The sequence below is a fragment of the Macaca fascicularis genome, chromosome 9 (genome assembly GCF_037993035.2).
Source record: "Macaca fascicularis isolate 582-1 chromosome 9, T2T-MFA8v1.1".
Taxonomy (NCBI): Eukaryota; Metazoa; Chordata; class Mammalia; order Primates; family Cercopithecidae; genus Macaca; species Macaca fascicularis.
Window position 1 is genome coordinate 66847348 of NC_088383.1, and position 143149 is coordinate 66990496.

The 143149-nt window shown below is 45.6% G+C and overlaps 4 protein-coding genes and 2 pseudogenes across 32 annotated transcripts in view; 3 read left to right on the forward strand and 3 right to left on the reverse strand.

Moving 5' to 3' along the window:
- The window catches only part of LOC102119426 (mannose-binding protein A-like), a 4669-nt gene extending 1873 nt beyond the window's left edge, over positions 1-2796 (reverse strand). Inside the window, exons 1-3 of one of the 3 annotated variants that reach the window (XM_005565309.5) lie at positions 2702-2796; positions 1043-1235; positions 175-291 (exon numbers count right to left, since the gene is read on the reverse strand). In XM_005565309.5, the coding sequence (XP_005565366.3) occupies positions 175-291; positions 1043-1226 (301 nt within the window). In that variant the 5' untranslated portion in view covers positions 1227-1235; positions 2702-2796. Of the gene's footprint in view, positions 1-174; positions 292-1042; positions 1236-1942 lie in introns of all 3 variants that reach the window. The other 2 variants (XM_065520827.2, XM_065520828.2) reach the window with 2 other exon arrangements.
- A 14957-nt stretch (positions 2797-17753) lies between these two features.
- LOC102119798 (pulmonary surfactant-associated protein A) lies at positions 17754-22320 on the reverse strand. 10 transcript variants are annotated; one of them, XM_065520829.2, is made up of 7 exons: positions 22155-22198; positions 21791-21820; positions 21499-21554; positions 21136-21330; positions 20741-20860; positions 19910-19987; positions 17754-19442 (listed from the first exon to the last, which is right to left on the reverse strand). In XM_065520829.2, the coding sequence occupies exons 4-7, from the start codon at positions 21305-21307 to the stop codon at positions 19066-19068; spliced, it is 747 nt and encodes a 248-aa protein (XP_065376901.1). In that variant the 5' UTR covers positions 21308-21330; positions 21499-21554; positions 21791-21820; positions 22155-22198; the 3' UTR covers positions 17754-19065. The 10 variants fall into 10 exon arrangements, with proteins under 10 accessions (XP_065376901.1, XP_045255934.2, XP_045255933.2 ...); XM_045399999.3 differs by lacking the exon at positions 21791-21820 and having other exon boundaries at positions 21499-21551; XM_045399998.3 differs by lacking the exon at positions 21791-21820.
- A 27067-nt stretch (positions 22321-49387) lies between these two features.
- On the forward strand, positions 49388-57544 carry LOC123575476 (mannose-binding protein A-like; annotated as a pseudogene).
- A 17974-nt stretch (positions 57545-75518) lies between these two features.
- SFTPA2 (surfactant protein A2) lies at positions 75519-79980 on the forward strand. 18 transcript variants are annotated; one of them, XM_074001682.1, is made up of 7 exons: positions 75519-75562; positions 75763-75951; positions 76176-76231; positions 76400-76594; positions 76870-76989; positions 77743-77820; positions 78290-79980. In XM_074001682.1, exons 4-7 carry the CDS (start codon positions 76423-76425, stop codon positions 78664-78666), a joined length of 747 nt encoding a protein of 248 aa, XP_073857783.1. In that variant the 5' UTR covers positions 75519-75562; positions 75763-75951; positions 76176-76231; positions 76400-76422; the 3' UTR covers positions 78667-79980. The 18 variants fall into 18 exon arrangements, with proteins under 18 accessions (XP_073857783.1, XP_073857784.1, XP_045255937.2 ...); XM_074001683.1 differs by having other exon boundaries at positions 76179-76231; XM_045400002.3 differs by having other exon boundaries at positions 75763-75921; positions 76179-76231.
- A 9368-nt stretch (positions 79981-89348) lies between these two features.
- LOC107130926 (small ribosomal subunit protein eS12-like) lies at positions 89349-89980 on the reverse strand (annotated as a pseudogene).
- A 6362-nt stretch (positions 89981-96342) lies between these two features.
- On the forward strand, positions 96343-114150 carry LOC102120068 (nuclear pore complex-interacting protein family member A2-like). The gene is made up of 5 exons (XM_065520025.1): positions 96343-96412; positions 100573-100760; positions 102487-102561; positions 103868-103974; positions 113538-114150. The coding sequence occupies exons 1-5, from the start codon at positions 96343-96345 to the stop codon at positions 113725-113727; spliced, it is 630 nt and encodes a 209-aa protein (XP_065376097.1). The 3' UTR covers positions 113728-114150.
- Positions 114151-143149: the final 28999 nt, after the last annotated feature.

The window sequence follows — 143149 nt, forward strand, 5'->3', positions numbered from 1 at the left end:
CCTATGGGAGTCCCCTCAGGCCCCAAGTAAAGCTGAGAGGACTGGGGGCGCTGGGCCAGGATGCAAAGTTGTGCATCTTCCCATGAGGCAGCAGGAGAAGGGGACCTCCCAGCTGGCCCTCCAGCTCCTCAGGCCCGGGACCCCCAGGCCACCATGCTAAGGTATGCCCCTTACCTGAATTGTCCCCACGATCTCCTTTTTGTCCCCTTGGTCCTGGAATTCCAGGAGCCCCTGTGTTTCCTGGGGGCCCCGACTTCCCAGGAGGGCCCTGCAAACCTCTGAGCCCTTGACCTGTTGCAAGACAAAGGGAAGATGACCCAGTGACTGTCATTCTTTTTTTTTTTTTTTCCAAAAAGCTCAATACTCCATTCACGTTTACCCCCGGAACAGCCAGTGAGCTAGTGATGTAACCCAAAAAAGGAAGACCCTCCTGCATCCCAGTAGAAGGCCTGCACCAAGGCCAGCTCCCTAAGCAGGTGGGACACCCCTCTGTAGGGACAACCACACACCCCCAGTTCCTGTGTGGAAATATGGGATCCTGGAGAGTCAGCGAGCAGCTTTGTTTTGGAGATAATTGTATTTTACAGGGATTGTTCTGAGTGTAGCTTGGGTCCTGATGAAAGGGGAACCTTAAGCCGGGTGCGGTGGCTCACGCCTGTAATCCCAGCACTTTGGGAGGCCGAGGTGGGTGGATCACGAGGTCAGGAGATCAAGATCATCCTGGTTAACACGGTGAAACACCGTCTCTACTAAACATATAAAAAAAATTAGCCAAGCGTGGTGGCGGGTGCCTGTAGTCCCAGCTACTCGGGAGGCTGAGGCAGGAGAATGGCGTGAACCCGGGAGGTGGAGGTTGCAGTGAGCGGAGATTGCGCCACTGCACTCCATCCTGGGCGACAGAGCGAGACTCCATCTCAAAAAAAAAAAAGGGGAGCCTCCCCAAGTCTGTGCTTTAACCCTTGTGTGGCAGGCTCAAGCACAGATTTGCTTGAACACCTGCTGGAGGTGGAGATTTAGGAAGCCACAGAAACCTGTCCCAGACCTGGCTCTCCCTTTTCCCCCTTGGGTCCATCTCGCCCATCTCTGCCTGGGGTGCCATTGGTGACGGGGATGCCACAGGTAATCACAGAGCAGGTCTTCTGGGCATCCTCACAGGCTTTTGTTTCGGAGCAGGAAGCTGTCACCACAGACAGGAGAAGGACAGGGAATGACGGAAACAGGAACATGGTCCTTACCTTGAAATGAAGAAAGTGAAGGAAGGGAATTTCATCCCATCTGATTTAAATAGCATTTGCTACCCACTGTGGTGTGCTGGACCCTGTGCTGGGGACAGTGGACACAGAGGGAACCATCACAACCCCTGGCTGTGAATGACTTTCAGGCTACTAGGGAGACGGGTGGGTAAAAAATGTGAGAGTTAGATCAGTGCTAAAACAAAGGCAGGTGCAAGATGAACACGAGCCTATTCTCCCTGGGATCCCAGAGCTCCTGCCAGCACAAATCTTAACAGGTAGGCACCTCCTATTCGACAGCCCACAGGGCTCGAGGATTATCCATGAGCCCTGTGTCCAGTGGTCCAGACAAAGGTGAAGAGACCTCATTGCCTGTGTGAGCTTTGGCCCCTGGATTGCTCGGATTTCTTTCTAAAGTGCTAAAGGAGCCATGGTTTCCTTCTTCCTTTCCTATGGAAGGAAAGAACTGTACTCAGACTGGGGCAGGAGACTTGAGGTCCCACAAGGTCAATCTCTTGGCTGGACTTGGTTGATGATATCCACTCTCTCATTTCCTATAAAACTTCTGATTGACATGGTGGGGCTCCAGCTGTCCTCAGAGCAGCCCCTGTTTCCCCAGCTGCTTCTTGACAGTCTTGCATAATGTCTATTTTGTGACAGGCACTTCCTGTGGGATTGGGACCTAGAGTGCCCTGAGGCAGGATTCTAACCTTCAAAATGGGAACTTTTTTGGTGATTGATCCTGTCCAGATGAGACTTCTCTTGGTTTGAGATCTTCCACTGAGAGGCCATTTCACCACCAGGCTCTGAAATTTCTGCTCAGCCTGAGTCTGGAGGGATTCAGCTCCTGCTCCCCATCCTGAAGGTTGCCCAGATGCCCCCCCAGCTCTGTGCCCCTACCCAGCCATCAGAGTCTCTTTGAGCCTTTGTCCAGGTTGGCCTGTCCTCCAGGACACTTGGCAGCCGGGACCCCATGGGACTCTCCCTCTGCTCTGCTCCAGCCTCAAATCCCAATGTCCTGACTCTTGCTGCCCAACACTGCATCTGCCTTTGCTATCCCAGCCACAGTCCCTTAACCCTTCCCTTCCTCCAGGACACAGTGAGAGATGCCCAGTTGGAAGGGAACTTTTGTGGTCATGTCCTTCTCCAACTTTCCTCTTTATATCATCTTTGTCTTTTTTTAAAAATCTCTCCTGTTGGTGCCGAATTGGCACTGGATGCCACAGTCAAGGCTTGTACCTGTCACTGGCATGCACATACCACTTCTATTCTTCACTTTGGCAAAGACCACCCTTTAGTTTGCTGATGGCCAAGTGGATACAGGAAGCTCCCACTTGCTTGGGCCAGAGGGAAAGAGAGGCCCCAGGTGGACCTGATGACCACCCCCAAACCCCTACCTCACCAGGATTCAGTCAAGAAGCCAGTCTCTTGGCCCAGGCCCCTACTTCTTTCCTCCAGAAATGACTTACTAGGGCTTCCTTGGAGCCTGGAGTTAGTGGCAGGGAAGCTGGTCCTCCAGCCCAGGCCTCTGACAGGTGCCTCAGCGATGTCCAATCTAATAAGTGTGGTGACCAGGTACAGGGCTGGATTGGCCTTCAACCCCAGATTAATAATCAACCATCCCTAGAGCTACTGTGTCCTGGGCAGCTCTCCAGGGCTGCTGGCAGGGTCTCTAGCACAACACTGGGCAGCTCTCTACATTAGTGCCCTATCCACCCCCCTACTACTTCCTTTCAGGCATCCATCTCTATGACTCAGCGCCTCTGAGCTTTCAGAGTCACAGGTTCCCAGGGTAGTTTTCTTCAGATATTTATTTTCAGAAGAAGAATGCATAGATTTTCCACCAGACAAATGCATGCACACACACATACACACACATGCACACAAACACCCACATGTGTACACATCTTTGTATCAGTTGATTGAACTACTTCCATTTGTGTTTTGTTTATTATAGGGCTAGGGTGGAGAGACTAAACACCCCTAGCACTGAGTCACTTCCTTCCTCTCTTCTCATTTAGAATGTTTGTCAAATGTCTTCTTTGGGCATCTAGGCACACAGGGCCAGGCACAAGGGGAAGGGGTATTTGCAGCTGACTTCAATCCAAAGCCGAATGTGGGTGTTGGCGCTCGCTGCTCCCTCTGTCCAGATATCTCCTTGTATCTTTGTTTACTAGTGGCATATTGATTGACCACCAACCACTCCCCATCCTTGTAGAATGAGAAGCTCATGAGAACAGGGGTCTTGTTCCCTAGCTGTTGTTTCTCCACCGAGAAGAGTGCCTGGAAACAGAATCAATGCTCAGTAAACATTTGTGGAACAAATGAATCCTCCAGCAGCATGTCCTCAAATCAGCCCTCTTCTCTCTGACTGGAGCTACCATCTGTGCCCCCTTTACCCGTGACCTCACTTTTCTAGGGCAGGAGCTGTACTCAGTTCACATCTCTGTCCCCAGGGTGCAATCCAGGGCTGAGCACAGAGGAGGATTTGGTACAAGGATGAAGAGAGAGGCAGAGACTTAGACCATCTGTGCTCATCCAGGCCTGAATTTCCAGAAGTGTCCAGTTCTTGTCACCAGAGGCTGGTCAAGCCATTCAGGTCCCGGATGTGAGCTTTAATGCTTGCCTTCCTCCAAACTCACACCCAGTCTTTGAAATGCTTCATGTCACCAAATAACTTCAGAGGTTTGTTTTTCCCAGGTGGGGAGTGAGGTGGGTCACTTCCCTATGACTCTGCCTGGTGATGGGGATTTTGGTTTCTCAAGGGTCCTCACCCTGTGTACTCATGTCATCAGGCCCCATCCAGTGGCCCTCTGGTTCCCATTCAGGGGGCCTTCCAGGCATCAAGAGGTGCTTCAATGGTAAATAAGATCCCTCTCAAGGCTGTGTCTCCTGATGCCATTGACACAATGCTGAGGGGCCCATAGGCCCAGAAGACAAAGGACTTTCAATTCACACAGCAAATAGGCAGATCTCCCAGGAAGGTGGGAAAGTGGAACTGACAGATTTGCATTGAGCCGGGATCCTAACTGTGTGCAGACTTAGAGAAAGGGTGGTTCTGAGTGGGCAGAGGGTAGGCAGGAGGTAAATACACCTAGGAGCAAAGAAACCTGAGAAAACCTGGATTCTGGAGGAGACGAGTTTCTCCCCCAAGGATGTGTACCCATAGGTCTGTCCTGTCATAGACTCAGAGGTGAATTTATGCTGCTCTTATGACTATGACTGAATTTTGTTATTTATGTCAAGATGAAAAATTATGTTTCCAGTGTCTCAGCGCAGCATGATCTCCTGCATTGTGGAGACATAAACTCAGTGGAGAACCACACCCACAGCCCAGGCACCTCAGTGGTGTCTCAGATGGAGGCCAGGCAGATTTGAGTTCATGATGGGACAATTATCAAATACAGTAGGGGATAAACAGAGTGAGAGCTGATAGAAATGACAAGCCTCAGAAATAGCCCTCCAAGGAGTGTGGACCCTACATGACAGATAAATTAATATGCACTTCAAAAGAGGGTATAATGAAGGAATAAATGAGAATTATGTAATTCAATTAATAGACTAGAATTAAAAATACTATAGAGCTAATAAAATTGAATACTGGTTCTTTGTCAGAGACATAAACTTAGCAAATATGGTTGTGGTCATTTGGGTTGTTTCCGCCTTGTTGTAAAATTGCATCTCAGGCCCTTTGCCATAGGACTTCGTAAAGACTCCCACTAGAGTGTGAGAAGTAAATACTCCAGTCCCTTTGCTGTTTGGTGTGGCCATGTGACCATGAGCTACAACGAAGCTTTATGTGTGCTTACAGGTTTGATATGGCTTTTGTGTTTCTTTCCCAATCATGGGTAGTGTATATCCTGGAAAGTTACATGGAACAGACATGAACTCATCTGAAAGTCTGGAGTCCAGCTGACTGCTGCTGAGTCCAGGCTTGCTCAGCTGAAACCAGCCAAAACTCAACAAACTGGAAGATACAGAGCAGGAAATAAAAACGTTTATTGTTGCAAGCCCTGAGAGGGAGATTTACTATTGTGTTAGCTGACTGATACAATATCAATGATTAATAGAAAAGGTATAAGAAATTAACAAATCAGGAAGGAAAAGGGATTATTATACTAATATAGATAGTACTAACATTATAAAATTATACCATCTACAGTAGATTTTATAGCAATATATTAGAAAACTAGTTAAAATACATAATATTATAAGAAAGTTTATAATTGCTTACTTTGGCCCTAGAAGTGTTAGAATAATGAATATATTATTGTATCACATAAAATATTAAAATGGAAGTCAAAAATTATCAACCATTTCTCCATCAACAAAATGGTTTTAAGGTGAGTTGTAGCAAATCTTCAGAGAAAAGATAATTTCTCTGTTATAGAAATGGTTTGTGTCTACAGCTACTTAGCTAACATGATTAGCCGAATGTGTAACACAGAATGCATAAGGACAGAAAAATAGAAAGGAACTCTCAGCCAACCTAATCTGTTAAGTACAGATGCAAAAATACAATGTAAAAAATAGCTATTAAGACCAGCAATGTATTTATGGTTAATAGAAGTCTCTGGAATATGATTTCCTACATTCATTAGCCCATGAATTAACTGCATAATATTTGGTAAATCACTTTGACCTCTATATGCCTCAATATTCTTATTTGTAAATTTGAAAGAATGATAGCAGCTATAAAATAGGGTTAATGAGGATTACATGAGTTAATACTAGTGCCCGGTCCATAGTCTGTGTAATGAGTGTATCAAGCATCAGACCAAATAGGGTATATCAGAGGAATGCAAGGATAGTTCAACATCAAAAAATAATGTAAATCACTAATTTAATAAAGAGCAGGTTTCATTAAGAGCCTAAATTTATATCTCTCAGATCTTGGAACTTGGAGTTCTTTTGTTCTCAAAACTAATATGTAGTCTCAAAACTCTTGTCATTGACAGGCATTTAGGTTGATTCCATCTCCTTGCTATTGTGAATAGTGCTGCAATGAACATTCACATGCATGTGTGTTTATGGTAGAATGATTTGTATTCCTCTGGGTATATACCCAGTAATGAGATTGCTGAGTCAAATAGTATTTTTCATTCTTTTTTTTTTTTACATTTCATAAGTATAATTCATAAATAAATACTTCATAATTTCTGGTTTGATCCCCCAGAAAGATACAATAATTCTAAATATGTATGTACTTACAAATATGGCCTCAAAACATATAAAGAAACAATTGACAGAATTATAAGAAAAAGCAGACAAATCCACAATCATGTGGAAGATTTTCATACAACTTTCTTATTAACTGATAGACCAAGCTGACACAAAAATCAGTAGATGATAAAATATTGGGAAGATACACTTAAAAACCTGAATTACTTGACATACATAGAACACTGCACCCCAAAATTCAAGGGTAGATACTATTTTTATGAAACATTAATAAAAATTGAGCATATGCTGGGATATTAAAGCAAGTTTCAACAAATTTCAAAAAACGTTCCCTTACCACAGAACAATTATTCTGTATATCAATGATAAAAGGATACTTTGAAAATCTCTATATATTTAAGAGGAAAATTAAGAAGTATGCTTCTAAATAACCTGTAGGCCAAAAAAAGCCATTCTAATAGAAATTAGAAAATACTGTAACTGAATAATCATGAATAATTAAGTATCAAAACATATAAGATCAACTAGAGCTGCACTTGGAGGAAAATTTACAACCTTTCTACATTTTAGAAAAGAAGAATACTGAAAATCATTAATCTAATACCCATTTCAAAATGTTAGAAAAATAAGGCAAGTTAAGCCCAAAGAAAACAGAAGAAAATAATGAAGAGCATGCAGCCATAAAAAATAACCAAATCACATCCTTAGCAGCAACATGGATGTAGCTGGAGGCCATTATCCTAAGCAAATTAAGACAGAGATAGAAAACCAAATACTGCATGTTCTCACCCAGAAATGGGAACTAAACACTGGATTCACATGGACAAGAAGATAGGAGCAATAAACACTGTGGATTCCAAAAGAGGGGAAGGAGGGAGGAATGCAAGGGTTGAAGAACCACCTATTGAGTATTATGTTTATTTCCTGGGTGATGGGATCACTAGGAGCCCCAACCTCAGCATCATACAATATACCTGTGTAACAAACCTGCACATGTACTTCCTGAATCTGAACTAATAATAATGAGCAGAAATTAATGAAATAAAATAAAATGCAACAGAAGGGATAAACCGACAAGTTTGTTCTTAGAAAAGACCAAAAGAATGGATACATTTTGATGAGCTTGATAAAGAGGAAAAAAGAGAAGTCACAAATAACCAATATCAGGAACGATGAGGAGTCTAACACTACATATCCTATAGACATAAAGATCATAAAATGATAATACAAATAACTTTATGCCAGTCAATTTGAAAATGTATAGGAACTGGATAAACTAGAAAAATATCAATTCCAAAACGTACACAAGAAGACGTACAAAAATCTAAGTAGTTTTCTGCATAGATTTATAAATTCAATCTATAATTATGTCTTCATCAGTGAATTTTACAAATAATTTAAGAAATTGTTCTAATCTCACAAAAAATCCTCCAGAAAATAGAAAAAAATTTTAAAATTTTTATTTTTTGAGACCAAAATGATCTCAATACAAAAATGTGACAAGGAAAATACAAAAAAGGAATATCACAGGTCAGTCTCACTCATAATGCAAAAATCCTATGATGTACATAGATAAAAATTTCCTGAGCAAATTATTTGTTTTTTTGCATATATTTCTAAATTATACTTTAAGTTCTGGGATACATGTGCAGATCGTCAGATTTGTTACATAGGTATACACGGGCCATTGTGGTTTGCTGCACCCATCAACTCATCATCTACACTAGGTATTTTTCCTGATGCTATCCCTCCCATAGCCCCCAACCCCTGACAGGTACCAGTGTGTGATGTTCCCCTCCCTTTGTCCATGTGTTCTCATTGTTCAGCTCTAACTTATGAGTGAGAACATGCATTGTTTGGTTTTCTGTTCTTGTGTTAGTTTGCTGAGAATGATGGTTTCCAGCTTCATCCATGTCCCTGTGAGGGACAGGAACTTATCCTTTTTTATGGCTGCATAGTATTACATGGTGCATATGTGCCACATTTCTAAATCCAGTCTATTATTCATGGTCATTTGGGTTGGTTCCAAGTCTTTGCTATTGTGAACAGTGCTGCAATAAACATACGTGTGCCCGTGTCTTTATAGCAGAATGATTTATGTACATTTGAGTATGTACCCAGTAACGGGATTGCTGGGTCAAATGGTATTTCTGGTTCTAGATCCTTGAGGAATCACCACACTGTCTTCCACAATGGTTGAACTGATTTACACTCCCACCAACAGTGTAAAAGTTTTCCTATTTCTCCACATCCTCTCCAGCATCTCTTGTTTTCTGACTTAATGATCACCATTCTAACTGGTGTAAGATGGTATATCATCGTGGTTTTGATATGCATTTCTCTAATGACCAGTGATGATGAGCTTTTTTTCATATGTTTTTTGGCTGCAAGAACTGCCACACTGTTTTTCACAATAGTTGAACTAATTTACACTCTAACCAACAGTGTATAAACATTTTCTTTTCTCTGCAACCTCATCAGCAATTGTTATTTTTTGACCTTTTAATAATAGCTATTCTGACTGGTGTGAGATGTCATCTCATTGTGGTTTTGATTTGTATTTTTAATAATTAGTGATATCGAGATTTTTTTCATATGCTTATTGGCTGCGTGTATGTCTTATTTTGAAAAGTGTCTGTTCATGTTCTTTGTTCAGTTTTTAATGCTTTTTTCTTGTAAATTTGCTTAAGTTTTTATAGATGCTGAAAATGGGAGAAATATTTTCTCCCATTCTGTATGTTGTTTGTTTACTCTGTTGATAGTTTCTTTTGCTGTGCAGAAGCTGTTAAGTTTAATTTGATCCCATTTGTCAATTTTTGCTTTCATTGCATTGCTTTTGTTGTGTTTGCCATGAAATCTTTGCCTGTTCCTATGTCCAGAATGGTATTGCCTAGGTTGTCTTCCAGGGTTTTCATAGTTTTGGGTTTTACATTTGAGTCTTTAATCCATCTTGAGCTGATTTTTGTATGTGGTATAAAAAAGGGGTCCAGTTTCAATCTTCTGCATATGCCAGCACCATTTATTGAATAGGAAGTCTTTTCTTCATTGCTGGTTTGTTTTTGTTTTAGTTTTGTTGAGAATCAGATGGTTGTAGTAGTGCAGCCTTATTTCTGGGCTCTCTATTCCATTCCCTTGGTCTATGGGTCTGTTTTTGTACTAGTACCATGCTGTTTTGGTTACTGCAGCCCTGTGGTATAGATTGAGGTTTGGGTAATGTGATGCCTCCAGCTTTGTTCTCTTTTTTGGTTCCATATGAATTTTAAAATAGTGTTTTACAGTTGTGTGAAGAATGTCATTGGTAGTTTGATATGAATAGCATTGAATTTGTAAAACGCTTTGGGCAGTATGGCTATTTTAATGGTATTGATTCTTTCTACTCAGAGCAGGGATGTTTTTTCATTTGTTGGTGTCATTTGTGATTTATTTGAGCAGTGTTTTGTAATTCTTATTGTAGAGATCTTTCACTTCCTTGGTTAGCTGTATTGCTAGGTATTTTATTCTTTTTGTGGCAATTGTGAACAGGATCACATTCCTGATTTGACTTTTGGCTTGTCTTTTGTTGGTGTATATAGGAATGCTAGGGATTTTTTATGTTGATTTTGTATCTTGAAATTTTGCTGAAGTTGTTTTCAGCTGAAGAAGGTTTTGGGCCAGGATTATAGGGTTTTCTAGACATAAAATTATATTACAAAGACTCAATGAAAAATTTCAATGAGTCTCTTCAAAAATTTATAGGTTCTCCTGGCCCCTATAAAAAGGGAATATAAACATATAAATGGCATAAAGAGATATACAAAATTTCTACTGTTTGTAAATAGAAACATATACTTATAAAATGTAACAGAATCAGTTATATTAGAAGTACTGGGGGGAAATGAGGTTCCAAAAAGATGGTAGGGTATAAGATCAACAAATAATATATCAAGAGTTTTTCTTACAAACCAGCAATAATTAATTTAGAATATAATAAAATGGTATAGTAACAATAGAAAATTAAACCATAAAGTAAGTAAAAATAAATCTAAAAAGAAACAAAAAGATCGCTGATTAGAAGGAGCTATGGTTCTCAGCACTCACAGAGAGGAATGAAAAGGGCGAGTGAATACAGCACCTGAAATTGAAATATCCAGATAGTCACATTGGGACTGTTCAGGGAAATAACTTGACCCACAGACAAGGAAGGAAAGCAGTGTGGGACAATGGCCCACCCAGGAGTGACACAGAGCCAAGGGAACCCCCACCCCCAGCCAAGGGAAGTGGTATGTGATTGTATGACCCCAGGAAAGCACTGTTCTCCCACAGATCTTTGTAACCCACTGATCAGGAGATCCCTTCATGAGCCCATGCCAGGTCTGACACACAGAGCTGTGTGCAGTCTTGGTAGAGCAGCTACTCTTGCACACACAGAGACCCAGGAGTTTCATATGCCATAGCCCCAGGATCTCCAAAAAATGTGTCTGCAACTCAGAGGTACAAAGGTGGGAGGTCCGCATATACCCCTAGAAAGGGGGCAAAATCCAGGGAGCCTGAGCAGCCTCATTCCATGGGCTCCACTTCCATGGTACCTGCAAGACAATGCCCACTGGCTTGGAATTCCAGACAACCACCAGTAACAGGGTGGAGCCTGCCTGAGACAGAATGGAGCCCCGGGGAAGAGGGTTGACTCAGACCTTTCAGTCTATGGGCTTTGGAGAGTCCAAACAGTCCAGACAAGAAAGAATCCCCCCAGTAGCACAATGTAGTAGCTTTGACAGATGGTGGCCAGAGTGCTTATTTTAGTGGGGGACCCGATCCATTTCTCCTCACTTGGCAGGACCTCCCAGCCAGGCCCTCCAGCCACTCCCGCTGGCACATATTATGGACAGAGATCTGATCTCTCCCTGGGACCACCTTCACTGGTGATACCTCCAGGTATGGGAAGAACTGAGGCAACTAGGGTCTGCAGCAGCCTCCTAGCAAACCACAGCAACCCTGTGGAAGTTAGGCAGACTGTTAAAAGAAATACAAACAGACAGAAAACAACAACAACAACAACAACGAAAAACAACAAAAACCCCATCCAAAGGTCAGCAACCTCAAAGATCAAACGTAGATAAGCCAACAAAGTTTAGAAAGAATCAATGCGGAAATGCTGAAAACTCAAAAAGCCAGAGTGCCCCTTTTTCTCCAAATGACTGCAACACCTCCCAGCAAGGGCTCAGAACTGGGCTCAGGCTGAGATGTCTGAAATGATAGAAGTAGGCCTCAAAAGGTGAGTAATAGCAAACTTTGCAGAGCTAAAGGAGCATGTTGCAATCCAATGCAAAGAAGCTAAGAATCTTGATAAAACCATAGGGAACTGACAGCCAAAACAGTCAATTTTGAGAGGAACATAACCAACCTGTTAGAGTTGAAAAATACACTGCAAGAACTTCACAGTGCAATTACAAGTATTAATAGCAGAATAGACCAAACAGAGGAAAGAATCTCAGAACTGGAAAACTTGCTTTCTGAATTAAGACAGGCAGACAAAAATAGAGACAAAAGAATGAAAAGAAATGAACAAAGCCTACAAGAAATATGGAATTATGTAAAGAGACTGAATCTATCACTGATTGGGGTACCTGAAAGTGATGGGGAAAATGGAACCAAGTTGGAAAATGTGCTTCAGGATATCATCCAGGAGAAATTCCCCAACCTAGCAAGACAGGCTAATATTCAAATTAAGGAAATACAGAGAACCCCAGTAAGATACTCCATGAGAAGATCATTTCCAAGATATAATAATCAGATTCTCCAAGGTCATAATGAAAGAAAAAATGTTAAGAGCAGCCTGAGAGAAAGGACAGGTCACCTGCAAAGGGAAGTCCATCAGACTAACTGTGACTCTCTTAGTGGAAACACTACAGGTCAGAAAAGATTGGGGGCCAACAGTCAACTTTCTTAAAAAAAAGAATTTCCAACCCAGAATTTCATATCTGGCCAAACTAAGCTTCATAAACGAAGGAGAAATAAAATTCTTTTCAGACAAGAAAATGCTGAGGGAATTCATCATGACCAGACCTGCTTTGCAAGAGCTCCTGAAGGAAGCACCAAATATGGAAAAGAAAACTGTTATCAGCCACTGCAAAAACACACTGAAGTACATAGAGCAGAGACACTATGAAGCAACCACATAAACAAGTCTGCAAAATAAGCAGCTAGCATCATCATGACAGAATCAGATCCACACATATCAATACTATTCTTAAATGTAAATGGAGTAAATGACCCCAATTAAAAGACACAGAATGGCAAGCTGGATAAAGAATTAAGAGCAGTCACTATGTTGTCTTCAAGAGACCCATCTCACATGCAAAGACACACATAGGCTCAAGATAAAGGGATGGAGGAAAATTAACCAAGCAAATGAAAAACAGAAAAAAGCAGGGGCTGCAATCGTAGTTTCTGACAAAACAGACTTTAAACCTGCAAAGATAAAAAAAGACAAAGAAGAGCCTTACATAGTGGTAAAGAGTTCAATTCAACAAGAAGAGATAACTATTCTAAATATATATGTGCCCAATACAGGTGCACTCAGATTCATAAAGCAAGCTCTTGGAGACATTCAAAGAAACTTAGACTCCCACACATAATAGTGGGAGACTTTAACACCCCATTAACAATATTAGATAGATCATTGAGACAAAAAATTAACAAAGATATTCAGGATCTGAACTCAGCTCTGGATGAAGTGGACCTGTAAGATGTCTACAGAACTCTCCACCCCCAACCAACAGAATATACATTCTTCTCATTGACACATCATACTCACTCTAAAATTGATCACATAATTGGAAGTAAAACACTCCTCAACAAATGAAAAAGAACTGACATAATAACAAACAATCTCTCAGACAATAATACAATCAAATTAGAACTCGAGATGAAGAAATTCACTCAAAACCACACAACTACATAGAAATTGAAAAACTTGCTCTTGTATGACTCTTGGATAAATAATGAAATTAAGGCAGACATCAAGAACTTCTTTGAAACTAATGAAAACAAAGATACAATGTACCAGAATCCCTGGGACACAGCTAAAGCAGTGATAAGAGGGAAATTTATAGCATTAAATGCCCACATTAAAAAACTAGAAAGTTAACAACCTAACATCACAACTAAAAGAACTAGAGAACTAAGAGCAAATAAACCCCAAAGCTAGCAGAAGACAAGAAATGACCAAGATCAGAGCAGAACCGAAGGACATAGAGACACGAAAAACCTTAAAAATATAAACAAATCCAGGAGGTGGATTTTTGAAAAAATTTATAAAATAGATAGATCACTAGCTAGACTGATAAAGAAGAAAAGAGAAGATTCAAATAGACAAAATCAGAAATGATAAGGGGGATATCACCACTGACCCCACAGAAATACAACCAACCATCAGAGATCTATGCACCTCTATGCATATAAACTAGAAAATCTAGAAGAAATGGATAAATACGTCCTGAACATATATGCCCTCCCAAGAGTGAACTAGGAAGAAAGGGAATCCCTGAATAGACCAATAATGAGTTCTGAAGTTGAGGCAGTAATAAATAGCCTGCCAACCAAAAAAATCCCAGGACCAGATGGAGTCACAGCTTAATTCTACCAGAAGTACAAAGAAGAGCTGGTACCATTCCTACTGAAACTCTTCCAAAAAATTGAAAGAAGGAACTCTTCTCTAACTCATTCTGTGAGGCCAGCATCATTTTGATACCAAAACCTGGCAGAGATACAACAAAAAAGAAAACTTCAGACCAATATTCTTGATGAACACTGATGCAAAAGTCCTTTACAAAATGCTGGCAAACTGAATCAAGCAACACATCAAAAAGCTTATCCACCACAATCAAGTAAACTTCATCCCTAGGATGCAAGGTTGGTTCCACATACGCAAATCAATAAAAGTGATTCATCACATAAACAAAACTGAAGACAAAAACCACATGATTATCTCAATAGATGCAAAAAAAGCCTTTGATAAAATTAAACATCCCTTTATGTTAAAAACTCTCAGGAAACTAGGTATTGAAGGAACATACCTCAATATAATAAGAGCCATATATGACAAGCCCACAGCCAATATTATACTGGATGGGCAAAAGCTGGAAGCACTCCCCTTGAAAACCAGCAAAGACGAAGATGCCCTTTCTCACCACCCCTATTTGTGTATTGGAAGTTCTGGCAGGGCAATCAGGAAAGATAAATAAATAAAGAATATTCAAATAGGAAGAAAGGAAGTCAAACTATCTTTGTTTGCAGATGACATGATCCTGTATCTAGAAAACCCCATGGTCTCAGCCCAAAAACTTCTTGAGCTGATAAGCAACTTCAGCAAAGACTCAGGATACAAAATCAATGTGCAAAAATCAGTAGCATTCCTATACACCAATGACAGGCAAGCTAAGAGCCAAATCATGAATGAACTGCCATTCACAATTGCCACAAAAAGAATAAAATACTTAGAATACAGCTGACAAGGGAAGTGAAGAATCTCTTCAAGGAGAACAACAAACCACTGCTCAAAGAAATAAGAGATGACACAAACAAATGGAAAAACATTCCATGCTGATGGATAGAAAGAATCAATATCATGAAAATGGTCATACTGCCCAAAGCAATTTATAGGTTCAATGCTATTCCCATTAAACTACCATTGACAAGCTTCACAAAATTAGAGAAAACTATTTTAAAACTCATATGGAACCAAGAAAGAGCATGAATAGCTAAGACAATCCTAAACAAAAAGAACAAAGCTGGAGGCATCATGCTACCTGACTTCAAACTATACTACAAGGCTATAGTAACCAAAACAGCGTGGTATCAGTACAAGACCAGACACATAGACCAATGGAACAAAATAGAGAACCCAGGAGTAAGACCACACACCTACAACTATCTGATCTTTGACAAACCTGATAAAAACAAGCAATGGGGAAAGGATTTCCTATTAATAAATGGTGCTGGGATAACTGGCCAGCCATATGCAGAAAATTGAAACTGGACCCCTTCCTTATGCCACATACAAAAATCAACTCAAGATGGGTTAAAGACTTAAATGTAAAACCCAAAACTATAAAAACTCTAGAAGAAAACCTAGGTAAAACCATTCAAGACATAGGCATGGGGAAATATTTCATGATGAACACGCCAAAAGCAATTGTGGTAAAAGCAAAAACTGACAAATAGGATCTAATTCAGCTAAAGAGCACAGCAAAAGAAACTATCGACAGAGTAAACAGGCAACTACAGAATGAGAGAAAATTTTTGCAAGCTATACATCTGGCAAAGGTCTAGTATCCAGCATCTACAAGGAACTAAAACAAATTTACAAGGAAAGAAACACATTAGAAAGTGGGCAAATGACATGAACAGACACTCCTCAAAAGAAGACATACATGTGTCCAACAATCATATAAAAAAAGCTCAACATCACTGATCATTGAAGAAATGCAAATCAAAACCACAATGAGCTACCATCTCACACTAGTCAGAATAGCTATTATTAAAAAGTAAAAAAATAACAGGTGTTGGTGAGATTGAAGAGAAAAGGGAATGCTTATACACTGTTGGGTAAAGTGTAAATTAGTTGACCCATTGTGAAAAATAGTGTGGCAATTCCTTAAAGAGCTAAAAATAGAACTACCATCTGACCCTGCAATCTCATAACTGGGTATATACCCAAAGGAATATAAATCATTCTACCATAAAGACACATGCATGCAAATGTTCATTGCAGCACTGCTCACAATAGCAAAGCCATGGAATCAACCTAAATGCCCATCAATGATAGATGTGGTACATATGCATTCTGGAATACCATGCAGCCATAAAAAGGAACAAGATGATGTCCTTTTGCAGGGACATAGATGGAGTTGGAAGCCATTATCCTCAGCAAACTAACACAGGAACAGAAAACTAAATACTTCGTGTTCTCACTTAAAAGTGGGAGCTGAATGATGAGAACACATGGACACATGGGGGAGAACAACACACACTGGGGCCTGTTGGAGGTGGGGAGTGGGAGGTGGGAAAGTCTCAGGAAGAACAGCTAGCGGATGCTGGGCTAGGTGATGAGATGATCTGTGCAGGTAATCACGATGGCACACGTTTAACTGTGTAACAAATCTGCACATCCTGCATATGTACCCCTGAACTTAAAATAAAAGTTGGAAATTAAAAAAAAAGAAATGAGAAGATACCAATTTTCAGAGGCCTAAAGTATTTATCTATAAAATTGGGAATACAGACTGTCCTGAATTTGCAATTGCTCGACTTAAAATTTTTCCACTTTACAATGACTTCAAAGCAATGCAAATCCAGTAGAAGCCATACATAAAGTACACATATAACTGAATTATTCATTCAGTTTCAGTCCAGCATTCCATAAATTTCATGAGACAGTCAACACCTCATTATAAAATAGGCATTGTGTTAGATGATTTTGCCCCATAGCATGCTAACATAAGTTTTCTGGGCATGTTTTAGTTACTCCAGGCTCAGCTATGATGTTTGGTAGGTAAGGTGCATTAAATGCATTTTCCACTTAATATATTTTCATCCTGCAAAGTGTTTATTGGGATGTCACCCCATCGTAAGTCGAGATACATCTGTACATGCTTCTACTTGTTTTTTTTCTTAATTTTGAAGAAGCCTCAACAATTTGTGTGCTGGGTCTTAGGCACATGTGGAATGGTGACCAGAATAAAAATTATCACTCATGAAAGACTGACAAATTGTTCCCCTCATTTTCATTGGTTTTCTGAGAGTTAATCCAGAGCTTCCTTCCACCAAAGAACAGTAATACATGCACTGAGGAAGAGTGTTCACAGGTGTTACCGGGGGAGAAGAGAGAGGTGGGACATATATGTAGCTGCCTCCTCAAGCAATTGGAGACATTGTCGCATTCCTGTGTAGCCCTGGGTCATGGGACAGTGGTCCCATTCCATGCAGACCTGAGACTAGGGTGGCTCAGTGAGGCCTGGGACTGAGCCCTGAGTGCCACCATCACTGCTGGGCTGCAGAAATCATTCAGGTGACTGAGTAGGGGACAGAAGACATGGAGTCCCCACCCACAAATGGACCATGTGGATTCATGATGCCCATGTGTTCTTCTGAATGGTGTCTGTAGCTCCCCATCCCCCTGCAGCATCACAGGGAGGAGAGAAGGTCGCCCCTCCCACCAAACAAAGCACATCCTGAGATTGAATTTTCCAATCTTGAGGAAAGTGGGAGCTCAGAGCCAGAGTTCATTTGACTCACAAAAACACAGAAATGTGATGTTTCTTGGAACCAAAGCTATGGAAACTCATGTGAACACATTCATGATTTATTATGCTTAAATCATCTTTATTCAGCTCAGGAGTGGGGTGGCTGGGAGCATAAGCTTCAGGTACAGGAAGATGGGTTTGGATCCAGCCTCTGCCACTTGCTCTTTGGAATAATACTCAAAACATTTAACTCCTCCAAGCTTCAGTGTCCTTATAGAAAATGGGTAAACAATACTGGTCCCGTGACATTGTGTGAAGATTGAATAGGACATAATAAGCTGTATTAGAAGTGCTTGTCAAGGTGATTGGAAAATGATAGCTGCTCGGTCAATAGCCTCTGTGTGTAGTAACAGTTCTGGTAGTAACTTTGGTAGCCGGGGGGATGGTAATAACTGTGATGGCAACAAGATTCTTATTCCCATTTCACAGAGAAGACACAGGCTCAGGGAAAAAAAAATCTTCAACTGTCACTGGGTAACTAGCCCACTCCACGACACATCCTAAGACCTGGCACACGATAATTTTAATGAAATATCTGGGTGAATGGATTAATGAAAGGAGAAAGCAGAGCCTGGGGTGTGGGGGTGGTGTGAATGCCCACTGAAGTCTGAAGTTGGGTGCAGATTTGTTCATCAGTTGAAAGCTAATCTGGTCACATCTGGAGGTGGCTCTAGGTCACCCTATAGGTCTAGACAGGCTGTCTTCAGGTCAGGGGGCTGAGTTGCCATCCAAAGACTCAAAGGAGTGAATCGTACACATCAGTCATGGGGTTGGCCTGGCCACCACCCTTCTGGAACACCACCTGGCCTTCTGACCTCATGGAGAGCCTGACCAGGCCTGCCCTGGAGACCTCAGAGTGCCAGAGAATCTCCACTGCGGCCTTGGCTCTGCACAGTCAGGGCTTCCCTGAAGTCTGCTCTCTCTGTCATTATGCTTGGCCAGGACTGCTCATCCTGATGGCACTGGGCAGGAAGTGGGCTGCAGAGGGAGAGCAGAGGGGACCAGGAGGCAGGCACTCTGTGTGACATCGGAGGGTCCTTCTAGCCCAAGACCTCACTGCTGCCATCTGTAAGTGAAGGAACCGGACCAGAAGGGGAATAAGGAGGGCTCCATCTCATGCCGAAGGCCAGGGCTAGGAGTGGCTGCCTGGGGTGCAGTGCTGGGAGGGTTTGCAAGGGAAGCGTCAAGGCTGGCCAGGGAAGAGTCAGGGCCCATCAGGGGAATGAAATGGTTAAGGATGCCTTCAGCTCTAATAGCCACAAGTGAATTCTATTGAAAGCGAGTTCCAGCATCTCACAGACCAAGTGGAGCCTCGGGATGGAGGCTGAAGGCCAGACAGGATCCTCCCTGTCCCGTGGCATAAATGCCTCTCAGAACTCACAGATGGTCAGTCGGTTGTACAGGCAGTTCCTGTCATTCCACCGCCCGTCTGTGTACATCTCCACACACTGCTCGGTTCCCCGACCCGCGGGCTCCCCTGGGTACCAGTTGGTGTAGTTTACAGGGGTCCCATCTGAGTAGCGGAAGTCTCCAGGGCTTGGTCCTTCAGTCAGGCCCACATAGGCATACGTGTTGTACTTCTTCACGAAGCTCGCAATGGCTTCGTTTTCCTCTGGACTCCTTGGGACAGCAATGTGGCCGCCTGCTCTGGCGCATGCCTCCTGAATGGCATCAAAAGTGGCAGACTGCCCATTGGTGGAGAAGACCTTCCCTCCTATTGCCAGTATGGACTCCTGTAGACTGAGGGCTGGGAGCAGAGGAGACTGGGTCAGGCCATTGACTGCTTTGTCTCTAAGCCACCTCCCTTACCTGGGCTTTCTGCTACTGGACTCTCCCCAGTCTCTCCATCTCTGCCTCTCTCTGTGTCTTCTCTTCCTCTTCCAATTGCAGTTTTCTAAATTCTCTTCTAGGCTTTCATCCATTTATTCACTCATCTAACAATTACTCATTGCCAGAAATGGTGCCATTTCCTGGGATTCAGTGGAAAGCAAGACGGGTGGAGAACTTGCTTTCCTATGAAATGGGGAGTGAAGTGTGTCGGGTTCTGTCTCCTCTGGGCCATTCAAAGACATCAGAAAAGCAAGCATCATTCCTTTCCCCAAGACCTGACATGTGCGAGCCTGTTTGTCATCTCTATGTTCTAGAAGCTGCTGCTGAGAATGAGGAGAATTTGTGGGAAACTCCTACCCTGTGAGGCCCAGGGGGTCCCCTTACCTCCCCTTGTCTGCAAGATTTGATGTCTGAAGTCGTGGAGTGTGGCTTGGAGCTCCTCATCTAGATGAGCTGGAAGCCCTGCGGAGAGCGCCCCACACAGAAGGAGGGGCAGGCCGGTGAAGACCCCCACTTGCTGCCACGCAGGCATTTTGCCATCTGCAATCCTGGAACTCTGCCCTTTCATTGCTGCTAGGCATCGCCCGGGCCCCAGGCTCAGAGGGTCCACAAGACTCCAGTGTGTCTCCACACCCCCGGTCCCCTATTCTTTAGCGAAGCATTGCCCCTGCTGAGACCCCCACCCCTTGTCCTCTTTCCTGCTCTGTCCCTCGAGTGGCTCTGTCTGCCCGCCTCTGTGGGGCAAGTCCCTCTCCCGCACCCTCCACCAAGGGCAAGCATGATGCTCTCTGCGCTGCCCTGATGGCCTTGCTTACCACTCTGAGCTTCAAATTCCCATCTGCCTGTGGGCTCCTGATCACACCATCTGCCTGGATGTCTGGTCCACATTCACCCTTCAGACCGCCCCCAGCGCTGCATCCCAGGACGCGCCTCCCCCGCCTCCCAGCGCTGTCCCTTGTCCCACACCTGACTCCGTGTCTCCCCATCGGCGGTCACGAGGCATGGAGGACTTCCCACACCTGCCCTTCCCTGAATTGTGACCACACTCCCCAGACACTTTGGCTTTTTCCCTCAAGTTCACATTCTCTTACTTAGGTTGAGCCAAATGCCCTTGGGGAACCTGCAGGGTTTGTCTGATCCCCATCAGCCCTGTGTAATGGACTTCAGGGTTGCTGTGCCCGTGTTCCCACTGCCCACCTGCCCCACCCTGCTCACCTGGAGGGCCCCTCTCGCCAGGCTCTCCCTTCTCTCCACACTCTCCAGGGATACCAGGGGCTCCAGGCAGCCCATCATTCCCAGGAAAACATGGCATATCTCCAGGCGGACCCATGGGGCCTGCAGAGAAACAGGACATGGATGTGTGGGATCCGTCACCCACAACTGATTGGAGCTAGTGAGACTCGACCCTCATTATCAATGGGGCTGTCCCAGTTATCACTCCATGGGCACTATGAGGACAGACTCTCCAGGATGTGCCATCCTAAGGGCCCCAGGAGCCCATCAGGTCCCACCCAGCTCACTATGGCCCACAGCCTAGGGATCTAGACAGACGGGCCTTCTGTAAAGGGGTCTGTGTCCCTCAGCAGAGGGTGGGGTCTCCAGCACAGTACCTGGAGGGCCAGGGTCTCCTTTGACACCATCTCTCCCATCCCTGCCTGGCAGGCCATGGGATCCAGGAGTGCCGGGGATACCAGGGCTTCCAACACAAATGTCCTTCACTTCGCACGCAGCGCCAGAGGCTGCCATCAAGGTGAGAGTGAGGGCCAGAGGGCACAGCCACATGGCTCCGGCTCCAGCTGCTGCTCCTGCAGGAGGGATGGCCGTGAGCCCATCTGCCGCCTCTGCCAACATCTCCCCCACTGTGCTCTGTCAGGACTCAGGAAGCTGGGCAGAGCCCGAGAGGCAGGGCAGGCGAGACCAGAGTGCTGGGAAGACCCGAAGCACCCAGGAAAATTCCCAGCATCATCTGGCACCTGGCGCGGTCTCCCGCTTCAGGCCTCTGGCTGGAGGTTGTGGGGTCTCCAGGCTGCTGAGGAGGAGGAAGAGTAAGGAGCTCTGGGGAGCCCGGGGACCTGGGCTCCACTGTAGTCTCCTTTCTGTCAGTGCCTCACTGTTACCCTGGGAAACTGGCTTCACCTCTCTGACTTCAGCCGAATCTTCCATGCTCTGCAGAAAAGCTGCCCTGTGCCTCCCAGTCTATTAGGAGCAAGGATGAGGTCACTCACTCACTGACTCACTCCATCTGTCCCTCATATGCTCAGTTACCTTCTTTTCAGGCTCTAAGAAATCAGCAACCTGAGAATGAAAAGAGATGAATGGGGCCTGCAGCCTGGCCCCCTTCAAGGTGGTCATGATGGAGTCCCCTTTCTTTTTGGGGTCTGTTCTCTCACTGCCCCTCCTGTAGACCCTGCTGAACCCTGTAGGGATGGATCTGGCCAAAGAAGATAACAAACATGAGGATCTTTGCAGGTCACTTATGCTGACTGTGCTGTGAAACACCTCCCAGTAGGGGATGGGGAGTCACTCTTCTTCCCAGCCTGGGCCTTGGTCAGGCCTGTGGCTGCTGGCTGGTCCTCTCTGCCTGTGATCCTCAAGCTGGAGAACACCCAGGGGATGGGGCTAAACTCACCCACACACAGAGCCTCCAGCTCCTTGGGTCTCTGCCTCCAAGTCAGAAGGCAAGGTAGACAGCAGCGTTTATAGGTGTGGGGGCTGCCAGGCTTCCTCCCATCCCTGAGAGCCCTACCACAAAACCTGTGCTCCAGGCAGGAAATGGGCATGGTGTTTACACAGCACATTTCCCCAAGAGCACTCAGGCTAGAGGATCTCCAAGGACCCTTGAGGGGAGCACAGAACCTGCCAAGAGGAACTCCAGGTCTGTAAGAAGAGAAATCCTCCCGTGGCTGAGGTCACCCACCCTGTCCCTAGCAAGCTCCTTAGCAGTGAAAGCTGAGAGCCCTTACACAGGCACTAAGGAAGCCCCATTGGGTTCCTGGTTTAGATTCAGACAATGAAGAAGTCACTGTTCCAGCTGAGCATGGTCAGGTTGATTCAGGCCAACCTGTCTGCCCTGTGACTTGGCTCAGCCCTGAGCCCCAAGCTCCCCTAGCCCATGTCCCTGGAGCTTGTAGCTGAATTGGTGGGCACATGGGCAGAATGACAGGCAAACATGCTTCAAGTTCTGCTTCCCTCTGCTCTGGCGGGTTCAGCTAGAGGAATCAGGGCAGCACCTGGAAAGTCATGGGAGATCTGCAGTTTCTGTCTTTCCGTCTTTGGCAGAACTATCTTTGGGTGATGTCTGGCAACCTGCAATGGTGATTATGCTAAGTGTCCCAGTGATATATGAAGTCCTAGTCCTGGTTCAAGCATCTGGATTAGGAGGGAATCTCCTACTGTGGAAGTGGTGACAATGGGAACCAAGACAGGAAAACCTCTCCTGGTTTATTTGGAATTGGTTTGATGAATCTCAAACCCTTGAGGAGTCTGGAGCTCTTCCGGGCAGCAGGAGATCAGCCAATGGACCCTACTCCTGGGAGCGGGAAGCTGGCCAGTGCAATTTGCAGCATGGACTCTTTCTGCTGCCCCAGTGCTGCCTGCTACAAAGTGAGATGAGTGCTGGGCCAGGTGTGGGATGGGGGAGCCAGGACAGAGCAGGGCAGGGGCAGATGGGGATCAGCTCTAGCAACTCGGCTGTGGGCGGGGGCAGGGCTGTTTTGCAGGTGATGAGCAGGAACAGAGGCCAACTCGGATGTGCAGGGCCTTGTGGTTGGCAGGGCAGGGCGTGGCTTTAGGGAAAAGGCACACCTGAGTTTTGACCCAGCGCTGTCACTTTTTACCCATGTGGACTCGGTCAGGTTATGTAACATTTTGAGGCTCAGTTTCCTTTTTGTTTTTATTATCTTGAAACATCAAATTTACAGAATTGCAGGCATGGTACAAATATTTTTTCCTGAACCTATGAGAGGAGATTGTCAACATGAAACCCCAACACCCCAATACTTTAATGTGTTTCTCGCGCAAAGACATTTTCGCATTATAACCATAATCAAGAAATTAACACTGATACAATAACTCCACATAGTCTTCAGGCCCTATGCAAAATGTACCCAACACCCCAATAGTGTCCTTTATAGCAAAGGATCCATTTGTGAGCCATGTGCCGTATTCCTTTGTCACGCTTCTCCAGTGTCCTGAAACCCACAAAGTCCCTCTGTCTTCCCTTCACCTTCATGACCTGAACACAGTGTGAAGATCACAGGGGACTGACTGTGTAGAATGCCCCTCACTTTGTTTATTTTTTGGTTTGTTGCTGTTGTTCTTTTTTTTTTGATGTATTGGCTCACAATTAGATTCAGGTTCTGTAACTTTGGCAGAAATACCATAGACACCCGCTGTGCTCCTCCCATTCTACCAGGCAGCATGGGACTTTAGTTTGCCCCAAGACTGATGATGTTCGTGTTGATCATTGAATTAAGGTGGTGGGTGTCACGCTTCGCCACCATAAATACGTTCTTTTTCTGGTTTCAATCAGTGACTATGTTGTGAGGACACACTTTGGGACTATTGTAAAGATCCCATTCCTCATCACACTGTCTCTGTTGCCCATCGATTGCTTTGTAGCAATGTGCATGAGGCCTACCACCCGCCGTCGGGGAGTGCCAAGCACTCACCTGCAGGCTGCAGGGGGCACTATGCGTGTTTGATGTTGAAACAGCTACAGTTTACCAGCACGTGGCACCAGTGAATCTAAAGAATGTCGTTAAGAAGATGGTTCTCCTCCCAACACAAATTTGTCACTCTTAGCTCTAAGAATTGCTGTAGTTCCTGCTGAGTTCCGAGTGCCCATGCCAGGCCACTCAGCTGTGTCCATAGCCTCCTCCCCCTGCTTAGGCTTCACTGCCCCTGCCAGTCCACTCTCCTTCAGTATCTTTCTCACTCTCCTCGGGGCCTCACCCTCCACGTTGGGCTTCCTCCCTCTACAGGGACATCCTCTTCACACAGCCAGTCCTTGGGCGCCCATGCCAAGCCACCTCAGAGTCCACAGTCTCATTGCACTTGGAATCCCACTCCCTGTGGCTGGACTCCTGCCTCATCCAGTATGACTGAAACCGGGAAGATGATGCTTTCCCACGTGGGCAAGGTAAGACTGAAGGTGATATGGACAGGAGACAGGGAAACACTGGGTAGAAGTGTGGTTCCCAGCAAAGGCCCCACCCTCAAGACCCATGGTCCTAAATGGGAACAGACATTTCTGTTTTTGTGAGCAAAAAGTTGCCTTTTGGCCCCCCACACTCCCTGTCCTGCACTCATATAAACCCTGAACCCCAGGCACCAGAAGCAGACCAGCAGACCAGCAGACAAGCAGACGTACAGCGAAATGATGTGGCAGAGAGAGAGAGAAAAAAGGAGGGACAGCTGAACACTGAGGAGAGTTTGACTGGGGCGATTGGAGAAGAGTCCAGCTACTGGGAGGCCCAACTCCAGGGGAAGATCACCTTCCACTCCATTCCTCCTTCCAGTTCCCTATCCATCTCCCTGACAGCCGCCTTCACCACTCAATAAAACCTCGCACTCATCTTCTGAGCCCGTGTGTGATCTGATTCTTCTGGGATGCTGGGGGTGAGAGTTCAGGTTACAGAAAGCTGTCACACTGGCCCCCTGCCTTTGAGCTGATTAACACTCAAGATGTCTGTGGACGGGAAAGTTGAAAGAGCTTGTAACAGGGGGGTTGCAGGCACCCACCCCTAGACACTACCACAGGGCCAAAACCCAAAGCACTCACCCTGGCCTCTGTAACCTGCCCATCTGCATGCTCCCCTGGGGGTTTGAGCAGTGGGGTGACTGAACAGGCAAGCCACACCCCTATTGCGTGTCCTGCAAGAGGGATAAGGGAGCTCTTCCATTTTAGCTGGAGCCCTGTCTGGGATATTCATCGGGAGGGGGAGTACAGATGTGAAACTGTCAGATCTGTATCTTCTCCAGGGCCCTGCCACCTCTCTCTTTCCTGCTCTGTTTCCCTTCACAGGGGTCTGGCTGCCACATTGGACTGGAGTAAAACCCTCCGACAACCAAAGGCATTTTTGCTGCAAGGCCCCAAGACTGAACTCCGTTGGCCAAGACCCACAGACTTCACTTGGTGTCTTTATTTCTTTCACAGTTTGAAATGGTTCTTATTTCTTCCTTTATAAAGTTAAGAGTTTTGCTACAGGCTGTGGCTATACTATTAAACAGAATGAGTGTTTGGCTTAGCCATCAAAGGTGCAAATCAGAACAATGTGGTTTTTGTTTTTTCTCGAACGCGCCGATGCCCACATCCACTCTGACAGCCGCAGTCGCTCATGGTACACTGCCCCCCCTTCTCATACTTGCTCCCCTCCTGGCTCGGGCACATAGGAATGTCCACAGCATGCAAAAGCCATGCCCAGTGGCCACAAGGGGTGGGAGAAACAGTGGCTCCTGCCAGGGGCCCTGCTGGAAAGGCCAGCCAGCACTTCTTGGCTGCCACGCCAATGGAACTTTCCCTCCTCTGGCCAAGGAGTTCAGCCCTGTTCGATCCTGGGGAAAGATACAATGATTAAAGCAAAAAATTTGCACTGAGCAAGGGGTTCTTCCCTGTTAAATACAGTAGGAAATTCTTCTTCAAAGGTTTAGCTTGCTTAAATTTCCTTGTCCTTTGCTCCCTGCTTTCAAGACCAGACTTCCTTACTCTCTGTGTTCCCCCGGCCCTGGTAAACAATCTTCCCATCAGTCCTTATCTATAGAGTGCACATTTAACATCTGCTACCCACTCTGTGAATTACTCCTCCCATCACAAAGGCTTCTCCTGCTGAAACTGATCTTCCTGCCTACCCACCAGGGTAACTGCATTCCTGCACTTTTCAAGTTAGCCAACCGGGTTCAGCTTAGATTGTACAGTCCAACTCCAGCCAATGGAGGCAGGGTACAGTTACAGGGACAAGCTGCATTAAGAGACAATAAAAACCCCTTCTTTCCTTTGTTCTGGGTGCTCTCACCATTGCTCCACATGCGAGACACACCCTCCTGCAGAAGCAAATTTGCCTTGCTGAGAAAATTTGTGTTCGAGTGCTATTTCTTTAGCGGCATTGAAAATTTGTTTCTAACATTCCCCCAGTACCTTCCCCTTTCTCCCCTTACACTGTTTTGGGTTTTTGGTTTTCTTCTTTTCCTTTTCTAAGCAAGAGAGTTTCCCCTCCCAGCACTCTGCTGCTGAAAGGGAAAATAACAGAGGAGCAGGCCCCGCTGGATGATACCAGCACACTTGGCAGAGCTCATTTGAAACAATCTAAACAGATACGTGCAGCCTCTTGAAATACTTTTTAGTCCCACACTTGATTCCAAACTTCAGACTGAGGCCCTAGAAAGGAAAACCAGATCTGAGGGATCCAAAGCCAGGCATCAGGCACAATGTAAATGGGCAGGACCAATTCCTGCACACTAAATCCCCACCCATGGAAGGAGGCCATGCTTCATGGCATAAATGAGGCCCAGGGAACTCAAAGGTTGTTGACAGCAGGGGAAGATGGAGGCATAGGTGAAGGCAAATAATTCCTATTATCTAGGCCTTTTCTGCTTTATGGGTGCATGCCACATTGGTAATCATGAGTGGCACCTGCCGAGGTCACCAGGGCTCAGGAACAAAAAGATGGAAGAGAAAGGAAGGACACTCACTTTCTCTATCCATCACACCCTGAGTTTTCACTGAAAGAAAGAAGGGAATGAGGGATGCCTCTATTCTCTGTCTTTCAGAATAGGTATCCATCTCTCTTCACCATCCCCAGCTTATACCCCTCTGGAGTGTATTCAGAACCAATGAGACTGCTTTGACCCTCTTAATCTGGAAGAAAAATGCCTCATAGCCCTCTACACAAAGGTTTGGCCAAATTATGAAGGACTGCGTGGGCCTCAGGAAGGAACCATACATTTCAATACTATCCAGCAGTCGGACTTTTTCTGTACACATGAGGATAGATGGTCTGAGGTCCCACATGTGTAGGCTTTCTATACCTTGCAAGGCAATCCAGACCTTTGCTGACAGTGTAAGATTGATCCAGTCCTCCTGTTTGCCATCTCAGGGAAGACTGCAAGGGGCAAGCCTAGGAAACTAAAGATATGAATCCCAGAGGCACCCCAAGCAGAGAAGCCAGCCCCCACAGCTCTTCCCCTCTGGGTTCACCCCAACCTTCCTATTCAGCTTCAGCCTCTCACTTGCCCCCTCCTAAAATTCCTTACCCTACACAAGCCCCAACCTCACTCTTGCCCATTAAACCAATGCCTGGTGAATTTGGGCCCAGTAAGGTCCAGGTCCCCTCCTCTCTACAGGACTTAAAGTGAATTAAGGGGGATTTTGGGAAGTTTTAAGATGACCCCAACAGATATATAGAGGCTTTCCAGAATTTCACCCAAATATTTGATCTCTCCTGGAGAGACATTATGGTGCTTTTGAACCAGACCTTGACAGACATTGAGAGGCAGCCTGCTCTGCAAGCAGCAGAGAGATTTGGGGATGAGCTTAGTATCCCATATAGTGTCAGGGAAGGGGGCAAACATTATCCAACTGGAAGAGAAGCAGTGTCAATAGATTACCCTAAATGGGATCCCAATGACAAAATGGAAGACTGGAAGAGGAGACACTTTCAGAGGTGCATAATGGTGGGCTTACATAAGACCAGGACCAAGTCTCTCAATTATATTAAATTATCCATGATTGACAAGGGATTCGATGAAAATCCCACTGCCTTCCTGGAAAGGCCAAGGGAGGCCTTATAGTAAAGCAGACCTCTCTATCCCCTGATTCAGTTGAGGGACAACTAATCCTAAAGGATAAATTTATTACTCAGGCAGCCCCTGATATCAGGAGGAAGCTACAAAGACAGGCCCTGGGACCAGTCAGTACTTTAGAGAACCTTCTGAAAGTACCCACCTTGGTCTTTTATAATAGAGATAGGTAGGCACAAGAGAGAGAGGAAATACAGGAAAGAAACAGAGACTTTAATGGCCAACAGACAAGCCCACAAACCCCAGAACTCTCAGGGTACACTTGTTGATTGCTACAGATGTGGCAAACCAAGGCATTTTAAGAAGAATTTCTCAGGCAGCATGAGGAAGCCACCTCAACCCTGTCCAATCTGCAATGGGGACCGTTGGAGGGTGGACTGTTCCTGGCATGCTGGTCACCAGGTCCAGAGCTAGTCTTCCAAATGGTCCAGCAGCAGGACTGACAGGTCCCAGGGCTCCTCTCCTGACTCCTGTGGTCCAGACCACCATTACCATCCAGGTGCCCTGGGTAATCATGGAAATTGAAGGGGGAAAGTGGACCTCCTTTTGGACACTGGGGCTGGTCTCTCAGTTCTCTTGAATCCAGGCCCCCTCTCCTCTCTTAGAATGACTGTAAGGGACATCTCAGGAAGGTCTTTAACCCAATATTTTTTCCAACCCCTTAGCTGTAGCGGGGTTGTTCACCAAAGCTTTTCTAATTATGCCTGAAAGCCCAACTCCTCTGTTGGGTAGGGATATTCTGGCCCATAGGGGGACAACCATTCTGATGGCCCCTAGGGAAACTCTTTATCTAATCCTAGTAGAGGCCAATATGAACCCAGAAGTTTGGGCAACTCAAGAGAAGATTGGCAGAGCCACAACTACCATACCAGTCTGGTTCCATCTTAACGATCCCACCTCCTTTGCTAACCAGAAACAATATCCCCTGGAACTAGAGATTAGGAAAGGACTAGAAGTCATCATTGATAACTTGAAGATGGAGGGCCCACTCAAACCCTGCAATAGCTCTTGTAATACCCCAATATTGGGGGTACTAAAACCCAACTAGAAATAGAGACTAGTTCAGGACCACCTCCTTGTTAATGAGGCTGTGGTTCCAATACACCCAATGGTTCCCAATCTGTATACCCTGCTAGCTCAAATACCTGAGGGAACTAAATGGTTCCTGGACCTAAAGAATGCCTTCTTCTGCATACAATTATACCCCAACTCCCAGTATTTGTTTGCATTGAGGATCCAATGCAAACAAATTTGTTTGAGGATCCCTCTAACCAAACCACCCTGTTAACCTGGACAGTGTTACCTCAGGGATTCCAAGACAGCCCCCACTTGTTTGGGCAGGCATTATGGAGAGATCTCTCCAAGTTCCTTTATCCTTAAGTCAAAGTTTTGCAATACATGGATGACCTTCTTTTCTGCACTCCAAGTGAGGAAATCTCTCAGCAGGGAAGTAAGGCTCCTCTTAATTTTCTGGCTAACAGAGGATATAATGTTTCAAAATGTGAAGTTCAGCTCTGTCAGACTTCAGTGAAGTACCTAAGCCTGGTCTTGTCAGAGGGGACCAGGGCATTGGGCAAAGAAAGGATTAAATCTATCTCCTCCTTTCTCCTCCCCAAACACTCAATCAACTGAGGGGATTCTTACACATTACAGGATTCTGCAGACTATGGATATCTGGGTACAGTGAAATAGCACATCCCTTCTATCACCTAATAAAGGAGACTCAAGCAGCTGATACTCACTGCCTAATTTGGGAACTGGAGGTTAAAAGGCTTTTGACCAACTAAAACAAGCCTTGCTTAAGGCACCAGCCCTTAGTCCCCGCCTTGGGAAAAACGTTTAATCTTTATATATCAGAAATAAAGGGAATGGCACTGGGAGTCCTAACACAGGCCCAGGGTCCAGCCCAGCAGCCTGTGGGCTAACTGAGTAAAGAGCTAGATTTGGTAGCCAAAGGATGACTGGCCTGTCTCTGGTCAATTGCAGCAGTAGCCTTGCTGGTACCAGAGGCTACTAAGTTAACCATGGGTAATAACTTAACCATTTATACCCCACATAATGTGGCAGAAATACTTTTAAGGGGAGTCTCTGGCTAACAGGCAACCACCTCCTCAGGTATCAAGCTCTGTTATTAGAAGGATCTTCAGTCCAATTAGGAACCTGTCCCTCCCTAAATCCAGCTACCTTCCTCCCAGAGGAAGCTGGGGAACTTAACATGACTGTGAATAAATAGTAGTACAAACTTATGCGGCCAGAGGAGACCTCAAGAAAACCCCCTTAAAAATCCAGACTGGATTATTTTTATGGACAGATGTTCTTTTGTTGAAAAAGGAAATCATAAAGCAGGGTATGCAATAGTTACTCTGAACTATATTGTTGAGAGCACACCTCTCTCCTCTAGCACAAGTGCTCAACTGGTCAAACTAATCACCCTCATGAGAGCACTTGAATTAAGCAAAGGAAAAACAGTTAACATTTATACTGATTCTAAGTATCCTTTCCTAGTTCTCCTTACCCATGCCACTATCTGGAAAGAGAGGAACTTCCTCACAGCTAATGGGTATCATTAAATGCCATGAGGAAATTAATAGACTATTTTGCTGTTTTCCTCCCACGGGAAGTGGCAGGAATACATTGTAAAGGCCACCAAAGAGGGATAGATGAAACAGCTGAGAGAAACAGGCTGGCAGACTGAGCAGCTAAATCGGCAGCAAGGGGGGCCCAGGTCTCTGACCCACTTGAAGCCCCACTGATCTGGGAGGGCCCCATCAGAGAAATAAAACCTCAATACTCTCCTGTGGAAATAGAATGGGCCACCTCTTGGGATAGTATGCTTTATCTACCAGCTGGCAACCAATGAAAAGTTCTTAAAAGCCTTCTCCAGATCTTCCACCTAGGTAAAGATAAAACCTATCAACTGGCTCAGATTGTTCTCAGATAAAAACCTGATATAAACAGTTAAACAGGTTGTTAATGCTTGCAAGGCCTGCCTTAAAAACAATCCCCTTAATTAACAGCATCTTCTCCAAGGCTACCTGCGGGAAGACTGGCAAATGGATTTCACCCATGTGCCAAAGGCAAGGGGCATCCAGTACCTCCTAGTATGGATAGATACCTTCACTAACTGAGTAGAAGCATTTCCACGTCAGACAGAGAAAGCCTCTGAGGCTAGTACTAATCAATGAGATAATTCCTCACTTTGGACTCCCTAAGTACCTCCAGAGCAATAATGGCCCCTCATTCAAGGCAGTTGTCACTCAGGGGGTCTCAAAGGCACTAGGCATACAGTACCATCTTCATTTTGTTTGGAGACCAAAATCCTCAGGAAAGGTGGAAAAGACGAATGATATTATCAAAAGGCACCTGAAGAAACTGTCTCAGGAGACTCATCTCCCCTGGACTACTCTTCTTTCCATAGCCCTGCTGTGTATCAGAAACACTTCTTCAAGGCTGGGTTTGAGTCCCTTTGAGACTATGTATGGATGGTCTTTTCTCACGAATGATTTCTTGCTAGACCAAGAAACCTCTGATTTAATTAAGCACAAACCTCTTTGGTCCATTTCCAACAGAAACTGAAACAACTGTTGAAGGCCCAGTCCCGTGAACCAGGCCCACCTCTATTCAACCCAGGGGACCTAGTACTGGTAAAGGTACTTCTTTACCTTTCTCCCTCAATATGCCCTGGTTGGGAGGGACCTTGCACTGTACTTCTTTCCACTCCTACAGCGGTGAAGGTCAAGGTCACCAGAATAGACTCTTGGATTCAGTATACGAGGAAAGGCCTGGGAAGCCAACAGAGTCACCTCTTTCAACCTAGAAGAGCACCCAAAATACCATTGTGAAGAGATCAGGAAATTCAAGCTAAAAATCACAAAAGATAAGTGTTAATTAACATTCCATGTATGTTCTCTTTATAGTCTTGCCTATGCTTGCTGTTCCTACCTTTGTTCTGTTCTATACCATGGGGTATAATAGTGTTTTCAGGGTAATTAGTACATTTTACTTCTTATTTCCGTGTCTTTGGCACTAGATTCTTTCCTTGTAAAACACACACTTTTAACCCATGCCTATTTCACCTTATAAAACTTTTTTTCCCCTCTCTCACTTAGAGGTCATCAAACTCAAGATGTTTAGGCAATCAGAGCCTCAGATGATGGCTCCCCTTTGCCAGGGACCCTTAGATAGACCTCTGGGAGGAATCTGACTGACATTTTCCCCAAAAGAGCTCCCCCTGTCAGCAGGAAGTAGCTAAGACTGGTCATCATCCATATTCTAATGGCAGTTAGATGTGCCTCTTCAGAGGCGGGAAATGATAGTGACGGGAGACAGTGAAACACTGGGTAGAAAAAGGGTGGTTCCCCAACAAAGGCCCCACCCTCAAGCCTGAAGACCTGTGGCCCTAAATGGGAAAAGACATTTCTGTTTTCATAACCAAAAAGTTGCCTTTTGGCCTGCCACAACCCCTATCCTGCAACCATATAAACCCTGAACCCCAGGCTCCAGAAGCAGACCAGCAGACCAGCAGACAAGCAAATGGACAGTGGAACGATGTGGCAGAGAGAGACAGAGAGGAGAGGAGGAACATCTGAACACTGAGGGGAGTTTGCACAGAGGTGATCAGAGAAGATACCAGCTACTGGGTGGCCCGCCTCCAAGGGAAGATCACCTTCCCACTCCATTCCGCTTTCCGGCCCCCAATCCATCTCACTGAGAACCACCTCCACCATTCAATAAAATCTTGCACTCATCCTTCAAGTCCACATGTGATCTGATTCTTCCAGGATGCTGGGTGAAAGCTTGGGATACAGAAAGCTGTCACACTGGCCCTCTGCCCTTATGATAAGGCAGAGGGTCCATTGAGCTGATTAACACTTAAGCCACCTGTGTATGCAAAGCTGAAAGAGCTTTGTAACACAAGGGTTACAGGCACCCATCCCTAGACACTACCGTGGGGCCGGACCACAAAGCACTCACCCCAGCTTCTGCACCTGCCCATCTGCATGCTCCCCCTAGGGGTTTGAGCAGTGGGGCAACCAAACAGGTGAGCCACACCCCTGCCATGCATCCTGTGAGGGGGATCAGGGGACTCTCCTGTTTCAAAGGGGTGCTGAGTGGAGGCCATGCACATGCCCTAAGCACAGTGCATGGGCTTCTCTGCATATTTGAGGCCTCTCTCTTAGTGCTCAGGGGACCCTTCCCCTGACCCCTTTTCCAGCTGCCCTGGGTGCTAGCAGTAGGAGGAGGCTGTTTGTGACTGCTGGTTCTTTCTGTCACTTTGGATCATCACAGCACTCTATGAGCTGTACAGAGAGTAAATCCCCATTCCATACTTCAGTCAACTGAGGCTGACAGGGATTAGATGGATTGCCAAAATTGTCTAGAAATCCTTTTTCCAGCTCAGTCCTCAACTAGAACCTTCCCAGAGTCAGAGGAACATGCTTGTTCTACCTGTATCTGAAGACAAGGGAAGGCACAAATTAATTTACTAATCATGGATATATTTCAAGATCACTTATAATGTCAGAATCTAAGGGACAGCTCAGTCACATGAAGGGGATGGAAGTTGAGGCTTTTCTTTCCTGAGGCTGCCAGTAAACTAAGCAAATATGTGTGTATGCATTATATACATACGTACACACACATATGTTGTGTGCTGTATATTTACACACATGTATATTACATTGATGCCTCTCTAATAATGCCATTTTATTCTTAAAAAGAATAACACAATAAATATCTTTCTGTTGCCTAGAAATAGCATCCAATTTGCCTTAAAAATCACATTACTTGTTTTTATTTCCATTTTTGCCAGTGCAGCCCTGTCACCCTTCTTTCTCCCCTGAACATTTTGAACTTTCCAAACCCCAGAGAAACACATGACGCTTTACTGAGGTTTTGAGGAGAGGGAGAGAGGTTTTTCCATTCTGCACCTTGGAGGAACTGAAACTGGCAGGTAGCAGCAACTGTCTTCAAAGAAATAGGCTAAGGAGCACACACGTGCAGACACACAAACACACATTCTCTTACTTTGCACCAATAAGATCATACGGCATATACTCTTCTACAATTAGTGTTTTCTTTTATATATCCCAGCCATCTTTTCAGATTGACACATAGGGATATAATTGTAACTATAGTCTTTTCTTGGAGTTTGTTTGTTTTTACTTCTGGTAATGTATTCTTTACTCTCTTTTTAATTTAAAACATGTTATTTTGACACAATTATTTTACATATGTATGGGCACAGTGGACTATTTTGATACATGTATGTAATGCGCAATGATGAAATCAAGGTAAGCAGCATATCCATCACCTCAAAAACTTATCATTGTTTTGTGTTGATAACATTCAAAATCCTCTCAAGTATACAATAATTTTTTGGTTGGCTATGGTCACCCTACAGTGCTAAAGGCGGCTACAACTCATTTCTCCTATCTAGCTGTAATGTTGTACCCATTGCCCCACCTTTCCCATTTCTCATTCCCCTTAATCTTCCCAGCCTCTAATATATTCTGTTCTACTGTTTGCTTACTGTTCTATGTTTACTTCTATGATATTAGCTAAGTTTTCTTAGCATCCACAAATGAGTGAGAACATGCTGTGTTTAATTTTCTTTTCCTGGCTGTATTTCACTTAATATAATGGTTCATCCATGTTGCCATGAATGGCAGAATTTTAATCTTTCCTATGGATGAACTGTATTCCATTGTGTTTAGTTACTACATTTTTAAAAAATCCATTCATTCACTGATAGACACTTAGGTTGATTCTATATCTTGGCTATTATGAATAGCTCTGCAATAAACACAGGAGGGCAGATACCTCTTTAACATACTGGATTCCTTTTCTTTGAATACCCAGTAGTGGGGTTGCTAGATCATATGATAGTCCTAGTTTTAGGTTTTCGAGAAAGCTTCATTTTGTTCTCCACAATGGCTGTAGTACTTTCCATTTCCACCAAAAGTGTATAAGAGTTCCCTTTTCTCTGCACCTGCACCAGTATTTATTCTTTTTTGTCTTGTTGATAAAAGCCAGTCTACCTGGGGTGAGATAATTTATTTTTGTTTCATTTGCATTTATCTTAGGACTAGTGATATTGAGTGTTGTTTATATATTTGGCCATTTGTACGTCTTCTTTTGAGAAGTGTCTGTTCAGATCATTTGTCTATTTTTAAATTGGATTATTTGAATGTTTTGCTGTTGAATTGTTTGAGTTCCTTGTATATTCAGGTTATTAATCCCTTATTGGATGAATAGCTTGTGAATATTTCTCCCACTGTGCAGGTCATCTCTTCACTCAGTTGATTGTTTTCTTTTCTGTGCAGAAGTTTTTTAGTTTGATACAACCGTATTGGTTTACTCTCGGTTTTTGTTCCCAGTGCTTTTGAGGTGTCTCCACAAAATCCTCATCCAGACCAATGTCCTGAAGCGCTTCTCCTATGCTTTTTCCTACTAGTTTCATACTTTGGGTCTTATGTTTAAGGCTTTAATCCATTTTGTGTTGATTTTTTAACGTGTAAGAGATAGGGGCCTAGTTTCAGTCTTCTGCATATGAATATTCAGTTTTCCCAGCACCACTTATTGAATATTTATTGTCCTTTCCCTCAATGTATGTTTTTGGTGCCATTGTCAAAAATCAGTTGGCTATAAACATGTGAATTTATTTCTGTGTTCTCTATTCTGTTCCATTGGTCTATGCATCTGTTTATATGAGTACCATGCTGTTTCGGTTATCATACATTTGTAGTACATTATGAAGTCAGGTAATGTGATGTCTTCAACTTTTCATTTTTTGCTCAGGATTACCTTGACTACTTGCTGTCTTTTTATAGTTCCATACAAACTTTATGATTTTTTTTTCTTTTTTTAAAATAAACATGGGGTCTCGCTATATTGGCCAGGTTGGTCTTGAATTCTTGGCTTCAAGCAATCCTTCTGCCTCAGCCTCCCAAGTGCTAGTGAGAGGTGACAGCATGCCAGCAGCCCTCACTCTCGGCACCTCCTCGGCCTCGGGTCCGCTCTGGCCACGCTTAAGGAGCCCTTCAGCCCGCCGCTACGCTGTGGGAGCCCCTCTCTTGGCTGGGAGAGGCTGGAGCTGGCTCCCTCTGCTTGCCGGGAGGTGTGGAGGGAGAGGCGTGGGCAGGAACCAGGGCTGCCCTGGGCTCCTGGGGGCCAGCGCGAGTTCCGGGTGGGTGTGGGCTGGGCAGGCCCCCCACTCTGAGCAGCTAGCCAGCACCCAGGGGCCCGGGTCAGTGAGGGACTTAACATCCTAGCTGGCAGCTGCAGAGGTTACACTGGGTCCCCCAGTGGTGCCTGCCAGCCGGGGCTGTGCTGGAATTCTCGCCCGACCTCAGCTGCCTCCCCACTGGGCAGGGTTCGGGACCTGCAGCCTGCCATGTCCGAGCCTCCCCGCCCCGCTGTGGGCTCCTGCGGGCCCGAGCCTTCAGGACAAGCACCGCCCCCTGCACCGCGGCGCCCAGTCCCCATCAACCGCCCAAGGGCTCAGGAGTGCCGGTGCACAGTGTGGGGCTTGCGGGCAGCTCCGCCTGTAGCCCCTTGTGGGATCCACTAGGTGAAGCCAGCTGGGCTCCTGAGTCTGGTAGGGGCTTGGAGAACCTTTATGTCTAGCTAAGGGATTGTAAACACAGCAATCAGCACCCTGTGTCTAGCTCAAGGTTTGTAAATACACCAATCAGTACTCTGTATCTAGTGCAAGGTTTGTAAATACACCAATCAGTACTCTGTATCTAGCTCACCTAGTGGGGACTCGGACAACTTTTCTGTTTAGCACTCTGTGTCCAGCTAAAGGATTGTAAAAGCACCAATTAGCACTCTGTGTGCGGCTCAGGGATTGTAAATGCACCAGTCAGCACTCTGCCAAAACAGACCAATCAGCTCTCTGTAAAATGGACCAATCAGCAGGATGTGGGTGGGGCCAGATAAGGGACTACAAGCAGGCTGCCTGAGCCCCCAGCGGCAATTCAGGCTCCCTTCCACACTGTGGAAGCTTTGTTGTTTAGCTCTTCACAATAAATCTTGCTGCTGCTCACTCTTTGGGTCCGTGGAGCCTTTATGAACTGTAACAGTCACTGCAAAGGTCTGCAGCCTCACTCCTGAGGCCAGCGAGACTGCGAACCCACCTGAAGGAACCAACAACTCCTGACACTGCCTTAAGAGCTGTAACACTCACCTCCGAGATCTGCAGCTTCACTCCTGAAGTCAGTGAGACCACGAAGCCACCAGAAGGAAGAAACTCTGGGCACATCTGAACATCTGAAGGAACAAACTCCGGACACACCATCTTTAAAAGCTGTAACACTCACCGTGAGAGTTCATGGCTTCATTCTTGAAGTCAGCGAGATCAAGAACCCACCAATTCCGGACACAATGCCACTGCACTCCATCCTTGGTGACAGAGCAAGATCTTGTCTCAAACAAACAAACAAAAAATTCCCCAACTTTTCATTTTGTTGGTATTTTGTGCTTCTTTTTTGTCTACTTTTTGCTTATTTCCATATTTTTTCTTTTTTATTTTTTTTGAGACAGAGTATCACTCTGTTGCCCAGACTAGAGTACAGTGGTGCGATCTTGGCTCACAGTAACCTCTGCTTACTGGGTTCAAGCAATTCTCCTGCCTCAGCCTCCCGAGTAGCTGGGATTACAGGCGTCACCACCACGCCCAGCTAATTTTTTTGTATTTTTAGTAGCTATGGGGTTTCAACATGGTCAGACTGGTCTCAAACTCCTGACATCAGGTGATCCACTCACCTCTGCCTCCCAAAGTGCTGGGATTACAGGTGTGAGCAACTGCACCCAGCTTCTACTCCAAATTTAAAAATTTCTCTCTTTCTACTAATTTGGAGTTTGGCTTTTTTCTTGCTTTTCTAGTTTCTTAAGATGAATTTTAGGTTCTTATCTGAAATCTTTCTACTTTTCTGATGTAGGCATGTAATGTTATAAATTTCCCTCTTAACTACTGCTTTTGTTGTCTACCATAGGTTTTGGTATGTTGTGTTTCTATTTTCATTTGTTTCGAGAAATTTTAAAATTTCCTTCCTACGCCATTGGGGTCAGAAAAGGTTCTTGATATCATTTTGATATTTTTATTCATTGATACTTACTTTGCAGCCTAAAACGGTGTATCCTGGAGAATGTTCCATGTGCTGATAAGAAGAATGGGTATTCTGTAGCTGTCAGATGAAATGTTCTGCAAATGTCTATTAGGTCCATTTGGTCTGCAACACAGTTTAAGCCAACTTTTTTTTTGTTGATGTTCTGTCTAAATGATCTAACAATGCAGACAGTAAACTGTTGAAGTCCCCAATTATTATTGTATTGGAGTCTGTCTCTCCTTTTACATCTAATAATATTTGCTTTTATCTTGGTGTTATGGCGTTGGGTACATATATATTTACGATTTTCATATCCTTTTGATGCAGAGAAGTGTGTGGACATTCAGGTCTTCAGAAAGGAATGATGATTCCTGATATTTTGGAATGGCCCAGAGGCGACAGAAGTGTACACAATCCACTCCTAATGGCTTAGGAAAGCAAGGTCTTTGCCTATTCTTGCTTTCTATTGAATCCCAGAAAATTGCACCATTTCTGGCAATAAGTAATTGTTAAATAGATGAATAAGTACATGGATGAGAGCCTAGAAGAGAATTTAGAAAATTGCAATTGGAAGAGGAAGAGAAGACACAGAGAGGCAGAGATGGAGAGGCTGGGAAAAGTCCGGTGGCAGAGAGCGCAGGTGAGAGAGGTGGCTTAGAGACAAAACAGTCAATGGCCTGACCCGGACTCCTCTGCTCCCAGCCCTTAGTCTACAGGGGTCCATACTGGCAGTAGGAGAGAAGGTCTTCTCCACCAATGGACAGTCCATCACTTTTGATGCCTTTCGGGAGGCGTGCCCCAAAGCAGGCGGCCACATTGTTGTCGTGAGGAGTCCAGAGGAAAACGAGGCCGTTGCAAGCTTCGTGAAGAAGTACAACATGTATGCCTACGTGGGCCTGACTGAAGGTCCAAGCCCTGGAGACTTCCGCTACTCAGATGGGACCCCTGTAAACTACACCAACTGGTACCCAGGGGAGCCCGCGGGTCAGGGAACAGAGCAGTGTGTGGAGATGTACACAGACGGGCGGTGGAATGACAGGAACTGCCTGTACAACCGACTGACCATCTGTGAGTTCTGAGAGGCATTTATGCCACGGGACAGGGAGGATCCTGTCTGGCCTTCGGTTTCCATCCCCAGTATCCGCTTGGTCTGTGAGATGCTGGAACTCCCGTTCAATAGAATTCACTTGTGGCTATTAGGGCTGACGGCATCCTTAACCACTTCATTCCCCTGATGGGCCCTGACTCTTCCCCCAAATCACTGGCCAGCCTTGACACTCCCCTTGCAAACCCTCCCAGCACTGCACCCCAGGCAGCCACTCCTAGCCTTGGCCTTCGGCATGAGATGGAGCCCTCCTTATTCCCCATCTGGTCCAGTTCCTTCACTTACAGATGGCAGCAGTGAGGTCGTGGGGTAGAAGGACCCTCTGAAGTCACACAGAGTGCCTGCCTCCTGGTGCCCTAGCTCTCCCTCTGCAGCCCACTGCGTGCGCAGTGCCATCAGGATGAGCAGTCCTGGCCAAGCATAATGACAGAGAGAGGCAAACTTCAAAGAAGCCCTGACTGTGCAGAGGTAAGGCCGCAGTGGAGATTCTCTGGCACTCTGAGGTCTCTGTGGCAGGCCTGGTCAGGTTCTCCAGGTGGTCAGAGGGCCCAGTGGTGCCCCAGCACGGCGGTGTCCAAGCCAACCCTGTGACTGACATGTACAATTCATTCATTTGAGTCTTTGGATGCCAACTCAGGCCTCTGACCTGAAGACAGCCGGCCTAGGCCTCTAGGGAAGAGCCCCCCAGTGCAGACGTGATCCAAGTAACTTTCTGCTGATGAACGACTCTGCACCCCACTTCAGACTAAGTAGGCATTCACACCACCCTGTCCCCCCACACCACCGGCTCCACTTTCCCCTTCCATTAATCCGTTCACCCAGATAATCATTAAAATTAATGTGGGTCAGGTCTTAGGATGTGTCATGGGGTAGGCAAGGTAACTGGTGACTCTTGGGGATTTTTTTCCTTGAGCTTATGTCTTCATCTATAAAATGGGGATGAAATACTTGTTGCCGTCACAATTATTACCATACCCCCAGCTAGCAAAATTACTACCAGAGCTGTTACTACACACAGAGGCTATTGACCGAGCACATATCATGCGCCACACACCTTGACAAGCAATTCTAATATGGCTTATTACATATTATTCAATCTTCACACAATGACATGGGACCAGTATTGTTTTCTCCATTTTTTTATAAGGACACTGAAGCTTGGAGGAGTGAAATGTTTTGAGTATTATTCTAGAGAGCAAGTGGCAGAGGCTGGATCCAAACCCATCTTCCTGGATCTGAAGTTCATGCTCCCAGCCACCCCACCCCTGAGCTGAACAAAGATGATTTAAGTGTATGTAATAAATCGTGAATGTGTTTATATGTGTTTCCTCTGCTCTGGTTCCAAGAAATATCACATTTCTGTATTTTTGTAAATCAAATGAACTCTGGCTCTGAGCCCCCACTTGCCTGAATATTGGAAAATTCAATCTCAAGATGTGCTTTCTTTGTTTGATGGGAGGGGCCACCTGCTCTCCTCCCTGAGATGGTGCAGGGGGATGGGGAGTTACAGACACCATTTGGAAGAACACATGGGCATCATGAATCCACATAGTCCATTTGTGGTTGGGGATACCATGCCTTCTGTCCTCCATGCAGCCACCTGAATGATTTCTGCAGCCCAGCAGTGATGGTGGCACTCAGGGCTCAGTCCCAGGCCTCAGTGATTCATCCTAATCTCAGGTCTGCATGGAATGGGACCACACTCCCATACCCCAGGGCTGCGCAGGAATGAGACCATGTCCATACTTGCTTGAGGAGGCAGCCACACGTGTGTCCCACCTCCCACTTCTCTCCCGTAACACGCTCCCAGAAAGGCTCCCACTTCTCCACCCCAATACCTGTGAACACTCTTCTTCGGCATTTATTGCTTTTCTTGGGTGCAAGGAAGTTCTGAATCTACACTCAGAAAACCAATGAGTATGAGGGGAACAATTTCTCAGTCTTTTATGAATGAAGCATTTTAATCTGATCACCATTCCGCATGCACTTAGGATGCAGCACACAAATTATTGAGTCCTCCTCCAAATTATTTTAAAAAGAAGGAGAAGGATATACAGATATTCCTTGACTTATGATGGGGTTATATCATGATAAATACATTGCAAGATGAAAATGTCATAAGTTGGGAATGCATTTAATACATGTAACCTACCAAAAATCATAGCTTGACTTAAACTACCTTAAACATGCCCAGAACACTACATTAGCCTGTAGTTGGGCAAAATCATCTAATACATGGCCTATTTTATAATAAGGTATTGACTATCTCGTGGACTTTTACTGTACTGGAAGTGAATGAAGGATTTTATGTGTACTCAAAGTATGGCTTCTACTGAATTCACATCACTTTTGAACCATTGTAAAGTTGATAAATTGTAAGTTAAACCATCAAAAATCCAGGACCATGTGTATTCCCAATTTTATAGATGAATACTTCAACCCTCTGAAAATTGATATCTTTTTGTTTCTTATTGGGATTATTTTTACTTTCTTTATGCTTTTATTTGCTATTGTTACTATTTTTATAAGATTTTAAATTAATTATTGCTGATTTGTTAAAAAAAAAAAACTCTTAATTTCTGTTGATCTTATACCCAACCATCTTTTGGATTCTCATTTTCCCACTAATACTTCTAATAGAACTGATTCTGTTATATATATATATTTTTATTATACTTTAAGTTCTAGGGTACATGCGCATAACATGCAGGTTTGTTACATGGTTATACATGTGCCATGTTGGTTTGCTGCATCCCTCAACTTTTCATTTACATTAGATATTTCTCCTAATGCTATCCCTCCACCTGGCCCCCATCCCCAAACCGGACCCAGCGTGTGATGTTCCCTACCCTGTGTCCATGTGTTCTCATTGTTCAACCCCCACCTATGAGTGAGAACATGCGGTGTTTGGTTTTCTGTCCTTGTGATAGTTTGCTTAGAATGATGGTTTCCAGCTTTATCCATGTCCCTGCAAAGGAAATGAACTCATTCTTTTTTATGGCCGCATAGTATTCCATAGTGCATATGTGCCACATTTTCTTAATCCATTCTATCATTGATTGACATTTGGGTTGGTTCCAAGTCTTTGCTATTGTGAATAGTGCCGCAATAAACATATGTGTGTACATGTCTTTGTAGTAGCATGATTTATAATCCTTTGGGTATACACCCAGTAATGGGATTGCTAGGTCAAATGGTATTTCTAGTTCTAGATCCTTGAGGAATCGCCACACTGTCTTCCACAATGTTTGAACTAATTTACATTTCCACTAACAGTGTAAAAGCGTTCCTGTTTCTCCACATCCTCTCCAGCATCTGTTGTTTCCTGACTTTTTAATGATCGCCATTCTAACTGGTGTGAGATGGTATCTCATTGTGGTTTGACTTGCATTTCTCTGATGACCAGTGATGATGAGCATTTTTTCATATGTCTGTTGGCTGCATAAATGTCTTCTTTTGAAAAGTGTCTGTTCATATCCTTTGCCCACTTTTTGATGGGGTTGTTTCATTTTTTTTTTCTTGTAAACTTGTTTAAGTTCTTTGTTGATTCTGGATACCAGCCCTTTGTCAGATGGGTAGATTGCAAAAATTTTCTCCCATTCTGTAGGTTGCCTGCTTGTTCTGATGATAGTTTCTCTTGCCATGCAGAAGCTTTTTAGTTTAATTAGATTCCATTTGTCTATTTTGGTTTTTGTTGCCATTGCTTTTGGTGTTTTAGTCATGAAGTCTTTGTCCATGCCTATGTCCTGAATGGTATTGCCTAGGATTTCTTCTAGGGTTGTTATAGTGCAAAGTCTTACATTAAGCCTTTAATCCATCTTGAGTTAATTTTTGTATACAGTGTAAGGAAGGGAACCAGTTTCAGCTTTCTACATATGGCTAGCCAGTTTTCCCAGCACCATGTATTAAATAGGGAATCCTTTCTCCATTGCTTGTTTTTGTCAGGTTTGTCAAAGATCAGATGGTTGTAGATGTGTGGTGTTTTTTCTGAGGTTGTTGTTCTGTTCCATTGGTCGATATCTCAGTTTTGTACCAATACCATGCTCTTTTGGTTACTGTAGCCTTGTAGTATAGTTTGAAGTCAGGTAGCCTGATGCCTCCAGCTTTGCTCTTTTTGCTTAGGATTGTCTTGGCAATGCAGGCTCTTTTTTGGTTCCATATGAACTTAAAGTAGTTTTTTCCAATTCTGTGAAGAAAGTCAGTGCTAGCTTGATGGGGATAGCATTGAATCTATAAATTACTTGGGGCAGTGTGGCCATTTTCATGATATTAATTCTTCCTATCCATGAGCATGGAATGTTCTTCCATTTGTTTGTGTCCTTTTTATTTCATTGAGCCGTGGTTTGTAGTTCTCCTTGAAGAGGTCCTTCACATCCCTTGTAAATTGGATTCCTAGGTATTTTATTCTCTTTGTAGTAATTGTGAATGGGAATTCACTCATGATTTGGCTCTCTGTTTGTCTATTATGGATGTATAGGAATGCTTGTGATTTCTGCACATTGATTTTGTATCCTGAGATTTTGCTGAAGTTGCTTATCAACTTAGGGAGATTATGGGCTGAGATGATGGGGTTTTCTAAATATGCAATCATGTCATCTGCAAACAGAGACAATTTGACTTTCTTTTTTCCTAATTGAATATCTTTTATTTCTTCCTCTTGCCTGATTGCCCTAGCCAGAACTTCCAACACTATGTTGAATGGGAGTGGTGAGAGAAGGCATGCTTGTCTTGTGCCAGTTTTCAAAGGGAATGCTTCCAGTTTTAGCCCATTCAGTATGATATTGCCTGTGAGTTTGTTATAAATAGCTCTTATTATTTTGAGATAAATTCCATCTATACCTAGTTTAATGAGAGTTTTTAGCATGAAGGGCTGTTGAATTTTCTTGAAGGCTTTTTCTGAATCTATTGCGATAATCATATAATTTTTGTCATTGGTTTTGTTTATGTGATGGATTATGTTTATTGATTTGCGTATGTTGCACCAGCCTTGCATCCCAGGGATGAAGTCCACTTAATCATGATGGATAAGCTTTTTGATGTGCTGCTGGATTCGGTTTGCCAGCATTTTATGGATGATTTCACATCAATGTTCATCGAGGATTTTCACATCAATGTTCATCAGGATATTGGCCCAAAATTCTCTTTTTTTGTGTGTGTCTCTACCAGGCTTTGGTATCAGGATGATGCTAACCTCATAAAATGAGTTAGGGAGGATTCCCTTTTTCTATTGATAGAAATAGTTTCAGAAGCAGTGGTACCGGCTCCTCTTTGTACCTCTGGTAGAATTCGGCTGTGAATCTGTCTGGCCCTGGACTTTTTTTGGTTGGTAGGCTATTAATTATTGCCTCAATTTCAGAGCCTGTTATTGGTCTATTCAGAGATTCAACTTCTTCCTGGTTTAGTCTTGGGAGTGTGTATGTGTCCAGGAATTTATCCATTTCTTCTAGATTTTCTAGTTTATTTGCATAGAGGTGTTTACAGTATTCTCTAATGGTAGTTTGTATTTCTGTGGGACCGGTGGTGATATCCCTTTTATCATTTTTTATTGCATCTATTTGATTCTTCTCTCCTTTCTTCTTTAATAGTCTTGCTAGTGGTCTACCTATTTTGTTGATCTTTTCAAAAAACAGCTCCTGGATTCATTGATTTTTTGAAGGGTTTATTTTGTGTCTCTATCACCTTCAGTTCTGCTCTGATCTTAGTTATTTCTTGCCTTCTGCTAGCTTTTAAATTTGTTTGCTTTTGCTTCTCTGGTTCTTTTAATTGTGATGTTAGGGTGTCAATTTTAGATCTTTTCTGCTTTCTCTTGTGGGCATTTAGTGCTATAAATTTCCCTCCACACACTGCTTTAAATGTGTCCCAGAGATTCTGGTTCATTGTGTCTTTGTTCTCATTGGTTTCAAAGAACATCTTTATTTCTGCCTTCATTTCGTTATTTACCCAGTAGTCATTCAGGAGCAAGTTGTTCAGTTTTTCATGTAGTTGTGTGGTTTTGAGTGAGTTTATTAATCCTGAGTTCTAATTTGATTGCATTGTGGTCTGAGAGACAGTTTGTTGTGATTTCTGTTCTTTTACATCTGCTGAGGAGTGTTTTACTATCATTTATGTGATCAATTTTAGAATATGTATGATGTGGTGCTGAGAAGAATGTACATTCTATTGATTTGGGGTGTAGAGTTGTGTAGATGTCTATTAGGTCTGCTTGGTCCAGAGCTGAGTTCAAATCCTGGACATCCTTGTTAACCTTCTGTCTTGTTGATTTGTCTGATATTGACAGTGGGGTGTTTAAGTCTCCCATTATTAGTGTGTGGGAGTGTAAGTCTCTTTGTAGGTCTTTAAGGAATTGCTTTATAAATCTGTATGCTCCTGTATTTGGTGCATATATATTTAGTACAGTATATCTTCTTGGTGAATTGATTCCTTTACCATTATGTAGTGGCCTTCTTTGTCTCTTTTGATTGTTATTGGTTTAAAGTCTGTTTTATCAGAGACTAGGATTACAACCCCTGTTTTTTTGCTTTCCTTTCTATTTGCTTGGTAGATCTTCCTCCATCTTTTTATTTTGAGCCTATGTGTGTCTTTGCACATGAAATGGGTCTCCTGAATACAGCACACTGATGAGTTTTGACTCTTTATCCATTTTGCCAGTCTGTGTCTTTTAATTGGGGCATTTAGCACATTTACATTTAAGGTTAATATTGTTATGTTTGAATTTGATCCTGTCATTATGATGTTAGCTGGTTATTTTGCCCATTAATTGACGCAGTTTCTTCATAGCATCAATGGTCTTTACCATTTGGCATGTTTCTGCAGTGGCTGGTACCAGTTGTTCTTTTCCACGTTTAGTGCTTCCTTCAGAAGCTCTATAAGGCAGGCCTGGTGGTGACAAAATCTCTCAGTATTTGCTTGTCTGTAAAGGATTTTATTTCTCCTTCACTTATGAAGCTTAGTTTGGCTGCATATGAGATTCTGGGTTGAAAATTCTTTTCTTTAAGAATGTAGAATGTTGGCCCCTACTCTATTCTGGCTTGTAGGGTTTCTGCTGAGCGATCCGCTATTAGTCTGATGGGCTTCATTTTGTGGGTAACCCAACCTTTCTCTCTGGCTGCCCTTAACATTTTTTCCTTCATTTCAACCTTGGTGAATCTGACAATTATGTGTCTTGGGGTTGCTCTTCTCGAGGAGTATCTTTGTGGTGTTCTCTGTATTTCCTGAATTTGAATATTGGCCTGCCTTGTTAGGTTAGGGAAGTTCTCTCAGATAATATCCTGAAGAGTGTTTTCTAACTTGGCTCCATTCTTCTTGTCACTTTCCAGTACACTAACCAAACGTATATTTGGTCTTTTCACATAGTCCCACATTTCTTGGAGGCTTTGTTCATTTCTTTTCACTCTTTTTTTCTCTAATTTTGTCTTCTCATTTTATTTCATTAATTTGATCTTCAATCACTGATATCCTTTCTTTGACTTGATCAAATCGGCTATTGAAACTTGTGCATGTGTCAGAAGTTCTTGTGCCATGGTTTTCAGCTCCATCAGGTCATTTTAGGTCTTCTGTACACTATTTATTCTAGTTAGCCAGTTAGCCATTTATCTAACCTTTTTTCAATGTTTTTAGCTTCCTTGCAATGGGTTAGAACATGCTCCTTTAGGTCGGACAAATTTGTTATTACCAACCTTCTGAAGCCTACTTCTGTCAACTCATTAAATTCATTCTCCATCCAGTTTTGTTCCCTTGCTGGCGAGGAGCTGTGATCCTTTGAAGGAGAAGAGGCACTCTTTTTTTTGGAATTTTCAGCTTTTCTACTCTGGTTTCTCCCCATCTTTGTGGTTTTATCTATCTTTGATCTTTGATGTGACCTACAGATGGCGTTTTGGTGTGGATGTCCTTTTTGTTGATGTTGATGCTATTCCTTTCTGTTTGTTAGTTTTCCTTCTAACAGGCAGACCCCTCAGCTGCAGGTCTGTTGGAGTTTGCCGGAGGTTCACTCCAGACCCTGTTTGCCTGGGTATCACCAGAGGAGGCTACAGAACAGCAAGTATTGCTACCTGATCCTTCCTCTGGAAGCTTCATCTCAGAGGGGCACCCGCCTGTTTGAGGTGTCTGTTGGCCCCTACTGGGAGGTGTTTCCCAGCCAGGCTACATGGGGGTCAGGGACCCACTTGAGGAGGCAGTCTGTCTGTTCTTGGAGCTCAAACAGCATGCTGAGAAAACCACTGCTCTCTTCAGAGCTGTCAGACAGGGACATTTAGGTCTGCAGAAGCTGCCTGTTGCCTTTTGTTCTGCTATGCCCTGCCCCAAGAGGTGGAATCTATAGAGGCAGTAGGCCTTGATGAGCTGCAGTGGGCTCTGCCCAGTCTGTGTTTCCAGGCCTCTTTCTTTACACTGTGAGCTACTCAAGCCTCAGTAACGGCAGACACCCCTCCCCCAATCCAGCTGCAGCATTGCCGGTCCATCTCAGACTGCTGCACTAGCAGTGAGCAAGGCTCTGTGGGCATGGGACCTGCCAACCCAGGTATGGGAGGGTATCTCCTGGTCTGCCGATTGCTAAGACAGTGGGAATAGTGCAGTATTTGGTCAGGAGTGTACCGTTTCTCCAGATACAGTCTGTCACAGCTTCCCTTGGCTAGGAAAGGGAAACCCCCCAACCCCTTGTGCTTCATGGGTGAGGCGATGCCCTGTCCTGCTTCAGCTTGCCCTCTGTGGGCTGTACACATAGTCCAACCAGTCCTAGTGAAATGAACCCGTTACCTCAGTTGGAAATGCTGAAGTCACCTGTCTTCTGCATTGATCTTGCTGAGAGCTGCAGACTGGAGCTGTTCCTATTCGGCCATCTTCGATTCTGTTATATTTCATAAATACTGTTTGTATTTACAAGTGATGGAAATTTTTCCTGTTCCTATATGACATTTATATTTTAATGTCTCAATTCTTATCTTTATATAGGGGACAGAAACCTCTATAGCTTTTGAAGAGACACAATGAAAATGGACTCTTTGTGTATAATGTGAAGTTGGCCCTGATTATGTAACAGGAACACTTCCAATATGTCACCATTGAAAACGTTGCCGTTTTAAGTGTCTAGTAAATACTTTGTGTCAAGGTAAAAATGTTTCCTCTTTTTTTCTAGTTAGCTAAGATTGTTTTCATTATGAAAGTGTGCTGCACTTTATCAGATGAATTTTCAGCATTTTCTTTAGTCTGCTAACATCAAGGCAAGAGTGTCAAGCAAGTAGTACTGGCATCCAGAGGATGCCACTGAGCATAAGAGGCTCTAAGTTCTTCATTATTTAAGTTTGGAGAAATGCCCCAGGAACTCCACCATAGGCCCTGCAAGGAGTGGGCTGTTCAGCAGAAGTAGTTTAATAAGCCCCATTTCCTTGTCAGTAAAAGGAGGCCTGGAGAGAATTGAAGGTTGCTGACCCACCTTGGGTGACATTTGTGCTCTCACAGTGGAAATCATCCCTTCCTGTCCTCTACTTTTGGGGTATAGGAAGCGACTGTCTTAAGCCCCTCCTAATCTTTGTGAGTAGTGATGCTCAGGTTACCTCACCATCTCTGATTAAGTCATGTAAGGCAGGGATGGGTAATCATTTCCTCTTGTAAAATTCTGACATTTGGAACCAGCAGATGGACTGATTTTATGGAGCATGGGGAGAAGAAGAGGAAGGACAAAGCTGTGAGCAGGAGTGTTTTGGGGCAATGTGGATTGCAACACCGTGGATTGAGTTTCCTAGGGGGCTATGTGAATGCCAGTATCACAGAAGCTGCCTGGGGTTCACACCCTACTCATGAGCAAGTTGCTTCCTGAAACTCAGGGACCCCAGCAACAAGACATTATGGACTGAAATGTGTACTGGTGCAAAGGTGAGGGTAAGGGACATGCAGCTAGAGGCAATCATAGAGTCTCTTTCCGGAAGAACCAGCTGCTGAAAGGAACTGTCATTTGTAATTAGTCACACAACCAGTCAGTGTGGGCTGAGAGGCAGTAGTGTACCTGCTGACATGTGGTTCCTCCTGTGAGCAGGTATTGCCCACCATTGGCACCAACAGCATTCTCTCTACCCTCTGCACATGCAAAGAAATAAGACAGTAGGCCACTGCCCAACCTTTCACTTCAAGTAGCAACAGCTTCAAGCTGAGCTACCACTCTATGGCCTGAGTGGTGGAAATGACAAAACTGGAGGACAATGTCATTTGTTTGGACTGTGTTTGAAATCAACCCTAGAAAGTTTGCATTACAGGAGTCTGGGAAACAATGTATGAAGAATTTTCAGACCATGTATTAGTTTTGGGAACAGGCTTCAAGCTTCAAGATTGCATGGATCTGAATTAGGCTCTTAATAAAACCTGCTCTTTATTAAACTAGTGATTTGCATTGATTTACTTTTTGATGTTGAGCCATCCTTGCATTCCTTGGATATACCTACTCGGTCTGATGCTATATATGCTCATCACACATCCTATAGGGTAGGCACTATACTAGTTAAACTTATTAACCCTATTTTATAGGTGCTATTATTTTCCCCTATTTACAAATAAGAATGTCAAGGGATATAGATGTTACAGTGATTTTCCAAATATTATGCAGCTAGTTCATGGGCTAATGAATGTAGGAAGTCAGATTCCAGAGACTGCTATTAACCATGAATACAGGGCTGAACTCTAATAGTTATTTTTTAAACTATATTTTTGCCTCTCTGCTTATAAATTAGATTTTCTAAAAGTTTCCTTCTTTTGTTCAATCCTTATCCATTCTGAATTATATGTTCAGCTAATCATCTCAGCTAAGTAGTTTTTTAGATATAAACCATTTCTGTACGAGAGTAGTCTCTGAAGATTTTATACAACTCACCTTAAAACCATTTTGTTGATGGAGGGATGGTTGTTAATTTTTGACTTCCATTTCTGTATTTTATGATTAGTCATATATCAATTACTCTGATGTATCAGTCATTCTTGGGCCAACTTAAATAATTCTAAACTTTCTTATAATATTATATATTTTACCTAATTTTCCAATGTGTTGCTATAAAATTAACTGTACATAGTGTGATTTTATAATGTCAGGACCATCTGTCCTAGTATAATAATCCCTTTTCTTCCTGATTTGTTCATTGTTGTTTGTTTGCTTGTTTGTTTGAGATGGAGTCTCCCTTTGTAGTCCAGGCTGGAGTGCAGTGGCACGTACTCAGCTCACTGCAACCTCTGCCTCCCGGATTCAAGCGATTCACCTGCCTCAGCCTCCCAAGTAGCTGAGATTACAGGCATGCACCACCACGTCCAATTAATTTTTGTATTTTTAGTAGAGATGGGGTTTTACCATGTTTGTCAGGCTGGTCTTGAACTCCTGACCTCAGGTGATCCACCTGCCTCGGCCTCCCAAAGTGCTGGGATTACAGGTGTGAGCCACTGCTCCTGGGCTGGTTTGTTAATTCCTTATACCTTTTCTATCAATCATTGATATTGTATCAGTCAGCTAACACAACAGTAAATTTCCCTCTCAAGGGCTTACAACAGTAAACGGTTTATTTCCTGCTCTGGATCTTCCAGTTTGTTGAGCTTTGGCTGATTTCAGCTGAGTGGGCTTGGACTCAGCAGCAGTCGGCTGAACAGACTTTCAGGTGAGTTCATGACTGTTCCATATCACTTTCCAGGGATGCATACTTCCCATGATTGGGAAAGAAACACAAAGGCCATAGCAAACCTGTAAGCACTCGTTAAGCTGCTGCTCCCTTCGTCTCAGCTCAGGGTCACATGGCCACACCAAACAGCAAAGGGGCTGGAGTGTTTACTCCTCACACTCTAGTGGGAGCCTTTGTGAAGTCCTATGGCAAAGGGCCTGAGATATAATTTTACAACAAGGAGGAAACAACTCAAAACTACTACAGCCATATTTGCTAAGTTTATATCTCTGACAAAGAACCAGTATTTTATTTTATTAGCACTATAGTTATTTTTAATTCAAGTTTATTCATTTAATTATATAATTTTCATTTATTCCTTCATTATACCCTCTTTTGAAGTGCATATTAATTTATCTGTCATGTAGGGTCCACACTCCTTGGAGGACTATTTCTGAGGCTTGTCATTTCTATCAGCTCTCACTCTGCTTATCCCCTACTGTATTTGATAATTGTCCCATCATGAACTCAAATCTGCCTGGCCTCCACCTGAGACACCACTGAGGTGCCTGGGCTGTGGTATCTCCACTGCATTTAAGTCTCCACAGTGCGGGAGATCATGCCACGCTGAGACACTGGAAACACAATTTTTCATCTTGGCATAAATAGCAAAATTCAGTAATAGTCGTAAGAACAGCATAAATTCACTTCCGAGTCTATGAGAAGACAGACCTATGGGTACACATCCTTGGGGGAGAAACTCGTCCCCTCCAGAATCCAGGTTTTCTCAGGTTCCTTTGCTCCTAGGTATATTTACCTTCTGCTTACCCTCTCCCCACTCAAAACCACCCTTTCTCTAAGTCTGTAGCACAGTTAGGATCCTGACTCAATGCAAATCTGTCAGTTTCACATTCCCACCTTCCTGGGAGGTCTGCCTATTTGCTAAACGAATCAAAAGTCCTTTGTCCTCTGGGCCTATGGGCCCCTCAGCATTGTGTCAATGGCATCAGGAGACACAGCCTTGAGAGGGATCTTATTTACCATTGAAGCACCTCTTGATGCCTGGAAGGCCCCCTGAATGGGAACCAGAGGGCCGCTGGACAGGGCCTGATGACATGAGTACACAAGGATGAGGACCCTTGAGAAGCCAAAACTCCCATCACAAGGCAGAGTCACAGGGAAGTGACCCACCCCACTCACCACCTGGGAAAAACAAACCTCTCAAGCTGTTTGGTGACATGAAGTGTTTCAAAGAATGGGTGTGAGTTTGGAGGAAAGCAAGCATTAAAGCTCACATCCGGGATCTAGGCAGCTTGACTAGGCTCTGGTGACAAGAACTGGACACTTCTGGAAACTCAGGCCTGGACGAGAACTGATGATCTGGTGTCTGCTCGAGGTCTCTACCTCTCTCCTCTCCCTCACACCCAATCCTCCTGTGTGCCCAGCCCTGGTTTGCACCCTGGGGACAGAGATGTGAACTGAGAATAGAAAAGTGAGGTCACTGGTAAAGGGGGCACAGATGGTAGCTCCAGCCAGAGAGAAGAGGGCTGATTTGAGGACACGCTGCTGGAGGATTCATTTGTTCCATAAATGTTTATTGAGCATCGACTCTGTTTCCAGGCACTCTTCTTGGTGGAGAAACAACAGCTGGGGAACAAGACCCCTGTTCTCATGAGCTTCTCATTCTACAGGAGTGGGGTGGGTGATCAATCCATATGCAACCAAATAAACAAAACAGTCCCACGTGGAAGCTATAATTGGCAGAAAATTAGAACAGAGAATTACAACTGAGTGACTACTTAAAATTACAGGGTTAGCAAAGACCTTTCTCCTAGGATAATATTTAAGCTGAAAGCTGAGTGACAACAAATAAGCAGGCAGAGATGCAGGGAAATGTCCAGGCAGAGGGAGCAGCAGGTGCCAATGCCCACATTCAGCTGTGGATTGAAGTCATCTGCAAATACCCCTTCTCCTTGTGCCTGGCCTGGTGAGATGTCCAAACAAGACATTTGACAAAGGTTCTAAACGAGAAGAGATGAAGGATGTGACTCAGTGCTGGGGGTTTTTAGTCTCACCACCCTGGCCCTGCAATGAACAAAACACAAATGGAAGTAGTCAATTGTACGCATGCATGTGTGTGTGTTCGTGTGTGTGTGTGTGTGTGTGCATGTGTTTGTCTGGTGGAAGATCTATGCATGCTTTTTCTGGAAATAAATATTTGCAGAAAGCTACCCTGAGAACCTGTGACTCTGGAGGCTCAGAGGTGCTTAGCTGTGGAGACAAATGCCTGGGAGGGAGAAGTGCAGGATGGGGTGAGGGCACTAATGTAAAGGGCTGCCTAGCACTGTGCTGGACACCCAATGGCATCCCAGGCAGAGATGGGTGAGATGGACCCAATGGGGAAAAGGGACATCCAGGTCCGACCTGTGTCTTTCTGAATCTCCACCTCCAGCAGGCATCTCTTCCACATGAGGGTGCGAGCACAGACTTGGGGAGGCTCCCATTTCATCAGGACCCATGCTACACTCAGAACAATCCCTGTAAAATGCCATTGTCTCCAAAACAAAGCTGCTTGCTGACTCTCTGGGATCCCATATTTCCACACAGGAATTAGGGATGTGTGGTTGTCCCTACAGAGGGGTGTCCCGTCTGGTTAGGGAGCTGGCCTTGGTGCAGGCCCTCCTCTGGGATGCAGGAGTCGGGGGTCTTTTTTCTTTGGGTCACCATTAGCTCGCTGGCTATTCCAGGGGTGAACATGAATGGAGTATTGAGATTTTTGGGAAAAAAATGAGTGACAGCCACTGGGTCACTTTGTCAAGGGTTCAGAGGTTTGCAGGGCCTTCCTGGGAAGTTGGGGCTCCCAGGAAACACAGGGGCTCCTGGAATTCCAGGACCAAGGGGACAAAAAGAGATCGTTGGGACAATTCAGGTAAGGGGCGTACCTCAGCAGGGTGGCCTGAGGGTCCCAGGTCCTGGGGAGCTGGAGGGCCGCTGGAAGGTACCCTTCTCTTGCTTTTCCTGTTGCCTCATGGGAAGATGCTCAATTCTGCCTCCTGGCCCAGCACTGCCAGCCCTCTCAGCTTTACTTGGGGCCTGAGGGGACTCCCATAGGTGCCCAGATGCAGACGTTCAAGCCATGTAGGGCCATTCCCTTGTCAGGCCCCTTAGCAGATGGGCCCTGGCTTTTCTTCAGTGGAAACAGTCCAGTGTGCACCTCCGGGGTGCCAGGGAGGAAATAGGCCCTTTAGGGGTTGGGTTTATGTCCATTGTCACAAGAGTGGCATGAAAACGTTCTGCCTCTTAGTACTCCTGGGTGACGGGGAACATCACAGCAACTTAGTTCAGAGAAAAATAGAGCAAACTCAGTAAGAACAAAAGAACAATGACAACCTACTTATTCATATTTGCCTACCAGCCTGTCAAAACAATAAACGTATTAAACAGTGTATCTGGAATGAGAAATGAAAATGAATGACGAAGAAAAGTTTTCAGGCCAGACGCAGTGGCTCACACCTGTAATCCCAACACTTTGGGAGGCCGAGGCGGGTAGATCATGAGGTCAGGAGATTGAGACCACCCTGGCTAACATGGTGAAACCCCGTCTCTACTGAAAATACAAAAAATTAGGCCAGGCGTGGTGGCTCACGCCTGTAATCCCAGCACTCTGGGAGGCCAAGGCGGGCGGATCACGAGGTCAGAAGATTGAGACCATCCTGACTAACATGGTGAAACCCCGTCTCTACTAAAAATACAAAAAATTAGCTGGGCGTAGTGGCGGGCGCCTATAGTCCCAGCTACTTGGGAGGCTGAGGCAGGAGAATGGCGTGAACCCGAGAGGCGGAGGTTGCATTGAGGCGAGATTGAGCCACTGCACTCCAGCCTGGGTGACAGAGCAGGACTCTGCCTCAAAAAAAAAAAAAAGAGAAAAAAGAAAATTTTTCAGAAAGAAGAGTAATGAGTTGAGTATTTGCTTATGAATTCTTACAATATGACAATATGCAAGCTGTATGTGGAGACAGGAGTCCAGGCCTGAAGTTCTGGGTTGTGAAGGGATGCAGAGGTATAGCTGGGAAGCAGGAATGTAGTCATTTTCCCCCTTTTATTTCTTTTGCTTTCTTATTTTTCTGGAATAAGCGTTCTTCTTAGTAAGCCACTTTGTTTTTTTCAAAATGCTCCACTCTCCAACTTAAGGTCTTCTCCATAAATACCTTCTCCCTGTTGCTTTGCAGTTGCTGAGGCTAAGCTGGCCAACTTAGAGAGACAGCTACAGAGCCTGAGATCAGAACTGGACCACATGAGGAAGCGTGAGCTTTCTCTCTGCCCATAAGGTGTTCTTGGCTCTCACTCTTTTCTTCAGTGCACTCTAGGTTTGGAGGAGGTGGGAGGGGAACTAACTCATGAACACTTGTCCTACACCAGGGCCTGTGCTGGGTGGCATTTTCCCATAAGATGGTTTCATTCAATCCTCTCAGCAACCTCAGTTGTGGTTGTTGAACTTGCTTTATTGACAGGTGAGGAAACCGAGGTGCAGGAAGTGTTGGTGACTCATTTCAGGTCACACAGCTGGCAAGTGGCAGGGGAGGGTTTGGATGGAGGTCTGTCCTCTCCAAAGTCTGTGCTCCTTCCTTGTTATCTACTGTGCTCTGATGTCTGTCCCTGCCTCTTCCTTATCCTGGTGCCCAAGCCTGCAGTGGGGCCCAAGACTGTCTCCCTATGTGCACCTGTGCTGGGGCAGGTTTTAGCAGATGCTTTTTCAAGGTGGGATATCCCAGGGGAGTCTGGGCTGTCTGCAGGGGTCTGGACGCCCCTTCCTAGGCTCTACAGCTGAGGTCTGCTTCCTGACCAGGCTCTGGACTGAGCTACTGGACATAGGGTGATTTTTTCAGAGGTCTGACTTCCCAGAGAACTCAGACTACTTGCCTACTGTCCTGGGCTAGGCTCCAAATCCAGCCAACCTCACTCACCCTTTGTGATCTTCCTATCTTCCTTCCTTCCTTCCTTCCTTCCTTCCTTCCTTCCTTCCTTCCTTCCTTCCTTCCTTCCTTCCTTCCTTCCCTCCTTCCTTCTTTCCCTCCCTCCCTCCCTCCCTCCCTCCCTCCCTCCTTCCTTCCTTCCTTCCTTCCTTCCTTCCTTCCTTCCTTCCTTCCTTCCTTCCTTCCTTCCTTTTCTTTCTTTCTTCCTTTCTTTCCGTTCGTTTGTTCGTTCGTTCGTTCGTGTTTTTTTTTGAGACGGAGTCTCTTTCTGTCGCCCAGGCTGGAGTGCAGTGGCCGGATCTCAGTTCACTGCGAGCTCCGCCTCCCGGGTTTACGCCATTCTCTTGCCTCAGCCTCCCGAGTAGCTGGGACTACAGGCGCCAGCCACCTCGCCCGGCTAGTTTTTTTGCATTTTTTAGTAGAGACGGGGTTTCACCAAGTTAGCCAGGTTGGTCTCAATCTCCTGACCTCGTGATCCGCCCATCTCGGCCTCCCAAAGTGCTGAGATTACAGGCTTGAGCCGCCGCGCTCGGCCCTCTTTCTCTCTTTCTCTCTTTCTCTCTTTCTCTCTTTCTCTCTTTCTCTCTTTCCCTCTCCCTCTCCCTCTCCCTCCTTCCTTCCTGGAAAATGTCTGGGAAGAAGCTCTTTGTGACCAACGGTGAGGGGATGCCTTTCTCCAAAGTGAAGAATCTATGTGCTGGGCTCCAGGTCACAGTGGCTGCCCACAAGAATGCCGAGGAGAATAAGGCCATCCAGGACGTGACCAAAGACAGTGCTTTTCTGGGCATCACAGATGAGGCCACCAAAGGCCAGTTCATGTACGTGATGGGCGGGAGACTGACCTACAGCAATTGGAAGAAGGATGAGTCACACGACCATGGCTCAGGGGAGGACTGTGTGATTCTCCTGAAGGACAGGCTCTGGAATGACATCTCGTGCATTTCCTGCTTCCTGGCCATCTGTGAGTTTCCCACCTGAAGAGGCACGTTCCTCAGCCTCCTCCTTGGCTCCCAGCTGAAATCTCTGCTGTCCCTCCAAATTAATATGTTGAAATCCTAACTCTCAAGGTGACAGTATTAGGAGATGGGGATTTGGGGAGGTAATTAGGCCGTGAGAGCAGAGGTTAATGATTGGGATTAGTGTCCTTAGTGCCCCAGAAGAGACTTCAGAGTTCTAGTTAGCCCCCTTACACCCTATGAGGACAGCCAGAAGGTGCCACCTATGAACCAGAGCAGACCCTCACAAGACATCACATCTGTTGGTGTTTTGCTCTTGGACTTTCCAGCCTCCAGATCTGTAAGAAATACATATCTGTTGTTCATAAGCCCTTTAGTTTGCAGTATTTTGCTGTAGCAGCCTGAGAGGATTAAGACAGCACCAAGAACCAAAACCACACAATATTATAAAATACTAACAATGCAATGGCTGCACATAAGATCTATTCAAAGTTTTTATACTGTGTTATACTCCACAAATTAAAACTGATTTTTTGCCCATTTTCTAATTAGATTGTTTGTTTGTTTTTTGACTGTTAAGTTTTGAGGGTTCATTATACATACTAGATACGAGTCCTTCATTGGATATGTGATCTGTAAATATTTTCTTTCAGTCTGTAGCTTGTCTCTTCATACTCTTAACAGGGTCTTTCACTGAGCAAAATTTTCCATTTTGGTGAAGTCCAGTTTATCAATCTTCTTTTAATATATTGTGTTTTGGTATCAAGTATATGGACTTTTTGCCTAGTCCAAGATTACAAACATTTCTTCTGTTTTTTCTAAAATTTTATAGTTTTACATTTTAATTCAAGTCTATCATCCATTTTGAGTTAATTTTTGTATAAGATGTGAACCTTGGATTGACGTCCCCCTCTGTCCTTGTCTTCCTCCCTCTGTTTCTCCCTCTATCCCTCCTTCACCTATTTCTTTCTCTCTTTCTTTCTTCCCTCCTTCCTTCCTTCCTTCCTTCCTTCCTCTCTCTCTTTCTTTCTTTCTTTCTTTTCTTTTTTTCTTCTTTCTTTCTTTCTTTCTTTCTTTCTTTCTTTCTTTCTTTCTTTCTTTCTTTCTTTCTTTTCCTTTTTTTTTGGCAGAGTCTCACTCTGTTGCCCACACCCAGGTTGGAGTGCAGTGATGCAGTCTTAGCTCATTGCAACCTCTGCCTCCTGGGTTGAAGTCATTCTCATGCCTCAGCCTCCCAAGTAGCTGGGATTACAGGCACGCACCACCATGCCCGGCTAATTTTTGTATTTTGTAGTATAGACAGGGTTTTCTTGGCCAGGCTAGCCTCAAACTTCTGGCCTCAAGTGATTTACCCACCTCGGCTTTCCAAAGTGCTAACATTACAGGCACTAGCCACCACACCGGGCCTCCTTCCTTCCTTCCTCCCTTCCTCCTTCCCTCCCTCACTCCCTTCCTTCCTTCCCTCCCTCCCTCCCTCCCTTCCTTCCTTTCTTTTTATTCCTATGGATGTCCAATCACTTTAGTACCATTTGTTGAAAAGGTTGTCTTCCCTCCATTGTGTTGCTTTTGCTGTTTTGTTAAAAATGTTGGACATATTTTTGTGGGTCTGTTTCTGGGTTCTCCATTCTGTCATAGTGATATAAGTGTCCATCTTGCAGCCAATATCACACAGTCTTTTTTTTTCCCATCTCTCTAATAAAAGATTACTGGAACCGTCTCTCAGTAAGGTGGAGAACTTGATTTCAGGGAAACTGGTGTTCTATTCAGAGTACAAGGAAATATGTTACAGTTCTTAGCACCCTTCCTTTGTTTAATCTATACTCCTCAATCTTTGTCCAGCGTACCTTCACACAGGGGATATGGAGGTTGAGGAGAGTTTGTTTTTTTCACTGAACATGGGACAGTTTTTGGTCTTTTTGTATTCTTTTGTATAATTTTGATACATTTTTGTGGTTGTATGATATCTGTAATGTATTTTTATTTGGTTTTTAACATTATTTTAATTGACAAAAATTGTATGTATTTATCTTGTACGACATGTTGTTTTAAAATATATCTACATTGTGGAATGGCTAAACAGAGTTAACTGCTACAGGTATTACCCACATACCCATCAGTCTTTTCTGGTGAGCATACTTACAATCTAGTCTCTTAGCAATTTTCAGGAATACAATACATTCTTATTCTTGTAGTCACCACGTTGTACAATACAACACACTCTGGATTGCTGTAGCTCTATAATAAATCTTAAAATTGGGTGGATTAATTCTCCTTACTTTATTAATCATTTTGAAGATTGCTTTAGTTATTGTAGTTCTCTTGCCTTTCCATATACTTTTTAGAATAATCTTGTCAATACCTACAATCATGTTTGGATTTTGATAGCAATTGTATTGAACTTGTATAACAACTTGAGGAAATTAACATATTTACTGTGTTTGTTTACAATCCATGAATACATTATGTCTCTCCATTTATTTCAATCTTTGATTTCCTGCATCAGCACTTTCTAGTTTTCAGCATACATGCCCCTGTTTTGTTGTTACGCCTAGATACTTCATTTTTTTAAAATTATTTTTTATTATTATACTTTAAGTTCTAGGGTACATGTGCATAACGTGCAGGTTTGTTACATATGTATACTTGTGCCATGTTGGTGTGCTGCACCCATCAACTCGTCAGCACCCATCAACTCATCATTTATATCAGGTATAACTCCCAATGCAATCCCTCCCCCCTACCCCCTCCCCATGATAGGCCCCGGTTTGTGATGTTCCCCTTCCCGAGTCCAAGTGATCTCATTGTTCAGTTCCCACCTATGAGTGAGAACATGCGGTGTTTGGTTTTCTGTTCTTGTGATAGTTTGCTAAGAATGATGGTTTCCAGCTGCATCCATGTCCCTACAAAGGAAACAAACTCATCCTTTTTTATGGCTGCATAGTATTCCATGGTGTATATGTGCCACATTTTCTTAATCCAGTCTGTCACTGATGGACATTTGGGTTGATTCCAAGTCTTTGCTATTGTGAATAGTGCCGCAATAAACATACATGTGCATGTGTCTTTATAGCAGCATGATTTATAATCCTTTGGGTATATACCCAGTAATGGGATGGCTGGGTCATATGGTACATCTAGTTCTAGATCCTTGAGGAATCGCCATACTGTTTTCCATAATGGTTGAACTAGTTTACAATCCCACCAACAGTGTAAAAGTGTTCCTATTTCTCCACATCCTCTCCAGCACCTGTTGTTTCCTGACTTTTTAATGATCGCCATTCTAACTGGTGTGAGATGGTATCTCATTGTGGTTTTGATTTGCATTTCTCTGATGGCCAGTGATGATGAGCATTTTTTCATGTGTCTGTTGGCTGTATGAATGTCTTCTTTTGAGAAATGTCTGTTCATATCCTTTGCCCACTTTTTGATGGGGTTGTTTGTCTTTTTCTTGTAAATTTGTTTGAGATCTTTGTAGGTTCTGGATATTAGCCCTTTGTCAGATGAGTAGATTGCAAAAATTTTCTCCCATTCTGTAGGTTGCCTGTTCACTCTGATGGTAGTTTCTTTTGCTGTGCAGAAGCTCTTTAGTTTAATGAGATCCCATTTGTCAATTTTGGCTTTTGCTGCCATTGCTTTTGGTGTTTAGATACTTCATTTTTAAAGTGATTGTAAATGGTATCTTATTTTTATTTTGTTGTTCATGTGTTCATTACTACTAAATAGAAATACAAGTCATATTATTTTATTTGTTATTTATTTATTTATTTTTAAAAGACTTTACTTTTTAAAACAAGTACAGGTTCATGACAAAATTAAGTGAGAAGTGCAGAGATTTCCCATATATCCTCTGCCCTACATGTGCATAACCTCCCTCATTGTGAACATCCCCCACCAGATTAGTACATTTGGTACAACTGATGAACTTGCATGAACACATCATTATCACTCAGCTTCCATAGTTTACATTAGTGTTCACTCTTGGTGTTGTACATTTCTATGTGTTTGACCATCGTATAATGACCAGTGTCCACCATTATAGTATCACATGGAAGAGTTTCACTGCACTAAAAATCTTCTGTGCTCTGCCTCTTCCCCGCTCACTCTCCTGTAATGCCTGGCAATCACAGATCTTTTTTATTATCTTCACAGTTTTGCCTTTTCCTGACTGTCACAGTTGGAATCATACAGTGTGTAGTCTGTTCAGATTGGCTTCCTTCACTTGATAATAGGCATTTAAGTTTTCCTCCATTTATTTTTATGGCTGGATAGCTGATATCTCCTTAGCACTGAATAACCTCCTCTTGTCTGGATGTACTATGGTTTATTTATCCATTACCTACTGAAGGACATCTTGGTTGCTTCCAAGTTTTGGGAAGTATGAATAAAGCTGCTATAAAAATTTGTGTGCAGGTTTTTAGGTGGGCATAAGCTTTCAGCTCCTTTGGATAAATACCAAGGAGTGTGATTGCTGGATCATATGTCAGGAATGTGTTTAGTTTTATGAGAAACTACCAAATCATGTTCCAAAGTGGCTGTGCCACATTACATTCCCATGATCAATGAATGAGTTTCTGTCGCTCTACATCCTTGGCAGCATTTGGTATTGTCAATGTTCCAAATTTTGGCAATTCTAATAAGTATGTAGGGGTATCTCATTATTTCAGTTTGCGTTTTCTTGATGACATATGATATGGAGCATCTTTTCATATGCTTACATACCATCTGTATATCGTCTTTGGTAAGTTGTCTGTCAAGGACTTTGGTCCATATTTTAATCAAGTCATGTTCTTATTGTTGAGTTGTAAGAGTTATTTGTATACAACATTTCTTTGTCAGATATGTAGTTTGCAAATATATTTTCTCCAAGTCTCGGTTTTGTTTTCTCATTCTCTTGAAATATATTTTGCAAAGCAGACATGTTTTCATTGTAATAAAGTCCAGCTTATCTATTCTTTCTTTCACAGATCATGCCTCAGGGTTGTTTCTTAAAAGTGACTGCCAAATCCAAGGTCATTTAGATCTTCTCTGTTATCTTCTAGGAGTTTTCCAGTTTTGTGTTTTACATTTAGGTCTATGATTCATTTTGAGTTCATTTTTGTGAAAGGTGTAAGTTCTGTGTCTAGACTGACTCTTTCTTTTTGGCATGTAGATGTGCAGTTGTTGTAGCAATATTTGTTGAAAAGACTATTGTTCTTTCTTCTGTTGCCTTTGCTTCTTTCTCAAAGGTCAGTTTACTATATTAATGCAGTTCTATTTCTAGGCTCTTTATCCTATTCTATTGATCTTTTTGTCACCAATACGCTATCTCGATTACTGTACCTGTGTAGCAAGTGTTGAAGTCAGGTAGTGTCAGTCCTCCAACTTTACTCTTCTTCAATATTGTGTTGGCTATTCTGTGTCTTTTGCCTCTCCACATACACTTTAGAATCAGCTTATCGACACCTAAAAAATAATTTTCTGTAATTTAACTTGAAATTTTATTAAATCTATAAGTCAATCTGGAAATAATCGGCATCTTAACAATATTAAGTCTTTCTATCTTTGAACACGGAATAGCTCTCCATTTATTGAGTTCTTCTTTGATTCCTTTTATCAGAGTTTTGTGGTTTTCCTTATGTAGGTCTTATACATATTTTGTTAGATGTATGCCTTAGTATTTTATTTTGGGGGTAGTAATGTAAATGGTATTGTGTTTTTATTTATTTTATTTATTTATTTATTTATTTATTTATTTATTTATTTATTTTTGAGACGGAGTCTCGCTCTGTCACCCAGGCTGGAGTGCTGTGGCCGGATCTCAGCTCACTGCAAGCTCTGCCTCCCGGATTCCCACCATTCTCCTGCCTCAGCCTCCCGAGTAGCCGGGACTACAGGCGCCCGCCACCTCGCCTGGCTAGTTCTTTTTTGGTATTTTTTAGTAGAGACGGGGTTTCACCGTGTTAGCCAGGATGGTCTCGATCTCCTGACCTCGTGATCCACCCGTCTCGGCCTCCCAAAGTGCTGGGATTACAGGCTTGAGCCACCGCGCCCGGCCTGGTATTATGTTTTTAATTTTAAATTTTACTTGTTCATTGCTGGCATATAGAAAAGTGATTGATTTTTTTGCATTAAATTTGTATCCTGTAACCCTGCCATAACTGTTCAGTAATTCTAGTTTTTTCTTGGTTGTCTTAGATTTTTTTACACAACTCGTTATGTTATGTGTGAACAAAGACATTGTTTTTTCTTCCATCCCAATGTATATACCTCTTATTTCCATTTTTTTGTCTTATTGCATTAGCTAAGACTTTCAGTAACATGTTGAAAGCTACTTGTAAGTAGGGACAAACTTGCCTTTTTCATAATCTTAGTGGTAAAACTTTGGGTTTCTCACTATTAACTATTAGCTGAAGGTTTTTTAATAGACTTTTTTATTAGTAGTAAACCCTATTCATAGTTTACTGAGATATTTGGGTTTTGTCAAATACTTGCTCTGTATCTACTGATATGATCATGTGATTTTCCGTCTTTCACATGTTGATGTGATGGGTTGCATTAATTGATTTTCCAATTTTGAAACAGCCTTACAGGCCTGAGACCAATATTAATGGAAGGCGGCTATATCAGTGGGAAACACTGAGCCTTCTGACCTCAAGCCTCTCTTGTTGCTTTCATCCTGTCTGGCCCCTGGAGGCTGTGTGCTACTGGATAAACAAGTATGCCACTCTGATGCTCTTTCCCTTATATAGAATTCTTAAGATTTACTCACTGTCTTTTGTTTTCATCAAAAGTAAAAGATTTGAACAAAAGTTTGATTATGATATATCTAGGTGTGGATTTCTTTGAGTTTATCCTACTTGAAATTTGTTGAGTTTCTTGGATGTATAGATTAATGACTGATTACAGTTTAAAATATGGACAAGGGTTGGTGAGAGTATACAGCAACTGGAAATGTCAAATACTGCTGATAGAAGTAGAAATTGTTGGAGTTTGAAAAATGGTTTGACAGAATATACTTTATTTTATTTTTTCTTTTTTTTAAATTATACTTTAAGTTCTAGAGTACACGTGCACAACATGCAGGTTTGTTACATATGTATACATGTGCCGTGTTGGTTTGCTGCACCGATTAACTCATCATTTACATTAGGTATTTCTCCTAATGCTATCCCTCCCCCATCAACCCACCCTACGACAGGCCCTAGTGTGTGATGTTCCCCGCCCTGTGTCCATGTGTTCTCATTGTTCAGTTCCCACCTATGAGTGAGAACATGCGGTGTTCGGTTTTCTGTCCTTGCAATAGTTTGCTCAGAATGATGGTTTCCAGCTTCATCCATGTCACTACAAAGGACATGAACTCATCCTTATTTATGGCTGCATAGTATTCCATGGTGTATATGTGCCACATTTTCTTAATGTAGTCTATCATTGGTGGACATTTGGGTTGGTTCCAAGTCTTCGCTATTGTGAATAGCGCCGCAATAAACATACGTGTGCACAAGTCTTTATAGTAGCATGATTTATAATCTTTTGGGTATACACCCAGTAATGGGATTGCTGGGTCAAATGGTATTTCTAGTTCTAGATCCCTGAGGAATCGCCACACTGTCTTCCACAATGGTTGAACTAGTTTACACTCCCACCAACAGTGTAAAAACATTCCTATTTCTCCACATCCTCTCCAGTACCTATTGTTTCCTGACTTTTTAATGATCGCCATTCTAACTGGTGTGAGATGGTATCTCATTGTGGTTTGACTTGCATTTCTCTGATGACCAGTGATAATGAGCATTTTTTCATATGTCTGTTGGCTGCATAAATGTCTTCTTTTGAAAAGTGTCTGTTCGTATCCTTTGCCCACTTTTTGATGGGGTTGTTTCATTTTTTTTTTCTTGTAAACTTGTTTAAGTTCTTTGTTGATTCTGGATACTAGCCCTTTGTCAGATGGGTAGATTGCAAAAATTTTCTCCCATTCTGTAGGTTGCCTGTTCGCTCTGATGATAGTTTCTTTTGCCATGCAGAAGCTTTTTAGTTTAATTAGATTCCATTTGTCTATTTTGGTTTTTGTTGCCATTGCTTTTGGTGTTTTAGTCATGAAGTCTTTGTCCATGCCTATGTCCTGAATGGTTTGCCTAGGATTTCTTCTAGGGTTGTTATAGTGTTAAATCTTACATTAAGTCTTTAATCCATCTTGAGTTAATTTTTGTATATGGTGTAAGGAAGGGATCCAGTTTCAGCTTTCTACATATGGCTAGCCAGTTTTCCCAGCACCATGTATTAAATAGGGAATCCTTTCTCCATTGCTTGTTTTTGTCAGGTTTGTCAAAGATCAGATGGTTGTAGATGTGTGGTGTTATTTCTGAGGTTGTTGTTCTGCTCCACTGGTCTATATCCCTGTTTTGGTACCAGTACCATGCTGTTTTGGTTACTGTAGCCTTCTTGTGTAGTTTGAAGTCAGGTAGCCTGATGCCTCCAGCTTTGTTCTTTTTGCTTAGGATTGTCTTGGCAATGTGGGCTCTTTTTTGATTCCATATGAACTTAAAGTAGTTTTCTCCAATTCTGTGAAGAAGGTCATTGGTAACTTGATGGGGATGGCATTGAATCTATAAATTACCTTGGGTAGTATGGACATTTTCACAATATAAATTCTTCCTATCCATGAGCATGGAATATTCTTCCATTTGTTTGTGTCCTCTTTTATTTCATTGAGTAGTGGTTTGTAGTTCTCCTTGAAGAGGTCCTTTACATCCCTTGTAAGTTGGATTCCTAGGTATTTTATTCTCTTTGTAGTAATTGTGAATGGGAATTCACTCATGATTTGGCTCTCTGTTTGTCTGTTATTGATGTCTAAGAATGGTTATGATTTTTGCACATCGATTTTGTATCCCGAGACTTTGCTGAAGTTGCTTAGCAGCTTAAGGAGATTTTGGGCTGAGACGATGGGGTTTTCTAAATATACAATCATGTCATGTGCAAACAGGGACGATTTGACTTCCTCTTTTCCTAATTGAATACCCTTTATTTCTTTCTCTTGCCTGATTGCCCTGGCCAGAACTTCCAACACTATGTTGAATAGGAGTGGTGAGAGAGGGCATCCCTGTCTTGTGCCAGTTTTCAAAGGGAATGCTTCCAGTTTTTGCCCATTCAGTATGATATTGGCTGTGGGTTTGTCATAAACAGCTCTTATTATTTTGAGACACATTCCATCAATACCTAGTTTATTGAGAGTTTTTAACTTGAAGGCTGTTGAATTTTGTCAATGGCCTTTTCTGCATCTATTGAGACAATCATGTGGTTTTTGTCATTAGTTCTGTTTATGTGATGGATTATGTTTATTGATTTGTGTATGTTAAGCCAGTCTTGTATCCCAGGGATGAAGTCGATTTGATCATGATGGATAAGCTTTTTTATGTGCTGCTGGATTTGGTTTGCCAGTATTTTATTGAGGATTTTCACATTGATGTTCATCACAGATATTGGTCTAAAATTCTCTTTTTTTGTTGTGTCTCTGCCAGGCTTTGGTATCAGGATGATGCTGGCCTCATAAAATGAGTTAGGGAGGATTCCCTCTTTTTCTATTGATTGGATAGTTTCAGAAGGAACGGTACCAGCTCCTCTTTGTACCTCTGGTAGAATTCGGCTGTGAATCTGTCTGGTCTTGGACTTTTTTTGGTTGGTAGGCTATTAATTATTGCCTCAATTTCAGAACTTGTTACTGGTCTATTCAGGGATTCAACTTCTTCCTGGTTTAGTCTTGGAAAGGGTGTGTGTGTCCAGGAATTTATCCATTTCTTCTAGATTTTCTAGCTTATTTGCGTAGAGGTGTTTATAGTGTTTTCTGATGGTAGTTTGTATTTCTGTGGGATCGGTGGTGATATCTCCTTTATCATTTTTTTATTGCATCTATTTGATTCTTCTCTCTTTTCTTCTTTATTAGTCTTGCTAGCAGTCTATCTATTTTGTTGATCTTTTCAAAAAACAGCTCCTGGATTCATTGATTTTTTGAAGGGTTTTTGTGTCTCTATCTCCTTCAGTTCTACTCTGATCTTAGCTATTTCTTGCCTTCTGCTAGCTTTTGAATTTGTTTGCTTTTGCTTCTCCAGTTCTTTTAATTGTGATGTTAGGGTGTCAATTTTAGATCTTTTCTGCTTTCTCTTGTGGGCATTTAGTGCTATAAATTTCCCTCCACACACTGCTTTAAATGTGTCCCAGAGATTCTGGTTCATTGTGTCTTTGTTCTCATTGGTTTCAAAGAATATCTTTATTTCTGCCCTCATTTCGTTATTTACCCAGTAGTCATTCAGGAGCAGGTTGTTCAGTTTCCATGTAGTTGTGTGGTTTTGAGTGAGTTTATTAATCCTGAGTTCTAATTTGATTGCATTGTGGTCTGAGAGACAGTTTGTTGTGATTTCTGTTCTTTTACATTTGCTGAGGAGTGCTTTACTTCCAACTATGTGATCAATTTTGGAATAAGTGTGATGTGGTGCTGAGAACAATGTATACGCTGTTGATTTGGGGTGGAGAGTTCTGTAGATGTCTATTAGGTCTACTTGGTGTGGAGCTGAGTTCAAGTCCTGGATATCCTTGTGAACCTTCTGTCTCATTGATCTGTCTAACGTTGACAGTGGAGTGTTAAAGGCTCCCATTATCATTTTTGGAAGTCTAAGTCTCTTTTTAGGTCTTTCAGCGCTTCCTTTATGAATCTGGGTGCTCCTTTATTGGGTGCATATATATTTAGGATAGTTAGCTCTTCTTGTTGAATTGATCCCTTTACCATTATGTAATGGCCTTCTTTGTCTCTTTTGATCTTTGTTGGTTTAAAGTCTGTTTTATCAGAGACTAGGTTTGCAACCCTTGCTTTTTTTTTTTTTTTGCTTTCCATTGGCTTGGTAGATCTTCCTCCATCCCTTTGTTTTGAGTCTATGTGCATCTCTGCACATGAGATGGGTCTCCTGAATACAGCACACAGATGGGTCTTGACTCTTTATCCAAATTGACAGTCTGTGTCTTTTAATTGGGGCAGTTAGCCTATTTACATTTAAGATTAATATTGTTATTTGTGAATTTGATCCTGTCATTATGATATTAGCTGGCTATTTTGCCTGTTAGTTGATGCAGTTTCTTCCTAGCATCGATGGTCTTTACAATTTGGCATGTTTTTGCAGTGGCTGGTACTGGTTGTTCCTTTCCATTTTTAGTGCTTCCTTCAGGAGCTCTTGTAAGGCAGCCTGGTGGTGACAAAATCTCTCAGCATTTACTTGTCTGTAAAGGATTTTATTTCTCCTTCACTTATTAAGTTTGGCTGGATATGAAATTCTGGGTTGGAAATTCTTTTCTTTAAGAATGTTGAATATTGGCCCCCACCCTCTTCTGGCTTGTAGGGTTTCTGCTGAGCAATCCACTGTTAGTCTGATGGGTTTCCCTTTATGGTAAACCGACCTTTCTCTCTGGCTGCCCTTAACATTTTTTCCTTCATTTCAACCTTGGTGAATCCGACAATTATGTGTCTTGGGGTTGCTCTTCTCAAGGAGTATCTTTGTGGTGTTCTCTGTATTTCCTGAATTTGACTGTTGGCCTGCCTTGTTAGGTTAGGGAAGTTCTCACGGATAATATCCTGAAGAGTGTTTTCTAACTTGGTTCCATTCTCCTTGTCACTTTCTGGTATACTAATCAAATGTATATTTGGTCTTTTCACATAGTCCCATATTTCTTGGAGGCTTTGTTCGTTTCTTTTCACTCTTTTTTCTCTAATCTTGTCTTCTCACTTCATTTCATTAATTTGATCTTCAATCACTGATACCCGTTCTTCCACTTGATCAAATCGACTACTGAAGCTTGTGCTTGAGTCACGTAGTTCTCGTGCCATGGTTTTCAGCTCCATCAGGTCATTTAAGGTCTTCTCTATACTGTTTATTCTAGTTAGCCATTCGTCTACTCTTTTTTCAAGATTTTAGCTTCCTTGTGATGGGTTCGAACATCCTCCTTTAGCTCAGAGAAATTTGCTATTACCGACTTTCTGAAGCCTACTTCTGTCAACTCATTAAAGTCATTCTTTGTCATGCTTTGTTCCATTGCTGGCGAGGAGCTGAGATCCTTTGGAGGAGAAGGGGTGCTCTGATTTTTAGAATTTTCAGCTTTTCTGCTCTGGTTTCTCCCCATCTTTGTGGTTTTATCTACCTTTGGTCTTTGATGATGGTGACCTACAGATGGCGTTTTGGTGTGGATGTCCTTTTTGTTGATGTTGATGCTGTTCCTTTCTGTTTGTTAGTTTTCCTTCTAACAGTCAGGTCCCTCAGCTGCAGGTCTGTTGGAATTTGCTGGAGGTCCACTCCAGACCCTGTTTGCCTGGGTTTCACCAGTGGAGGCTGCAGAACAGCAAATATTGCAGAACAGCAAATATTGCTGCCTGATCTTTCCTCTGGAAGCTTCATCTCAGAGGGGCACCCGGCTGTATGAGGTGTTGGTTGGCCCCTACTTGGAGGTGTCTCCAAGTTAGGCTACATGGTGTTCATGGACCCACTTGAGGAAGAGGTCTGTCCATTCTCAGAGCTCAAATAGCATGCTGGGAGAACCACTGCTCTCTTCAGAGCTGTCAGGCAGGGACGTTTAAGTTTGCAGAAGTTTCTGCCGCCTGTTGTTCAGCTGTGTCCTGCACCCAGACAGAGGCAGGTGGTCCTCCTTGAACTGCGGTGGGCTCCACCCAGTTCAAGCTTCCTGGCTGCTTTCTTTACCTACTCAAGCCTCGGCAATGGCAGACACCCTCCTGCAGCCAGGCCTGCCTCCTCGCAGTTCAATCTGGGACTAGCAGTGAGCAAGGCTCCATGGGCGTGGGACCCGCTGAGCCAGGCATGGGATATAATCTCCTGGTGTGTCATTTGCTAAGACCATTGGAAAAGCACAGTGTTTAGGAGGCAGTTTCTCCATTTTCCCAGTACAGTCTGTCACAGCTTCCCTTGGCTAAGAAAGGGAAATCCCCCAACCCCTTGCACTTCCCGGGTGAGGCAACGCCCCGCTCTGCTTTGGCTCGCCCTCCATGGACTGCACTCACTTTCCAACCAGTCCCAATGAGATGAACCAGGTACTCAGTTGGAAATGCAGAAATCACCCATCTTCTGTGTCAGTTACGCTGGGAGCTGCAGACTGGAGCTGTTCCTATTCAGCCATTTTGGAACCCCATCCAGAATATACTTTAATACTTTAATATTTTAACATATGAAAACCTCATAACCTGACAGATTTATGTACAAGAATGTTCACACCAGCATTACACATACTAAGTTGAAACTGGAAATAATCACTGTCTGTCAACACGACAGTAAGGAATCAGTTGTCATATATTCAATCAGTAGAAGATTGGTCAGCAATGAACACACTATTGCTATGTGCAACAACATAGATCAATCTCACACATACAATGGCAATCCAAAGTAGCCAGACCCCAAAATTCCCTAGTGTATGAGTATGTCCTTTATATAAATTTCAAGAACAGGGAAACTAATCAATGGCAACAGTGGTTAGAATAATGAGTTCCTATAGGGAGGAGAGAGGGCATAGAAACTGACCACACAAGACCACACTACTCTGTGGTGCTGGCAAAGTTTTCTTTTTGACTGGTTGGTAGTTTTATCGGTTTTAATTTGTGATGACTCACTGTGATGTAAACTTCTCTCTTATCCTTTTTGTTTATTATGGTGCACAAGTTTTTCCAAAAAGTTAAAAAGATAGTGAAGAATACATTACCAAAATTAAAAACAAGTAACCCCCAAGAAAAGAGTATAGTTATAATTAGGTCTATATGTGTTCATCTGAAAAGATGCCTGAGGGATGTAAGGGAAATTACCAATTGCAGAATTTGAATAGATGTCTGGATGTCTGAGGTATGTAACACTAGTTGTAGAAAAGTGTCTGCAGTATGATCTTATTTGTGCAAAGTAAGAGAGAGAGAGAATTTCTGAGCCTATTTCTTTGGAGCCAAACCCAAAATTAGTCGAAAGAAACTTTAAAAATCAGGGCAGAAATAAACAAAAAACAGACTAGAGACCAATAAAATAAAAAGTTGGTGAGGTTTTGGTTTGTTTGTTTGTTTGTTTTTGTGTTTTTCTAGGGAAAGCATCTTGCTCTGTCACCCAGGACGGAGTGCAGTGCCTCTGTCGTGGCTCACTGTAGCCTCCAGCTCGTGAGCTCCAGAGATCCTCATTCTTCTGAGCATGCTGGGAATACAGGCATGCGCCACCACACCCAGTTAAGGTATTTTTTTCTTTCCTTTTTAAAAGATGTAGTATATTTTTGTTGCCCAGGATGGTCTCAAACTCCTGGCCTCAAGTGATCCTCCTGCCTTGGCCTCAGTGCTAGGATTACAGGCATGAGCCATTATACCTGGCTGAAACATTGGTATTATGAACAAAACAAAATTGACAAACCATTAGCTAGACTAACTAAAAAAATAAGAGAGAAGACTGAGATAAGTAAAAATGAGAAACAAAAAAAGGAGACTTACAATTGATGCCACAAAAATACAAACAATCATTAAACATTATTATTAACAACTTATGTCAACAAATGGGAAAATCTAGGGGAAATGGATGAATTCCTGGACACATGCAACCTACCAAGACTGAACCAGGAAGAAATAGAAAGCCTGAACATACCGATCACTAGTAACAATATTGAATCAATAATAAAAAGTCCACCATCAAAGAAAAGTCCATGATTGGATGCCTTCACTGCTAAATTCTGCCAAAGTTTTAAAGAACGAAAAAGACCAATTCTTTTCAAGCTATTCCAAAAAATTGAAGAGGGGGAAATTCTTCCAATCGCATTTTATGGGGCCAGCATTATCCTGATATCCTGACAGCAAAACCAGACATAAACACAACAACAACAAGAACAGTACAGGCTAACATCTCTGATGAACAGAGAAACAAAAATCCTCAACAAAATACTAGCAAACAGAATCCAGCAGCACATCCAAAATATAATCACCATGATCAAATGGGATTCATCTCAGGGATGCGAGGATGGTTCAACATATATAAATCAATAAGTGTGATACATTACATCAATGGAACGAAGAAGAAAACATATGATCATCTCAATAGATGCAAAAAAAAATTTGACAAAATTTAACATCCCTTCATCATAAAAATGCTCAACAAATTAGGTGTACAAATCAAGTACCTCAACACAGTAAAGGTCATATACAAAAAATCCACAGCCACCATCATATTGAATGGAGAAAATTAGAAAGCTTTTCCGCTAATAATTTGAGCATGACAAGGATGCCCAGTTTCACCAGTCTTTTTTTTTTTTTTTTTTGAGATGGAGTCTCTCTCTGTATCCCAGGCATGATGTGTTTCTCTGGGGTTTGGAAGACTCAAAATGCTCAGGGTAGAGAGGTGAGAGAGCTGTGTTGATGAAAATTAAAATATGTCATTTCTAGGTAATAGAAAGATTTACTGTGTTATTCTTTTAAAGAATGCAGTGACATTTATTAGATGTGCCAATGTAATATAGATATGTGTGTAAATATACAGCACACAATATATGTGTGTGTGTATATATATATATAAAATACATACACACATATTTGCTTAGTTTGCTGGCTGCATCAAGGAAGAGAAGTGTCAACTTCCATTCCCTTAATGTGGCCGAGCTGCCCCTTAGATTCTGACAGTAGAAGTGATTTTGAAATATATCCATAATTAGTAAATCAATTTATGCATCTCTTTGTCTCCAGGTACAGGTAGAATAAGCACATCCCTCCGACTCTGGGAAGGTTCTGGCAGAGGACTGAGCTGGAAAGAGGATTTCTGGGTAATTTTGGCAATCCACACAATGCCTGTCAGCCTCAGTTGACTGAGGCATGGAATGGGGATTTACTCTCTGTATGCCTTATAGAGTGCTGCGATGACTCAAAATGACGGGAAAGCTCCAGCAGCGACAGGCAGCTTCTTCCCAATGCTAGCACGCAGTGCAGCTGGAGAAAGGGGAAGGAAAGGGTCCCTTGAGCAGAGGCCTCGAATCTGCAGAGACGCCTGTGGGCTGTCCTTAGGGCGGCGCATGGCTCCCACTCTGCGCCCCTCAGTCTTACTTTGCCCACTTGGGAAAGTGTCATCTTCCTTGTTTCAGTCACACTGGGTGAGGAGGGAGTCCTGCCACAGGGAGTGGGACTCAGAGTGCAGTGAGACTGTGGACTCTAAGGTGGCTTTGCGTGGGCACCCAGGGCCTGGCAGTGTGAAGAGGATGTCCCCGCAGAGGGAGGTGGCCCAGCATGGGGGATGAAGCCCGAGGAGAGTGAGAAGCGCACTGAAGGAGAGCGGACCGGCGGGGGCTGTGGGGCCTGAGCAGGAGCAGGAGGCTGTGGACGCGGCTGAGTGGCCTGGCATGGGCACTCGGAACTCAGCAGGGACTGGAGCAATTCTTAGGGCTAAGAGTGACAAGCTTGTGCTTCTTAACGACATTCTTTAGGGTTGCTGGTGCCATGTGCTGGTAAACTGTAGCTGTTTCTACATCAAACACGCATAGGGCCCCGCTGCAGCCCGCAGGCGAGTGCTCGGCACCCCCTGGCGGCCGGTGGTAGCCCTTACGTGCGAATCCATATTGCTACAAAGTAATCAATGGGCGACAAAGACAGCGTGATGAGGAATGGGATCTTTACAATAGTCCCAAAGTGTGTCCTTACAACATAGTCACTGATTAAAACCAGAAAAATAATGTAGTCATGGTAGCGAAGCGTGACACCCACCACTTTATTCAATGATCAACGTGAACATCATTATTCTCGGGGCAAACTAAAGTCCCATGCCCCTGGCAGAGTGGGAGAGGAGCGCAGCGGGTGTTTGTGGTATTTCTGCCGAAGTTACAGAACCTGAATCTAATCGTGAGACAATACTTCAGGAAAAAACGAAGTGAAGGGCATTCTACACAGTCAGTCTCCTGTGATCTTCACACTGTGTTCAGGTCATGAAGGTGAAGGGAAGACAGAGGGACTTCGTGGGTTTCAGGACACTGGAGAAGCGTGACAACCGAATAAGGCACATGACTCAGAAACGGATCCTTTGCTATAGAGGACACTACTGGGGCGTTAGGTACATTTTGCATAGGGCCTGAAGGCTATGTGGAGTTATTGTATCAGTGTTAATTTCTTGATTATGGTTATAAGGTGAAAACGCCTTTGCATGAAAAACACACTAAAGTATTGGGGTGTTGGCGTTTCATGTTGACAACCTACTCTCAAAGGTTCAGGAAAAAAAGTCGTACTATGCTGGCAATTTTTCTGTAATTTTGATGTTGTTTCAGAATAATAAAATGAAAAATGAAACTGACCAAGTCCACCTGGTTAATAAATGACAGCTGTGGTTCAAAACTCAGGTGTGCCTTTCCCCTAAAGCCATGCCCTGCCTTGCCAACCACAAGGCCCTGCACATCCGAGTTGGCCTCTGTCCCTGCTCATCACCTACAAAACAGCCCTGCCCCCCCACAGCCGAGTTGCTAGAGCTGCGCCCCACCTGCCCCTGCCCTGCACAGGCCTGACTCCCCCATCCCACACCTGGCCCAGCACTTACCACATAGTGTGGCAGGCAACACTGGGGCAGCTGAAAGACCCTGTGCTACAAATTGCACTGGCCAGCTTCCTGCTCCTGGGAGCGGGGTCCATGGCTGAGCTTCTGCTCCCCGGAAGAGCTCCAGACTCCTCAAGGGTCTGAGATTTTTCAAACCAATTCCAAATAAGCCAGGGGAGGTTTTCCTGTCTTGGTTTCCATCATCACCACTTCCACAGTTGGAGATTCCCTCCTAATCCAGATGCTTGAACCAGGACTAGGACTTCATATATCACTGGGACACTTAGCATAATCACCATTGCAGGTTGCCAGACATCACCCAAAGTGATGTTCTACCAAAGACAGAAACAGCAGCTCTCCCGTGACCTTCCAGGTGCTGCCCTGACTCCTCCAGCTGAACCTGCTAGGGCAGACGAAAGTGGAACATGCAGCATATTTCCCTGCCACTCTGTCCATGTGCCCACCAACTTGGCTGCAGGCTCCAGGGACACCAGCTGGGGGGGCCTGGGGCTCAGAGCTGAGCAAGGTTACAGGGCAGATAGGTTGGCCTGGATCAACCTGACCACCCTCAACTGGAGCGGTGACTTCTTCACCGTCTGACACTAAACCAGGAGCCAAGTGGATCTCCCTGAGTGCAGGGTGGGTGACCTTTACCAGTGGAGGCATTTCTCTTCTTACAGACCTCGTATTTTTCTTTACCAGGTTCTGTGCTCCTCTCAAGGGTCCTAAGTGTTCCTCCAACCTGAGTGTTCTGCAGGGAAACATGCTGTGTAAACACCATGCCTATTTCCTGCTTGGAGCACAGGTTTTGTAGTAGAGCTCTCAGGGGTGTGGAAGAAGCCTGGCAGCCCACACCCTATAAATGCTGTTGTCCACCTGTATGCTCTGACTTGGAGGCAGAGACCCAAGCAGCTGGAGGCTCTGTGTGTGGGTGAGTTTAGCCCCATCTTCTGGGTGTTCTCCAGCATGAGGATCGCAGACAGAGAGGACCAGCCCAGCAGCCATAGGCCTGACCAAGGCCCAGGCTGGGAAGGAGGGTGACTCCCTATTTTCCACTGAGATGTGTTTCACAGCACAGTCAACATGGATGACCTGCAAAGGCCCTCATGCTTTGATATCTTCCTTGGCCAGGTCCATCTCTACCAGGGGCTCAGCAGGGCCTAAGCCGGGGAGTGGGAGAACAGACCCCAAGGAGAAGGAAGACCTAATTACTGACTGTGAGAGGGTCATCACCCCCCTGATCATCACCTTGAGGGGCCTAGGCTATGTTCATCTTTTTTTCATTCTCAGGTCGTTGATTTCTTAGAGCCTGAAAAGAAGGTAACTGCACATATGAGGGACAGATGGAGTGAGTCAGTGAGTGAGTGACCTCATCCTTGCTCCTAATAGACTGGGAGGGACAGGGCAGCTTTTCTGCAGAGCACGGAAGTCAGAGAGGTGAAGCCAGTTTCCCAGGGTAACAGTGAGGCACTGACAGAAAGGAGACTACAGTGGAGTCCAGGTCCCCGGGCTCCCCAGAGCTCCTTACTCTTCCTCCTCCTCAGCAGCCTGGAGACCCCACAACCTCCAGCCGGAGGCCTGAAGCGGGAGACCACGCCAGGTGCCAGATGATACTGGGAATTTTCCTGGGTGCTTCGGGTCTTCCCAGCACTCTGGTCTCGCCTGCCCTGCCTCTTGGGCTCTGCCCAGCTTCCTGAGTCCTGACAGAGCACAGTGGGGGAGATGTTGGCAGAGGCAGCAGATGGGCTCACGGCCATCCCTCCTGCAGGAGCAGCAGCTGGAGCCGGAGCCATGTGGCTGTGCCCTCTGGCCCTCACTCTCACCTTGATGGCAGCCTCTGGCGCTGCGTGCGAAGTGAAGGACGTTTGTGTTGGAAGCCCTGGTGTCCCCGGCACTCCTGGATCCCATGGCCTGCCAGGCAGGGATGGGAGAGATGGTGTCAAAGGAGACCCTGGCCCTCCAGGTACTGTGCTGGAGACCCCACCCTCTGCGGAGGGACACAGACCCCTTTTCAGAAGGCCCGTCTGTCTAGGTCCCTAGGCTGTGGGCCATAGTGAGCTGGGTGGGACCTGGTGGGCTCCTGGGGCCCTTAGGATGGCGCATCCTGGAGAGTCTGTCCTCATAGCGCCCATGGAGTGATAACTGGGACAGCCCCAGTGATAATGAGGGTCGAGTCTCACTAGCTCCAACCAGTTGTGGGTGACGGATCCCACACATCCATGTCCTGTTTCTCTGCAGGCCCCATGGGTCCACCTGGAGATATGCCATGTCCTCCTGGGAATGATGGGCTGCCTGGAGCCCCTGGTATCCCTGGACAGCGTGGAGAAAAGGGGAAGCCTGGCGAGAGGGGCCCTCCAGGTGAGCAGGGTGGGGCAGGTGGGCAGTGGGAACACAGGCACAGCAACCCTGAAGTCCGTTACACAGGGCTGATGGGGATCAGACAAACCCTGCAGGTTCCCCAAGAGCATTTGGCTCAACCTAAGTAAGAGAATGTGAACTTGAGGGAGAAAGCCAAAGTGTCTGGGGAGTGTGGTCACAATTCAAGGAAGGGCAGGTGTGGGAAGTCCTCCATGCCTCGTGACCGCCGATGGGGAAACACGGAGTCAGGTGTGGGAAACGGGACTGCGCTGGGAGGCGGGGGAGGCGCGTCCTGGGATGCAGCACTGGAGGCGGTCTGAAGGGTGAATGTGGACCAGACATCCAGGCAGATGGTGTGATCAGGAGCCCACAGGCAGATGGGAATTTGAAGCTCAGAGCGGTAAGCAAGGCCATCAGGGCAGCGCAGAGAGCATCATGCTTGCCCTTGGTGGAGGGTGCGGGAAAGGGACTTGCCCCACAGAGGCGGGCAGACAGAGCCACTCGAGGGACAGAGCAGGAAAGAGGACAAGGGGTGGGGGTCTCAGCAGGGGCAATGCTTCGCTAAAGAACAGGGGACCGGGGGTGTGGAGACACACTGGAGTCTTGTGGACCCTCTGAGCCTGGGGCCCGGGCGATGCCTAGCAGCAATGAAAGGGCAGAGTTCCAGGATTGCAGATGGCAAAATGCCTGCGTGGCAGCAAGTGGGGGTCTTCACTGGCCTGCCCCTCCTTCTGTGTGGGGCGCTCTCCGCAGGGCTTCCAGCTCATCTAGATGAGGAGCTCCAAGCCACACTCCACGACTTCAGACATCAAATCTTGCAGACAAGGGGAGGTAAGGGGACCCCCTGGGCCTCACAGGGTAGGAGTTTCCCACAAATTCTCCTCATTCTCGGCAGCAGCTTCTAGAACATAGAGATGACAAACAGGCACGCACATGTCAGGTCTTGGGGAAAGGAATGATGCTTGCTTTTCTGATGTCTTTGAATGGCCCAGAGGAGACAGAACCTGACACACTTCACTCCGCATTTCACAGGAAAGCAAGTTCTCCACCCGTCTTACTTTCCACTGAATCCCTGGAAATGGCACCATTTCTGGCAATAAGTAATTGTTACTTAGGTGAATGAATAAATGGAGGAGAGTCTAAAAATGAATTTAGAAAACTGCAATTGGAAGAGGAAGAGAAGACACAGAGAGAGGCAGATGGAGAGGCTGGGGAAAGTCCGGTGGCCGAGAGCCCAGGTGAGGGAGGTGGCTTAGAGACAAAGCAGTCAATGGCCTGACCCAGTCTCCTCTGCTCCCAGCCCTCAGTCTACAGGAGTCCATACTGGCAGTAGGAGGGAAGGTCTTCTCCACCAATGGGCAGTCTGCCACTTTTGATGCCATTCAGGAGGCATGCGCCAGAGCAGGAGGCCACATTGCTGTCCCGAGGAATCCAGAGGAAAACGAAGCCATTGCAAGCTTCGTGAAGAAGTACAACACGTATGCCTATGTGGGCCTGACTGAGGGTCCAAGCCCTGGAGATTTCCGCTACTCAGATGAGACCCCTGTAAACTACACCAACTGGTACCCAGGGGAGCCCGCAGGTCGAGGAACAGAGCAGTGTGTGGAGATGTACACAGACGGGCGGTGGAATGACAGGAACTGCCTGTACAACCGACTGACCATCTGTGAGTTCTGAGAGGCATTTATGCCACGGGACAGGGAGGATCCTGTCTGGCCTTCAGCCTCCATCCCGAGGCTCCACTTGGTCTGTGAGATGCTGGAACTCGCTTTCAATAGAATTCACTTGTGGCTATTAGAGCTGAAGGCATCCTTAGCCACTTCATTCCCCTAATGGGCCCTGACTCTTCCCTGGCCAGCCTTGACACTTCCCTTGCAAACCCTCCCAGCACTGCACCCCAGGCAGCCACTCCTAGCCCTGGCCTTCGGCATGAGATGGAGCCCTCCTTATTCCCTATCTGATCCAGTTCCTTCACTTACAGATGGCAGCAGTGAGGTTTTGGGGTAGAAGGACCCTCTGACGTCACAGAGTGCCTGCCTCCTGGTCCCTTTTGCTCTCCCTCTGCAGCCCACTGCCTGCCCAGTGCCATCAGGATGTGCAGTCCTGGCCAAGCATAATGGCAGAAAGAGGTGGACTTCAGGGAAACCCTATGTGGAGCTAAGGCCACAGTGGAGATTCTCTGGCACTCTGAGGTCTCCAGGGCAGGCCTGGTCAGGTTCTCCAGGTGGTCAGAGGGCCCAGTGGTGCCCCAGCACAGTGGTGTCCAAGCCAACCCCGTGACTGACATGTACGATTTACTCCTTTGAGTCTTTGGATGCCAACTCAGCCCCCTGACCTGAAGACAGCCGGCCTAGGCCTCTAGGGAAGAGCCCCCCAGTGCAGACGTGATCCAAGTAACTTTCTGCTGATGAACGACTCTGTACCCCACTTCAGACCTCGGTGGGCATTCACACCACCCCCTCCCCCCACACCACCGGCTCCACTTTCCCCTTCCATTAATCCATTCACCCAGATAATCATTAAAATTAACGTGTGCCAGGTCTTAGGATGTGTCTTGCGGTGGGCAGGGTGCCCAGTGACTCTTGGGGATATTTATTCTCCCTGAGTCTATGTCTTCATCTGTGAAATGGGGATAAAATACTTGTTGCTGTCACAATTATTACCATCTCTCCAGCTAGCAAAATTACTACCAGAGCTGTTACTAGACACAGAGGCTATTGACCCAGCACATACCACGTGCCACACACCTTGATAAGCAATTCTAATACAGCTTATTATGTACTATTCAATCTTCACGCAATGTCACGGGACCAGTATTGTTTACTCCATTTTCTATAAGGACACTGAAGCTTGGAGGAGTTAAATGTTTTGAATATTATTCCAGAGAGCAAGTGGCAGAGGCTGGATCCAAACCCACCTTCCTGCACCTGAAGCTTATGCTTCCAGCCACCCCACTCCTGAGCTGAATAAAGATGATTTAAGCATAATAAATCGTGAATGTGTTCACATGAGTTTCCATAGCTTTGGTTCCAAGAAACATCACATTTCTGTATTTTTGTAAATCAAATGAACTCTGGTTCTGAGCCCCCACTTTCCTCAAGATTGGAAAATTCAATCTCAGGATGTGCTTTCTTTGTTTGATGGGAGGGGCGACCTGCTCTCCTCCCTGAGATGGTACAGGGGGATGGGGAGCTACAGACACCATTTTGAAGAACACATGGGCATCATGAATCCACATGGTCCATTTGTGGGTGGGGATACCATGCCTTCCATCCTCCATGCAGCCATCTGAATGATTTCTGCAGCCCAGCAGTGATGGTGGCACTCAGGGCTCAGTCCCAGGCCTCAGTGAGCCATCCTAGTCTCATGTTGGCTTGGAATGGGACCACTCTCCCATGACCCAGGGCTGTGCAGGAATGAGACAACATCCCCAATTGCTTGAGGAGGCAGCCACATATGTGTCCCACCTCCAGAAAGGCTCCCACTCCTCCCACCCTCACACCGGAGAACGCTCTCTTTCATGGATTTACTGCTTTTCTTGGGCAGAGAGAAGCTCTGGGTCAAAACCCACAAAATCAGATGAGAAATAGGGGAACAATTTGTGATTGTTTTCTGAATGATAATTTTTAATCTGGTCACCATTCCACATGTGCTTGGGACCCAGCACAGAAATTATTGAGCCTTCCCCTAAATTAAGAGAAAACCAAGGAGAAGCATGTACAAATGTTCCTCGACTTATGAGGTGGTTAGGTCCTGATAAACACATTGCAAAATGATATCTTAAATGGAAAATGCGTTTAATACATCTAACCTACCAAACATCATAGCTGAGCCTAGACTACTTTAACCATGTCCAGAACCCTATGTTAGCCGGCAGTTGGGCGAAATTATCTAACACAAGCTCTATTTTATAATAGGGTGCTGACTCTATTGGGTGCTATCTCATGGAATTTATTGACTACTATACAGGAAGTGAATGAATGGTTGTATGTGTACTTGAAGTGTGGCTTCTCCTGAATTCACATCGCTTTTGGACCAATGTAAAGTCCGTAAATTATAAGTCAAACCACCATAAATCCAGGACCATGTGTATTCCCAAGTTTATAAGTAAATACGCCAAGTCAATGACAATTGATGTCTTCTTATTTCTTGTTAGGATTATTTTTACTTTCTTTATGCTTTTATTTGCTATTGTTACTATTTTATCATATTTTAAATTAATTATTGCTGGTTTATGAGAAAAACTCTTCGTTTACTTTTTATTCATCTTATACCCAACCATCTTTTTGGATTCTCATTTTTTTTCCTAATATTAATACTTCTAAGATAATTGATTCTTTTTTTTTGTTTGTTTTTATTTTTGAGACAGAGTCTCTCTTTGTTGCCCAGGCTGGAGTGCAGTGGCACAATCTTGGCTCACTGCAACATCTACTTCTCGGGTTCAAGTGATTCTCCTGCCTCAGCCTCCCAAGTAGCTGGGATTACAGGCGTGTACCACCACGCCTGGCTAATTTTTGTATTTTTAGTGGTGACAGTATTTCACCATGTTGGCCTGGCTTGTCTTAAACTCCTGACCTTAAATGATCTTCCTGCCTCGGCCTCCCCAAGTGTGGGGATTACAGGCATAAGTCACCTTGCCCAGCCAATGATTCTTTTATATTTTATAGATAAATAGTTACATTTACGAAGGATGGAAATTTGATCTGTCCTTTTATGACATTTATATTTTTTCCATCTCATTTCTTAGCTCCACCACAGGAGCTCAGCTAAAGGGGGAGTAGAAGGGACTGAGCAGTGCACCCTTCCCTCCTCCCATCTTGGACCTGGGATGCGAACGCACACTGACCACCTCTGGTTCACTCTCTCTCTTCTGCCATGAAGCCTACAATGAACCATGGTGAGGCAGGAGGGTTATGGAGGGCTCCAGCGACAAAGCCTTTGTGAACACAGTAAGGTTTTCTTTTTGTTTTTCATGAGAGACACAGGAAACTGTAAAGGAATACTTGAATTTGGGCCTGACCTTGTCATATTTTTCTCATAGAAAGATCATTCTGGCTGATACACCAAAGATGTGCCTGAGATCTGCAGGAGTAGATGCTGGGGGACTTCCCTGAACAGCTGTAATTATGTAATAGTCCAGGTAAGATTTTTTTTTTTTCTTAGTTAGAAGCCTACAGAACCAAAGAATGAGTCATGGACAATAGCTATTAGTTATTCCTCAATTATCTGCCCCGGTGATGGCTCAGTAATGGTAGGGTTGCTGGGTTCAGAAAATAAAAATATAGGCCAGGCATCGTGGCTCACGCCTGTAACCCCAGCACTTTGGGAGGCCGAGGCAGGTGGATCACGAGGTCAGGAGTTTGAGACCAGCCTGGCCAACAGAGTGAAACTTGTCTCTACTAAAAATACAAAAAAATTAGCGGTGCATGGTAGCAGATGCCTGTAATCCCAGCTACTTGGGAGGCGGAGGCAAGGAGAATCGCTTGAACCTGGGAGACGGCGGTTGCAATAAGCCGTGATGGCACCACTGCACTCCAGCCCGGGCGACAGAGCGAGATTCTGTCTCCAAAAAAAAAAAAAAAAAAAGAAAAGAAAAATATAGGACATCCAGTTAATTTGAATATCAGATACATAGGTAATTTATTCAGTGTGTCGTATGCAATATTTGGGACACACTTATTCCAAAAATTTATTCAATGTTTATATGAAGTTCACATTCCACAGATTCCAAAATGCTTTGCATTTTACCTGGCAACCCTACCTGTAGGGGCCTGGACAAGCAGAGGCTTTGGGTGAGGCAGGAGACACTTCCTGTGGTTAGTGGCATGTGACGATGTGACTTGGGACCATACCATCAGACTTGTACCCCAATGCCTTTTGGCTCAGGAATGAATGTGAAGTCTTTCCCGAGCTCTGTACATGGTGAGCAGGGCCACTGAAGCATGGTGTGTATGAGCACAGATAAGGCTGGTATTTCCAGCACACTCTGGCTCTCCCCTCGGCAGGACATCCAGGAGCCTGGGGTAGGAATCCTCTGGGTTTGCCTCATTTCCACCCGCTGCAGCTGCCCAGCATCCACCTAGCCTAGCGTGAGTCTTCTCCTGGAGGCTTCAAGAGGTGTTTCCATGAATAAATAGGGAGGATGGCAAGGCATGACAAAGGGACCGGAGCAAAGGAAAGGACCAAATGTGGCTGGCATGCCTCCGACAAGCCTTCTGGAGTGTGAGTATCTGTCAAAGCAGAAATGAAGACTTGGGAAGAGGAGCTTCTTATGGTGTCTAACTGTCTCTTTCTCTGGGGCAGTGGGCTCCAGACACTTTTAGAACCACACGTACAAAGCCCCCCGGGGCTTAGGCTCTCCAGGGAAAGCTATGCTCAGGCAGGGGCATAGGACAGGCAGGCAGCAGGGGCAGGAAAGGCTAGCAGCTCTTCCCTGGCTAACAGGTGGGGTTCTGCCTCCAGCTGCCTCCCCAGAACAGAAGCCAGATGAGCTGCCCCGAAGTCACCTTGGGGAGTTAGGGGACGCATCTGCCACATACACTGTGTTGGGAGAGAACTTTCAGCTGACTGCAAGCTTCCCAGGCTGCTCCCAGTGGAAAGTCTGACTCCTGGGCTGGGAGGTTCCTTCTCTGCCAACACCCTGCTCTGAGCCTACAGACAGGCAGTGAACAGTGCGGTTGGCGTCTCCCTGCAGCTCCAGCTGAGCCTTTGGGGTCATATCTCAAGGGGCTATTAAGGGAAATCATCACCTCAGGAACGGTCATCTCTTTTTTTTGCTATAGTCACAATTTAAGGAATTGTGTGAAACAGTCAAGTGGGGGCAGACATTAGATTTCAAGAGATCTCAACCACTCCAAAATATGGCCTGAGCCTGTGCCACCCAACCTCCTCGACCCCATAGACTTCATTCCTTCATTCATTCACTTGTTCCAACTTTCGCCAGTATTTCCCAAGTACCTACCTTGTGCCAGCCTGAAGGCAGGAAGCACACAGTGAGGAAGGGACAGAACCCCCCTGCTAGCCAGGGAAGAGCTGCTAGCCCTTCCTGCCCCTGCTGCCTGCCTATTCTGTGCCCCTGCCTCACCATCATGGTCTCATATGGTCTTTCATTGACTGAAAAGTCCTCATGCACCACTTGACTGTAGTTAAGATGGCTGACTCTTTCCACTCTGATTTCCCCTCCATCTCATTGCTCCTCACACCCCTCATGTTGGAGTGCTCATAGACATTTTTAGGCTCTGGCTAGGGATGAGACAGCTTTATGTAGTTTACGGTCACTTCTATGTGTGGTTGCATTACTGCTAGTCTTCCAGCACAGGAATGGCTTCCAGGAATATTGTTCTGATTCAGCCAGCAGGGTCAGAGATGATATCTAAATAATAAACATTTCCCCAGCACCTGTTTTCAGAAATACGTCAGCAGTGGAGGAGAAACAAGTATGGATCCAGAAACTAGTCTATGGAAAACTCTCTCCCCTATCATATGTATAGAGTTGTAAGCTTGTAAGGCTGTTCACATCCATGCCTATTTAAAATGGAAGTTCTCTCCTGCAGAGAATATACTCAATAGTGCAATATATACACTTATAACACAGACATATAAATACGTCTCTTTTGAACAATTTCGGTAAATGTATTTTGCTAGAGCTCCTGTGTAGTAAGGCAGAACTAGAGGAGTACTGCAAATAGAAGCAAGCTTTTGTGTGAAATGAGATGTCTTATGCATCTCACTGTATCTGATTACATCTTAGCTTGTCTGATATATTTTATCCCAGTGAAGTCCACAAGTTCTAGATGTGCACACTAAGAAAGATTACATTTTATAACTCGATATGAAATATTAACATCTACAAAGACAACATAAAACTCAATCTACTGTTACAACAAGACCGTCCATGACAGGTTGGGAAAGAGTTAAGTAGCAGCCATACCCCAAAGACCAGCTGTGAGAGCACAGAGGCACCTGATGGTGCCTCTGCCTGTTCTGCACTCTCCTTGAAAGCAACATGGAGCACAAGCTCATCCAGTGATTTCCAGCCCTCCCTCACAGCAAGTTAAGCCAGCAGATTTCTTGCAGAAAATCTCATGAGCAAAGATGAGTTCACCGTCAAAAAATATAATTTGAGAAGCACCATCACGAAAGGGAGACTTCCATCTGAGGAAACATAATAACCATAGCTACTATTTACTGAGCATTTATATGTCAGGCACTATTGCAAACATAAAGTGGAACTATTTTATGTTTGCAATAGACACATGAATACCTTATAAGAGTCCTACCTTATAAGAGTTTAAGGTAGGACTATTTTTATTGTCATTTTACAAATGAAGAAACTAAAGTGTCAAGTGATTAAGTAACTTCGTCCAAAGTCACATAGCTTAACATGAGAAGCCACAGACTAACCTCAGCTGTCTGGCTCCAGATCTGAAGATTAAGCAGAACGAACAGACAACCAGTAATGTGCTTTGAAGTAAGTATAATGAGAATAATTTCTTATTCTCAAATAATAAAGGATGGAAAAGAATCAATTGAGGATGTTAGAGATGAACAATGTGTTCATTTTGTATTACTGATCACGGGAATAAAAACCAAAAAATATATTCGTAGTTTAAACAAAACCACCTGAGTGGAAGAGCTATGTAGTGCAATGTATGCAGCTGAAGAGCTAATTAGTGAACTAAAAGATTGGAATCCTCCCTGAAAACAGCAGACTGGGATAAATAAATAGAAAGTAGAAAAGAAAAGATAATAGACATGGAAGATAGTTCCAGAAGTGCCAATATCCACCCACTGGTGTTACCAAAAGAGAGACTGCCAGAGAAATGGATGTCCAATGAAACACGGTTGGTTTGCAACACAAGTTTATTTCCTCTCCCTCCCCAAATCCTAATAAAATGGCAGTAGAGGAAGAGCACAGGTAAAATCCTTCAAGGACAATAGGAACAAGAGAGGAGAAAACAGCAACCAAGAATTTCGACATGTATTTTGGAGATAGTATACAAAGGAGTGGTAATTTGGCAGAATGGTGCATGTTCTGACTTGGGTGCCCCAGAGGGAGAAAATAAGAAAAATCCAAAAGATTCTCCCTACTCCATCCCCAGACTCTCAGAAAGGATCCACACTTGAAGAGGTGAGGTACAGTGTGAGCCTGTAAATAGGAAAACAGGGGCATAAGTGGAAACCCTAGGCCACTTTCTCTACTCTCTTCAGCCAGGGGTCCCCTCCACCCAGGGGAGAAAGGAGAGTTATTTGTCATATAAATTGAACTGAAGAAACTGTAGAATAGGTCTGAGCCACACAGATTTGAGAGGAGGAGGCAAGGTATCGGAGGAACCTGCCCCCAATATTTCAACATAGGTTCTTTCTATTTTCCATAAGTGTCAGCCAGCTGAGAAATAAAGAGAAAGAGTACAAAGATTGGAATTTTACAGCTGGGCTGCGGGGGGTGACATCACATATTGGTAGGACCGTGATGCCCACCTGAGCTGCAAAACCAGCAGGTTTTTATTAAGGATTTCAAAAGGGAAGGGTGTGTAAGAACAGGGAGTAGGTCACAAAGATCACATGCATCAAAGGGCAAAAAGGAGAACACAGATCATGTGCTTCTGAGGAAACAGGACCAGGGCAAAATCAGAAACTCTTGATAAGGGTCTATATTCAGCAGTGCATGTATTGTCTTGATAAACATCTTAACAGAAAATGGGGTTTGAGAGCAGAGAACCAGTCTGACCAAGAATTTACCAGGCTGGAGTTTCCCAATCCTGGTAAGCCTGAGGGTACTGCAGGAGACCAGGGCATATCTCAGTCCTTATCTCAACTGCATAGGACAGACATTTCCAGAGCAGCCGTTTATAGACCTCCCCCCAGGAATGCAATTATTTTTCCAGACTATTAATATCAATATTCCTTGCTAGGAAAATAATTTAGCGATATCTTCCCTACTTGCATGTCTGTTTATAGGCTCTCTGCAAGAAGAAAAATATGGCTCTTTTTGCCCAACCCTGCAGGCAATCAGACCTTATGGTTGTCTTCCCTTGTTCCCTAAAATTGCTGTTATTCTGTTCTTTTTCAAGGTTTCATATTGTTGAAACACACGTTTTACAATCAATTTGTACTGTTAACACAATAGTGGTCCTGAGGTGATGTACATCCTCAGCTTACGAAGATAATAGGATTAAGAGATTAAAGTAAGACAGGCCTAAGAAATTATAAGAGTATTATTTGGGAACTGATAAATGTCCATGAAATCTTCACAATTTATGTTCCTCTGTCGCGGTTCCAGCCAGTCCCTCTGTTCAGAGGTCAGGGATCAAGTTTAAACACAAGGATTAAGCCACCATCTACATATTGAATGATGGGACCCCAGTCCCCAGAGAGTGAGCAACCTAATTTACAATCTACAGGCCAGGGTCCGGAGGATTCATTTGTGGAGAAAAGGAACGTCCCAGACAAAGGGCCTCCAGTGGCTGATGTGTGCTGGTTTCCTCAATGAAGAGCTGACCTGATGCTCAGACACTCTGTGGCGAGCTCCATCAGTCAACAAGCCCTGCTCCCCCGCAGAGATTGCAGTCAGTGTTTTGTGCTTCACCCCCAAATGTGAATACACAGCTAGGGGTCACCACCTGGGAGGAAGGCCACCAGCAAGGGTGATCAACCTTCCTGGCTTGCCAGGGACTGAGGCATTTCACAGGACGTGGGACAGTCAGTACTACTATGGTTTGAGTTTGTTCCCACCAAAACTCATGTTGAACTTTGATCCCCAATGTGGCAGTGTCGGGAGGTGTGCCTGGTGGGAGGTGTTTGGGTCATGGGGGCAGATCCCTCATGAATGACTTGTTGAGCTCCAGCTCTCTCATGAGACTGGATTTTGTTCTCATGGGAATGTTTCTGCAGGAGTGGGTTGTTGTAAAGCCAGGATGCCCCTCGGGTTTTGTCTCTTCCCACATGTCCACTCACCATTGAACTTTTCCACCATGTTATGACATAGAACAAAAAGCCCCCACCAGAATCTGAGCAGATGTTGACACCATACTTTTTGAACTTCCCAGCCTGCAGAACTGTGAGCCAAATAAACCTCTTTTCTTTATAAATTCTCCAGCCTCAGGTATTCTTCTATAGCAACACTTAATGGATTAAGACAAGTACTAAAATAAGAGAAATCTCTGCCAAACCAGAATGAGTTAGTCGTCCTATTCTAGCATGTGCAAGCAATGTCCATTTGCATGGCTTTGCTTAATAATTTGCAAGCCTGACCTATATGCATAGCTCACAGGCTGGGAACACAGTCATCTGCTATAATTTATATGATCTTGTGACAACACCTGCCAAAAATCATATTAAATGGTTTGTGACTTTTGTTGATCCTCTTCCAGCCTTTGACACAATATATAAGCAAAAATATGAACTCTCCTGCTTGTAATTTCCAGTTGGGTAAAACAAAGATGTGTCCTGTATTCTTTTATTTTTAACTTGAAACCACACTGAGATAGCCCATTAGTTTGCTTTCCTACTGACCCACACAACTGTTAGGCACAGTGCAGGCCACTGACCAGCATCAGCTCCAAAGGATCAGTGTCTGTGCCCTGCAGGTTGTTGCATATGGTAGGGCCCTGCCACCCTGCTCTGGAATGGAGCACAGAAGGCCAAGCATTCTCTTGGATGCAAATAACCTCATGTGGGTATCATGGACTAGGAGTAGTTTTAGTAGACAATGAATACTGCTATCTAATGACCTCTAGAAACAAGGGCTACCACATCTGGATCTGAAATAATCATTTTAATGGAAATCCTCCAACTTTAGGGAGATTAATAGGAAATAATAATAAACAATAAATCATCTTATTTAGTTACTTTGGGTGTACAATTCACAACCAGTTTTAACAGGGCTTATTGCTCAAAATTAGATGTGCTGCAGGTGTGTGTGTGTGTGTACACGCATATGTATATGTGTAGCCAAACAGGATATATGGTTATGTGCCTGCTTTACATTTTTTCCAGGCTAATTTTTATTGCCATTGCATTTTATGATGTGGAATTGTGGGGAATCAGTTACCCATTCATTGCCTTGTTAGGGAACTCTCACATTTCCCCCTGAAGAGAATCTTGGCTCTGCCTGCAGGGACTCCCTTGATGCACTTTGGAGGGGATGTGGGTTGTCCTCTTCAGAAACATTTTCTTTCTTTCTTTCCTTCTTTCCTTCTTTCTTTCTTTCTTTCTTTCTTTCTTTCTTTCTTTCTTTCTTTCTTTCTTTCTTTCTTTCTTTCTTTCCTTCCTTCCTTTCTTTCTTTTTTCTTTCTTTCTTTCTTTCTTTCTTTCTTTCTTTCTTTCTTTCTTTCTTTCTTTCTTTCTTTCTTTCTTTCTCTTTCTTTCTTTTCTTTCCATGTGTGAGTCAAAGATTTATTTCCTCATTTCTTGCATTTGAAGTACTCTTTGATGACATCCTCATCCTGAGACTCCTTCCATAGTCCTTAACTACTACACAGCTGCAGCCAACCACTTTACAGGCTTTCCCCTCTCTGTCAATTGTACAGGGGCCTTCCCATTCCCCTAGTTTCTTGTTGTCGTTACCCTCGATTAGGTTGATTTGGTGTTCAGCACAAAGGGCCTCCACTGACTTGACATACATAGGCTTATCACAGTTGGATACAAGCTCACAAATGTGGGCTTGGCGCTTGTCTAAGGCTTTGGCACTTTGCGAATTCCACATGCTAGGCCATCATGGATGAGGGCGGTCTTCAGCACCTCTTGTAAAGCAGTATTAACGTCCATGACACCTCCAGCAGCAATGTCCACCTGGGCCATGATAGTGGGTTATAGGTGAAGCCCAATCTCAAGCTTCCGCCTCCACACGACTTGGCAGTGGCAGGGAAAGAGAGGAATGTTCTGTCTGGTGCATGAGTTTTCATAACAGGATCTATTCCAAGCCCCAGCTCAGTTTGTTATTAAGGTATATGGCTCATCTCTTAACTGGCAATGGAAAGTTCCAGCATTTCAAGTAGAATCTCAACCTCAGAGCCACACTATACTTTTCAAAAGCTTGGCTAAGAGAAATGCTACTTGTGGATAAGTGCCTGCAGAGTACATGTATTCAATCCTCTAGACAAATATTCTTAAATCTATTCCCAATTTAGCCAGAGTCATGGACTTGTGAGCTTGACTGCTTCCCACTGACTCCTTGAAGAATGACTTTTAATGCTTTGTGCTTTGGTTGAGGGGCATGATACACATTATGCAAAGTATGGTTTTGAACACTGATTCCTATCTGTTGCAGGGATATTGTTGAGGATGTGGCTTCTCTATGAAGCCTCTCTATGAAGACCTAAAGGAGAATATGCTCTTTGGTCCTCAGTATGTGGAATAGTTGTGCTTTTTCTTAGCAACCTGCAAATATTCTGGATCTCATAATGTGTCGTATATCCCTCTCCCCATCAGCAGCTAGGGTCTTAGAGCCAAATGAGTGAACAACCATGAGCCCACACAAGGGGACTAATCACTCGGGTTGGCACAATTAGTTTGGTGGAATCAGAGCCTGGGGTATAGGCAAGACGCTGTAGTGGCTCAATCTGCCATGGGCAGATCCAGATGTTGAGTGTCAAGGAACCCCCTCCCTAGGGGAGGGTTGGTGATGAACATGGATCCTCCAAACCAGCCTAATGCAGGTGCCTGTAGGCCATTACTGCCCCTGAGGGTTAGGGTTGGGGTTAGGGTTAGGTATGTTAGGATGATGACATGGCACACCTCGTCCTATACCTATACCCTTCTCCTCACCAGCTCTGTATCCTTTATTAACACACATGAATGGCATTGTTTGGAGCAGCAGCAACTGCATGTGAGTCAAATGCCGTGTGCTTTCCATTGTTTCACCCATCACAGTCCCCAGGGGTGGGTACATTCACACCCCAAAGTTCACTTCTATTATGTGAGCCAGGGAAGCAGTATACTAGACATTAGCAGTGTGGGCTCTGGAGTCAGGGGCCAGTTTCAAATCCTGCCTCCACCTCTCACTAATTGAGAGGCCTTGGATGAGACATTTAGTCTGTTTATCTAGAAAACAGAAACAAAACACTGCTTACAAACACAGCTGTGACAGGAAACACATTACATAACCACTGTGAACCATTTAGCACAGAGCTTGACCCAGTAATAAATGCTACGAAGAAATATATTGTGGTAGTGAAGACTTTAGTTTTTGGAATTGGATATACCTGGGTTCAAATTCCAGCTCTTCCAGGGTCAACTGTGAAAACTTGGGCAAGTTTCCAACTTCATTAATCCTCACCTTTTTCCAACTGCGAAATGTGGCAAATAGTGCATACAAAACTCATGGCCCACTGCTTGAGATGAAGTGTGTGCTCCATAAGTGATAGCTTTAGCTACTTGTTATTTTACTGCTATACCAGAGAGAATGCAGCTCAAGCTAAACAGGCAAGATGGAACATCTAAGGCGATCCTGCAGAGCTGCCTACCCTATGCGGCAACCCTATGCGACCTCCATCTTCAACACATGGTAGCAACAGTTACTTAGATGGATTGTGTTCTATGTACTAGGCAATGAGCTGAGAGTTTTATATTTTTGTTTTACCTGGGACTAGGTATGGCGGATCTTAATATTTTGGGGGCCACAAGTACTGTATCAGCCTGGTTCCAATCAACAGATAGAAACCACAGGTGGTTTATGCAATGGAAGTTTAATATAAAGAATTATTCAGCTATGATAAATGAGCAACTATATGATGTAAAGAGAACCTTATAGGGCTACTCTCCCTACAAGTGGGGAAGAGTATCCAAGAAGGACAATCTTGGAATGGGGCCCCCTCCCCAGGCTGGAGATCAGATATTGTTGGAGAAGGTATCATTGCATCCCCCTACATGGCAGAGAGATTTGCTGGGTTGCGTGGTCTAGAGCTGGTTGCAATTATTGGACAAGCAGGAAACAAACCTCCACAGCCCATGTCCATACTGCTGGGTTGAGTGTATGAGCATGTAGAATGATTGGGTCTCCAGTATGGACAGAAGGCATGGATTGCATGGTGCCTGTGTTGGGAGGATACTAAGTGGGTGATCACCATACCAGGCCAAGACTAGTTGCCTGGGACCTTCTGGGCACATGGCTGGAGCAGAGCACCACTGGATCTCCTCACAGCAGCCAGACCCAGGAAGAGAAGCTCCTTTCACCTGCACTGTTCTCTCAGCACCCGCCACTGAGAAAGCATCACGTTAAGCTCACCGTAGAGGAGAAATGCTCATGGAAATCCTGTCCATTGTCACAGAGCAGCTATTAGTGGGTAAATATGGAGTTGAGAAGTCATAAGTTGTAACTGGCATAGATATTATGGGGCATTTGAAGAATGCTGTGAACACATATGCATGGGTCCATATATTCATGCGTGTGCACGTATGTGTAATTATTCACACAATTCACGGTGGATACTACTTCTAGGGTGTTCACAGACCCCAGGTAGAGAGTGCCTGGAGGGAAAATTATCCAAGGCAGGCCCATTCATAGTTCCAGGGCAGCCACAAGAAAGCCTCCGTTAAGCAGCAGAAGTCTCCAGGGCAGGTGGGGCTAGGCAGCATGAAAGAATTGGCCGCAAGAGTTCCCAACCCTGTCCCAATTATGCAGGGTGACTTTTCTTTCTCTTCCTTCTCCATTCCCTTCCATATTGCTTATGCACCCAAAGGGAGACTTGAAGACTCTCTAGCAGGGCAAGGCCATTTTCTTTCGGCATTTTTCTCTCCCCAAAATCCAGCCGATTATCAGCTTAGACACACAGTAGGCTATGTGCTATGAACAACAGGCATCCTGGATTATTTTACAAACTCATGGATAGTCATTTTGAAACCGCCATCACCTTTGCAAAATTAGGACTGAGACAGTGAAAGAAAGCTAACTTAACCAACTCCATCTTGCTTCTAACCTCCAAGCTGTCTTTGTTCATTCCTGGGCATAGGCTGAACTAACTTTGGGAGAAACTTAGTTTGTAGTTATAGTTTAAACAAAGATAGTAACAGCCCTTTCCCAAAGCAGACCTCCTTCTTGTCTGGGGACTAGACTAACATTAGGCACAGGATTAGAAATTATGGTTTAGGAGTCACGCAGCTGGAGGCTGCAAGATTCTGACCCTCCCTCAACTGCTCCTGAGATCAGTGTTTGAGACATTTTGCAGACCCTGCACTTGATGGATCAGCTGGCACCACCCAGATAGAGAAACTGGCTCATCTGATCTTGCGGCCCCCATCCAGGAGCTGACTCAGCGCAAGAAGACAGCTTCGACTCCCTATGATTTCATCCCTGACCAATCAACACCCCTGGCTCACTGGCTTCCCCCCACCAAGTTATGCTTAAAAATTCGGCTCCCTGAATTCTCGAGGAGACTGATTTGAGTGATAATAAGACTCTAGTCTCCCCCACAGCCGGCTCTGCGTGAATTACTCTTTTTCTACTGCAATTCCCTGCCTTGATCAATTGGCTCTGTCGAGGCAGCGGGCAAGGTAAACCCGTTGGGCAGTTACAGTCTTCCTCCTTCAGCGAAACTCCAAGTTCCTCGTTGATAGTGGCAAACACCAGTTGCCGTATTTTCTACTGTTCCTGGCACAGAAAGTCCCTGTTCATGGTCCTGCTGGACGTAAGGGCCCAGGTGCTAAAAAGTTACCTCCCACCTCACCCCAACCTCATCAGTGGGGCTGGATACTGGCAGTGGGCAGAGGAATAAAATTTATATATATATATATATATATATTTATTTGTTTGTTTGTTTGTTTTTGAGACGGAGTTTTGCTCTTGTCGCCCAGGCTGACATACGATGGCACTATCTCAGCTCACTGCAACTTCCGCCTCCTGGGTTCAAGCAATTCTCCTGCCTCAGCCTCCTGAGTAGCTGGGATTACGGGCGCCTGCCACCACACCCAGCTAATTTTTATATTTTTAGTACAGATGAGGTTTCATCATGTAGGTCAGGCTGGTCTCGAACTCCTGACCTCAGGTGATCCACCTGCCTTGGCCTCCAAAAGTGCTGGGATTACAGGCATGAGCCATCATGCCTGGTCCTTTTTTTTTTTTTTTTTTTTAATATGTCATGCATTTATTTTATTTTTATTTTATTTTATTTTATTTTGAGACAGACTCTCACTCTGTTGCCCAGGCTGGAGTGAAGTGGAGTGATCTTGGCTCACTGAAACCTCCGCCTCCCAGAGTCAAGCAATTCTCCTGCCTCAGGCTCCCGAATAGCTACGATCACAGGCCACGCCCTGCTAATTTTTGTATTTTTAGTAGAGATGGGGTTTCACCATGTTGGCCAGGCTGGTCTCAAACTCCCAACCTCAGGTGACCCACCTGCCTCAGCCTCCCAAAGTGCTGGGATTACAGGCTTGAGTCACTGCACCTGGGGAAATGTATTTCATTAGATGTTCAAAAAATGTACGACGCATGAGTGGGACTTTCTGCCTCCATCCCACATCTTCCAGAGCAAGGAGAGAGCCCAGCAGCTGGGGGTATTCTGGGTAAGACTCCCTCTCCCTCGGCCACATTGTCATTGTCACAATGAAGAAGACCCCTGGAACTCCAACTGTTCCTGGCAATCCCTCCTTCCTCCCCCACCACAGACTCCCCCCACCATCATTATTTTCCCTGAGAGCATCAGGACCCATCTCCTTAGGGCCTTTATCTCCATATACATCAGTCACTCCAAGAAGCTCAGGCCCCTGAGTCATCCCTTCCCTTATCTCCTAGGCCTGAGTCCACATATAGCTCTATGTGACTCTCTCCACCACTCCCCAGCCTGCATTTTTCCCCTTAGAACATACATCACCTGACATATCACACATTTGACTGGCTTGTTAGTCTCCCCCGATTGAGGGTGCGGTGTTCTGTCTCTCTTGTTTGACCACTATCCCCCCAGGATCTACAAGGTGTCTGGCATGTAGCAGGGACTTAATAAACCTGTGTTGAGGAATGAATGAACAAACAAAAGCATCTTTAGTGTCCTCCATTCTCTGGACCTCAGGCTCCACTGCGGTCTAGTTAGTCTTGATCTTCAGGCCTAAACAAGGCCCAAACCACAGGTCTTCATCCATACTGGCTTATCCCACCTATCTAGCAGTTTCCCAGGCTGGGCTTTGGAGACAGGTGGGCTTGGATTTGAATCCTGGCACTGCCATTATGAGGCTTTTAATACCTCTGTGCCCCATTTTTCTTATGTGTAAAACCAGAAGGATGCCTAACTCCTGAGAATGTGGTAAGTGAATTAAATGGAAAGTATGTGTAAAGAGCTCAGCACAACTCCTGGCACACAGTAAATGCACAATAAATTGTGGCCACCAGGGAGGCAATAGGGCAGGGTGAGGAGGAGCAACAGGCTTCCTCTGGTGCCATCTCCTACGAGTTGGTAGAAGAAGCCTGGCGCACTGTGCACAGTTGATTCTGGTCAGGCCCTGAGCTCAAGGGGAAAGAATCCCATGATTGATTACTGATGTCTGTCATGGGCATGGAGGCCGGGCAACAGGGGAAGGTGAAAGAGAGTAGCAGCCCCAAGCCATACATTTGCCATCCTGATCTAGAATTTCCAGCATTGCTCCTTTTCTTGTGCATATCTTGACTGTTTTTAAGGGTGAGAGCTCCCCTGTTTTCAACAGTTCTTTTCTGACTCCGTAATTTCTCACCCACCCCAGCCCTGAAAATGGTGTAGTCTGCTCCTCTGAGCCCCAACACTCTTTTCTCTGCTGTTCCTTTATTACTTACCATGTAGCAGTTTGGTTTTTAAAAAATTTTCTGACCTCCTTTCCACACATATAGTTGGAACATGCCTTCAGGGTAGATTTCACCTTAGAAAACTAACACAGGAAAGTGCACAGGGTTGCAAGTCAGAAAATCTGAACTTGTTGTGAATTTGAGCTCATCACCTTGCCTGTTTCCCCAGGCAAGGTGTTTCCCCAGCTAAAAAGCAGAGCCCTAAGATGCATTTGCAGCCCATGGTATCCCAGGGCTGTGGTGGGAATCCGCATTTCACTGGGCTCTATGGAGAGGAAAAGCTTTCATGCCGGGCACGGTCGCTCACGCCTGTAATCCCAGCACTTTGGGAGGCCAAGGTGGGCGGATCACCTGAGGTCGGGAGCTCGAGACCAGCCTGGCCAACATGGTGAAACCTCATCTCTACTAAAAATACAAAAAATTAGCCAGGCATGGTGGCTGGCGCTTGTAATCTCAGCTACGCAGGGAGCTGAGGCAGAAGAATCTCTTGAACTCACGAGGCAGAGGTTGCAGTGAGCTGAGATTGCGCCACTCTACTCCAGCCTAGGTGACAGATTGAGACTCCATCTCAAAAAAAAAAAAAGTGTTCATATTCCCATTGGGTGTCCATGTACCCGCTCCTGCCACCGGGTCTTAAACCCGAGCTTCTGCAGATGCTCAAGATGCTTTTTCAGCAAGGTGGGTGGTAGGATGAGGCTTCCAATGGGAGCAGCGGGCATTTGGCAGGCACTGACAACAAGCAGAGTTTGGAGAATGGAAAAGAAAAACCAACTTTTCTCGCCTTAAACTGGCAATTGCAAAGTTGAGAGCTGGGAAAGCTAAATTCTGCCATCTGCCGGTCATTTTCTATGTTAGCAGCATCAAAGTAGCCATAGTTTTATAAAGCTCTTGTTTAAACTCAGTAAAGACCCAGAGGGAGGGGGTGGCATTTACTGAGCACCTCCTGTTTATAAGTAACTGTCTTCAAGTGTGTTATGGCTACAGACATAAATTAGCTCTGGATGTTGCTGATAAAGAGAGCACAGATTCCAGAGAGCCAAGGCTGCCTCTCAGTGACTGCATGCCTTAAGCTCATCCTTCAAGCTCTCTGAACTTCAGTTTTCTCAACAGATAGATGGACCAGGGTGATCTCTAAGGATCCAGAGGAAGGGCCTTAGAAGATGAAGAGGATGTTGACAGATGGATACTGAGAAGGAAAAGAGGAGGGCATCCTATGCAGACAAAGAGGAGGGTGTCAAGGGAAGCCCTGACACGTGTCTCCTTACCTCATCCCCTTGGTTGTGAAGCCGAGGGGTGAGTTCCTGATCTTTAAGCGCTTGTCCACCTCTGACTTCTGGTCAAGGGAAAGGATAGAGGAGTTGGAAAGACTTCTTGAAGGAAGAGTGAAACAAACACCTGTGTTATAGGATCTACCAAATTTAGGAAATAGAACCATGTAATTACTTTCAAAATATTCTTTTTTTTTTTTTTGAGACGGAGTCTTGCTCTGTCACCCAGGCTGGAGTGTGGTGGCCAGATCTCAGCTCACTGCAAGCTCCTCCTCTCGGGTTCACGCCATTCTCCTGCCTCAGCCTCCTGAGTAGCTGGGACTACAGGCACCCGCCACTTTGCCCGGCTAGTTTTTTGTATTTTTTAGTAGAGACAGGGTTTCACCGTGTTAGCCAGGATGGTCTCGATCTCCTGACCTCATGATCCGCCTGTCTCGGCCTCCCAAAGTGCTGGGATTACAGGCTTGAGCCACTGCGCCCGGCCAAAATATTCTATAATTTACCTACACATTATTGTATATTTTATTTACAACATTCTACTGTTGATGGACATTTAAATTATTTCCCATTGTCTCCAAGTTTGTTTGTTTTTCTGGCTTGGACATCTATGTGCATGCATTTCTTCTTCTTTTTCTTGTTTTTGTTTTTGAGACAGGGTCTTACTGTGTCACCCAGGCAGGGGTGCAGTGGCACAGTCACAGCTCCTTGCAGCCTAGGACTTCTAGGTTCAATTGCTCCTCCCCGCTCAGCCTCTTGAGTAGCTGAGACTACAGGCACGCACCACTATGTCTGACTGATTTTTGTATCTTTTTGTAGAGGTGAGATTTTGCCATGTTGCCCAGGCTGGTTTCGAACTCCTGGGATCAAGCAATCCTCTCGCCTCAGACTCCTAAAGTTCTGAGATTACAGCCATGAGCCACTATAACCAGCCATGCATGCATTTCTGTCAATTACATACCCAGGGATGAAACTCTTGGACAGTAGAGGGTGTACATTTCCAACTTTATAGATCATCACAATTTGTTATCCAAAGATGTTGCACTAATTTAAACTCATGTCAAAAGTATGTGAGTTCCTATTGTCTAGTTAGGCATGAGCAGGACAGGAGAGGGCTCAACCCCCACCCTCCCACCAGTAATGTCACCAACCATCAGGTGATTGTTAAACTGTCTCTAATAATGGGTCACAGTCTGCACCAGGGAAAGGCAGTCTCCTAATAGAAAAAACTTGAAACTGGTGATCAGCAGCTTCCCGATAAGATCTCAGGAGTTGGGAGAGTGGGCTCAAGCATGCACATTAAGAGGCAAAACGGTGGAGTTTAACTTCTGGGGACATTCACCTGGTAGGGGAAGAATGCCTCAAGTGAGCATGCTCACAACTCCAGTAAACACACTGCATGCTCACCGCCCAACTGCTAGCAGACCACTGCACATGTGGACAGCCCACCCCTAGGGAAGAATCAGGGGAGAAGGGATGTAAAACCCTGGAACTGTGTCAACAGATATAGGATAACAGATAAAACCCCAAGCCAAAGGTCAAACAGTGCACTTGATCTCTCAAGTCGCCCCTGGCCCTCTTCCAAGTGTACTTTACTTCCTCTTGTTCCCGGTCTGAAGTTTGTTGCTGTTGTTGTTGTTTTGAGAGAAAGTCTTGCGCTGTCACCCAGGCTGGAGTGCAGCGGCGCGATCTCAGCTCACTGAAAACTCTGCCTCCCGTGTTCAAGTGATTCTCCTGCTTCAGCCTCAAGAGTAGCTGGTATTACAGGCACCCGTCACCACACCCAGCTAATTTTTTAAAATTTATTTTTATTTTTATTTTTTATTTTTAGTTGAGACGGGGTTTCACCATGTTGGCCAGACTGGTCTCAATCTCCTGACCTCATGTGATCTGCTCTCCTCAGCCTCCCAAAGTGCTAGGATTATAGGTATATGCCACCGAGCCTGGCCTAGGTTTTTAAAAAACTTTCACTTCTGCTCTAAAACTTGCCTCGGTCTCTCATTCTGCCTTATTATGCCCTTGGTCAAATTATTTCTGCTGAGGAGGCAAGAATTGAGGTTGCTGCAGTCCCCTAGGGATTGTCCACCAGTAACACTATGATTCACTGGAAAGGCTTGAAATTGTCAGATTTTTAAAGGTTTGCTCATACAGTGGGGTAAAATGTGTCTTACTGAGTTTTCACTTATTTTTAATAGAAGAAAAGGCATACAGATGTATTAATGTCTGGGGCAGGGGAGAGTCAGTGATTTCCCAACCTCCCAATGAGCTACAGAAGCTGACATACCCTTTTTCACAGGGTAAGGAGGAGATAGGGAATGTAGACAATTCCTTTGAGGGGCAACAAGTGATGGTTAGGAACAATGATCAACCCGGGAGACAGAAATTCACTTGTAAATAATTCTCTTTGGAATTGAAGCCTGAGAGGCAGGCACTGTATTATGGAAAAGACCATCCATCCATGTGTGGTTGCATTCTTCACTCTTCTTTTGATTTCCCAGCTTCTAGGATGTCCCAGTGTCTTCCCTGTGGATCCCCCAGTACCTGCAGGTCACAGAGTAACACAGGCTGTGGCAGAGTCACCTGGGCCTCTCAGAGCAGGGAAGACCAAGCACTGGACACCCAATTTTTCCACAGTTAAAAATACACATGGCCGGGTGCAGTGGCTCACGCCTGTAATCCCAACACTTTGGGAGGCCAAGGTGGGTGGATCATCTGAGGTCAGGAGTTCAAGACCAGCCTGGCCAACATAGTGAAAACCTGTCTCTACTAAAAGTACAAGAATTAGCTGGGTGTGGTGGCACACACCTGTAATCTCAGCTACTCGGGAGGCTGAGGCAAGAGAATCGCTTGAACCCAGGAGGTGGAGGTTGCAGTGGGTCGAGATCACGCCAGTGCACTTTCCAGCCTGGGCCACAGAGCAAGACTCCGTCTCAGAAAAATAAAAAAAAAAAAGAAAAAAAATACACATGTGTTCATACCTTTGTTGATATTTTGAGGTTTTTTTCTGAGAAAATATGTATTTCATTTGTCTCTCTTTCTATTGTTATCTTTTTCTTATTAATGTGTAAGATTTAAAATATATATTCTTTGCCAGACGCAGTGGCTCATACCTGTAATCCCAGCATTTTGGGAGGCTGAGGCGAGAGGATTATTTGAATCCAGGAGTCCGAGACCAGCCTGGGAAAAATAGTGGGACCCAAGTCTCTACAAAAAACATAAAAATTAGCTGAGCATGGTGTCATGTGCCTGTAGTCCCAGCTACTTGGGAGGCTGAGGTTGGAGGATCACTTGAGCCTAGGAGGTGAAAGCCGCAATGAGCTATGATTGCACGACTGCAGTCCAGCATGAGTGACAGAGGCAGACATCCTCTCTAAATAAGTAAATTAAATGTGTATTGTAGAAACAGCTCCCTTATCAATTATGTGTATTGTAAATATTACATCCCATTCTGTAGCTTGCCCTTTTACTTCCTTATAGTGTCATTTGAAGAATAGAAGTTTTTAATTATAATGTAACTGTGGTAGGCAGAATTCTCACGACCCCTCTTACAGTGAGGTTGACACTCACTGTAAGCCTCTGCCCTTGTTCTGCAGGTAGTGAAGGTGTTTATTGTCCTGACACCACAGTTTCTGTCCCGTGACAAGGACCAGCTGACCAAGGAGTTGCAGCAGCATGTAAAGTCAGTGACAGTCTCATGCAAGTCCCCAAGGAAGGTGAGTGAGGGCAGATGGAAGGGGTCTGGTGCCCCTGAACAGCTCCCAGTGCTCCTGCCCCATGTCTCATAGGGTGGCCGTGCAGGAGGAAGCTTAGGCAGTCACAGAACTGGCTTTTTCTTCTGCAGAAGAAGGAATTTGGTTTAGGGATGGGATGGCATAGTTGATTTATTTGGATGGAAATCGCTATCTTGTGTCAGAAACCCAAAAGGAATCATTGCTGGCATATTAACCTAAAGACAAAAATCAGTCAAGTGCCCAAGGATATTTTTAAAAAGGTTATTTATAATTCTGTAAAAATTAAAAAAGACATCCAAATCAGCAGCTTCCAAACTTTTTCTAACATGATTCATAGGAAGAAATACGTTTTGTTTTGCAACTCAAAATATATATACATACATATAACAAACAAAAATTAATAGAATGGTATTTATCTTTATAAATGCAATGCTGGGAGGCCGAGGCGGGCGGATCACAAGGTCAGGAGATCGAGACCACAGTGAAACCCCGTCTCTACTAAAAATACAAAAAATTGGCCGGGCGCGGTGGCGGGCGCCTGTAGTCCCAGCTACTCAGGAGGCTGAGGCAGGAGAATGGCGGGAACCCGGGAGGCGGAGCTTGCAGTGAGCCGAGATTGCGCCACTGCACTCCAGCCTGGGCAACAGCGTGAGACTCCGTCTCAAAAAAAAAAAATAATAAATAAATGCAATGCATTCTGATATGTTTATTTTAATTCAATGCCTTGTGCAACCTACAAAAAGTCAAACAATAGAGAAATAAACTTTTCATAAAATTGAATATAATCCTACAATTTAAAATAATGACTTAGTTCTTTTATATTTAACATATATCTCAACACATACTAAGAGAAAAAAATACTATGAAAAAGTATACATGGCATTATCCTGTCTGTTTGACAATAAAGTGCAAAGAGATACATACGACAAAAAGTTAGCACTTCCTTCTTTGTAATACTTTGCTACATTGTCTGAGTACCGACAGTCAATACACATTATGAAGCTACATGGCTAACATTGATTGAGTACTCACTGTGTATGCCAGGCCCTGGGCTCAATGCTTTACATGCATTTTCATTTCATTAAATCCTCTCCTCAACCTGAGATAGCACAGCAAACCATTTTACAAAAACAAAACTGAGGCTCAGAGACTCAAAGTCAAATGCCCGAGGTTGCAGTCAATAAGAGGAAGAGCTGAAACTGAAACCTACGTGTGTCTGACAACCAGTCATGTTTGGAGGATAGGCTAGTCTGCTTTACAGAGCATGAAATAGATGGTTCATGCCTGCTGCGATGGGCTAGATATCACTGTAAGTAACAAACAGCCCCAGACAATGGAAATTTACAACACTGAAGGTTCTTATCCTGCTCATGCTGCACGTCCAAGATGGCTCTGCTGGGCCTTGTGCTTCACATCCCCTCATCCACCAACAGGATAAAGGAGCAGCCTCCATGAGGAACCTGTCAACTGCTCTAAGAGATGGAGGAGAGGGTGGCCAGTCTCAATGGTTCCCAACTCTTCTGTTTTGAGGTGACACGCTTCACTTCCACTCACAGCTCCTGAGTCACATCACATGGCTACATCCACCTTCAAGGGGCCAAGGGGAGAACCTGACACACTCGGTGGCTTCCATTAAGGCCACCATATGGTGTCAGCCTGTGTGGGAGACTGTAGAGGGGCAGAGGAGGAGGGTGGGGAATTGGTAGGATATGACAACAGGACTAAGTCACTGTGGATTTCCCTTATACTTAACCAGGTGGAGTTTATCCTGGAGCTGCTGAAAACCGTCACTGGAAAGATTAAACAAGGTGAACTTCGGAAAAGGAGCTTGGTCAGATGTAATCAGCAGTGAACTTGGAACCCACTGTGCACCTTGGGCAAATCCCTGGCCACTTCAGTCTCCCTACTAGGGCGGGGTGATGATGGGACATTGAGAGGGTTGATTTGGAAAAGTATCAGGAGTGTGCCACATTTCCAATGTTTTTCTTTTTCTTTTTCTTTTCTTTTCTTTTCTTTTTTTTTTTTTTGAGACAGAGTTTCATTCTTGTTACCCAGCCTAGAGTGCAGTGGCACAATCTTGGCTCACTGCAACCTCCGCCTCCCGGGTTCAAGCCCTTCTCCCATCTCAGCCTCCTGAGTAGCTGGGACTACAGGTGCCCATCACCAAGCCCAGCTAATTGTTGTATTTTTAGTAGAAATAGAGTTTCACCATGTTGGCCCGGCTGGTCTTGAACTCCTGGCCTCAGGTGATCCACCCGCCTCGGCCTTCCAAAATGCTGGGATTTCAGGAGTGAACCACCGCACTCGGCCTGTTTTTGTTCTTTTAAATTGCATTCAGTTACTCTGCTTCCTTCAAGTCCTCTCTGTGTCTTTAGAATTTCCCAGGTGAGTACTCAGATTGGAGTTGCAGGTAATAAAATACTAATTTCGACAATACCCTGTGTGGAGCATTTATTCTGGGAATGAACCTGTGTTAAATGCCCTCCCCCTGTAATTCTCCCTAATCCACAACCTGAAATATCTTGGGACCAGATTCTCCCTCCTGGCACCAGCTTCTCAGGGTAGCCCTAAGCACCCTTCAATGGCCGGGACACAGGGGTCCAGGAGGTGCGCCCCATGTGGCTCTAGGCACCTGCCTGTGCCCTGGAGCGAGGTCCCCGGAAGGCCGGGGCAGCCAGATGTCCAGGGTGGTCAGCCTTGGCTTGAGGACTATACTTGCCTGCCAGATCACCTCTGCCTCCCCCACCCAATGGTCCTTCGTGTCCCCCAATAATGCCCATGTGCACATGTGCCCCAACCTAAACCTGGCATGTGTGAGTGAGGGCCCCAGCCTCTGGGCACCCAGCACTCTTCTAGCCCTGCCCGGGGCCTAGGAGCCCTGCCCCTAGCTATCCCCTGTAGGCACCTACACATCAGAACTTCCCAGGACCCAGGAGCTCTGTCCCTGAGCCCTTCCTAGAGGACCCCACTCATTCACCCTCCCAAGGCCCAGGTTCCCTCCAACCCAGAATCCACCCACCACAGACAATCTTCCTTCTTTCAACATAACCCTTTCCGGGCACCCAGAGTCCTTCTCACACCCCTGGTCACAGTCCTGTGACCTGACTCTTTCATGCCATCCCTCCTTGGGACCTAAGGGGGACCACCAGGGGGCCACCAGAGGCTCAGAAAAGCAGGGGGCAGAAAAGGCCCAGCCTGGGGATGAGAGAAGCACATACTGTCCACTTCTCACCCACCTCTGGAGGTCAGCATTGCAGAGGCCTCTCTGTGACTGCCAACTTCCGAGGTGCACAAACCCAGGAACTCACAGGGAAATAAACAGATACCACAAGCACAGAGGCACAGAACCGCCCCAGCTTCACCTGGGCACTCAGGTGTATGGCTCACGGACAGGTACACACACACACACCAGGAGGACACAGATACACACACAGAACCATGAGACACAGCCCCACAGGGCTGACTCTACACACAATGGACACTCACGTGCACACCCACACATGCAGACACACACAAACTGGCACAGACCTACAGGCAGAGAATCAGGCATAGAACACAGACACTACAAGAAACATAAACACACAAATACACAATCAGGGACACCCAAAGGAGAAGCAAATTCACATGCACACACCTCAACACATATACAAAGATACAGAAGCCAGACATACACCGGCACTCCCACAGGGGGCACACATGCCAGAGACACACACATTACACAATCAGAAACACAAACATAGATTTGCACAGCCAACACACACTCGTTCAGGAAGAAAGGACACCCAAATGCACACAAAGATAGTGAAAAACACAGAGCCATCCAGAGACAGCGACACAGAGACATAATCACAGACACAGGCACTCAGACGCACAGACGCTTACATGCAGATTTACACACCCAAACATGCACACACTCCCAGACCCCAGCCCACAGTACAACCAGAGGTGGCACTCCGGAGGGCACTCCTGGGGCCAGTGGAGAGAACAGACCCAGGCATGACCTGGCCCTTCTGAGCTCTCTTGGAAGAAGGTATTTTCCAGGTTTCAAACCCAGGGCTGGGTATGTGCCCCTTCCAGGGCCTACAGAAGGGCTGTGCCTGGACCCTGAGATGCCAGAGAGAGACCAGGGTTGGGTGACTCTGGGAACAGGGGCACAAGGTTGGGCCGGGGACCCTGTCTGGGTATGCTTAGAGTGGGGTGTTGCATGGTGCTTAGTAGATCTAGAGGTCAAGAGAGAAAGACAGATGCGCCCCCAGGACCATGCCCTGTGCCTGAGTGGGCTGGTGCTCTCTGCCTCACAATAATGCTATGAGGAACATTCTATATCGCCATCATCACCGCAATGACTGACGCTCACTCACAGGTGGAGGCACTGGGCTGGGAACACAGCCATCTGGTTGGGCCTCATCTGAGCAGGGCTGACCAGGGCAATGCTGGGTCCTGGGCAAAGCATCTCTGTGGCTCCATTTTCCTGGGGAGTCTCCAGCCCCAGTTTCCCCTTCTCTTAATGTTCCCTCCAAGAATCAAGTTCCCCCAGATCTGTTTCTCTGCCTGGATACACGCCCCCCCCCCCCCCCCCAACCACTCTGAACCTAGATCCCCATCTGTGCAAGGGGACAGTGATGGTACTTCAGGATCTCAGGAGATGACACCTGCGAAGTGCTGTGCTTAGCACAGTGGTGACAAGAGGGGCTGTGGTTTTCATCATCACTGCCTTTAGTGGCCAAGAACCTCCAAGGGTGCCAGTTCTGGGAAGAAAGATGCCCCTGGGAGGTTACAATGCTCAGGTACACAGCTGCTCAACCACTTCCTGCTGTCTTCTGACAGTCTTTGCACACAGCCATTAGCTCTCCAGTTGTACAGAAGGAATCCAGCCCAGGGTTGCACAGCTGGTCACCAGCAAAGCTGGTCTCACAACCAAGGTGCCTCATCCTGCCAAGGGCTCCTGGTCAAGCCTCCAAGGGACCAAAACGGGCCCACCTACAAGGGAGTTTGACTCTGGCTTTGAGGAGGTGTTTCCTGGGCTACATGAGTGACTTCTTGTCGGAGGGCCCAAACCGTTCGCTTCTCCTTCCCTTCCCTTCCCTCTCTCTGCTTGGGCTATAATCAAGGTGACCCCGCAACACTTCATGGGCATTACGGGGCTCCCCTTCACTTTTGGGCTAATCTGACTTCAACTTCCCTTACTTGGTCTTTCCTTTTACAACCGAGACAACTCAAATCCGGGGCTCTTTATGCAGATGACAGCACACAAATAGAATTTAATTCCATTGTTTTGTTGTCCCTGTTTTTGTTTTGTTTTGCCTGTTTCTTAGGGTTTCTTTTTATTTATGGTAAAGGCATTGGCTTTCCATTTACAACAGTGTTAGAATATTTCCTGTTTACAATAACTTCATGTCATCATAAATGGTGAAGGGAATTTAGAGCAGTGGTTTTAGGCTGCCAGAGGACTGAGTGAGTTTGGTCGCACTCTGTGTGATCAGGCAGAAGAAGGCCTTTGGGACATTTGAGGACAAGGCCAGGAAAGCTGATGGCCAGTTGGGGTGTCTCTCCTGGTCACCAGGCCCCTGGGTCCTGCCCACCTGCTTGACACTCCCCACCCATCACTCCTGGTGCTGCCAAGCCCTCTGGGTATTATGGCCAAATCCCCCAGGAGAGAAGCTGATGACAGAAGCTGATGAAGCTGATTGACATCCCCGGGAGGTCAATCATGAGAGTCAGCTTGGTTTTCTTCCCCTCATTAGGGTTCAAAATTTAAAGTCCACGCTCACAGGCAGTAAGATGGCATAGATAAGTGACATCATTACCCCATTTCAGATGTTAAAATGTCTAGGTGGATTAGGGATGATTTAAGACCACACAACCTTGTGCCACAAAGTAGAATTCCCAGGCCAGATGGAGACATTTTATTGCCATATTATCATCTTATCATTGAAGGCAAAGGCAGTCTTGTTTCATTTTGGATTATTTCTTATATTCGTATCTTACTTATAAGGGCACTTTGAATTTCCAAGCATGTGAGAATTTGTGGTTAGCTTTTTATCATTGACTTCTAGCCCGGTTGTACGATCAGAAACATGCTATGTGATTTGATTTCTCTGAAATAGGTTGAGATTTGCTTGATCAACAAAATAAGTAGGGTTAAATTTTGTAAATGTACCATGTGTGCTTAAAGTGAATGTATCTCCAACACTTATTCCCAACATACAAGGATGATGGATGGATGGCTACCTGGATGTGATGGAAATGGCTTACTATTGGGACCTTCTACATCCTACTGGTTTTTCTTGCTTAGTACATGCATTGCTGAGAGGGGGCTGTGGAGCCTCCCACGCTGCTTGTCTATGAGGTTCTTCCTGCCTTCCTGCCATCATTCATTTATCATCTTTTGCAGCCAGGATTGACCATGAGGAACTCTGAGAGCTCAAGAAGGAAGGAGCGGCCCAGAAGCAGGGACAGGAAGCTGGGTTGGGGAAGACCAGAAATCAGAAGGTCTGCAGAGGTTCCAGAGAGGACCTGTCCTTGGGATGCCGGTTGTGGGGCTCAGGTGGGGAAGGGGGCGTTGGAAGAACACGCCGACACCTGAAATGTCCACTGTGAGGCACCACGTACCAAGGCAGGGGATTGGTGGAGAGGGAATATAAAGCCCCACAGGAGAAGGGATGGCGGAAACCAGAGCCCTGGTCTCCCTCCAGCTGCTCCTGAGCCTCCTGCTCTTCTGCCCCGCGCCTCCTGCTGCTCCGCTGATCGACTTTCCCCCTGACCTGTAGCTGAGCCTCCCACCAACGCTTGAGGATTTAGTTTGAACCGGATTCTTTCCCAGACACCTTTCTCTTCCTCCTCCTTCCCTTCCCTCCGCTCCCCTCCCCTCCACTCCCCAACTTCGATCCCGCCCCATCCCTTTCCCCTTCCCTCCCGCAACCCTAAGCCGCCCCACCTCTGTCCTGGCCGCCTCAGGGCGCCCTGAGAGTGAGGTGACTGCTCTTTTGGCTTCTCCTGCTGGGGTTTCCCAACCACCAATCCAGCCATGTGAGTAGACGCTGGTCCCGCGGGATTTCTTCCTTTTCATTGGACTGTGTCACAAGACGTGAAATTACACAGCTCACCCATGTAATCCCAACATTTTGAGGGGGGCCGAGAGGGGCAGATCACTTGAGTCTGGGAGTCTGGAACCAACCTGGGCATCATAGAGAAACTCCGTCTCTACCAGAAATTAAAAAAAAAAAAAAATATTCGGCGGACCTGGTGGCGCTGCCTGTAGTCCCAGCTAGTGGAGAGGCTGAGATGGGAGGATCGCTTGGGCCCAGGAGGTGGAGATTGCAGTGGGCCAAGACCGCCCTACTGCACTCCAGCCTGGGTGACAGTGAGACCTTTGTCTCAAACAAAACAAAACAAAAGTGAAATGTAATCTGAGTTTTATGTCATCTGGTTTGATGACTTTTTAGGAACTTCTGAGTCATCCGTGTCTTCTGCTCTTGGGAGCTGCCTCCAGGGAGTCTGTGTCCAATCAGAGTATGGGAGCCCAAGAAGCCCCCCAGATGAGAGAATAAAGGGCTGCACCCTGCTGGGATGTTTGCAATGCAGGAGTCACTAGGAGTGACAAGACCAGGATGTGAATGAGGACTGTATTGTCCTTTGTTTTGTAAAATGTGTCTTGTGCAGACCTTTGATTTACCCAAACCAGAAAGGGTCTTAAAGTGCTTATGATTGTCCAAATATAAAGAAATGACAGGTTTCTACTTTGAAAGTTTTCACCCTGGCATTATAAAACCTCTCCACTACACTCAGGAGAGGGCGCTTTACGGAGACGAGAATACTTGTTCTGACTGGCATGCACCAGATTCTTAGCGAGGGATTTGGAAGTCTAGTGATGGGTAGCAACCACTGCATCGAGGCAGAATCACCCCACATGAATGCCTCCAATCAAAGAATCTATTGTTTCTTTTGAGGCTATGAAGGAGAAAATGTGTTGAGAATCTTGGTTGGATTTTTTCCCATTTACCTGGCTGCATTTCCTTAGATCAGTTAAACTCTCTTTCGCTACCTCACCTTTGAAGGCCTGGATACATTTTCCTCATTGCATTTTCTACTTTCACCCTTGCTCATGGCCATGGACTGTCAGAACCTAAGCTCTTACTGGCCCCATTGGACCTAATCTAGGTAGGAGCCCACTACTGATAACCTGCAACCAGATAGTTGTCAGGTGTGACAAGAGTGCCCAAGAGGGGATGAATTCCTGGTCAATGACAAGATGGCCTTTATCCTTCTTGTGCATTTGATCCACATCTTTAACCACTGTGCGCAGAGCTCCTACTCCAATTCGGACGGGGGCTCCTCAGGGACAGTGCATCCCTCCCAGGAGCCCAGGCTGTACTCACCTCCGCTGTGAAGCTGGAGACAAAAGTGCTACAGAAGTCAAAGGCTGCTTTCCAGAGAGGTTTTATTTGCACAAAACTGAGTCTTGGTGTGTGGATTGGTCTGAATTACATTTTGAATTTATTTTCTCCCCCACTCTCTAGTGCTTGTGAAATAGTATGTGTGCCTTTTGTGGTGGTAGCCATACATTCCAGAACGTTTATATTGCTTTCCATGTAGATTTCCAAGGTTGCTACTGATTGCTTTAGGTGCAATGCTCTAAAATATGAAGGTGAACTTTTGTGATTGGTTATTTGGTGTTTCTTTTTTCTTTTTTTGGACGGAGTTTTGCTCTGTCGCCGCCAGGCTGGAGTGTAGTGGTGCGATCTCCGCTCACTGCAACTTCCGCCTCCCAGGTTCAAGTGATTCTCCTGCCTCAGCCTCCCTAGTAGCTGGGAATACAGGCACACACCATCATGCCCAGCTAATTTTTGTATTTTTAGTAGAGACGGGATTTCACCATGTTGGCCAGGATGGTCTCGATCACTTGACCTGGTGATCTGCCCGCCTCAGCCTCCCAAAGTGCTAGGATTACAGGCATGAGCCACCGCGCCCGGCCTGTGTTGTGTTTTTAACTAAATTCAATTCTCACGGTTTTAATCATAATTCCAAAAAGACTTTGTTATGCAAATTCTTTTTAGCTTTGAAAATCTGACATGACGTGCACTGTGTCAGCAGCGAAGTGAACACTGATTTTCAAAAGTTAATGTTTTTAGAAACTTGGGCTAAACAACCATCTGTGATTATTTTTGTTGGAATATAACTTAGGTATAATTATTATAGCAGCTGTCCACTCTCAGTTTTGTGTAGATATAAGCATGTCTTCATGTCGTATTTTCATCTATAACTTTAAGACTTTTTTCTTATATTTTTCTCATTCTTCCATCATACAGTGTGAACACATTTTTTGATATATTACAAATAATGTAACACAAATTTCAAAATATTTATTTATTTATTTATTGTTTTGAGATGGAGTTTCCCCTTGTTGCCCAGGCTGGAGTGCAGTGGTATGGTCTTGGCTCACTGCAACCTGTGCTTCCTGGGTTCAGGCGATTCTTCTGCCTCAGCTTCCCAATTAGCTGAGATTACAGGCACCTGCCACCATACCCAGATAATTTTTGAATGTTTTAATAGAGATGGGTTTTCTCCATGTTGGCCAGGCTGGTCACAAACTGTTGATCTCAGGTGATCCACCCACCTCAGCCTCCCCAAATGCTTAGATTACAGGCATGAGCCACCGTACCCACCCTCCACCTTGGTTATTTTTAAGCACTAAAATTTGCAACTTATTTCTGAATGAAGTCATCTCTTAATTGTATTTTTTTTTACTTATGTTCTTTAAATTGCAAAGATTCATGTAATTCAAAAGAGAAGTGGGATCCAGAGAGATTCTTTTATCATGTGATACATGATAAATACATTCAACGTTATATTTCAGTTTTAAAAATAAGTAAATGACTTTAAAGAAAAGGTACTTTATACCTAGCTTGTCCAACCCATGGGTAACAGAGTGCATTCAATCCATTCATGAGCTTTCAATGCAGCCCAACACAAATTAGTAAGCTTTCTTAAAACATTCTGAGATTTTTTTTGTGATTTTTGTTTTTAGCTCATCAGCAATTGCTAAATGTATTTTATGTGTGGCACAAGACAATCCTCCTTCTTTTAATATAGCCCAGGGAAGCCAAAAGATTGGACATCCCTGCTTCAGACCAAGAAAAAAGGCACTCCACATTTGCATGCCTAAATACCTACCAGCCATGCAAGGAATATGAGACTGGAAACTTCCAATCTTTCCTGAAGCAGTGGAATTGCCTGGGGGTATCTGAGGGGTGTGGTTAACTCTTGGAGGAGGTTGAGGGTTTCTAAGGATGATTCTTTGTAACTGAAATATTATAAATGTCATTGAGCCTTCTCATGATGTCAACTATTATTATTCCATGCCATCAATTTTCTGCCTGGGCATTTTCTTCCCGGGCCTGACTTTTTTGGAATTCCTTGGATGCTTATTATTACTGTTGTGTCCCTGGGAATTTCTACACTTGCCATTTTCTTCTGGAAAACTAGCCTCGGTGTGAGTACACTAACTTCCCCTAGAGGTGGGCTTGTAATCATAAATAAGAAATTATTTAAAACAATTTGTGGTTCTGGACTTCATTACGAATATTGGGTTTTATCCAAAAAATCAGGAAAATGATTTATCAGCATAAGAATTATGAAAAATCTGCCATTTAAATTATGGCAGATTTAAAAAAATTTTAATTAAACCTATTTAATTAAAAAATTAAATAGGTTTGTGCTTGTTTAATAGAATGTCAAACAGAGCTTTTGGTCAAAAATACTTTTTTTAACCCCTCTGCTCTTTATCAAAAGCTGGAGTATAAAGTTTCAGAACTTAAATAGGAAATTCTTTCTAAACTTTTCTGCTTTATAGTTCTACTGTGTGGGTGAAAGGAAAGCTTCCACTCTCCTCTCTAACGGTTCACTGCAGCAGAGTACTAACAACTGACAGCTTAACAGGAGAAGGAATACATGGAACCTCATTAACAGGCATAAACATGGAGCCAGCCAAAAAATGAGACGGCAAGAAGGGCCAGATGATTGATGCTTAAAGAGCACCCTCTTCTCGGAGAAAAGGGAGATGGAGATGTAGGCAGGGCTGCAAATGATTTTTAGGGGAAATGAAAGAGCCCAAGGAACAAACAGTTGGCCTGAGACAAAGTTCCTCTGAGATCATGAGGAAGAGGCGACAAACTGCAGGAAGGTGAAGGGCAGAACTGCACTGCCTCTCATGATGCAGAGAAAGCCCCAGAGAATCTCTTGGAACTGCCCTCTGAAGAATCAATGAAAAGTGTGTCTGGGCAGGGTAATGAGTGGTCATTTCAAATGGCATCATTCAAAGTCCATGTTCCCGGTTGCCACTGGAGAGGGATCAGTATGTCAAAAGTCTGTACTGGGTAAGAATGTGGCTGCTAAATTGTGCCATAATTTGGCTTTTGAGCATTTTTGTCCATTGAGTAAATCGAGCTCTACGTTTTCTCTTGCTGTTCATGACAGTAAAAGCGTGGGTGTCTAGGAGCTTAAGCATCTTCTGAACAATGATCCAAGAAAAAAGTGCTAATACCACAATGCTTTTTTATCCTCAAGGCAAGAGGAAGTATGTTTTATTTTTACAATCCAGATAATTACACATCATTTGGCACTGCCCTTCAAGATATGTAGAAAACAGAAAATATATGAGTTATGAAGATAACTAGGCACATTGAACAGTCTCTACCCAACTTAGTCCTGAAGAGAGAATTTTTGATATGAACTGGGGGAAGTTTTATAATGTCCCACTTTTTAAATATTCCATTAAGAAAAGTTCAGTTGAGCTGTTTGACTTGAACCACTTTGCACCTTCTCATCTTTCTCCTGGTTATCTACTCCTCTGTCTCATTATCTCACAAGCAGGGACATCGTGGGTGCCATGAAACGTTCATGCCTCACGGTGTTTCTTTGCTTCTCATTTCTTCATGTGTTTGACATTTCTCCTAGCTCCAAACTGGGCCAGCTGCTTTCCCCATAAAATCTAGCAGTAGCTGTGGGGCACACGCGGTTGCTGCTCTTTCATCTTTGTAGATCACTCTTTGCTTCTATCGAACTCCTAGTACATGTTCTTTTTTTTCTATCCTATATGAAGAAATCAGAAAAAACATTCTATAAAGAACTTTAAAGATGTTATTTCATTGAATACATCAGGAATTTCAGAGGTATATGATGCACATCTGCAACAGGATTTGCATTGCATATTAGCCAAGAAGAGAACAAATATTTCATGTCTTAGAAGATTCAACTCATACGCCGTCTATATGGAATTCTTTGTGGGAATTGAGGCATTACTGAGAATGTTTTGCGTTAGGTTCCAACCAGCCTCAGTGAAGCTGGTGTCAGGGACGGGAAAGTGGACTCTGAGTAGAGCAGGGACAGAAAAAAGATGCTCCGCAGAAGATCAGGAAGGAGCAGGGGGTGAAAAGTTACAAATTCTAGAACTAAGAGAACTGATCTTTTCAAACTGTGATTTAACCTGTGGTAAAATATGTATTACATGATAATTGTCATCTTAACCTTGTTGAAATGTACAGTTCAGTTGTGTGAAGTATATTCACACATCCGTGTTCAATTATTGTTTCCTGGATGTCTTTTCTCAAGTCTGTCTTAAAGTCATGAAATATAAATAACAGATCCACGGATTGACAGGGGAAAGCCTGGAGGTCCAACAGCCGCAGCCAGGAAGGTATGCTATCTGTCAGAGTCCCCATAGTGTGGAAATGAGTTTGCCCTGTTAAGGGAAAGAACAGCTTCCGGCCCTCAGGTTTCTCCCCTTCTCCTCTCTACACGCTAACCAAGAGCTCAGGTCCACTTGTATGCACACAATAAAAGGATTTTATCATTTCCAGGAATTAAAATGGGCCTAAAAGGTTTCTCTATGTCATGGAGATCTACGGAAGCTAAAGTGGTAGCTGATATCCAAAAGATGATGAAGAAGGTCAACAGTCATTGTGAAATCTCTGGGCAAAGAAAGGCCGAGGAAGAGTAAGATGTTCACCGACACAAATACTGTTGTATGAACCATGTGGCAACCAAAGTAGACAACTGCAATGGCCTTGAGAATATTTCCACAATATTTGTGGCAAATTCATTGGGTGCAAAATTGAGTTTGTCCTTCCTGCTTGATTAATCTGCATATTTCCTTTCCCTTCCTACAATCTTGATTATAATGTTTTAGGGGGAGGAGGAGGTCCAGGTACTGGCATTGTTAAATTCAATGCTTGCGTCACCTCTGGATTCATTTTCACAGCCTTTTGGCTTTTGGTCATATGACATTGCATTTTTCCTGCCACATGACTAGTCTTTTTTGCTGAATGTCAGTCACTGGTTAAAAAATATTTAGCAATGAATTGAGGCCTACTAGCATGTTATCTTGCTGCAGAAAAGATGGGCCGTCTATTTCTGGGGGTGGCCAGGGGTCCTAGCACACTGACACAGCCTCTATACCGGCAGCAATTGAGGTTATCAGTGCAGGTTCAGTCCCTGCAAAGGTCAGGGTATTTCCTGTCCACCTCTATTCCTGGTTTGAGACTCTTCTGGGTCCCATCCAGAACCAGTGGACTTCAGTAGGGATCCCCTTCACTGACAGAGCCTCAGTCTGCTTGTTTTCCATCCAATCCTCCACATGGTGCAAAAGCTGCTCTGCTTCTTTGCATCTCAGTTAGTCCCTTCTGGAATTCAGTGATGAAACTCAGAGAAATGAGCCCCAAATGTGAGGTTGACCTTCGTCCTGGGTTTCCTTCTTCTCCATCTTGGCCTCATGTCTCTTTACTGCCATGTTAGCAATTTGATGCTTTCAGTCATGGGTTTTAGATTCTGCTCCACGTCCCCGTTGTTCTCATGGGAGATCAGAAGCTTCACATGCACTCATGTCTACTCCGGAATAGAATGCTTCCTTAGCTTCCCTCCAGACTCAGGTATTGTGTTTCCAGTTCCCAAGTGCACAGCAGGAGTAGTGATGTCCTCACTGGCTTCTCATTTGCATTAAACTGTGAGCCCCTTTAGGGTGGGGACGGGATCCTGCTCCCATTGCATCCTCTGCACCTTACAACACATCCTTGCTTCAGGCCTCTCCAGATAGCATGTGCTGAAGGGTGCCCTGGGTGCTCAGAAACAGGTGCATGAACTTTCTCTTTGAAATGTTTTTGCCCCCGTTTCCTAGAGTTCTTGGCATTTTACACTCCTTTATATGAAATCAAGTATCAAGTGAGATTTTTAGAAACAGACCATGAATCAAGTAGTGTGAGGGCAACACAGCAAATCTACCTTTTCAGCCATTTCCTTTTTCTGCCCTCACTCTCTGTGAACCAAACCTTGTTAAAGTCACTCGACACCAGAGGATGGTTTGCAGTTGTCACCTATTTTCAGGACACCCTGACTAAAGAGCCATTCGATCACTTCCAATTCAGTAGATGCACCCAGCACTCAGATTGGCCTTTTCTCTCAACCAGGATCTTTAAAGTCCATGAGAAGAGTTCCAGTCCTGAATCATGGACACGTGCAGCAGTGAACCGCACGTCCTGGAATGACGTGCGTTGACATAATGACAGCATGTCCTGGAAGGATCTCTCTGAGGCTGATTGTCTGGGTTCTGGCATCAGCTTCTGATGGAGAATCAGGTCTCCCTATGGGAGGAGTCAGACGAGGAGCGATCCCCTGCTCCGTCCAGTTGTGATGAGTTGGTGAGGTCTGGTTTTCCACACTGAACTAAAATGAGCTTTCGCTACGCCAGGCACAAGACTGACCCTAGAAGCACACATAGCGCATCTCATAGAAGCTTTTAATAGTTCATATTTACTAAAGAGTAGGAATACAGAGCGATGAAGATGAGCTGGAAACAACAGGTGACTTACCAGCAGGCCAGAGTGTGCTTTTTCTTTGTCCCTCCATGGAAGATGTTAATTCTCCCTCCAGTTGTGACAATCACTTGGTTCATTTATGGGAAGGTTGTCAGGGGACCTTTGAATCACGGCCTTCAGATGCCGGAAGGGAAGAAGGAATCCCACACAGGCCAGTGGATCATGTGCGTGCATCTCTCTCCCTTCTCAACTAAGGAAACTGAGAATGAAAGAACGTGAGTGAGCAGAAAGGGAGAGGCGGCTGTCAGAGGTGGAAGAAACCAGGAAATTAGCTCTAGAAAAAATACCCATCTGCGAGTGAGTTCAGAAACCCACACCAGCCTCTTGGGAAAGCCCCGCTGGGGTGTTTTGTTTTAAATCTTTGTACAATGTTTAGACCCAGTTAACACAGAAATGGAAACAAATGGTCAGAAGAGATACCTAGAGAGAGAATTCACACAAGAGAACACAAAGTACCTTAAGATTTATCAGTGATCAAAACATGTGAAGTAGCTAAGTATCTCCTGACTGCAATGCCGGCCAGACTGTGTGGATACTCGGTTCATACCAGCCGTTCTAGGGGTGGTGTGAGTTGTCATCATCCTTAGGAAAGCGTGTTGTTGTAGGATCAACGCATCCTTCAAAAGGACTGTGCCTGTTTATAAGTTCAGCTGTGTCTTCCCTGTGAAATATGGCAAGGATATTAATTCCAGGAGAATGGAGCTTCATGACAAAAGATGCCCAATGAAGGATGAATTAGGGACATACTGAAAATGGGTAAGGAAATTGTCAACTCACAACCCAGCAGGCATTAAGTAAAAGAGGAGGAAGCATTACAGCAACAGTTTTGATCACACTGTACTTTTATAACCATGTGAAATACATTTTCTACAGATAGATTGTGTAAGGGGTCAGTTGTGAGGACATCAGGAACATGGCAGATTATTTAAAATCATACTGAAGATGATGCTTTGTCTGATGAAAGTGATTCTAAACCATAGGAAAACGATTCAAGACAGACAAGAGCTGCGGCGGTGGGTAGAGAACTCCTACAGATGCGAGGTAAGGAGCCTTCCTCCCCGCAGTTGCAGGATCCTTAAGCGCTCACGAAGATGATGCCACAGCCCCTAGACTCTCTCAACACACACTTTCTCAGGTGTTGGCTTTTCCAGATCACCCCTTCTGCTACAAGAAAGGTCCTCAACAACTGGGTAAGTTTTGTTTTTTTTTTCCCCTCCTTGCTTTTGGGCCAAGTCAGGACATGCATGTATTTTTCTCCCCACAGCTCTGTGCCCAAGCCTTGCAGAGGGAGATGGCAGAGAGGAAGGCTGCCTGCAAGCAGCACAGGTAGGTAACTGTGATGGACAAATTTTAAGGATGTTTTTGTTTTAAGATGAAGCTTTGACTGTCTAGTAAAGAAAATGGTGTTTTCATTCTTCTACAAGTCACCTCTTTCTCCGTCTTCAAGACAGGAAATGATGGAAAAGCAGGGAGTGCCAGAGAGACACATGAGTCAGGAGGCAGCCCAGGGACGGCTGGGGCTAGAGAACCCTTGCTGGAGAGGGAGGAGCTCACTGTGAAGGCAGCCGCTTAACTTCTGCTGCACAATCCACACACCCTGCTTCTCCTTTCGGGGGTGAGGGCTTGGGCTGGGTAATTGTTATGTTTCCTGGAAACAGTTCCAAGCACTTACTAAAGAGAATAGTAATCCCGCTGGGTGGCAGGACCCTGTTTTTCTCAGGTGCCACAGCTGAATGACTCGTGGCTGGTCCCCTGTGGATGGTGGAGCTCAGGCCCCTCCACTGACTGTGGACATTGTTCCACCCTGACGTCTTGGTTACTTTTAACTGAGGGGATGAGCCTAGAAGGCAAATGGACCAGGTCCTCTTCCAACCTTGAGTCAGTGGGACGGCCTTATTTTTTTTTTATTTGAGAAAAGTAACACCAATAACATTTTAGAATGGGAGTTATAAGTGTTGATGGGAGCAGAAATTTTCTGGCTATGTCTTCATGGATCAATATTTCTTCTTTTCTTAAAGAAGCATTTATTTACACTTATTTACACTTTTTGGAGCTTCCTTCATTCTTTTTGTTTGTTTAAATAGTTTATTGTGAACTATAAAACTTCATTAGTAAATTAAATTTCTATGTCATCTTACTTCTCTAGCATTTGAAGTGTAATCCTAAAACTTTCCAGTTAATTTCTATAGCTTTTACCTTTCCTCATGACTGTTAGTCTCTTTATGTCCATTTCTGTTCATAAATATTGATAATACCTGGTCAGATACGGAGGTTAGATTAATTTTGAACACCCTTATGGCTTGAAGAAAAGGAGAGAGTGCTGTTTCTGTCCAGGGTTCATTGATATTCTTCCCATCCACGGCTGTTCCTATTTTAATTTTGAGTCTGTGCTCACATGATGGGTGACTTCCTCTGACATGCGCAGTGAACTTTTGATGTAGCGCTCACTTCCAGCTGCTTAGAGCCCGGCCTGGCCACAGTCAGTGGAGAATTAAGAAAACCCCTGGATGAGGGCTCTGTGGTGTCTTCCTCAAGGATGAGGCCCAGAGGGCGGCAAAGAGAGTGAGGTGGCAGCAGAGGGTGTGGAGGGTTTCTCATTCGGCACAGAGTATGGAAGCCCGATTAAGTCCCGTTCCCTTCTCTGGCCCTTAGCAGATTCAGGACCTCATTCGGTTCCATGAGGAACAGCCGCTCTGTCCCACCTGAAAACACAAAGACAAAGGTAAATGCTGAGGTCGTTTTCCCTCTAGTTCAGGACACTTTTGTCTTTTCCTACAGCGCCCTCTCCTGGCCTGTCCTCTGCTCTGTGGATTTTTTGAAAGCAAAATCTTCCCCAGGAGCTTTCAGGCTTCTCTATTTCCAGTTGGTCATCTTTGGTGGCACCTCCAGAAGCCATAAAGGCTTAAGGGCGGAGAGCTGCAGGGCTGTCACTGTTCTGTTTCCAGAAATAACGACAGGATGCCGTCGAGCTCCACTGGGGTCGGTCTTATGGCCCAGTAGACCCTGCCGATCCCTTTTACTCACGATGGTGTGGAGTCCCCTTCCCAAAATATGCGGGGTTTCTTTTTGTTGCTGTGATTTTCTTTTCTGCTATAAGGTAGGTAATTAACCTTCAGAATATCCGCCGTAATCCCAGAAGTGAAAACTCATCGATCCAGCATTAATATGTGCTTTGTGCAATTTTGAATGTTCTTTGGCAAAGTCAATTCCATAGTTCAGGCCGGGCCCGGTGGCTCAAGCCTGTAATCCCAGCACTTTGGGAGGCCGAGACGGGCGGATCACGAGGTCAGGAGATCGAGACCATCCTGGCTAATATGGTGAAACCCCGTCTCTACTAAAAATACAAAAAACTAGCCGGGCGAGGTGGTGGGCGCCTGTAGTCCCAGCTACTCGGGAGGCTGAGGCAAGAGAATGGCGTAAACCCGGGAGGCGGAGCTTGCAGTGAGCTGAGATCCCGCCACTGCACTCCAGCCTGGGCAACAAAGCGAGACTCCGTCTCAAAAAAAAAAAAAAAAAAAAAAAAATTCCATAGTTCATCACAGTCCCGTCTGTTCTTAACTGTGTTGGGCAAAAACGGCCCCACCCTCACCCAGTGTTGCCCTTGATCTAATATTCTAAGTGTCAGAGGTTCCAAATTTTAATAGAAAATGTGCCCCGGCTGTGAGGTGGTGGAGAGTGAACCTCACTCATTGCCTACAGGCACAATTCCCAATGAAGACCTTAATTGATGCTCAGCCAAGCTGGTTCTCATGTGGCTTCTGTGTCTCCGACAGCTGCTGAATCCTCTGATCACACATCATGGGACTTACACACTTGAAATCAAACACATTTTTAAACTGCTTCTGTTGTTGAGAATTCCCACCTCATTTTTCCATGGACAAAATTATCCTTTATGTCATAGTGCACTTAAAATTTGGTATTACCTAGAAGTTAAAGAAATATGATAGCCGTGCCAAACTGGCATCTGTATGTAGGATTATTCTATCAGAAAACCCTCTCCCAGTTCCCCTGCAGCTCTTCAGGAATCCCCATCTCCCCAGAGCTCTTTGTGCCCATGGATGGCACCTCCAAAGTGCGGAAGACCCTTTGTCAAGAAGGGAAGCAGAAGGGGGACGAGAGGGTCTTGCAGGCAGAGCTGGAATGGACTTCCACTCTGCTTCTTGCCAGCTGTGTGATGCTGGGTGAAATTTCTCCTTCCTCTGGGAGCCTCTATTTTCTTAGATTTGCAGCAGGGTGGTCACACTGACCTTGCAGATTTCTGAGACTCAGAGACAGCACATGAAAAGCCTGGAGGCCATTCTCTTAAGAGTAGCCGCGACTCATGTGTGGACAATGGGCTTTTCATACTTCCCTTTCTGTCTGTTTATCTGATGCAAGGAACATGCTCTGGTGATGGTGGTGAGGGAGGAATGAGGATAGACATAGACACCCCTGTGTCAGAAACATGCTTCTTTGTTACTGGGTTATGACTTTGTCTTCCCAGGGACAGGCCCCCAGCCTGCCTACATTTGCAGACAGAGTGACATGTAGGGATAACAGTTTGTCCCCATGACTTTTCTTCACTCCCCTGCTGTCAGCAGGACTCAGTTGAAGGAGTTTTTTTTTGGGGGGGGGAGCGGGCATTGATGCTGCCATTTTGAAACCTGGAGGAGGGAAAGGTACAAGGGACTATCACCTGCAACTTGTGTTGGTTTTGGTGTTTTTGTCCATCATATTCATATATTTCAAAACATTTTCTCCTCCTGACTTGCAGGTAAATGAGGCTGCAGGGAAGCCTCATCCTTTCTCAGAATGGCCCTACTTGCCTGATCCCATGGCTGGCCCTTCAGGATCACTGATGGGCTGCCAGCCGCCTCCTCCACCTGGGTGTCATCTGGGAAGTCAACCACTCCCTCCATCTGGAGGTTTTCTGGGACCTCAACAAACTCCTCCACTGGAGTGTCCTCTGGGAACTCAACCACCTCCTACACTAGACAGTCCCCTGAAAACTCAACCACCTCCTCCACTCAATTGTTCTTCGGGGCCTCTTCCAGCTCCTGCAGCTGTCAGTCCTCCAGGACCTCATCCACCTGCAGCTGTCAGTGCTCCAGGACCTCATCCACCTGCAGCTGTCAGTCCTCCGGGACCTCATCCACCTCCTGCAGCTGTCAGTCCTCCGGGACCTCATCCACCTCCTGCAGCTGTCAGTCCTCCGGGACCTCATCCACCTCCTGCAGCTGTCAGTCCTCTGGGACCTCATCCACCTGCAGCTGTCAGTCCTCCGGGACCTCATCCACCTCCTGCAGCTGTCAGTCCTCCTGGACATCATCTACCTGCAGCTGTCAGTCCTTTGGAACCTCATCCACCTCCTGCAGCTGTCCGTCCTCCCGGACATCATCCGCCTCCTGCAGCTGTCAGTCCTCCCAGACATCATCCACCTGCGGTTGTCAGTCCTCCGGGACCTCATTCACCTCCTGCAGCTGTCAGTCCTCCCGGACATCACCCACCTGCACCTGTCAGTCCTCCTGGACATCGTCCACCTGCAGCTGTCAGTCCTCCAGGACCTCATCCACCTCCTGCAGCTGTCAGTCCTCCCAGACCTCATCTACCTGCAGCTGTCAGTCCTCTGGGACCTCATCCACCTCCTGCAGCTGTCAGTCCTCCAGGACCTCATCCACCTCCTGCAGCTGTCAGTCCTCCTGGACATCATCTACCTGCAGCTGTCAGTCCTTTGGAACCTCATCCACCTCCTGCAGCTGTCCATCCTCCCGGACATCATCCGCCTCCTGCAGCTGTCAGTCCTCCCAGACATCATCCACCTGCGGTTGTCAGTCCTCCGGGACCTCATTCACCTCCTGCAGCTGTCAGTCCTCCTGGACATCATCCACCTGCACCTGTCAGTCCTCCTGGACATCATCCACCTGCAGCTGTCAGTCCTCCAGGACCTTATCCACCTCCTGCAGCTGTCAGTCCTCCCAGACCTCATCTACCTGCAGCTGTCAGTCCTCTGGGACCTCATCCACCTCCTGCAGCTGTTGGTCCTCTGGGACCTCATCCACCTCCTGCAGCTGGTGGTCCTCTTGGACCTCATCCACCTCCTGCAGCTGTTGCTCCTCTGGGATCTCATTCACCTCCTGTGGCTGTAGGTCTTCTGGGACCTCATCCACCTCCTGCAGCTGGTGGTCCTCTGGGACCTTATCCACCTTCTGCACCTGCAGGTCCCCTGGGACCTCATCCACCTCCTGCAGCCGTAGGTCCTCCAGGATCTCATCCACATCCTGCAGCTGTTGGTCCTCTGGGACCTCATCCACCTCCTGCAGCCATAGGTCTTCTGGGACCTAATTCACCTGCAAATTGTCTGTCCTCCAGGACCTCATCCACCTCCTGCAGCTCTTGGTCCTCGTGGACCTTATCCATCTTCTGCATGTTTCTGTCCTCCAGGACCTCATCCATCTTTTATAGCTGCCTTTCCTCTGGAACATCATTCACCTTTTTGTTCTGTGAGACCTCTGGGATCTCCGCCTACATCTTCACTTAGTAACCTCTGGATCCTCAGCCACGCCTTCTACCTGGGTGACATCTGGTCCCTCAACAACCACCTTCACATGAATCTCCTCGGCTACTTCGATGATCTCCACTCGTGGCCCCTGGGACTTCAGCCACCTCCTCCACCAGGGTCTCCTCTAGTACATCTGCCACCTTCTCCTCTTGGCTGGCCTCTGCTGTCTGAACTGACTCCTCCAGGACCTCAACCAGCTCCTCTACCCATTGTGGCCTGTAAGACCTTGACCACCACCTCCACATGTACCATTTGGTATGTTTATCTGAACAGTATGAATTGAGTTGCAAAATGGATTCATCTTTCCTTTCTTGAATGACTAGAAATGTCACAGATTGTACTGCAGGGCTTTGCAATACGAGGGTAGCACTGGCTGAGGATGTGGTCACTTTGCTCAAGTTTCTGAGACTACAAGTCAGTTGCATTATTTCCTCATTATGACCTTGGCAGCAGGTATCTTCTGTAGATGAGGAAAGAGTTTTTGCTTTTGTTTTTGTTTATTTCTCGGGGGGACAGAGTCTCACTCTGTCACCCAGGCTGGAGTGCAGGGGTACACTCCTGGCTCACTGCAACCTCCACCTCCAGGGCTCAGGTGATCCTTCCACCTTAGCCTCCAGAGTAGCTGGGACTACCTGTGTGCAACACCATGCTTGGCTAATGTTTTTTTGTTTTACTTTTTGTAGAGACCATGTTTCACCACGTTGCTCAGGCTGGTCTCAAGCTCCTGGAGCCAGGCCATCTGCCTACTTTGGCCTCCCAAAGTGCCGAGATTACAAGTATGAGCCACTGTGCCCAGCCAGAGATTGTTTATAGAAGCTAGAAATACCAGTTTTACAGGCGTGTATGGAACCTGGGCCATATGGCCAGCTCTGTGAGGGATGAGACCCATCCCTGAGTGGCAGGGCATCCTGTGTCCTGCAGCAGAGAGACCCACACTGAAGGGCACAGAGCTTCTGACCACCCAGTGGAAGCACAGGTGAAGGGACGCAGGGTGCAGAAGGAGGAGAAGAATCTCCTGGGAGTAAACAGGAGGCTGTGGAAGAGAAAGATGAAGCAGGGAGGTGTCACACGGGGGTCTGTTGAACTCAGATGGAGCTGGAAGGCTGCTCCTAGCCAGGCAAGCAGTGTGAGCAGGAGCGTGGAGGCTGCGTGAGGGCCACACAGAGCCACCGTGGGAGCTCAGATAGCACAGTGTGTACAGGGAATTAGCCCCACAGCACTTCCTTGTTGCCCTACAGCCTTTAGTCCATTATCGGCGGAAAGATGATTCTTCCCCTGGGTGTGTGAAGGCTCTGGATCAGGGTGAATGAATGCCTAGAGGTCTGAAAAATTTAGCTTGGTTCTGTCAGGGGAACCTGTGTCCCTGAGTTTTTATGGCCCAAGGAGACTAGCAATGAGGATGGGTCTGGTTCAGTGCAGCTGCGGCCTTGGCCTTCAGAATGAGGCCAACTCTGGCCAGAAACTCAAGGCCAATCCTGAGCTGCTCTGGCCTCCTCTGATCTCCAGCACCCTCTCCTTCCCACCCACGACTCTCAGCTTTGCATCTCCCAACCTTGGCCTGCAAAGTGTTTCCCCTTCCCTGTGTCTTTGCTGCCTAAGCCCAGACACCAACTCTCAGTAGGGCTCAGAGCCCCAGCTTTCTCAGAAATGAGCTGGGAATGATGTGATTGTGAGGTCATGGTGAGAGCAGGGAGACCAAGCTCATAAGGAAAGCATCTTGCAAAACAGCTGGTAGGTGGTAGAGCCTCACCCCTCCCGCTGGTTAAATGAAAATATTCCCAGTCAGAAGATCAGCAAAAGATGTTCATTGTAGTTCATTTAATAAACCTTAGGGTGGAACAGCTCAGGTTCTGGGATTTCCAGTTTCTCTTTCAAAAGATAAGGGAAAGCCCCTGTCTCCAAGATTAGAATTCAGATCCTTATGAGATGAAGACATTCTAAAAATGCATACACAGTTAAACTCTGAGATTTACATCTGCAATCTGTGGATAATTATTCTCCGTGACATACAGACACAGATGAGACCACACACAGATGTATTCAGCAGGCGCACAGATATTTCAGAGAAGACAAAATGTACATTGGGCAAAAGAAGGTCACCTGGAAATAAACCGAAATCTTTTTACCTTACAGGACAATTTTGAAATTTGAAGAGTCTCCTGGGCCATGATACCTTGGAAAAGTCTCCACCATATTTGATGCCGCATGCCCCGTGCTCCCTCCTCTCTCTCTCATTTCCATAGTGTTTCCCTTAATAAACATTTGCAGTCCTATCTTTCTGGGTGTCCACTTCCTGGAGGACCCGTTCACACCCCAAGGTATACCAGGTGTGACTCCTCATACACTGTTCAAACTCAGGCAGATACTGCCTTGCTGGTCACAGAAGCAGGGTTACCCTTTGGGTTAGTGTTGACTGGGAAGGGCCCGAGGGGGCCTTCTGGGATGGGGGAATATCCTGTATCCAGTCATGGGTGGAGGTTGTGCTCATTCATTCTAGAAATAGTCACTGTGTTCCTAGTGACTGCCCGTGGTGCCTTGTGAGCAGATGGACAGGAATCCATCCCCATGAGGTGGCCAACTTCTCCTGACAGGGAATAGACGGGGGCCCAGCAGCAGCTGTGAAGCCCCTGAGGAGCCTCGCCGAGACTCAGGGTTTGTCAGAGCCCATTCCCCACTGAGCCAGCTGCCCCCAGGGGGCACCAACTCCAGGCGGCTCTAAGGGAAGTTAAGTTGGGTGTAGACATTTCTCCATAAGTCCTGTGCCCCCCACCATCTTCCTGTAATTTTTAAATTGTGTGATAGGCAGAGGTTGGTGGTGAGAGGCTCACTGAGCAGGACTGGAGAGGAGTAGAGAATGCAGGGGTGAGGTCAGTCAGAGGCGGGACAGGCAGAGAGAAGACGAGAGAAGGGATGAGAGAGGGAGGGGAAGAGCAGAGAGAAGGAGAAAGACAAGGAGGATAGAAAGAGGGGTTGAAACAGTGAGAGAGAGAGAAGGGAGAGAGGAGGTGGGGGGTGAAGGGAGAGAGAGAGGAATGGAGATGGGAGGATGGAGTCATGGAGAGAAGTTGATTTGGGCCCAGGGGGAGAAGAGGAATGGAAGAGACAAAGACAGAAGGATCCACAGTGAGAACCAAGGGAGCTGGAGGGAGGGAGATGTCCAGAGAGCTGGCCAGTCATCCACACACCGAGGGAAAGGGAGAAAAAAAAGAGAAGAGAGGAATGGAGACAGGAAGCAAGAGAGATGGAGAGGACGGAGACAGGGAGAGGGGGCTGGAGAGAATCACAGAGAAACAGCACAATAGAGGAAGGGAAAGAGTTGTTGAGGACAGGGTCACAGAAAGAGAAAGGAAGGACAAAGAGGCAGGCAGAGAGAAGCAGAGAAAGAGAAAGCAGGGAACAAAGGGGTGAGCCTGCAGGAGGTGGAGGGGGACAGATGGCCCAGGTGAGGGGACAGAAGAGGCAGGTAGTCCTGGGACTCAGGAGCCGGGAGGAATTCTTGCACTCCAAGGCCGTGACCTCCTTGGGGCCCAGTGCAATGAAAGCCCATCACATGGGGACACGCAGGCCTCCCTTGTGGCTGGGTTGCTCTGTGGAGCCTCTGGGTCTGTCCCTGAAGCAGGGACTTCCGGGGGAAAGGGCTGCCCTGTCTCAGGTTTGCCTCCTCTGTGGGGTGGGGAACCCGCAGCAGCCTCCCTCTCTGCCCTGGTCCCTGCTGCATTTCCCATCCTGGCCAGCTAGGTGGCCGTCAAGTCCCATACCTGGGAACCAGGCTGAGACCCCTTGTCCAGCCTCATGTGGTCTCACTTGGCTCCAGATTCCAGCCACAGATCTGGCAAACAGTCCACACATGCTGGCCGTCACCAGATCCACGCATCCCTGGTGGATTCCTGCCTGTTCCCACAGGACAGCCCTCAACCAATGGAGACAGGAACAGGAGTTAAATGCTTCCCCCTTTTTCACTGAGAGAGAGGCATGCACAATCTGATGCACTTTCCTTTTTTTTTTTTTTTTTTCTTAAGACGGTGTCTTGCCCTGTTGCCCAGGCTAGAGTGCAGTGGTGTGATCTCAGCTCATTGCCACCTCCGCCTCCTGGTCAAGCAATTCTCCTACCTCAGCTCCCCAGGTAGCTGGGATTACAGGCACTCGTTACCATGCCTGGCTAATTTTTGTATTTTTAGTAGAGACAGGGTTTCACCATATTGGTCAAGCTGGTCTCAAACTCCTGACCTCAGGTGATCTGCCTGCCTCAGCCTCCCAAGGTGCTGGAATTACAGGCATGAGCCACTGTGCCTGGGTGTAATATACTTTCTAGCTGCTATCCTAGAGATCACAATGGATTAAGCCTTAGTTGCCTTCAATGTGGTCATCTCTACAGTATACCCTTAGCTTTTATCTCCTCCTTTACTTTCCCAGACCCTCACTCTCCCTGGATTCACTTTTCCAAATAACCCTCCTGCTGCAAAGTCCTGAGCACAGGTCCTACTTTCAGCACTGGAAGGGGTGGCCCAGGCTAAGACCATGAGGCCCCACTGTGGCCCCGTTCCTCCGTCTATTCCACCACAGTCACATCCTCCTGTCCCTTGGTGCTTCCTCGCCTTTCCCTGCAGTCCACCGTGAGATCCCAGGGGACGGAGCAGCCTCTTCTCTGAACCCAGTGCAGGGCTTGGCCTGAGCACATGGTCTGTCCGTGCTGAGGTGAAGTGGTGAATGAGTGAGTGGTTGAGTGATAATGCATCATCAGATCTGTTTTCTCTACATGTCTCTATCTCCACCTGGAACAAGTTTTCTCATTCACAAATGGGCATATGAGGCTGGGTGCTCCTAAACCCTGCAAAATTCAGCGCTGGCACAGTTGGGGACTGATCTTCCTTGACCCCACCTCACTTTCTATATCTATAAAATGGGGTACTTTTCTCTAAGAGTAAAGAGGAGGCCTGGCACAGGGAAACAAACTCAGCTCGAGCACCCAGAGCATCCATCTTGTTCTCAAATACCTAATACAGGGGACATGTCTTCTGCTGCAATTGGTATTGGAGCTGGTACCATTTATTAAAGGCAATTCAGTTATGAAGCTTCATTTACTAAAACAGTGTAGTAAATGTGTATGTATGGACAGACAGATAAATGTAATAGAAGAGCAAGTCCAGATGTAGACAGAAATCCATACAGAAATAGAGAATGGGACAAAGGAAGCATCTCAATGCAGGGTGTTCAGACACCTGGCCAATCATCTGAAAACTGAAAGAATAAAATTTGCCGGGCGCGGTGACTTATGCCTGTATTCCCAGAACTTTGAGAGGCCGAGACAGGTGGATCACCTGAGGTCAGGAGTTTGAGACCAGCCTGACCAACAGGGTGAAACCCCATCTCTAATAAAAATACAAAAATTAAGCAGGGTGTGGTGATGGGTGCCTGTAATCCCAGCTACTTGGGAGGCTGAGTCAGAAGAATCACTTGAACCCGGGAGGCGTAAGTTGCAGTGAGCCAAGATTGCGTCATTGCACTACAGCCTGGGTGACAAGAGTGAAACTCCGTCTCAAATAAATAAATAAATAAATAAAATTTAGTCCTTTTCTCAAAGTAGACAGTGATATAAATTCAAATGCATTATGATTTAATACTTAAAGAAAAATCATATGATATCATGAAGATGTACATCTGTCAAGCATCATCAAATTGTATCCTTTAAATATATGCCTTTTGTTATATGTAAATTATATCTCGTGAAAGTTGGTTAGAAAACATAAAAGTATTGGAAGAATATGTGAGAGAATTCCATTCTCACCTTGAAGTGGGTGGGGTGATTGGAGTCCCTCTAACCATGACTCAATATCCAAAAACCAGAAAATAAATTGATTACTACATTTGACTACACAAATTCAAAAAAATCTACATGGCATGAAGCACCGTAAGAAAAATCAAAAGATAATTCAAAATGGACAAATATTTGTAACTCAGATCACAGGAAAAGGGCTGACCTTACAAATATCTGGAGTTCAAAAATGAGAAATACCTAACAGTCCATTAGGAAAACACGCATGGAACATAGTTTTTTGGTTTTTGGGTTTTTTGGTTTTTTTTTTTTTTTTTGAGACAGAGTCTTGCTCTGTTGCACAGCCTGGAGCGCAGTGGTGTAATCTCAGCTCACTGCAACCTCCACCTCCCAGGTTTAAGCAATTATCTTCCCTCAGCCTCCCAAGTAGCTGGGATTATGGACATCCACCACCACGCCCAGCTAATTTTTTGTATTTTTAGTAGAGACAGGCTTTCACCATATTGGCCAGGCTGGTCTCAAACTCCTGACCTCAGGTGATCCACTTGCCTCAGCTTCCCAAAGTGCTGAGATCACAGGCATGACAGAATCCCAGGCCCGGGTCCCATCATAAGCCCTGGTTGGATGCCAAGCCTAGGCTCACTCCCAGGCCCAGTCCCAGTTCTAGGCCCTGCCCAGGATTACTCCCAGCCCCGGCCCCAGGGCCCTTGTGGCCTCAGAGCCCCTATGCCTCCGACTTCTTGACAGACACTCAGTTATTCCCTCACTTCACGGAGCTGCTCCCACCTCTATACCCCTAGGAGGGATCCTCAGTCTTCACAATGATGTCTCAGTAGCAAGAAGGGAATGGCTCTATGGACAAAAAAGAACTCAGGGTTTCAGTACCAAGAGGAGGATGTCTCTGTGAATGAAAACCACTCAGACCCCAGGTAACTACTGGATTGGTAAGGGGCCTGTGCCTGCAAAGTCCTACAGATCCCAGTGGGCCTGGAGTGGCTGGTCTACACCACTGATAACTTTCTGCAGAAAATGCACCGCCCTTTACCCACTCTGCTGCAGGTGGGTATTTGCTGTCTTCACTGTGTGGCCATCGCAGTTGGCTCTGCTGTGAATGTACCTGCCCCTTATTTGAATTGAGCCTGAGCATTTCCTTGCTGGGGTTGGAACCACTGTTCACTGGGATATTTGGCATTAGTGGATGCTGCTTGAGAGCTTTGTAAAGGGCTTTTCCCAGTGCTTCTGGTGGTCAGCATCTTCCCCAACATTTAGGATTGTGAGACTTTTTAATGTTTGTTGATCTAATGACTTGTGGCTTTGTTGTGGTTGTAATATCCATTTTCCTGATGATTAAGAGGTTAAGGAATTTTCACACGTTAATTGAACCTTAGAAATTCTCAAAATGTGTACATTTGTTTACCCATATTTCTTCATTTATTGTATGTAACCTGCCTTGGCAATTAAAGTGCTGCAAATGCCAAAAAAACAAAAAAAACACAAAAAAAAACCACAAAAAACAAAAACAAAAAACAAAACAAAAAAACCCACCAATTTTTCTCAAACAATTCCCAAAAATTAAAGAGGAGGGAATTCTTCCCAACTCAGACTATAAGACCAGCAGTACCCTGATACCCAAACAAGACAAGGACACACACAAAAGAAACACTACAGGCAGTATTCCTAATGAACATAGATGAAAACATTTTCAACAAAGTACTACCAACCTGAATCTAACAATGAATCAAAAAGATAATATGCCATGATCAAGTGGGATTTAGGAGTGGTTTCAGGATGAAACTGTTCCACCTCAGATCATTAGACATTAGTAAGATTCTCATAAGGAGCCGGCAACCTAGATCCCTCGAATGCAGAGTTCACAATAGGGTTCATGCTCCTATGAGAATCTAATGCTGTCACTGATCTGACAGGAGGCGGAGCTCAGGCAGTAATCCGAGGGATGGGGAATGGCTGCAAACACAGATGAAGCTCCCCTCACTTGCCTGCTACTCACCCCCTACTGTGCAGCCAGATTCCTAACAGGCCACAGACCAGTCCTTGGCCAGGGTCTGGGGACCCCTGCTGTAAAGGGCTCTTACCAAGATTAGAGGGGAAGAAGGAAGGGTGGTCACCTGGAAGTCACATGGAGAGGGGGCAAGACATGAGATGCCTGGAGAAAAAGATGACTCAGGAGGACATAATCACTGAGTCTTTGAAGGACTGTCATGTGGAAGAAGAGGCAGACTTGTATGAAGTTCACAACTGTGTCCTATGAGGAGAAATTGGAGGAAGATAGATTTTGACTGTAATTTATAGTTAGAGCAAGGCATTTAGTAATAGAATGAACTGCTTCAAGATGTACTGAGCTCTCCATCACTGAAAGTATGCAAACAATAATTGGCTGGCTGTCTGCCAGGGAGGCTGCTCATGTACGTGACTCCTACATGAGGGATCATGTGAGTCCTGCATGAAGGATGTCAACAGGTGACTCTAAGGTCCCTAAGTTGTTTGGTTTATTTTGTTTCTTTGTTTTGAGACAGGATCTTGCTCTGTTGCCCAGACTGGAGTACAGTGGCATGATCTTCATTCACTGCAGCCTTGACCTCTGGGCTCAAGCAATCCTCCCATTTTAGCCTCCTGAGTAGCCGGGACTACAGGCGCATGCCACCACGCCCAGCTAATTTCCTTTCTCTTTCTCTCTTTCTTTCTTTTTCTTTCTTTCGTAGAGATGGGTTTCATCATGTTGCCCAGCTAGTTAATTTCTTTCTTTCTTTCCTTTCTTTTTCTTTCTTTCTTTCCTTCCTCCCTCCCTCCTTCCCCCCTCCCTCCCTCTCTCCTTCCTTCCTTCCTTCCTCTCTCTCCCTTCCTTCCTTCCTCTCTCTCCCTTCCTTACTTCCTTTCTCTTTCTTTCCTTCTCTCTCTCTTTTCTTTCTTTCTTTCTTTCTTTCTTTCTTTCTTTCTTTCTTTCTTTCTTTCTTTTTCTCTCTCTCTCTCTTTCTTTCTTTCTTTCTCTCTCTCTCTTTCTTTCTTTCTCTTTCTTTCTGACGGGTTTCATCATGTTGCCCAAGCTGGTCTTGAACAGCTGAGCTCAAGCAATCCCCTGCCTTTGCCTCTCAGTGCTAGGATTACAGGTGTGACCCACCACACCCAGCCACCTTAAAGAGGGAGACTGTGCAATTATCAAAACTATACCTCTGGTAGGTACAGGTTGGCAGCTCTGAACCACTACTAGTTTGAGTCCTTCTCAAGTAGCAGTCTTAATGACAGCAGTCTGGGGCTGGGCAGTAGCCCTGAGGCTTTGGGGACCAGAACCTCATCTTTATGGTCCAAAATGGCCCACTGTGTGTCTGCATGGTTTTACAGTGGCCAGATGAGGGCTGGTCCCCTTCTTGAATAGGACTCCCAGCCCTGAGATTGTCCAGAGCAGCTCTTACCTTGCTCAGATAAGTTCTCGCCCCGTACAGATTTCCTTCCAGTGCTCTCTGCAAAATGGTGGTGTTAGCCCTGAGCAGAGCAAGGTAGAGCTAGGTGATTCTGAAGCTCTCTGCCTCTCTTTGAGGCAGGCTCTCTGTCTTGCATTGCTGTTCTCCCCTTCACTGGTTGCATCTTCTCATCCCTGGACAGTTCATGGTGAGGGCAGTTGCTGGTAAGAATCACTTCTTGCTGGACCCCAAGATTACAAGAGCTAGCCTACTGTACAGCAGCATCTTACTTCCTGTGTGATTCCATTAAGCCCTCCCGTGGAGGCAGGAGGGTCCCTGCTCGATGACTTCACGTCCCATAGAGCATGGGATGCCCTGACCTGAAGGAAGTAGGGGAGGAAGACAACAGAGAAGACATGCCCCCCATTCCTGCCTCCACCTTCCAAGTTGCCTGCCTGGCTCACACAACAGGCATATACAATTTATAGATAAATCTATTTTACATCGGTATTTTTTTAGGTTACAAAGCAATTTCACATAGAGTTTTACTCAACTGGAGAAATTTGAAAAAAGCAGTTTTTCATTCCCGTTTTGCAGATGAAGAAACTGAGATTTCGAGGGGGTAAAGTAACTTACCCAGTGGCATATAACTGGCAACCAGTTGGGCTAGGACTGAAACCTAGTTTCTAAGATTTATTTCAGAGGGTCTTTCCTTTTTCCTAGAGAAGCTCCATATAGTTAAGGAAAAACCTCTCTTTCCTAGTGGACATTTTATGAAATACTTAGAAATTCTGATCTTTCTGTCCTCCTGCCCTAGAACAGAGATAAAGGACACTCACACCCTATAGGAACCAGCTCAGGAAGTTGGAACCCACCCAACTCCATGAAGGGACACAGGGTTTTGAAGAGCCTGTCTAGACGCTGCAGGCCCATGCTTCACAATGAAGTGTGTGTGCGTGTGTGTGTGTGTGTTCAGTTGTGGGTATGGTGTATAGGTGTGTCATGTGTGCATATATAGTTTAAATGCATGTGTGTGTCTAGTGTGTGTGACATGTGATTGATATGTGGGAGTGTGCATGAGTGTGTGGTGTGTGTGGATGTGGGGTGTGTGTTTAGGTGTGTGTGAGTGTGCATGGTAGGTGTTTCTGAGTCAAGTGTGTGGTGGGTGTGTTCTTGTGTGGGTGGGTGGATGTGTGATCTGTGAGAATCTGTGCAGTATAGTGTGGTGAGTGTGTGCAAACATGCGCATGTGTGGAGAGGGCAGGCCTGGGACTGAGTGAGCTGGGAGAGGATATCCATGTCTCCAGCAGCACACGTGTCCTAGACTCCTCCATGAAACTCATGCCACCTTCCCCAGGCATGGCTCATAGTTCAGCAGGAACCCTTCCCAGCATCACTGCCTGGCTAGGTCAGCATGCCCAGCCAAGACCGGTTTCAATTGGCCCACTGAATTGCCTTTATAGACAAAGTTTCAGTGCTTGGATCAGACCAACTTCACTTTGGCCCAGTCCCTGACTGCAGACCCCCTTTTTTTTTTTTTTTTTCTCTTTTGAGACGGAGTCTTGCTCTGTCTCCCAGGCTGGGATGCAGTGGCCGGATCTCAGCTCACTGCAAGCTCCGCCTCCCGGGTTTACGCCATTCTCCTGCCTCAGCCTCCCGTGTAGCTGGGACTACAGGTGCCCGCCACCTCGCCCGGCTAGTTTTTTTTTATTTTTTAGTAGAGACGGGGTTTCACCGTGTTAGCCAGGATGGTCTCGATCTCCTGACCTCGTGATCCGCCCGTCTTGGCCTCCCAAAGTGCTGGGATTACAGGCGTGAGCCACTGCGCCCGGCCTGCAGACCCCTTTTAGGCCACACAGCCTCCCTGAACTCCACACAGCCTCCCTGAACTCCACACAGCCTCCCTGAACTCCAGGAGAACAGCCCATGGGGGAGAAAGACACCTCCCAGCATGACCCAGAATAGCCACACCCGTAACTCCGTGTCTTCCTGACCCTGGAAAAAGTGAAAACTAGTATGTGACGCCAGCACTCTAAAAACGTCAATCCTCTGGTAGGGGGACGTCTGGTGTCCGCCTCAGCTGTTACCCTCTCAGGAACACCTGTCCAGATCTCCCTTTTCCAAACTGCACTGCTGCCGCTTCCCCCTCTGCCCCCACTGCACTCCTGACCCCCCTTACTGCAGTGCCTTGTCTCTTTGTCTTTAAATAGCACTTATCACCTTCTAACATTCTGTATAATTTCCTTTCTGTATAAATTTCATATTTGTCTCCCCTCACTAGGACAGAAGCTCCAGGAGGATAGGGACTTTAATTTCTCCATGTGCCTAGAACAGTATATGACATTCAGGAGTGCAAAAACCATGTGTGCAAGGAAGGGAGCTGCGGGGGAGGCCCTAACACCGACATTCCACAAGAGCCTAGGCCTGTGATCCAGGTGTATGGACCCCCGACCTCTCACTGATGACCTGGGGGTGGCTAAGGCCAGGGAGCAGTCTCTGGCAGCTGAGGATGGGAGGCCCAGTCAATGGCTCACCACCCAGCCTGTTGGGAAGGCACAGGCGTGGGTGGGAGGGAACCGGGGGAAGGAATGTATTCATGTTATGGAGACAGAGCTACTGGCCAGGGATGGACTTAACTGAGCCTGAGTCTGGCGAGACAAGGGCAGATTAATGCTGATCGGGTACAGTCCTTTCCCTGGGCTGGGGTGGGGCTAGGAGCAAGGGTTTGGTTCAAGTGTGTTACTGGCCAAAGGGGCCTGAAACCAGGCCCAGAGGTGGGTGAGGCAAATACCCCTTTGGGAGAGAGCAAATCTGCCCCCAGGAAAAGAAGACAGCCGGACCTTGCCTGTCTGGGCCATGATGAGCCAAAAGTGTTAGTGTGTTTGACTTTACAACCTACCAATCCCTTTCGCAGGTATGGTCTCCTTTGGGCCTTCTAGCCACCTATCAGGGAATAAATGTGTTTATAGCTGAGGAGAGGGAGGCGCGAGGCAGAAGATGCTTGCAGGAGCAGTGGGTAGTGGCTGCAACCCATGGCTCCAGATCCCTTGCTGGCTCTCTCACCCATTTGATGGGAGGAGCTGACACTCGTGCACTTCCCTGGCTGTGGACTGGGCCCACTAGGGAGGCAGGGTGGCCCTTCCAAGCCTACACCACGCCCTGTGCTGTTGTCAGGAAGGCAGAGCAAACCTGCACTGAACTCCTAAATTTCCAGGTTTCATTCCCTGCTCAACTGCAGTTTGGGCAAGCCACTGCTGCTCCCTGGGACTCAGTTTCCCCACCTGGACAAGCCAGTTGATGAAGCTCAGGTAAGCTTCAGTGAGACTTGAGCACAACTTGGTTTTGTGCACTGTTGGACTCCAGTCACTAGCCAGGAGCTTCCAGAAGCTTCTGTGGGAGCTCGTCCTCAACCCATCCCTCTCCCTCCACCTTCCTGTTCCCTTCCCATCCTCTTCTCCCCCGGTCCTTGTCCATGAGATCTGAATAAAAGCAAAGCAACTTGGGAGTGCTCTCCATGGTCCCCCGTCCAGCGGCTGCTCCAGTGAGCACCATGGCAGCCACTTTCGGCAGCTGCCAGGTGAGGACACTTTATGGGAAGAGGACTCTGGATGGGGCCGTGCCTACTCCCAAGGGGTGAGTGATGATAGCAGCACTTACTCCAGGCTTTCAAAGACTTTCACTTCAAAAAGAGGCCCACGATGGAACAGCCCAAATGTCCACCAATGGATGAATGGACAAACAAGATGTGATCTGTCCATACAATGACATGTTATTCAGCCATAAAAAGGAGTGAAGTACTGACCCAGGCTACAAAGAGGAACCTTGAAAATGCAACACTGCATGAAAGAAGCCAGACTCAAGAAGTCATGTAGTGTGTGATTCCATGTGTATGAAACACCCAGAACAGGTAAATCCATAGAGGTAAAAAGCAGATTGAGCAATGGCCAGGGGCTGCGGGGATGGGAGAATGGGGAGTTACTGCTTAATGCCTCTGGGGTTTCCTTTTCAGGTGGTGAAAAACGTTTTGGAACTAAATTGAGGTTGCACAGCAGTGTGAATATACTAAGTGCTACTCATCAAATGGCTAATTTTTTTGTAATGTGATCTCGATTTTTAAAAATGGGGCTAATGCAGTAGGCGCAGGGTACCTGCACCACCCACATCCTCAGCCTCGGCCGCCTTTAGCTTCCCACCGCAGGTCCCACCAATACCCTCCTCTGCTGTCCTCCTTCAATTCCAGGCCATCCTTGACCTGGCAGAGGGTTTTTAAACCACCTGATACTGAGCTACTGTCCCCGGGGTTCCACAAACCTTAACACAATCGTCCCCATTTATTGAGCATCTACTGTATACCATGCCCTTGCTGAGGCAGTCCTACACCTCTGCCAGGTGGATACATTCTCAAGTTTGTCATAGGGGAGAGATGGCTTTCATTTAATGGGCTGGTGGTGAGGACCTGGTATCCAGCCCATCTCAGTAAGCACCCAGTGTAAGACAGCTGCTCCAGTCACTGTGATTTTTGCAGTCCCTGTTCCACAGGGGTCCAGGCTCAGGGCTCAAGTGACCTGTCCAAGCTCAGCCAACTGGTGTGAAAGGTCCATTGGGCCTGTGACAATTTCAGGCCAAAACATGGAGTTTTGACGCAGTGGAAAGGGAAATGGGCAGTTGTTTGAGGGTTGAGGCTCCCAGGATATGATGAAGAGGCCTGCAGAGCCCTGAGCCTGTGGCCTCGGAGGAGACCAGGCCTGAGTAAGACAAGGCCAGAATATGGGAGCTTCAGAACAGAGGGACAGACAGATGGTGGAGGTAGCAGGAGCCGGAGGGGCAGGGAAGGCTGCACAGGGACCTCGGGAAACAAAGGGTTTTTCTCACCTGTAAAATGAGGTGATGGCACCGCCCCTGGAAGCAGATTTGGCAACCAGTCCCAAACCACAAGCAAGTGGCCTCAGGCCAGATGTAGCCAGCGCTAGAGGCCATTCTGCCTCCTGGGCAGGGTCTTGAGCTGTCTCCAGCCCAGACAGAGTCCTCCAGGGCTCTAGCACTTCTTCCAGTCATTTGTCCAGTAGTCTCAGCTGACAGATGAGGAAACTGAGACCTGGAGCGGGTTTAAGGGACTTGCCCATGATCTCATTGAGAGTGCGGCTGGGGCCTGGGTCTCATTCCCCGTCACACGCTCCTTCACTGCACCACTCCGGAAACCTAGATTGGTAAGAGACAACAAGGAGCCTGGGACATGTTAGTGTGAGACTGAGGTCCCGGAAGACCCCATGTCCCCATTTTCTCTCCCTAGACTTCTCCCCAGTCCTGGAATCTTACCATTAGAGAAGGACTTTCTGGGAGTAAGGAGCCACCTACTACTCTATGTTTGGGGTTAGTTTATCACTCCAAGGTTGGGACTGTGTAGAGTCAGACTTCCCCTTGAAAGTATGTTTGGGCTGGCTGCTTAGGCCTGTCATCTCAGCACTGTGGGAGGCCGAGGTGGGCAGGATGCTTGAGCTCAGGAGTTCAAGACCATCCTGGGCAACATGTTGAAACCCCAACTCCACAAAAAATACAAAAAATTATCCAGCCGTGGTCACACCCACCTGTAGTCCCAGCTACTCAGGAGGCTGAAATGGGTGGATTGCTTGAGCCCAGTAGTTTGAGATTGCAGTGACCTGAGATCACACCACTGCATTCCAGCCTGGGTGACAGAGAGAGACCTTGTCTCAAAAAAACAAAAAGTATCTTAGGAGACACCTAGTAGAATTCCCCACACAGTCCCTCAGTAAACCCACACGGGCAGATTTTCCCCCCAGCTTGGCTCGGATCCCTATTTCTTTGGTGGACCCCAGAAGAAGTAGCAGGTTTCTGTTTCAGGATCATGTATGACCATGCAGCACCATCTGTTCCCCTGGGGTCACTCCCAGCACCTAAAGGAACTTGTACTGTGAGGGAGACTGGAGGCCCAGTGGGAGCAGATTCATGCCTCAGCCTGGGAACCTTCCATCACCAAGAGGAACTAGTGTGGGAGTCTCCCGCACCAGCCAAATCCTTCTCTCCTCACTGTCACCGTGGGCCAAGTGTGTTCTGCTGAGGTGGCCTGAGTCCCCAGTCACGGGCCGCTTGTATCTGGGGCGGGGGATGAATCACGCACTCCCTGCATGCTCCTGTGCAGGTGTGTGGCTGGCCTTTTCCAGGCCGCGTGGTGGGGTGAAGAGCGAGCATGGGCTCAGAATCATCACAACTGGGTTTAAATCCTGGCTTTACCATTTCCTCTTTCTGTGAACTAGTCAAATTTCCCACCCTCTCTGGCTCTTATTTCCTTATTTGTCAAAAAACAAAACAAAACAAAACAAAAAACAGCAGGATAGTTAGGGATAAAACCAAACAAGCTTTTCATGTAACAAGCGTTCAGGAAATGCTAGTGAGTACACACACACACACACACACACACTCTCTCTCTCTCTCTCTCCTCTCCCTGGGGTGGGTGTGGGGATGTTGATAGGGACACAGAAAGGAGAGTCAGAGGTCATTGCTCTGGGAGGCAGTTGAAGGGACATTTAGGGACCTGGGGGAAGGAGGAGGCTAGGAAGGCTTGTGGGTGGGGGTATGACCAAACCAGGAGGCCCCACCCCAAGGCAGGTCCTGCCCCACCACACTGGGTAGAAGGTGTCCCAGGAAGCCTGCCCAGTCAGAGAACCAAGGGACGGACAAAAAGGCAAACATCAAAGCTGGGTCAGAGGTTTCTGGCCAAATGAAGAGCAGCAGGAATATGTCTGGAGTTGAAAGGCCCAAGAAACCCCAGGTGTCTGAGCTCCCGAGGCTTCAGAGAGACCTGGGTTGAGTGGCTGGAGCCTTCTGGATTCTGTCCAGACCCCTGGCTAGCCCTGCCTGGCTCTCTTTGACTCATGTCTGGGGAAGAAAGGAGAGAACAGCGGGGGGAGAGGGGAAGCCACGCAGCTGTTCCTGAGTTGGGGGCCTTGGAAATTTGAGCTGAGCCACACACTGCCGGCAGGCAGGAGAGGACCTCTAGAAAGCCACTTCTGAGGCCCTGGCCTGGCCTCGCCAGCAGCCCCAGGATTAGCTCTGCAGACTTCTCTGAGCCCTGGACATCTGCAGTCTGGAGTCCACTTCCCTCTCTCCCAGCCCCATGAGGCAACCCCTCTGACAGGGGAAGGGGGAACAGACAGCTGTGACCTGGAAGGGGGGTTAGAAGGGCCTCTGGCTGGCCTAAGACCCAGGGATTGGGACAGAGCAATGGTGCAGGAGCCGACTGGGGCCTCATTCCAGAAATGCCTTCCCCTTTCTCCATCTTGTGAGCCTGAAAGAGATGGAGGTGAAGGAAAAATCCAGGGCAATAATATCTGCACAGGCCCACCAGGCACCAGGGAGGTGCTGGGTGCTGTCCCTAATACTTATGGCCATCTCAAAGTTGGTCTTATTACTTCTAGCCTTCATTTGAGAAGACAGGTTCAGAGAGGTTAAGTAACTTGCCCATAGTGACCCAGTAAGTTGGTAGTAGTGTCAAGACAGAAAGAAACCCAGAACCAGGTCAATCTACCTACCTCTGCATATTGAAACCTCATTTTATCCAGAGTCCAAAGAATCAGAACCAGGCAGGCCCAGAACGGAACCCAGGGATGGGGTTAGCCCTGTTTGCCTGCTGAAGGCTCAGTGCAACCATTGGCTGCATCACTGAGGTAGAAAGAATACTGAGAAGGGGAAAGGGACAGCAGCTTTTACAAATTGCTCCTGGGTAATGGTGTTCCCTTTCCACACTGCAGTGTGTCTGGAAGAAGAGATCAGTGAGAGGTCAGCAAACTGAAGACTCAGCTGGAAAAACTGGGGGCTATCCAGGTTAGAGAAGACTTAGGAGAGGCTGGACTGTTATTGACCCTGAGTGGATGCTTGTTCTCTGGGACCAGATTTAGCCAGGATAGGTTAGGTTTTGCTGTGATAATAAACAATCCCCAAATCTCAATGGCTCACACAGCCAAGGTTTATTTCTTGCTCACATTACATGTTCAATACAGGTCAGCATGGAGCTCTCCTCATCCTAGTTGTTCAGGGATTCAAGGCAAGTCAGGCTTCATGCAGGCATGAGCGCCAACAGACACTACTGCAATGGCATAGGAAAGAGGTAAACCACACACTGGCTATTTAGGCTTCTGCTCACATTTCACTGGCCAAAGGAAGTCCCATGGCAACACGTAACTTCGTGGGGCCAGGAAGTGCAATCACACCTAGACCCCATGTGCAGATGGGAATGATTGACTGGCAGCACTCATGACTACCTCAAGGATTAAAGGGGTAACCGAGGCTGTGGATGAATGTATAAGGAAGTTGACTTTGAGTCCATTTAAGCATGGCCTTCCCACGAAAATAGTGAGTACCTATCAACAGAAGTGTGTAAGCCATGGTGGGATAGGCGCATTGCATTGCAGGAATGTCGTAGAAGATTCTCCACCATCACTGGCTTCATGGCCTGTGTGGCCGTACAGAGCAGTGGCCATTAAAGGCAAGGGTGCTGAAGTCAGAGGCGCCTGTGTCCACATCCGTTTGTCTCTTATTGGTTGTGTTACTTTGTGCAGATTACCTAATATCGCTGGGCTCCAGTCTCCTCCTCTGTCACGTAGGGGTAATAAGAAGTCCATAGAATTGTTGTGAGGATTAAATAAGCCCATAGCACACCATGTCTGGCATTTGGGAAGCTCTGATTAAGTCAGTTGCTCTTGCTGTTGTTCTCATTCCTACCCAAGATCCTGTGACCGCCCCTCCTGGAATCCTTGGCCACATCCCTCCTCCGGCCTCCCACATCCCTAAGACATTAGTCAGCAGCCGGGACAGGGTTGGGAAAGCTCTGTGCACTGGGCCAAGCAGGCTGATCTTTTCCCACTGGTGTCGCATGGTCTGCTGGGGTAGGTTACTTTCCCTAACCCACCCTGCTCCCCAGTGGGCTTCCTCCCCATCCTGTCTCCCAGCTGGACTGCAAAGCCATTTCCTTCTTCAGCTCATCCCCAAATCTTCCCTGACAGCCATGGGTCTGATTTCTATCTCTATGATTTTGCCTTCTCCACAATGTCGTATAAATGGAGCCATACAGTATGATGTCTTTCTGCTTTTTTGATTTATCTGTCTTACAGCTATTTGGCCATATCGGATGGGGGATCTCCTCTCCCCCTTCCCCCCTATCCAGTTAGATCGCTGGCATTTGCTCCTTGGTTGTTATCTTTGTGAGTCTCAGTAAGATACTTCTATTTTCAGCTATAGACAGTGTCCCTGGGCTTCCCACTTTCAGAGATAAAGCTATCAGCGCCCCTATCTTTCCCATAAGCTCTAAAATAACCGTTTTAGAAACATCAGGAGGAGGTGTGGCAAAGTGAGGTGGTGGGTTTCAGAAACGGGTGTTGAAGGAGCGCAGAGCAGCCAGGGGAAGAGAGGCTTTCTGGAAGAGGCGGAGTTGAGCTGGGCCTTGTCCTCTTACATCTCTGAGGGCAGCTGCTGGCCAACCGGCTCTGGGAGGTGTGTAAGCCCTGATCTGCAGTACCTCACTTCAGACACCAGGGGGAAAGCAAGGGGCTTTGCTGTGGTCACCTGCACAGCCAGACCATGGGCGGCTCAGCTCTCCCCACCCAAATCCCTGAGCAGGGCGGGGGAATCTAGGCTCTTAGCTCTCAGCCCTCCACACCCATAGAGGCTCAACTCCTTGAGTGCCGTCCAAAGCTGTGGCTTCCAGGCCTTGTGTTCATTGGTGTTGTCTCATCTGCACTCGTCATTTCTCAAAGTGTGGTTCCTGGAGCCGTGGCATGGGAATCTGTTTGTTAAGCACATAGATTCCTGGGCCGGGCTTCAGCTCTCCTGTTAGGGATGGGCCCCAGGACTCTGCCTGTTTAATTCTCTGTTCGTGTTTCTCTCTCACACACAGGATGAACTGAGGCTTCTGGATCAAGACTCGCCATGATCTCAGTCCCTTAAACCCCTCCACCCTTTTCTCTCCTACTGTCCATGGCAGTTTCCAGGGAAAGGGTCTGTAATTTTGGGAAACATATATTTGATTCCTGGAGATTCACTGGTTACACTACCATGTACAAACCCTGTGGTAAAGAAACCTGTATGACTTTGTTAAACGTAGCATTTCCCCAAATTATTTGACAAGGAACCCCCTTTCCCACTGTTTAACACCTACTTACATCACACCATACACAAAAGGCTGCCCTAACCACCTCAGGCCTAACCTGATGGTTCCCTCCACAGTCCTCCCAAACACCATGCACTTCACCACTTCTATTCCATCCCCTCCCTCCCACAGGAAGGCTTCCCAGATCTCTGTAGCACACCTGGCCTGAGGCTTCTTGGGGTTCCAGCCTCAAATAACCCTCCCTTCTATGTCATTTTTAGACACTCACTGGATGCTCCAGGTCCAGCCATCTTAGTATAACAAAACCCCTTTCCTTCTTTTGTTCTCAAAGAGAAGCAAAGCCACAGGCTCTCCTGGACAACATCTCCAAGGGAGGAAAAGACAAGACTCATTGCAGTCCCCCACAAGTCCAGCCCATTCCATAGGCTGAGCCCCAGCAGTCAGCCCTGGTACCTTCCCAGGTCCCCATCTCATTCATCAACACTCGCTAATGCAGACCACTCACTCACTCAGTACCGCCCTAGGCTGATCTCCAGAGCGCATGTTCAGAGGGGACAAAAAGTCATTGCAGGCCAGGCGTAGGAGTTCACATCTGTAATCCCAGTACTTTAGCAGGCTGAGTCTGGAGAATCACTTGAGCCCAAAAGTTTGAGCCTGCATGAACTACAATTGCGCCACTGCACGTCAGCCTGGGCAACAGAGTGAGACCCTGTCTCCAAAAAAAAAGTCATTGCAGCTAAGTCAAGAACTACCTGGATTTCCATTCTCCATCCATTTAGTTCAGTGGTTCCTAAACATTTGCATTTCAAGGACCTGTAAGCAAACTGCATCCCCTGCCCACATGGAAGGCCAAACAAGAGTCCTAACTTTTTATTTGGCCAAGGAGTACATTAAAATATTATCAGTTCTGCACTTCAGTTTTGGAACCTTGAATAAGAATCATCCATAATTTTGTGAAATAATGTTAATCCAAAAAAAATTTTTGGAGACGGGATCTCACTGTTGCCCAGGTTGGAGTGCAGTGGTACAATTGTTGCTCACTGCATCCTCCACCTCCTAGTCTCAGGCAATCCTCCCACCTCAGCCTCCTAAGTAAGTGGGACTACAGGCTTTCACCACCATGGCTGGCTAATTTTTTATTTTTTGTAGAGACAGGGCCTCACTGCATTGCTCAAGCTGGTCTCAAACTCCTGGACTCAAGTGATCCTCCTGCTTCAGCCTTCCAAAGTGTTGGGGTTACAGGCACGAGCTACCATGCTGGCCCCTCAATATAAATGTTAATACCATTTTTATTTTAATACCAAAATAAGTAAAAGGAACAGACTGGTAGAATAAATTAAAATCCCCTAAATTAATCAATTTAATGTTATGGAACATTCACTATATTGTCCTCAACTTTTCTATTTTTTGTAAACAAATAAAAACCTCACTACAAAGCAGTTCATGTCCTTGAGCCAGGGTCTGGGAAGCAAGCAGACTTGTGCACCTACTCCAAGTGTAGGTCCGAGCTGGAGACTGTATTGTGATTGCCATACCAAGACAGGGAGTCAGTTCTAGGCTTTCATATACATTTCATTTAATACGAAGACCTGGCATTTTAAATGAAAGGGAGATGTTGTTGCCATTATTTTCTATATTACAGGAGCCACTGCGCCCTGCCAACGATCTTGACAGTAGAAAAATAAATGTGTAGCCAATGGAATGT

Bases quoted from the DNA above. Each gene is read 5' to 3' on its own strand.
- LOC102119798 (XM_005565311.5), bottom strand. From the start codon at position 21,778: ATGAGGGACAGATGGAGTGAGTCAGTGA. The intron at 20,861-21,135 runs GTACTGTGCTGG...GTTTCTCTGCAG, and splicing joins AGGAGACCCTGGCCCTCCAG to GCCCCATGGGTCCGCCTGGA. The intron at 19,443-19,909 runs GTAAGGGGACCC...CTCTGCTCCCAG, and splicing joins AATCTTGCAGACAAGGGGAG to CCCTCAGTCTACAGGAGTCC.
- SFTPA2 (XM_005565317.5), top strand. From the start codon at position 75,964: ATGAGGGACAGATGGAGTGAGTCAGTGA. The intron at 75,992-76,399 runs GTGAGTGACCTC...TCCCTCCTGCAG, and splicing joins CAGATGGAGTGAGTCAGTGA to GAGCAGCAGCTGGAGCCGGA. The intron at 76,990-77,742 runs GTGAGCAGGGTG...CGCTCTCCGCAG, and splicing joins TGGCGAGAGGGGCCCTCCAG to GGCTTCCAGCTCATCTAGAT.
- LOC102120068 (XM_065520025.1), top strand. From the start codon at position 96,343: ATGTACCCGCTCCTGCCACCGGGTCTTAAACCCGAGCTTCTGCAGATG. The intron at 102,562-103,867 runs GTCAGATGTAAT...TTGGGACCTAAG, and splicing joins AACTTCGGAAAAGGAGCTTG to GGGGACCACCAGGGGGCCAC. The intron at 103,975-113,537 runs GTCAGCATTGCA...ACGCTAACCAAG, and splicing joins CTTCTCACCCACCTCTGGAG to AGCTCAGGTCCACTTGTATG.